Genomic DNA, 121,896 nt, shown 5'->3' with positions numbered 1-121,896 from the left:
ATGTTGCCCCCCCATACTTTTCCAGTAGCCAAATTTAAGAAGGGGGTTCTTAAATTTGGCTACTGGGACAAACTTGGCTACTACTAATTTGGGAAAAGTAAAAGGTATTGAAATAAATTTCCGTTTTGTTTTACGTTCCTTTGAGTTTAAACGAGTAATCTATTGTTGTGTTTAAGTTGCTTTTATTTGATCTGTATTCTATCGTGATTACCTAATTATTTAGATGACCAGCGTGGTTAAAAAAAAATCTTATAATATTTATTTAAGTATTCTTATAATATGTATCTACTGCAGTGTAATCGCGTAGTAATACCCACTTAAACCAAGTAACTAACCACGCACAAAAATTACAGTAACTTCACTCATCAGCACTTGGATATGTGGTCCAAGTAGCTAAATATATTTAAAATTTCGAATGTTTATATTTCAAAAGAGCAGCTGTTTTTTTTTTGTTGTCTTCATCACGGTAGAATCTATCTTCCGAATTTTTGTGTACAATTTAAAACTGGCGATGCTACTGTGCCTATACAGATTTAATGAAAGTCATAAATTTATTATTGAATTTAATATTTGTGAGCAGCCTGTGAAGCAATGTAACAACTTCTATGGTCGTTCCACGCTATGATTGTTTATCCGTAACTTTATAACTCTACAATCTTTTGTAATAGATTAAACTTAGATAGGAGTTATGGCTACATTTTACGCTATACATTGTGGAGCGATTTAGAACAATTAATGTTCACTAAAGAGAGTTTCCTTTGGCAGTACATTTAAACAATGAGCTAGTGCTACGTGATACAGAAAATATATTCATGACTAGGTCCTATGACTCTACGAAATAACAATTATGACCGTGAAACTTCGGAACACAAAAAAGAATGATGTTGTCATTAAATACGCCATTATCTCCTGTTACACTTTTATGTGCGGACATAAATTCCTTTACCCAAATTCCTTATCACAATACCAGTAAAATTACTAAAGCCAGCTATTTTTGTTGAGCCATAATATTTTGTTTTTCGTCGATATTGAATACATCAATGCCCTTAATATAAATCATTTAACAGATTAGATCCTTAAAAAAAAAAAAAAAATTTGATTTTACATAATACACAAATTAACAACTAACAATGAAGAAAAAGGAAGAAGTATTCATTTTTTAATTTTGATTGAATACATCAATGCCCTTAATATAAATCATTTAACAGATTAGATCCTTAAAAAAAAAATGTTTAATTTAATTTTACATAATACACAAATTAACAACTAACAATGAAGGAAAAGGAAGAAGTATTCGCTTTTTAATTTTATTTTGATTCGTATTTTCCCTATGAGAAGACGTTTTCCCTAGTTAAATAATAAATAATAGCCGTACAATAAAAATAATTACTATGCGGGCCGGCAACAATTATAAATAACAAGATTCATTTTTTTTTAAATATACAATTAATATAATGTTTATATTATAAACGTTATTAATTAAGTATTGATATTTCAGAAAATAAGGCATAAACATAGAAAAAAAAAATGTAACCGCAAAAGTAATTAAGATTTCTAATTAAAAGCCCTGTTTATTTACACCAGTCCAATATTTGTCCATTAAGTTCGGTGCTGAAATGTATTGTTTACGTGAAACGGTTAAAATATTCACTAACTTTGCTAATGGATAGCAAATATTACTAAACGGTCACTCTGGGGAGGTTTTATTGAATTTATGCACATAGATTGTACTAACCACATTTATCTACACAAGCAACAAATTATAAAGGGAAATGTGAAAATTTACCTAAGCTTTTTCTTGGATTAGAGATTTCTTGGATATGCGATTTTTGCGATTATATATATCTTGAAAACTCTAAATATATTTATTTTGTTATTCTAATATACGTTTTTGAATTTATGATTGTGATTCGTTAAGAAATAGAAATATGATATTTGAATAAATTTTTAAGATTGAATAAAATTTCAAAAACTCCTCCGAAAATCGAAAACGATTACGAATATCGTATTATTACGTTTTTATTCAAGTAATGATGATTTCTAAAATAGTTGTGATATGTTTTATTGTAAATTTATATCGTCTTTTTATGAAACTGATATTGATGTCCATTTACATTATTTTGTTTCTAGTTATATTTTTTTTAAAGGAAAATGAATAAACTTATCGTATTGCGCTTCAGTGGTTTTAACAAGGCTTAGGAACTACGTAAAATTTAACTTTTAAAACGAAATACTTTAAAAGCTTTTTATAGTTCATTCAGATATTTAAATTAAACGTTATATTTTATAAACTTTTTTACATGTAAGAAAGAAGAGTTGTCTTAAATTTTACATAAATACCTTCTACGATAAGCAGACACATTATTTAAAGGTATATTTTATACATACTTAACATAATTTCATATTGAGTATTGATCAATATATATATTTTTAAAATATCATATTTACTTTAACACGATTTAAAGCTTCAATTTTCTCTTATATAGATATATTATGAACTTTATAAACGATATTATTTGCTGAGTGTTATAAGATAAATAAAACTCTTGCATAGTTTATTTTTGTGATAAAATCCAACTACTTATTGTCAGACACTAACGGAATGTTTGTAACATTCGACATCTCTTAACAAGTTACACATTTTGCAATAAATATTTGTATATTTATCATTTTTGTAAAATCTCATTCAATTTTACAATAAATTCTTTTAAATTTCATGTCGAACGCCATTTGATATGAGATTATATAAATTGCAAGTTCTATATATAATAATATTATATATTATATAATATATACTTTAAAAGTTTCTATTTTTGTAAAAGATAACAACTTTACAACATTTATTTAATTTAATGATAGCTTACTTTAATTTATGTACATGATACGATCAAGTCTTGAATCTGAAATGTGCGTTTTCGTGTAAAGATTAATATATAATAACGTTATATTATATACGTGTATAAGAATCAAAAGGGAAGTACCATAAAATAAATGAATATATATGTTTATACAAGAATAAGTAAAAATATCAACAACAAGTTGTAAGGACTAAAGAGGGTTTTAGAAAAATGGTGATGATTTTTTTTTTATCTAATACTTAATTCTCCATTGAATACAATCACTACTACTACTACTTTAAATTATACAGGTATACATGTGTCGTGTTATATTAAAGTTTAATAATCCGAATCTAGAAACACGTTTACAGGTATTAGTTTTCCTCGCTTAGACATCATATTTCACAATCAATAATAAGGTACAATTCTTCATTAGATTTGGTAGCAAGCAAGTTTATAAGAGGGCAGTCGTAAACAGAAATATAAGAGGTTTAATTCTTGTCACTACTCCAACAAATACTAATGTTAATAAATACATCCACTACGATGCGATATCACTTAATATTCATTTTAATATCTCCTCTACAGTAAATGGACATACAACCATTAACCCCTAATCACATTAACCTACCGCTAAATCTTTGGCATCTTGAGAATATCCAGCAGATTCTTCTAAACATAAACCTTGTTGGATGCTATTCGGTTACGTGAAGATGTTTATAATCTTTATCTTGCGATGTTAGTTCCTTCATCTGCGAAAAAGCAAGACTATATAAATATTTATAACATTTTATCAATAACGTTAGGAAAAACATTGACCCATTGACTACATTTCGAGTTCACCCACTGTACCGTATGTGTACAGTTTTTTGTGCACAAAAACACATGGAAGCCTGGAGACACACTGTAATTTGCATATTTTTAAAGTGTAGCATCAAAGTTTAAACAGTCCGTCAATCATTCACCTCTTTCTTTTATATCTAATTTAAAATATTGACACAGATTTGGTAACTGCACCGCATTATTAACAATTAATTAGGAGGTCATAGGTACGAATCGTAAAGCCAATGTCGTTCCTTATACCAAAAACCAGAACGGCTTTGCAAAAGTATTTTAATAAGTGTTTTTTTTCCCTCACTTCAATTTGGATCGACGACAATATTATCTTCGTCGAATTTGTTAGCTGTCGTGAAGTGTTTGACTTACGAGTGGTGATAATAATTTTTTCCAAAACCTCCACTTCCAGTTCCGTAAAAAAAAATACCGACACTCCAATTTTACTCAAGCTTGACGTATTGTTTATGTTCGATAAAAAAAAATATTACCTAAATTTTCCAAATTCAATGCATTACAACTAAGTATATTAAACAAATCTCAGATAGTAGTTATTTGTTATTTTTAATTAAAAATGGTAACTCAAAAAAAAGGTATTGTTTTGGAAATATAAAAATAAAATATATATAAAAATGAGTTGTCTCACTCAAACTTGAGAACGGCTGGACCGATTTGGCTAATTTATTTAGGCCTTGAAATATTCATGAAAGTACAGGAAAGGATTAGACGGTGAAAAACAACTAAAATCGTGTTTTGGTCACCTAACTCCTTCTAAACAGCTGGATCGATTTTGATGAAATTTTGTGTGTAGGAATTTCAATAGGTTTCTGGTTTGTTTGAAGCATTATTTGACCCGGTACGCGGTAGGTGGCACTGCTTTACCTGGCATGACTACGTCTGCCGTATCCACTAGTGTTTAATAATTCTACATCATATCATTGGCAAATGACATTCTCAAGCTACATGTATCTAAATATCTTCATTTAGAACACTTTTGAATCTTATTATCGGCAGAAAAGAATTAAGGTGAATAAAATAAGTACCGACTTCGATGTGTTCTCATGATAGCAGATGCAGTTACCTTGAATTCAAGCAATTCAACGGGGTGTTCTGCTGCTCATTGGTCTTATTGACGTTGACGTTGGTGGGTGGGCACTTGTTGAGCGGGTACCACTGGGCGACGGGTTTCCGGGCATTGTCCAGCATTTCCAGCCAGTGGTCGCGACCGATGCCTATCAGCGTGGATCCTATTGCTGTGCATCCGATGAGCTCGTTTGGACCAATCCTGATGGAGATATTTCAAAAATTATTATGACATGGGCTTGTGCAGCTTGTTTTCAGCGGCTTCTTGCTATTGGTTTAATATCACAGTCCACCAAGTTTGGGATCTACCAACGCTGCGTTTAATACAATGCTCAATGACCTCAGCAGAATTTCTTAACAGGTGGGCTTACAGATAAACAAGCACGATGAAGATTATGTTTTATGCTAATGTTTTGTTTTTCCAATAATCGTTAGGAACGTACATAAAAAATAGTACAGAAGATCCAGTTAAGTACGTCCAATTCGAGAAACAGATAAACCAGAGGCGTTGTTTTCAGTTTTAAAAATGATCGCTTACTATGTGATCCCTAGCCCCGAGTCACTCAGTGAATAAAATCAAATTAGAAATTTCGCAGAATAACCAGGGATACGTAATTTTGGCGTAAATTGAAAGGTAGGACCTTTGTGCGGTTAGATTCCCCGTAACACTTCAATATATCAAAACACCATAATAAATAACGTTAATAAATATTGCTACGTTTGTGAGCGAGACTTACAGATCGTAATCGATGACCTTGACTAGAAGCGTGACGTCATAGACGTTTTCTGCTGGCAAATCGAAGACCAGTGCTTCGTTATAGACCGGGCTTAGCGTATTCTTCTTGACCGTCGTCTTCTTCTTCTTTATTCGTTTGCCTTGGCAGATAAGGCAGATTTTCACGTAGGGGTCTGTAATAAATGTTTATATTGAAATTCCGTTTTCTGTTATAATACAAGCTGTACCACATTATAGTTACACTTTGTAATCGTCTTCGAATTCCTCAACTTCAAATATATAAAAATCTGTCTGCGTGATCGTTATATTGTCGGCCCTCTTATCACACTCCCTTACGGCTAGCGCGCTTAATACCGCCTGGATTACAAATACCAATAGCCTCACAAACAATAAATATCATTATGTATTAAACTCTTAGTTCTAAGCCTTGTTCGGTCGTTATGCGTCAAGCGTCAAGATACCAATAGATTTACTTTATAAAAGCAGTAGTGACTCACCTGAAGATCCATTAATATCCATTGCTTTGAGATTCCTTCCCTTTATAACCGTCACAGTAAGTCGCCCAGCAGTGGGCAGGTAACAGAGCGACAGCATCAACTCTCCAAGATCTTTCTTCTCCTGTTAAAAGAATAAATAACAGTTTTAATAGATTACAGTTTTTTTGATTTTTCATTGCGTTATTTTTAAAGTCATTTATCACTTAAATAAAATATTTTAAAACTACACTTGTTATTTTATGTTTGTATTTATTACACAAAGCAACATTAACGAAAGTTTGGAACTACGAGATAGTGCAGTTATGTTCACCCTATGAATTTTGTCCAGCAGTCAACACTCTCGCAGCAGCTATGCGAATGTGCCCTAACTTCATACCAATGTATAATATGATATTTATATTATAATATTATAATTTATGAGTACGGTAATAAGTTCTGCACGTAAAATATTGTTGGACCGCCACAGTTTGACAGATGGGTGGATTTCGGAAATTCTGAGAAAGTACCTTGACGAAACTGATGAAGAAGCTATGACTAGCATCCATCGGTTGAGATGCTGACGATAAGTAAAATAAACAGAATAAATCTCCTGATCCTTAAAAACAACTCCCGAAGACTTGTCAACCGCATAGAAACCGATTAGGGGTATGGACTTAATATTCTTGTAGCCCCTCACCGGTTGGCCCACTACCATATTTGTCTGCACCATCACTTCTCACTTAAATTCCAGTCAAAGGGCTAACTTATAGAGGAATAACAAAAACAGTCACGTCACGTAGATAGAAAAACATCGTAACAACTTTCGAAAAAACTCACGTAGAAAATATAGTGCCAGGTTTATATCTCAAATGAAATTTAGTTTTATGTGTCAGCTAGACATATTATATCATGCATTGTGTACACCCGACTAAATAAGATAAAAGCTGAGATATGTGACAGCGGCCTACACGGATGGGTCATGTGCCAAATTGACGATACAATCTGCAGAGCTTTACTTAAGTAACATAAATATTCCTGAGCCAGTTCAAGAGAGTGGTTTGCACACAACTAAAACCTTGCGCTGACAATCTTTCATAACAATATGATACAGCTGACATATCCTTGTGACAGCGGAGTATCATCATCATCAACCCAATACCGTCCCACTACAGGGCACGGGTCTCTTCTCAAAATCAGAAGGGTTTAGTCCGTAATCTTCCAAATGCGGATCTGTAGACCACAGACGCCGTTGGGAACTCTCAGGCATGCAGATTTCCTCACGACGCTTTCCTTCACCATTTAAAAAAAATAGTAAATTAAAAATTAGTAATTCTTAAATTAAAAACGCACATAACTCTGAAAAGTCAGTGGTGCGTGCCGAGGATCGAACTCGGTCTGCAAGAAAGGAATGACGTAGCCTTACCCACTAGGCTATCCAGGCGTTCTTCGACCGCGTTTATGTTTTTTACAAATTTCGTGGGAGCCGTTTGTTTTCCTGGGATAAAAAGTAAGTAGCCTATGTTACTCTTCGTCCTTTAAGTAACTATATGCTAAAACGGCCAAACGGCTTTAACGGCCGACTGGCGCAGTGGGCAGCGACCCTGCTTTCTGAGTCCTAGGCCTTGGGTTCGATTCCCACAATTGGAAAATGTTTGTGTGATGATTGTTTTTCAGTGTCTGGGTGTGTATCTGTATATTACAAGTATTTATGTGTATTATATTCATGAAAAAAATATTCAACAGCTATCTTAGTACCCAAAACACAAGCTACGCTTACTTTGAGGCTAGATGGCGATGTGTGTGTTGTCGTAGTATATTTATTTATTTAAAAACTAAGTTGATTAGTGACTTGATAAGCTAAATAAGTAAGGATTCCATTAAGCGAAAAATTATAAGAAAACAATAATATTGATACAATGAAATTTAAATGACAATTATTCGCTATGCCTCTTTAATATTATCATGTAAATGATTCTACATATTGTATCAAGAATTCGTATTTTATTATTCTTCTAAGTCGCTCACTCTGGGCAGAGCGATCGTGTTATGGGTTACGACTCTCAACAGTGACTTCTAGTGGTGGATTTGCGAAAACACTCCGTAAAGGAAAAAGGTGGCAGATCTGATTAAATCGGTCCATCTTGTTGGAAAGTTGTAAGAGATTGACCACACGGACGCTTGCCTTCGACTCGACCTTGACCTATCGGCAGAGTGATTACGTATCATGCTATAGGTGTGCCACAGGCGTAAATCTTGCGATCACTTTTGTTTATTTATTAACAGACAGCAGTGATTGAGATTTACGCCTGTCGCAAGCCTGTCGCGAGTTACGTAATCACCCTGCCGATGTTTATTGGTATCTTTCTTCCGTAGCTAAATAACTTACTGATTCGCAACTAGACTAGAGAAGAGTCTCTGCTCTATGTTTAGCTCGAGTAAGGAGATGTATACCTACTACGACTAGTATATTAAACGTACTTATAAGTAGTCTCAAGGAAGAAAAAATTACGAGGAAATAAAAGTATCCAATAATGAATCGATTGCTTTTTGTACTTAGTATTTGTTTTACTATAATGCAGGACATTATTAAAGGTACAAGTGTTTAGGATTCCGGGTTTTAAGGTTCATTTTGCCGTAGCATAGTTAAGAGGCTATAATGCTGTAATTTTGCATGGGTATACATTCAAGTAATAGTCAACGAACTTATTGAATGTACTTCATTTCACCCAAGTGTGTCTTACGTGCTGGCCACGGGATATTCCAACCGTCGAAGCGTCTATGACGTAGCGGCGACCGTTACGCGGTTCAAAGTCAAAGTCAAAGTCAAAAATATCTTTATTCAAGTAGGCCCATAGGTGGCACTTTTGATGCGTACATAAGTGTTACACGGTAGTGAGATGATGGCGATAACCACATTCGTAAACTTAAAACTAAAGCTACGAGGGTTCCAAACGCGTCCTGGTCTAAGAAGAAGCCCACAACAAACTTAGCCGAATGTTTTTTCTTTTTGTTATCACCATCTCACAATGTCAATTTAAATTATTAGAAGAGCAACCTGGTTAGAGCAATAATTTACACCCAAGCTTTTTTATCGATGACGTAGTCCTTTATACTATAATAGGACTTTTCTATAAGCTTACGTTTATTACAAACTTTGAACTTTTTAAGAGACATATCCAAGATGTCAATTGGTAGTTTATTGTAGAATTGTATGCAATTTCCTTTAAACGAGTTATGAATTTTATGCAACCTAGTATATTGCACTGTAAGTTTATTCTTATTTCTAATGTTTAAATTTGCAGTCACATTTTTTCTTAAATTTAGAAATGTTTTTACGAACGTACATTAAATTTTCAAATATGTACTGACTATCCACTGTCATTATTTTAAAATCTTTAAATTTATCTCTCAATGACTCTCTCGGACCCATTTTGTAGATCGAACGAACAGCCCTCTTCTGCAGCACGAAAATAGTGCTAAAATCAGCAGCATTACCCCAAAGTAAAATTCCATATGACATAATGCTGTGAAAGTAACTAAAATATACCAGTCTAGCAGTTTCTACGTCGGTCATATGGCGTATCTTCTTTACCGCATAGGCACCAGAACTAAGCCTGTTCGATAAATTATTTACATGAAGGCCCCATTGAAGTTTAGAATCTAACGTTATTCCTAGAAAAACTGTCGTATCCTCCAGTTTCAGTTCCTCATTGTTAAGCAGTACAGTGGTTTTCACGTGTTTAACATTAGGTAAAGTGAATTTTATACACTTGGTTTTTTTACAGTTCATGTTGCGAATACATTTAGTCACATCGCGCGATAAATAGCTTTTAAGATAAATATGTATTTTAGGAAGAAGAGATGAGATCAATAAGAGAATGTGAAGTGAAAACTACGTTTATAAAGATTCTTCCATTCACTCTTTAGGAAAGTTTAACGCTTTGATTAAAAAGGTCGAAGGCTATATATTTTTTAATTCGATTTTGACGCTAGCAAAACGCGCGGCACCGCCATACGATAAAATGGTTCTAAAGGAAAGGTGCTTAATATTCACATAATGATATTCCAGATTTTCACGATAAAGGTTTTAAGATCGAGGCCCAGGGTCAGCATTATTGAGCCGGTGATTAATGACTAGATCCCGTAAGCCTTACGACGAGGTTTCGATTTGTTTGAGATGAAAACAAGATGAAAATGCCAAAAAACTTAGAATAATAACGCCAAAATAGCTTATTTTTAAGAGATATGTGCGGTGCCGTCTGTTTTCTATATTCAATCTATTTGTAATCTTTTAATAGGTTGTTATACATAGTTAGATAGATAAATTCTTTATTGCACACAATTTATAATAGAAATTGAAAACATAAATATAAGAAGAATAACAATGCGCAAAGGCGGTCTTATCGCTTTAAGCGATCTCCTGCAGACAACCCTTAATGAAAGAAGAACAGGAGTATGGAAACGGGATAGTGCAATTTTAAAAATATATAACATAAACTACATCTACTATATATAACAATAATACATAAACAGCTAATACAAATACAAATAATACAGAAATAAATACATACACATATAAACATATATATATATATATATATATATATATATAAATATAAATATACACAAATACATACAGAGCAAATATATTAGTTTATGACTCCGTAGATAAATAATATTCTTTTAAACGACTTTTGAAGATGCTTAATGATTTAGACTGTCTTATGTCTCTTGGCAATCCATTCCAGAGTATAACCACCTTGACTGTAAAAGAATTTCCATACGCATGCGAGTGACTGGCAGGAACATGCAACCTGTTGTCATCCTTAGCCCTCAAATAGCACTGAACATTGCTACCAAGAAAGTTGAATCGCTCTTTTAAATATGGTGGAGTCTGAGGATAAAATAAAATAGAATATAAAAGACAAAGAGCGTGCAAGTTCCTACGTGATCGAATTGGTAGCCAGTTTCATAGTTGTTATTTAATTAAAATTTTATGAATATTATTGACAATAAAAACGTTGCTAAGTATTTAATCTATAGATTACGGATAGATTGAATATTAAAAATGGCCATTAATCTGTCTACATCTGTTTATGAGATTTTTTACTATACTTTGTATTCAAAAATCCAAATAGTTAAATACGTCAGCAAATTTGGCATATCAGAATTTGATTTATGATATTAATATAATTTTTTAATAGTGAAAATTTCACTTTACTATAAACTTTTCTATCTAGTTCTATCACACGAACTAAGCATTAAAAAATTTGTCCCACAAGCTATATTATCACCGATAGACCCGATGAGTTGCATGATTGCCTAGGCAGGTATTTGGATTATTTTTCAAGTAGTAAAGTTGTTTGAGAGATGTAAAAAAATAAAATGTTAAGGGCGTACTATCTCATAATGTATCCTAAAGGAAGTGTAACAAACCCCAATCTAAATTGCCACTCAATTGGTGCCCTCGGGGTAAACGAAAAAAGGCCTCCCCTCCAAGATGTTAAAAGAAGAGATACGGATAATAGGTCGGTGGATGACCTTTTTTTCCAGCTTCTAACAGACTGCCGGAAAACACGCCTTTTTTATTTTATCTGAAAATGTAATATTTTAGTCACTTTTATGATATCAAAATTTTTTCTTCATAAATCATGACAATCAAAGAGAAAGGTTGTTTTCCCTTTTTACAGACAATTTTGCTTATTGTCATAATAAAAATGTTAATATAAAAAAACTTAAAGTATAAGTATAAACTGAGTGCCAGTTCCCGTTCAGAATTCGGATCATTGGCTGAAGAATATTAATAGAAGAAGTACTGGTAAAGGCGCTTAGATCTATATATCTTCTTTTATTCCTAATTCAAAGGTTGCCTCGCAGAGATCGCTATTAAGCAATAAGGCCGCCTCTTGTGTTCTTCTTTCTTTATGTTTCTGTTTTTAATATATTTTGTATATGTTAATGTTGTGTATACAAATAAAGAGTTTCATAATAATAATAATCTATCCTCGTACGAGGGGTCTACCTCACTAAAAGTTAGTCCTTCACTGCAATCTCAGTTGGTGGCAAATTTATCAATTAAAAATGATAGCGAGCTAACTGCTATGCGGTATTGGATCGTGCTCCGGTACATTTTTGTTGGTAGGTTGTGGCCTAGCCTAGGTCGAAAACATAGACAAAACCTAACTAAACACACGCTTTAAAGAGAACCCAACCTCCTCCCCAACTATGGACATACTATGTAACTGCATTTAGATGGCCTGACCCAAGGCCTTACTGACAAACTTCTTAGTCTAAACAGAGGTAAAATCAAAAGGTGGGACTAATGAGGGCACAGTCTACTAAACATATTCCTTTCCACTGCCAGTTTCTGGGCAAAGGCATGTATGCATGGAGGCAGATTATAAAAACAAAGCACGATACGCTGTAGTAAATATACGTAGCGACCAATTGGAAGTCAACCTGGGATTCTAAGACACATTCTTAAAATAATATAATAGTACTATACAATAGTCTCTACAGAAAGAGATTTTTTTTGAGAAATCTTTTAAATCATTTAAAAATAAGCTAAAAAAGCATTGTTTGAATTTATCATAAACGCGCCTCGCCACCTTTCAATTTTACTACTAAAAGCTATTAGTTTAAGCTGCTAGTTTTGTATCACACTAATTAGATAATATATTATAACTTCTTATTACTTTCTCATTAAGTGTAACTGTTTCTTTTGAGAATAAATGTGATCCAAGCAAGAGTTTTTATGTTGCACAGTGATGTTGGATGAAGATGATATTGAAAGACATATTTGCGTCTATTACACCGAATTCCTGATAGAGTGCTAAATTATGTCTAGTAGTAGATTTACAGTATATCTAGTAGATAAACTGTTTCCTTACACAAATAGTGTAAGGAAACGGTTACACAAATAGTGCATCATAGCAGATTACCTCTAGTTCTTTCACGCAACGAGATTTTCAGAAAGTTAGGCACGCGCGTACTAAATTATACATTCCACGTGAGAATACCTCCAGGGAGGACGTAATGTGGAATTGCGTTCTAAGTCTGCTTTACATATTGTTAGTCGTATTCCGCAGAGGTTACAAAATATGCTAGATTCCAAAGAAGATTTCTGACATATTTTACAGGCTTAGCATTAGAATTGCCGACTGGCACTGAGAAAAAAAACCTTCAATACACCATAGGTTACCTGGAAGAAATCGATATGAAGCGATCAGGCCACTAAATTATATATGTCGTTTGGTTATACTTTTTTTTTATGTACTTTTTGTGGTGTAAAAGTGTATCCATTCATTTATTCATTCAAGTATTTTGGAGAGCACATTAAGCCGTTGGTTGGTCCTGGTTATTAAATTTACAGGTGAATTATAGTCCGCCAATCCACACGGATTAGCAGGAGCTTGGAAGTTTATACTGAATTAAGAACGTACAGAATCCTCATTCAGCTATTATTGCATGCAGTGCATTGTGTCCAAAAACAGTGAAACGCCCCGCGCACGTCTCGTTTTACACCCGCGGAATGTTGTTAGCTCCTAATTTTTTCCCATTTTCACTTCAATACAGGCCCCACGATACAGTTCGCCTAGTATGGGGTCATCAATAATATGAAGCAAATATCAATATAATGTGCATTCAGCATTACAAATATGTTTACCCATTTATGTGAATTTGTTTTAGTTCTTGTTTTGTATCCTATTCTTTTTTTCTTTTAACTGTTGTATTGTTATTCTGTGCAACCTTTTTGATCTAATAAATAATAATAATTATTATTAATTACTGTCAACTGCTAAATGGCATGAAGTGACTAAGCGATTGTTCGAGAAATCATTCTTAAGTTGAGTGGTTTTTGGTGCTTCAATATTATTCGTTGATACGGTTTCCGTATGTTCTTACTTCTATGGGTTTAAAGCTGTTATTCCCTCTCTCTTATGAAAATCGAAGCATGTGCACAGTCTAGAAAAGTGTTTAATGTATAGTAAGACAGTCTTTTGCAGTATCGACAATTTTCATTCATAACTTTGAAACTAAAATTTTACAAAACCTATTCAGTTATTGCGATCGTTTTCAATAGCGAATGTTATAAAATGCAAGTCAATTTTATTCGTTTTATTATTCTACTTCTTTGTCCTCGATCGCGTTTCTGTCGAGGAGTATAAACGATTGAATAAATATGATAATTTGAAATGCAATAGCGCTCTTGAATTTAATGGGTAAAAGGATTTAAGTCGCATCTGTTACTTTGTTCTTGTTTCTACATTTAAAAAAAAATTTAAAAGAGGTTTACAGGGCATACTAACACGTAACACATGTCGCACAACCTGCGGTTCACAGGGAAAACCTTATTTCTATTACAATACAATATGACAAAAAACAAAAGTAATATAAAAGTACCGCTTATCTCGTATACAAAACATATATATAAGTATATATGTATGCATTACTATTACTAATATTGGTGTGGATTATATACTCGTACATACCCTTCTTTCTAAGGCAGTCGGGTAATAAATTGTCTCATTAAATAGAAGTTTGCAAGCATAAGAACTTGAGAAGCACCTAACTTGGAAACACTTTTTCACTGCCATTTTCCAAGTAAATACATTTTCTTAAATAGAAGACGAGATAAAAATTGCCCGCTTTATTTTGTTACGTAATATTCTTATCTCTACTTCCATTCTTAATACGAAAGTGTGTCTGTTCGTTTATTTATTTGTCTGTTTGTTTGTCACCTATGTCTGGCTCAACCACCGACCTTGATGTAATTTGACACATGTACAATCTCGTAAATGGACATACGTTACTTTTCATCCCTTAAATAAATATCTACTACTAAACCGGTCATCAAAATTTTGAATAGTTATACCTTGTCAGTTCCTAGGGTTAATCATAGCGCCATAATAAGGGACATGCTGTGGTGGTTTTTAGTTCGGGTACTCCCCTTCAGAAAGGGGGGTCCAACATAACTTCCATTCTGCCCAAGGGACGAAGTTAGCCATAAAGCCTTTCCACCTCGGCATAAAAAGCAGTGTTGACGGAGGAAAAAAGGAATATAATACGAGTAGGTAACTTAAATCCAGAAAAAAATGTTTTTCCGAGGTATGAAAAAATAACCTTTAGAAAAGGACAATCCAAATTCACTGACCAAAACTACATTAACGCAAGCGACGCCGTGACCAACAACTAGTAAATAACAAAACAAAAATTTCAAAACTCTTTTGAGTTCGAATTATGAACAAGTAAAATTATAGGTTACCTGTGGTGGAGCAAGTATGTTCATAGTGTACTCGATTTCCTGGTGAAGATCAGCGGATTCCAGGAGGCCCTTTAACACCACGTGGCCTATCAGGTCGTGTCGGCTGAAGCGGTCGAAGTCGTATACCGAGAACTGCAGGTATCGTTGGCGAAGCTCTTCGTAAGGGACGCTAAGAGAAAATAAATACATAGGTTAACACATTGTATGGATCAGAATATTGGGCGGTAAGAAAGGACATAAAAAAGAGTACACGCGACCAAAATGCAAATGTCGAGATGGATTTGTGGTGTGACATAAACGCAATTTAAAAATAGTGTTAGTGACAAAAAAAATTGATTGCCAAGGTATAGTCATTTAATGCGGAGAGAAGAAAGTAATATTACCATAAGAATGTTATATATTTATGTTTAACGACAAAGCAGAAGTAAACGGAAGAAGACCTGAAAATGGATATTTATTTATTAAGAGCACTACCAACATGCATATTACACATTTTAAATATAGCACACACACACATAAATAATAAAATAATAAAAATAAAAAAGCCATTTATTTCTCATCACAAATATATAAAATTTATATTGATTTTTAAGAGTTAATTTTTATTACCGTGCATTTACGCAGCACAAGTTCCATGTTTTCATGTCAATATATATATTTTTTTACTCAATATTTTTATATTGTCTCAGTTATACTCGTATATATGTTTTTGTCGTAGTATTTCTTATTAGTTTGGTTATTTGATTTTATTTTTATTATAACTTATTATTGTTATTATTATTATTATATTTCATTTATTGTGTTATTTGTAGTGTGTGGATGAGAACCCCTTACGGGTATAGGCCTCCTCCAGAGCACACACACACAAAGGCACGTCAATTACAAGTGCACATAGCATTGATAAAGCGTCATGTAAACTTAATAAGTATATGAGATAGGAGTGGAAAGGAGTCCTGTCCTTCTACACTCATATCAGACTATGGCTAATATAAGTAGAAAAGTTGTGCCGACCCAAATAATCGTGGTAAAAGGACGATAAGCTATATTTATTATATATTTTTTACACTTGCGTACTATTTTAATGTTTTGCCAACCCTTATAAGAGCAGCGTTGGGCTAAACCTCTCTTTCTTATTAAAATCTACGATTATTCAACATGTTTGAAGCAACAATAAAAGTAGGCAATGTTTTACTGAAATGGATCGTAAAGAGCAATCCCTTAAACAGCCATTCTTACTGTTATAGAAAAGTGCAGCTGTACCGAAGGACTAACTTCCGCGTTTCTCACTAAAGATTTTAATTGTGGACTTTAACGTTGTTTTTAATCTCGTTTCTTGATTACTGTAATATTTTAGAACAACAATAGTTTCTCCTTTAGTTTTTATGGTAGTCACTACAAACTTACTGACTTGACGTTTCTAAAGTGTTTTTTTTTTAATATTAATCAATGTCCATACGCAACTCACATGATGATTTTTTTTGTTTGTTAAGATTTCTTCAATGTTTCACAGTAATTTTTTGTGATTTTATACTGATTTCATAGTATTTCTTGCTAAGCTTAAGTAATTTAAATCTACCTATTTTCAAAACGGTTTTTATTGGTAGAAAAAACGTCAGTTAACGAGTGAGCTAGAAAAATAGTTGATGGTTGACCCGGTCATTAACTTCAATACTAACAATGTTCAGGATGGCACTTAGATCTTTCATTTATTAATAGTATTAAATGTAATCATCGACTTTATAATAGATAAAGTGCTGTAATTCTCTATTTTCTAACAAGAACAATATGATTTCATTACAACGACCACTTAGTATTACGCCAACATCTTTAGCAACAATTTCCACTTAAAGTCACGCGATCGATTTTTCCGTAGTTTCGTGTTGCGGCAATCTGTTACAGTTCATACTATTCATCCTTTAACCGGTTTCGGATATCACATATCAAAGGCCCTTTAACGTAACGGTTATGGGATCTAAGGTACTGGATGATCCCAGCAACATATTATTTTACAATGAACGGCTTACATATTAGGATTACACCGGCGTCCCTACTTCCTTACTGAGGTTACATAAATACGAAATGTGCGAGAAGGAGCGAAAAACCGCTTAATACGAGTTGCTCTCGCACATGAAGGATTTTGTCGTACCGTTAAATACGTACGGTTACAGATTATTTCCTTTATTAAAATCGAGCAAGAAACAGTAAAAAAACAAGTTTTTTTGTAGGTAGCACAACCCGAGCCGACCAAGTGCTGACCCCGCACTGAAATGTGCAGTTCTGGTTCATAAAATGAATTGCTGGAGCACAAAACCGTAGCATTTGCAAATCTCTACAAAATACCTATGACCATCAAAAGACGTCCATCACTTGAAATTATGATGCACACGTTTAGTCTTTGATGATACACCTGTAATATGAATGGTTATAACCAAACCGCATAGACATTTGACGACCGACTGGCGCAGTGGGCAGCGACCCTGCTTTCTGAATCCAAGGCCGTGGGTTCGATTCCCTCAGCTGGAAAATGTTTGTGTGATGAACATGAATGTTTTTCAGTGTCTGGGTGTTTATCTGAATATTATAAGTATATTATTTATAATAATGAGGTATTAATAAATTTAAAAAAAACCGACTACACCATACGCACAGGAACTACGAAGAAGAAAAATACTTGTTTCTACCGGCTATCTAATTAAATAAGTAATTAAATAGGAGCAGCGCGTCTTAGTTTGTCGTAGCCAAATCCCTTTTGCTCCCTCAAGTTAAAATGCTTATGACGCTGGTGATAAGATATAAATCACATTTGTGTATTTATAAACGGAGACACGTGTAAATGCGTTTTTAACGATACAGAAAAATAAAGGATTTTTAATAGAAATCGAACTTTACTATTTAAATCTTTGGTGTGATAATCCTTACCTAAACAGGAAAGTCTCATTGAACACTGGGTTGAGATTCTTGCGATGCACCTTTGTCTGAAACTTCTTCTTGCGATCCGGTAGAAGGAACACCTTGATGTAAGGATCGCTGCTGCCGGATACGTCTTTAATAGGCAAATCACGGGCTTCGAATATCTAGAGGAAGTAAACCATTTTATTAAATTAAATATTCTAATTCCAATTCAAAAATTCTATATTCTAGTAAGCCTACCACAGATCTACAACATGAAGCGTTCATACTTAAATGTTTACATAATTGTAAGGAGATGGTGATAACTTCGTTCGCCAACTTAAACCTAAAGCTACGAGGGTTCCAAACGCGCCCTGGTCTAAGAAGAGCCCATAACAAACTTAGCTGGTGGATTTTTTTGGTATCACCATCTCACAGTAAATTAATATTAAGCTAAAAAGTTAGAACAATTCACACCCAAGCTTTTTTATCGTTTAGATAATCCTTAACTTTATAATAGGATTGAAAAACAGTTATATTACCTACATAACCCGTGACTTTATAATTATATACTACAAAGCAGTTTTATTTGAAATTGACAGTTTTATATATCATGCACTTATTTTCCTAAAATGGATTATAATAAAACAAAAGCATCGAGAATAAAAAAAATGTGTTATTGACATATAATATATGGGCATACAATAACGGAGGAGAGTTTGTAAGGATCAAGGCGGAAGAAGTCGCGGAAAACCGCTATTAATTAAAAAAAAGATTTCACCCTGTCAAATGAAAGGATGTCGAAGGAAAGGAAAGACAAAGGATGATTATGGTACCTTAAAAACGGAATAATCTGCCTTTCTTTTATTCACTTTACTGCACTACCAAAAAAGACGGTACAAGAGGCAGACAAACGCGTATGATACAAATAAAACAAGATATATCTAAACTAAAGAAAGTTGAGCCAGATTTAGCAATTTTTACACTATTCTAGTAAGATCTGGACCCAGTTTAACATCGTTAGACTGACAAGTTTGACCCAAGCTACCCAACGTTGTCCAGTTAACATGGCTAACTAAATAAAATAAACAAAATCTTCCGTTGAGGAGAGAGCATTGAATAAAATCAGACGGGTTAAAAACTCTTTTTTGGTGCAGTAGTCGTATTTTATCCTTAACAGATTCAGGAAAAACTTAATAAATTTGGAAAAATAATAAAACAGTAAGCTCTATGATGTCCTTTCAGCTTCCGTTTTTCACGCAACGTATATATAATATGGATTCCTTGATTTCAAGGGCATTTTATTTATTTATTCTTATTTTTTCACAACCAAATAAACACAGTTTACAAAAGGCAGACTTGCATCCAGACCTATGTACAATATTTATTTGATACATGAAGACCAAAAGTTAAGAGACATAAATATGTCTAACCCGTCAATGTCACTTTGGCAGAGCTATTTATAACTTCAATAAAAGTTATTGGTATGAACATATATGGTATTTATTCTACGCCACTCTGTTGCGATGGGATATTATAATTTACAAATGTAAAAATAAAAAATAAATTATACTTGATTGTATAATTAATATTTGATTTATATTCGTAATTCTTAAAATCTCGTGCGAACCGTAAGTTTTCCCGAGATTAGAGTATCCTTTCTCCGTCTCCAGAATGTAAGCAATCTTTCTTCTGGAAACGGACTTTTAAATCTCCCGGACACGTTATCGTGGTGCCATGGGTACACTGTTAAACGGACACACTTTTGGTCTTTTCTTATATTATTTATAAGCACAGACTGTTTGTTTCTTCAATTAAATCACTGTGAAAGTGTAGTGTGGCATATATAACGTCACAGTTTCTCAATCACTCGTGTAACAGCCCTTTTGCCAAATCAACGAATTTGCAGCTCTTAATTTATTATTTGTCTTCTTTAATGGTTTTTCTTTCATATTGTTAACATACTGACCCAAGAATGTATAGAAAATACATAAATGGTTTACCTTTACAACAAGCGCCTCGACTTCTTGATCGTACTTCAAGGCAAAGTGCAGTTTTCCGCAGAATTCCAAATCGCCGCTGTCAGTTGATGACTGACGCACCAGTTCGCTCTTGTAGAGTTCAGGCTATGGACAAAAATACAATATGACAAAAACCTTTTAAGTTATTTTTGTTAAAAACTAATATTGTCCCGTTAAAAAAATATTACACACAAACAAACATTAACCCACTTAAAATATACGTTATTATAAACGAATTTGGTAATTCATTTAACTTCTTTGCTCGATTTATTAATTCTACTACAAGTTAGCACTTTTCTGAAATCTCCCTGATGTTAAGTAATGGTACAGTCTAAGATGGTAACGGGCTAACCGGTATGGCAGCTATATTAAAACCATACCCTTCGCGTTGAAACGAGAACGGTTTCAACGAGACATCGTACCAGAACGCTGAATCGCTTAGAGGCAAGTCTTTATCGATAGGTAGTAGCCACGGCTGAAGCCTACCACAAGACCTAACCAGAGATAATTTAGAAATCTATAAATTCCAAAATCGCCTTGCCAGGGATGAAACCCGGGACCTTCCACTTAAAACCGTTCGCTCTTCGATGCGCCAGTGAGGCCATCAATATGTCAGGGAGGTCGGCAGATGACGTCATCGTGCAGGCATTCGTCTTTAAAGATATTTATAGCTGTGTAAACATGACTTTAAATAACAGAGTGATTTTATTTTGTTTGTGTAGAGAAATGCGCGGAAAGTACATCCACAATGTATTTACTCTCGGACTCTCTAATAAAGAGAGCTTAGATTAGTTTATGTTGGTCATACGGCTCGGCTTTGCTATGGTAGCCTCTGCCCACCAGCAAGATATATTTCTCAGTAAATGAAACCCATAATACAAAAATAGAATTGCATTCTCCATTCAACTTTAACCTTACCTCTTTGGCTCTTGTGTCAAAAGTTTATCTGTTGAAAATGGAGCTTTACCGCAAAATAACAGAAAGATGCCTTTCAAGGAAAATATAGCAGTAATAACATAAAATAACAAGATCCTTGTAATATCCATTTCTTGCTACCCATCGGGGGCTGTAATTCAGAGGAAGGTTATGATACCGGGGACTATAATACAGAAGGTTAGGACCCGGTCATCGTTGTCGAGCATATCATCCGATTGTATCCGTCCCGCAGTTTAGATTATATTTCCAAGAAACCCGTATGTGTTGTAGCCATTTCCCATGATTTAAAGGACATTACTTTGCATCTATTACACGATAGTACAAAACGTAAATTTTCAAATTTATTAGGGGGGTGGGATAACCATTATGCTGGGCAGATAGGTTGTTGATCTATTTAAATGCTATGTTGTTGACAACATTTATTTTATTTATTTATTTATTCACTTTATTGCACCGCGTTACTATGTTCTGCCGTCACCTTCTGGGCACTATCATTCAATACTTAATAACATAAAAACGTAATTCCATTGTAATAGAATTATGTGATAGAGTGATGGTGATCAGAAGTTTTATAACAAACTCGCGGCGCTTTTAAATGTACCCCAGATTTTTCTAACAACCAGCACTTGTTTTTATGATTCAGCTTGCTTCTTTTCTTCGTCGACTAAGAATCTTGTTCCTTAGCTCTGTGGGAGGTCTCAATACGCGGCAGGGCAATTTCTGAATTTTCGCGCTCTATCTCGCTGCTTTGGTGGAGAAGGTTTCGGCCGTGGCTAGTTACTACTATACCGACAAAGTCGTGCTACCAACCGAATTAGAGTGGCGGTACTATATCGCGTAGAAGAATACGAGTAAGTATAAGTTTAATATAACTGCTATAAACCTAGCAGGTTAGTCCGTTACCATCTTAGACTATGCCTCTCTTACAATCAGTTAGGATTGCAGCCAAGGGTCATATTGTAGAGGGTAAAAAAACTACTCTACCACAGAACAGTGACATGCGATGTGGTTGAAAAGTTTTTCGTGCACGTTTTCAATACGAGCTCCTTAACAGTGGAACGCTCTTGCGACATCTGTGTTTCCTGTCACGTAAGACGTACGTACCTTGCCAAGGAGGAATAGCTATTTTTTAGGCAAATTCTGATATCCTTGCATTATACGATTGAGCTCATGGGCGCAATCCTAAAATCGTATCAGAAAAAAATCTATCACTATAAATATATTATAATTATAAAGCTGTGTATATTTAACCAAGAAAATGGAAGAAAAATAGAAAGCTTTATAGGAAAATACAAAAAAAAGCCATCGCTCCAGGGTTTCGCAATCGTGCCTTGGTTTAACGTAATATTGAGTTCCTATCTTAGTATGTATGCTCGTAGTTTATTTGTTGGAAATAAGTATTAATATCAAATGCGGAAGTTGATGCTCGTTAAAGAAATATACGTCTCAATTTCCGATAAAAGGCCGGCAGGCAGTGTAAGAAACCAATTTGATATGCTTGTTAAAGGCTTTTTAGATAAAACTTTTCGTGCTCGATGTAACATGCTTTTCATTATACCCAGATACTTATATTAGCCGGAGACATTCTTTATACCTACTATGGTTTATATCCAGCTCAAAAATATGTTATTTAATATTTCTTTTCGTCTAATCTCTACATCTTAACTTAAATTATGGCGATGAAATATTTGCATACAACCGATGAACGCAAAAACTCCCAACCGATTTTAAACATTCTTTTGGCCATTACAAAACTTTGACATTTTTTCTTGGTGTGCTATATTATGCCGGACATAATAGAAATTTTTTATAACATATTTAAATTTGTTTTTATTTTTTAATTTGGAATATAGACATTATTGATTAAAGATTAGAAGTTTGATACAAATAATTATTGATTACCACCCTTCGAAAGCTATCAGCTGTTTAAATTCGGTCAACGCTCTCGGCGACTGAGGAAAAGAAATTTCATAAGAAACGTTTAACATTCTCGTAAGCGGTAAAATATACGGAATAGTGAAAAATCTTCTATAAACGATATATCAAAAAAAAATTGGAAAATTGATAAAAAATCCTGTATAAAGGTATCAACATTTCACCCGAGCTATATATCAGCTAGTCTTCTACATAAAACAGATTAAAATAAAAGTTCCTGAAGGTAATTTAATTACTGCCTCATAATAACCTCATCACACGTATATAAAATAACTCCTGCGTTTTTGAGATGAACAGGGGATGAAAGTTTGCACGGGAACAATTTTATCTTCTTATTATTCTACTACAAGGTAGCCCTTGACTACAATCTCACCTGTTTCTACGCGACATCATACCACAACGCTAAATCGCTTGGCGGCACGTGTTTGTCGGTAGGGTGGTAGCTAGCGACGGCCGAACCCACAGATAAAACCTGGCTAAACAATCGAGGAGAAGTCTCAACATTGGGCGTATACAACTGACTTTAGACAGACTAAGATAGACTCAACGTCCGAAGACAAACTGTTTACTATAAACAGAGCTGAAGCTCCCACCAGACAAAACGCCACATAATACACGCCAACGAAGTCACTAACAAGTACCATCCGCTTGTTAAAAATAAATAAACGAATGTTGTATAAGATATTTTCCAATAAAAATAAAGACCCTATCCAGCGAGACGAGCAGACGTGGAAAGCTTGTTACGGGCTTATTATATTAGACGTATCCTTATTATCCTGTTCGAAAATGTTTTTCGATAATGCTAAGCTTTATTTCACTAGGTACTAACACCAAGTTCAGAAGTGACGGTAAGAAAACAGATAAATCTTTTTATTGATGTCAGTTAGAGCTTTGGAGCTTGAGACCATCAATATAATCGATAGTGATAGTGAAAATGTGGTTGTGGTTTGATATTGAAGACAGATTATTTAAAAGAGCCACTATAAAGGTTTTTGCCGTTTAGAAGAATGAAGCTAAATAGATCCATTCTTCAGTCCTTGGTTTTTGTATTTTTCCATTCTCGATCGACAATTTTTTTGCTGCTGCTACTGTCTCTCATCCCCCAAATAAACTGTTTAGGAAGCTTATAAAACAAAAACGAACGCGACCGAAGTCGCGGGCAACAGCCGGAATGGGTAGATCTATGCAAAAAATATGCACATTTTAGTTTTTAACTTTTTTCGACGTAATTGTTGTTTTTTTAAGATCTACTTAAGACCTGTATTTTTTCAATACATAGTATTTATGTACCACGAGCCATTTAGTCACCGCACGTAGACACGAATGCTCGGTAATGTTTTTTTCTTCCTTGACAACTATTTTTATTTCAGTCTGAGACCATATTTTTTTAAATTTAATATAGAATATGTTACTTCTGCATGAAACAGCTGTTTAATGTGAAACAATTATTAAAATGTGTTCAGTAGTTTAAAAGTTGATCGATTACAAACAAACAAATCTATATTCTTTATATACCTAGAACGGATTACGAATAAGTTTATTGCATCTTCGGTCGCATCACAACATAACATTTGTAATATTAGATGAATTTTTATTCCATCCGATCTGGTATTTCAATTTCAATATTATAAAAATATCACTGCATCTTTAAAACGCGAAGCTTAAATATTTTCCGTTGAATACTTTTAAAGGGATTAAAGTTTATTACATATTCCATTATTCAGTGAAAAATGTGCTTGAATATTTTTTTGTATGTTATGACTGTTCCATGATAATATTATCTCTTGTATTATAAAGAGAAAATTGTTAAATAAATTTGAGATGAAACATGCTAAATGTATGATGTAAAAATATAACATAAAGAAAATCTCGCATAGCTAGAGAACTAACTGTTGGTAATTTCGGTATATTATGGTTAGTTCGTCGCGGTAGCGCTTGCTGGCGCGAGCGTTGAGCATAAATGGGAGGTCCCGGGTTTGTACCCGGCAGGAGTTATTTGGAAATTTTCAATTTCTGAATGATCTCTGATGCGAGGATGCTGCCGTAGCTAGTAACCGATAGTAACGTAGAATAACGAAATAGTTATTATAGTAGACGCCGCTGCATTTGATCTGTTCCTGCCCCGCGCTGATGCATAAACGCAGCACTCTTTTGGGGAAACACATAATGCAACCAGTGGATGCTAAATTTCTTCCAGCAAGGAAAGTGCTGCTTTTCCTGAAGGCGACCAACGCTTGCTGGGAGATCTAGACAGCGGCGTCACAATAGATCGTAGCCGGTCGACGTGACACCAGGGATCAGACGAACCTGAGCCGCAAGCAGAAGAAGAAGAAGAAGAAGAACGAAATAGTTATTCAGTTTTTTGTCACGCTCTGACATCTGAAAGGTGCTCTCAGTTGTAGCGTGACAAAATACTGCATAACTATTCTGGCATTATACCACAGGTATAGTGTTAAAATAATTGATAAAATAAAATGTTACTATATAAGCTAACTGGTTGCAGAGATGACAACTCTACTTGGCTACGATTTCATATCTCACAAGATGGAAAAATGAACGTTGAATTGTAATTTTTTGGTGTTATAAAAGGTCTTTTTGCAGTCTACTGAAAGATGTGCTGATCTTGCAGTAGAGTGTAAAAATACCTATTTGAAAAGACTCTAGATGACCTTAATTAACGTCATCTGCTCGATATAGGTCTTTGTAGGAAGTACCAAATTCCGCGGTCCTTGACGCCGGCCTTCAGCAGTTTCAAGCGACTGGCTTGATGTCGTCTTTCCATCTCGTTGGGTGCCAACCAACGCTGCGTTTACCGGTGCCAATTAATCACCATGGGCCCCAACGTCCATCGGTTCTCTGAGCTATGGTGTTTGATAAAGTAGAAATACTCCTAGCATAACTCTCCATATTATAGAAATCGCCATATTCACCAAGCGGGCGATGGAAAGATTTTCCTCCATTGCCCGCTTGTTTTGTTTAGTTGAAATACATGAAATAGAAATTTCAATGAGAGGTTTAGTACACGGTCAAGGCCAGGGGTATGCATACTACTAGTAATACCTTTAAAATCAAGCTCAAAGTACTGGACGTCCTCGTAGCTTTTGATCTCTACATAAGGTATAAGCAGCTTAACGATACACATCGAACATTACCTTCGTTACGGCGGGATTATAGCTTAAATATTGGCTGGCTCATTGACTAAGGATTAACGGGGATTTTCATGTACGTTTCACCAATTTATTGAGCTCGTCGATATCGGATTTAAAAATGATATATCTTGGGATATATCTAAAAGGTTCAGTTAAATACTGTCTACACACAACTGAGTACAAAAAGCTCGAGTAAAAATATATATGTAATTTAAAAATTTAACAAACCCCTTACGGAAATGTAGGTACATCTACCAGTAAATAAAGTGGCTTTGTGATAACAAATGTAATTCGCCATTTTGTGGCGGCAGCCACCTTGAATTTGGAATATGTTAAAACGTATAGTATTCTACTTGTGAAGCCCTTTCATTAGATACCCATACTGAGGGAGCTGTGAAAAAATATGCGATAGGCCATTTTCTGGCCGCCACAATATGGCGTATTACATATTGGGGAACACCCCCGAAAGATTCACCTTCCAAAGAATAAAAAACAAATTCATTATCGGTTCATCCGTTCGGGAACCGTGAAGCGAGAGACACATAATTATAGACATAAACATAGTTATAGATCTTAATCTATGTATGTCAACCAAGTCTCCATATTTAGTCATGGACTGTTAATGAGACTAATTTTGACTACCTCGTAGATTTGATAGTTACTATGATCGACTACGTTTCACTAGTTATTAATTGAGATTCACGGCTACATTGTTATCCGGAGTCTGGAAATTGGCATTGTTTACTGACGATTGATAGTAATAGCGATCACCAACCTACTTGCCCAACGTGGTGATTATGAGCAATACCTTTCGTAGATAGAGGCTGTTAGTCCAGTTAAGTGTTATAAGCTATAGATGACTGACGTATCTGAAAAAGCACGGTAAGCTCTAATGTTTGACTACTGGTTACGAGGTCCAAGGTTCAAACTCCGTTAAAATTTCTCAGTATCAGCTAACGTGCTGATACTGAGAAACCGTCTTGCTATAGCTCTTTTGTGATAACGACGACGACGACATCAAAAGTGTCGCTGGGAGTCGCTTGAAACAATCGGCCCAGGACCGTGAAACTGTCTACAAAAGACCTATGTCCAGCAGCGGACTTCAATCGGTTGAAGTGATGATGATGATGATGATAAGTGATAATCGTTGAAATACACTAATCAGCATTGGAGCAGCATGGTAGGTTTATGCTCTTCCCCTACTAGACAAGTGTCTTAGATACAAAAAAAAAATCGAATTAAAATGATTCCTGCTCTGTACAGAGATTTGAATATCAAACAGTTTGTATAACAAATAAAAACTATTGTAACACGCTTCAAAACTCATGCAATATGAAGCAAATACAGGCCATAATTTTTATTCTGTAAACATTTATTATTTAAGATTAAAAATAGTATTACTGGATAAAACAAGACACATAAATCAAGATTCTGTGAAAATCTGTTACTTTCCAATTTACAGAAAAGTTCTGATTAAGAACAAAAAAAGCACAAAATTCGGTATTTAATAATATTTATGCTTTACCTTTAAATGATACCTACTCGAATAAAGTTAATTCACAAAAACGAAAGATAAAAGTTTTAATTTTTTAATTATAAAAGAAAGTACAAGTTGTAATTAAAACAATATTGTTAACAAAATTAAAATGAGAGCTTAACTTCAAGTTAGTTGTTAAGTAAGGCACAATTAAGAAATAAGAGACTTTTGAATTTTCCCAAGAAGTTTTATCTTAAGTAGGACAAGGGTATGTAGACCTTGTCAGGTACAATTAAAATACTTTTCATATATTAAGGCGTGACAGTACTCACGAAGGTGTGTATTTTATTAAGTTTATTTGGAGAAGGAGTGCAAACGATCTATCCAAATAAACTTAATCGAACGAACAAAATACGTAATGTGAAAGCTAAAATTTATGAGACATACGTGGTTTTTGCTTGCTTGTAGTTCTTTTTATTACCTTTTTATTACTCTTCTACTTTGTACTATAAAACATGATTCTGATTTGAGCGGCTACGTGCATCTTCCTTACAAAATAAATTACACTGTATAGATTTTTTTTATTACAATACAAGTTAGCCCTTGACTGCAATCTCACCTGACCTAAGATGGTGGCGGGCTAAACTGTCAGGGAGTATAGCAGTTATACTTAACCCAATCCTGCTACTATTTGAACACTAAATCGCTTAGCGGCACGTCTTTATCGGTAGGATGGTAACCACGGCCGAAGCCTCGGACTAACTGCCTTCTTTCTCTCCTATGGAAAACAAGGATGTTGCTTAGACGGTGATAATAATGCTTTAATTTAATAGCACTTCCTTTTCAGCAGTAGTGTTTTGCCCGAAGCCTATGGTGGTGGTGGTGGTGGTGGTGGTGAATGGTTAATGGTTGTGGAATTCTGGCGGCACTTCAGCTCCTTTATTGTGATGAGCATAAATTGCTTACCTACTACGGGCATACCAATATACCATTAAGGGAGAACAACCCGTGTAATACCAACTATTGTATAGTTCCGGTGGCCATCCGTGGTCTTCGTCATCTGTTCCACTAAACGAAATAGTGTTTTTCGAAAGAAAATGCTTAAATTACATTAAAAAAATACGCTATGAGTGAACCTATAATATTCGGAGAGTTAAATTTTTTCAGGTTCCTTGCTTGAAACAGATCTTCATCAATTTAAAATGGGACCACCTCTTAGGTATAACATATCAAACAAAAAAAAAATGCAAAAAAACAATACAGTCGAATTGAGAAGGGATAAAAATTTTATACTTATTTAGTTTTTTAAGGAGTAGTGTTTTATTTAGTTTTATAAAGTAACTTATAACATTCACATAAACGTTCTCATTTTTTTTTGGGTAAGCACTTCAATAATTATCTTGAATGTAGCTTGAATGTCTATTACTTTAAAATAATAAAACTTTCTTAGTGTCTTCCGATCCTCATTTCATTCGCTCACGAATAAATTTCGTACTTTAACGTACTTTCTAAAATTTAAGTTTGTAAGATAAATACACCAACCTTTGTATGTAGTCATATTGTAAGTGGAACAAGACAGATTGGTTAAAGTAGTTATCTAGATATTTCACGTACTTACGTTTGCCCTATTATTATTATTTCAAAGCTCGCGGGAACTTATGCCCTTGAGACTGACATTGGCTGGGTTTACGATGTTAATCTAATAGTTTCATCTATGAAAAAAAGATAACGTTATAATACGAATCCAATGTTATTTACTTACCCAATCGTCTCACAATTTTGACGTTACAATGTTTCGTTAAAATAAACAATGGGTCCAGGGTGAGCTGACAGTCAAACATACATTGGAAAACATGAACAGAATTTTTGTTTTGTATTTTAAAAGCATAATTTTAGACGGCTGATTGGCGCAGTGGGCAGCGGCCCTGCTTTCTGAGACCTGCTTTCGGTTCTTACAGTTGGAAAATGTATATTTGATGAACATGGATGTTTTTAGTGGGTGTTATTTGTATATTATAAGTATTTATGTATATAATTCCTAAATATTCATCGTAGTACCCATAACACAAGCTAAGATTACTTTGGTGCTAGATGGCGATGTGTGTATTGTCGTAGAATATTTATTTATTTATTTACAATGAGGAAGGTTATATCGCTTCACGCTGCTGCCTTGAGAAGCCGAGCAAAAGAAAAAAAAAGCGGCAGGCTATGAGACGCGATGGGTCGGGATATGTTCCGTAGAATATCTGATGAGTATGGGAAAAATGTATTTAACAGAAGATATACACGGACGTCGTAGAGGGCCGCTACATGATTCAATAAAATTAAAACTTTAAAAAGTATGTAGTAAAATGTTTGTTGTAAATGTGTGTACGTTTGTAATGTTAAACTTTGCTAGCTTATTTGGGTATTGCATTCCTCGCAGATTAATAATAATTATAAATGAAAATTTATAACCTGAGCAGCCGACCAAATACGGAGACAGGCCCAGGTAAAGAAGAAGAAGAAGAACTGCAAACTTAAGAACTAGTCCTTGTATGTAAATAAGCAGAAGGATTTTAATAGTACATTATTACCTAAGTCGGACAGCAGATTAGCACTCCAATTATACGAGCCAGGCAATTACCATTTCCACCAAAACTTATACAGTGATTTCCTCAAAGTAAAATCAAGGAAATAAATTAAATTCTCTCTTCAATTATCAATATATCAATATTTACCGGTCTTTTGCTTTTGTCCTCACACAGCGCGGCGAACAAAGAGTATTCAAACACTAGGTTAGATAGCGACAGTCCTTTGAAGATCAGGATTCAAAAGCATACTCGTTATTTAAAATAACGTAGAATATCATACAAGATTGTTGTCGCTCTTTGTTCGAACCTAGCTGCGATTGGCGCAGTTTGCAGCAACCCTGCTTTCCGAGCCCAAGGCCGTGGCTTTGATTCCCACCATGAATGTTTTTGAGTATCTGGGTGTTTATATGTATGTTCTAAGTATTTATGTATATTAAAAATATTCATCAGTCGTCTTAGTACCCATAACACAAGCTACGCTTACTTTGGGGCTAGATGACGGTGTGTGTATTGTCGTAGTGTATTTATTTATTTATTTATTACGGTCTTTGTCCACATTTATTACGGTTTCATTTAGAAATCCCGTGGAAACCGTTAGTTTTCCTGGGATAAAAAGCTTATGTTAGCTTACTCGCTATCCTTTCAACTAACTCTATGCAATAAAACAAGTCGATGGACTGACAAACACACTTTCACATTTATAATTGTAATAAGGATAGGGATTTAAACTAGACGACAATAATAAATTTTCTTAGTAACTTTCTAGCAAGTTTGTTTGTTTCCATTAGGGATCTGCTGTTCATACACAGTACGTATATGTAGAAAATATTACCTTGATGAGTCCAATCGAAGAGTCAGCGCGCTCCAGGCTGCAAATGCTGAACTGAATTGAGGGCAAGTCCAGGCGGTGGGACAGTTGCCGCTGGAAGGTCTGGTGACGGTCGGGAACTATCGGTAAAGTCGTTTGTCGGAGAACCTGGACAGAAAAAAAGAACAATCGGGGTTAATAACTGGTTAAAAAAAATCCTGTGCATTTCACACAAGGGATAAGTGAATCTTCTGAGAAGTAACCTGTTATTCATTTTCCATCGGAAATAAAATGTGTAATGTATTCTAACCTGTGATATTACATATTATTCAGTTTCTAAGGTAACGAAAATAAAATGTGTCATCAGTAATTATTCTATCTAACTCTCTAGCCGACTTAATCATTACATATATTTGTTGGTTTCTTTATCGCGACGGGCTTATTTTCGTTTTATCGCGTTGCAAATCACAACGATTCTAAAAAGGTTTCACTTTAAAAGAAATCATGTGTGATCGTGGACACATGTGTAGTGTATATAGCTAGCTAACTAGCATATAACGAAGTTACTACAGATCAGATCGACAGGTCCTGGGTTCATTTCCTGAGTTGAATCAAAACATATTTGACTGTTATTAAATTTGTTCCTCATAGGATTAGCTACCTATTCCAACTAGCCAACGACGCGATTACATTAATGCCTAGGTACCTACTATTAATTGTAGGAATCACTTAAGGGTATTTATTCCACTCCCGAATAGCACTTTAGTACTCTAAAACGAGTCTTAGTGCCCTACTTATTCCTCGTAACGAATCCCCGAAAAAACTGTTGTAATAAATATTATTTATTTACAAAAACACCACTCTAGTAATGAAATAAAAGTGCTAATAAATTAGGCTTAAAATTACATAAAAACCTACCTGTTCGCAAGTTAATACTGAATACTTTATTCGGGGTTTAACTAACTTTCTTTTAAGTCCAGGGGACCCTTGGGACCCGCTTGACTCTGTTTTCATATGATTTATTTTTCCAGGTTGTACCATATTACCTAAGCACAGTATAGTACAGTAATAATTTGCGGAGCAACACTTTACAGGATATCATCATCCTGTTGTTGTGTGTGAACATGTTTTTTTTTAATCCACTACAATATAAAATAAATAATAAATAAATATACTACGACAATACACACATCGCCATATAACCCGAAAGTAAGCGTAGCTTGTGTTATGGGTACTACGATGACTGATGAATATTTTTATGAATAACATATATACATTAATACTTATAGTATACCGATAAACACCCAGACACTGAAAAATACTTATGTTCATCACACAAACATTTTTCAGTTGTGGGAATCGAACCCACGGCCTTGGACTCAGAAAGCAGAGCCGCTGCCCACTGCACCAATCGGCTGTCAAAATAATAAGGTTGATCATCATCCTTATTATATAAACCGAAGTAACTCAATACTTTCATCAGTTGCATTTATGATGATAAGGCGGTTATTAAGAACACTCACCTAATGCATAAGGTTAAACAATTTGCTTAGAATCAGGTTCAGCGGCAATTGATCTTAGTGAAAAGGTTTCTGAAGCCACGGTCGAATCATCCTACCTGACCAGGCCAGAAAACAATCTAAAATTAAATATTCCCAAATTGTTCTTCCCGGGATTGCTCGAACTCGGAACCTTCAACTTAAAACCACAGCAATCACCGCAGAGCCAGAGAAGTCTTCATAAAGGGCTGATATACAATGTAATGAATAATACTGATCATTTATGTTTACGTAACTAATATCAGTATCACATGTAAGATGTGATCAACAGTCAAAGGCTCCAATCTCAAACATGTAGAGTATATGTGCAGTAATCAATCAGTCTGGGGCAATGATTGTAAAGGCGCAATTACATTGATGCGCACGGACGCTCCAATTGATTCTAACTTTGCATTTATTACACGACTGCCCAAAGAGGAGAGTCGTCATCATCATCTGGGCCAACTATCGGGCACGGGTTTTCTCACAAAATGAGAAGGGTTTACATCGTAGTCAACCACGCTGGCGAAGAGCGGATTGATAAACTTCACATGCCCTTGAGAACATCATCTATTTACTAAATCTATATGCCAAACTGCACCGAGAGTCCGTGCACAAGTTAAAAAGGCTAAGCAAATAAGTACTGTACTCTTTCGCTTTTTTTATTTTACTAAAAAGCTAGGATACACTAGTCCTGACTATCCTAACCAATACCAATACCAAACGTTTTGTCATTGATATTGTAATTTGTGACGCAATGTAAAAAAAATGTTTTCTTTCTTTCAATAATATGAAAGTGAAAGTGTGTTTGTTTGTCATTCCTTTACGTCGTAACTAAGCAACCAATCAACTTGGCTTTTGTCTTAGAGTTAATTGAAAGTATGGAGAGTAACATAGGTTATTTTTACCCCAGGAAAACAAACAGTTCCCAAGGGATTTGTAAAAAACTGTTATAAACGCAGACGAAGAACAGCGAGTGTTTTACTTAACATTTTATATTACCATCACCACGCAGATAAAATATGGCGTGCCGGAAACGCAACTTGTGTCTCAATTTACCATGATGCCAGCCTAATAGTCTGTTACTCTACCTATGTAATTTAGTGGACACAAATGTGGTAATTTGTCGGTCAGTACAATGAAGGTGGGGTACCTTCAACATTGTTCTCAAGGGATACTTTTATTAAGCTTGTTTCTATGTCGAAGAACTACCTCTAAATGAGTTTTTACTTGACTTGTAAGTATTTCTTTACGTAGTCTTTTTAGTGATATTATTAAAATTTTGTAGTATTAAGTCATGTTATTAACCGAATTGAAAAAAAGGGGAAGTTCTCAAGTCGGTTTTTTTATTCACGCGTCGAAATCACTTCATGAACGAACCGAATCACAAGAGATTTGAATACTGATAAGGAGAAGGAATTGATTTGAGCTACCCTAATCAAGTGTTATTTAATAATATTAAACCCTTACAATTTTTCGATGTTACGTTCTATAAAAGAAGAAGAAGTAAAGTAAAAACAAAAGAAAACAAAATTATCGAGTCGTCTTCTGAAACATTTTTTGCGACTTGTTTTCCGTTTTCTAGTGAAAGAATAAAGGTTACTTAAGTTTTTTGTCTTTTTCTAGCGGCAATGTTATTGGGTGATTCTTCTTAATTGTCAAAAAGTATAGCCAATATATAAAGAAATAGATTTTGGCGGGAAATCTTAATTTTTACACTTAATTCTGCAAGTGGTCAGCGGCCATCTTGAATAAGTTACAAGTACCTAGTAGTAGAACTAATTGTTTAGACAGCCGGTTGGAGCAGTGGGCAGCGACCCTGATTTCTGCGTCCAAGGGCGTGGGTTGTGGGATTCCCACAACTGGGAAAAATGTTTGGGGGATGAACATGAATGTTTTTCAGTGTCTGGCTGTATATATCTGTATATTAAAATTTTTTATGTGTATTATATTCATAAAAAAATATTCATCAACTATCTTAGCACCCATAAAACAAGCTACGCTTCCTTTGGGGCTAGATGGCGATGTGTTTATTGTCAAAGGTTATATTAATTTATTGTAACAGAGCGCATCTGGTTAAGTAATACCTCCATGCTTATTTCTACTGATAAGAAGCATTGTTGTAATGCTGTGCTCCAGTCCTAAGGGCGTGGTTGCTGGTGTAATAAGAAGCACCTGAGCCGTACACCTGAAGCTCCGATGAGGGTGGCATGTTCAGAATTGAACAAACCCGCCATAATAAAATTAAGAAAAAAAAAATATTTGGCTCATTTTTTCCATTGTATTTTCGTAGGAAGACAATAAAAAAGTCAACAATTTCTTATTCTAAACGGTCTTGAACAATTTTCACGTATGTGGCTGTTTTCTCAAGTGTTATATTCGTCATAAAAGCTTTTTGTTGTATCGTCGTTCGCTTTGCCACTAAGTGGTAATGTTTTCTTTTCATAAATGTTTCTAAACGGTTTCTACTTACGCGCGTAGTAAGGCCGGCTATACTATATAGCTTAGTTGGATAATAATATTGGCATGTCACCCCACCTAGCCTAGTAGTGAGCACTACGATCTTACACGTTCGATGGCAGGGAGGGGCAATTTTGGGAATTCATGATAACCCTTGTGCGTTGGGAGGCTTCGGCCGTGGCTAGTTACCACACTACCGCCTTACCAAATAGCGATTGTGCGTTACCGTACGATACCGCGTATATACCGGTTGGGGCTATGGGTTTTATGTAATAACGTTAGAGGTAGATACTTTCCAAGACACAGAGTGTAGTTACATTGTTCACAGCCATAATAACAAATATATTCTGTCAAAAATACCCACAACAAATAAGCTCGCTCGGTTAAGATGATGGATGTATGTTTGTTTTCTATTACGCAAAAACTACTGACCCAATTGTACTGATTTTTGGAATGGACAAAGACATAGAAATAGTCTTTCTATCCCCGGAAAATGTGCGGTTCCCGCAGGATTCATGCAAAACCAAGAAACCGCGTACGAAGTCGCGGGCAACAGCTAGTGTTGGTATATACATGGATATGAATGCGGGATAGTAGTAGTATTTTTTTTAGTACCAACCCTGAGCTAGGAAACTGGCGGTGTCAACCTCCGTGCCTGGAGAGCACGCTATGCCGTCGGTCCCGGTTATTATCACTAACTTTTTATAATAGTCGTTAAAGCCCACCAACCCGCATCTTAGCAGCGTGGTTTGCTCTAAAACCGCATAAGGCCAGGGCCCAGCAGCTGGATGTTATTAGACTGCGGATGAGGATGTCTTTACCTTTTTCCCAGCGTCCTTATGTTCCTGAACATACTCCTGCTTCAGAGGTTCAGTTTGCAGATCAGGTAGGGAGTGGCTGATGCGGATCGCTGCTTGGCGGGACAGTGAGTCGCAGTTGCTGTCTTCTGAGTCACGACGTGTCCTGTCAATAAAAGAAGCTGCATCAGATGTGACACTTATTAAGCTTAGTACGTGGATGATTATCTTAATCCCCAACGCAAAAAGACAGGTGTTAAGTTTTTGTGTATGTGTGTGTGTGTGAGTGGTATCGTAGCTCCAGAATGGATGATGGTTTTCTTTTTATGTTTAAAAGGTGAATTAGTTGAAAGTGTTCTTAGCTATGTTAGAAGAAAAAAATGATGGCCGCCACAAAATAGCGAATAACATTTTTTTTCACTACTCCCTCAATATGGATAAGAAATGAAAGGATTTAGTTGTATAATAAAGCAAAATATATATTTTTTTTAATCCGATCAAAAAAAAGGGAAATATTAAATTATATTCACTCACTCGAACCGTGTCTGTCTTCGGGACCGCCCGATTTTCCACCTTAGCTATAAAAACCCTGAAGATGGTGGCGTAATTTACCTTCGTATTCTAATGATATTGTAACAGTTTTGCATTGCCTTAAAACACCGATAAAACAACGTTTTTTAAAAATAAAACCGAACCATAATAAACTTCATGAAAATCGTTGAAGCCGAGATCAGATTATACGAATATATACCTACTTTTGAACGAGCAATACAGTTATAAATATATATAATATAACAGAATTGCTCGTTTAAAGGTATTAAATGGAAGAAAACTATTACCATATAAAGAACTACATAAACTTTAAAACTATATAGTCTCAAGTTAAAATGTGAGATAGAAGAATACTAATATGTTTAAGTTAACGAATGAAATCATGACTATCGATCTCACTACAATGTAAAAATGTTAATAATCAAAGATCTTCTATTTGAATCGTTTTTAGTTTAAGTTTATCGAAGAAAAACGTTTATCTAACGCGTAATCAGGAATTCTACGCATACGATGCCGCTTGCAACTACTAGTAAATTAAAAAAAATTAAAACCTACGAAACTAATCCTTTGATACCCATATTATGGGAGTCATAATAAAAAAATGTAATTTACCATTCTTGGCGGTCGCCATCTTTGGCAGATTTTCATCAAACATAGCTAAGAAAACTCCCGACTAATTTTCCTTTCGAACAAATAAAACATAATCAGAAACGGTTCTTTCCTTTGGGAGCTACGATGCTATAGACAGATACGTTAAACGTTTAAAACCCCGTCCTTTTTGATGTGTTTAAAAACACGAATGAATGTATAAAATATAACAACAACAGATAGGGCACAAACCTTCAATAAATAATTGAGTTACCCACTACACTCGTGACACTTTCGTAAAACAAATATTTAAGAAGAAGAAGCGCAAAGCCGCTTAAGTTTGGCTTAACATGCAAAACTGGGAAGTGGGTAATCTTCTCAGCTCCAGAATACATATGTGAAAGAAAAAACCCTATTTTCAATATTTCGTAGTGTTCTTATCATCGAAAAAAAAAATCAGTGAAGGAATAGCTTATTTTAATATGCGAGATGTACAAAAATTTGGTTTAAACATACATTATTGTGCCGTTTGGTCACGGCAGATTAGATCACAGTTGTCACCACCCCTCCCCTTCCCGTGGATGTTGTACGAGGCAACTAACGGAGAACGGGCAAGTACGTCCTCTGTGCTACTACTACCTTCTTCTGCGATCACCAACCCCTCTGGGCAAAGTGGTGATTATGGACTCGTCTCGTTGCGAGAGGCCTTCAGTCGGGGAGTGTTATATATACAGTCGTGCTATTGACGACACTATAGATATTCTTGACAATATTTCTTAATATAAGGGTTTCCACTCTACACTATTAAGTAAAATTTCCTCAACAAAAGTTACTTCTAACGCAAGCTTTCTGGTTCTATAAGTTTATTATTAAAATTTAGGAAAAGATACTTTCAATATCTATTTCTAGTTATTTGCATATTGCAAATTTATTGTTATTTGTTGTATAAACCATAAGTGCATTGTTCTTTATTATTCCTATTAAAAATATACTATACAAACTATTAATAACATATCCAATGTTTGAGACTACATAATACTAATTTATATTAATCTATTTTATTTATTCTAATGAAATACTTTAATTTAAAATATTCAAGTATATTTAAAAGTGTTGTTAATAGAAGATAGTGATAGTAAAAACTATAAAAAGTGAGTTATCCCACTTATTGCAAAGTGCTCATCAATGCGCCAGAAAGAACGCGCGAAACGTGATAAGAGAATTAATATGCAGACGAAGTCTCAGTTTACTGTTAGTATCGTAATCAATTCTGAGATAGAAGCTTAAATGAAAATAGTTAACCTTGCAAAATGGTATTTAATTTTCAACATAGTTTGCCAATAAAGCCTCCAGGGTTCGCCACCGAATATAATCCGGCATAAGCCCTTGGAGGCTTTTATCGAAATTGTATTCATACGCATACTTACTGTGGGCTTATTATTTGAAGGGCATTTCCTTAGTTGGGGGTCTGGTGCCATATTTACCTCAAAAAATATTCTGGTAGTTCTTTAAGCCCATAAACTTTTAAGATTTGTATAAAATAGCAGTTAACCAAGGTTAGATATGTTACTTTTTTTAAATTACTATCTATATTGCCTAACATATATATATATATATATATATATTAGGGTGATCAAAAAAAAAATTTTTTTCTTTTTTCTTCCAAACAGGCTCAAAAGTTTCTTTTGGGTGTAAAAAAATTCTGTAAAAAGATGAGCCCTTAATATTAATATTAAGATTGTCCACGTCGCATTTTTCATTCCCATATGAATATTTTTTTTGGCTTCTTTTGATTATTGTACCGTTCAAACGACTGATTGACTTATAAATTGCGGTTTCAATCTTCAAATAGAATTGAACGCTCTACAAAAAAGGTCTGATACCATTTTTTGATTTGACCACGCGTTCAAAAGTTATTCAAGATCAAAAATTTGATCGAATTTTATAAATTACACCAAAACTGTTGGTTTTAGTGACAAAATAAAAGTAAATTTTTTTGTTAAATATAATATTTAATATAAAAACATATATAAATATGTTATATCCTACACAAAATAGTATATTATGTAGGATATACACTAATTAAATTTACATTAGAAGTGAATCAAACCCGTTTATGAACCCCTTTTAAAATATTTTTTTAAAAGGGGCTCCACCATACCCTCTTTGCACCAGACAGATCAGATTGTTAACTTCCTTGGCTCTTGAAGCTAAGAAGATTAAGAGGATTTAATGTTGTACCTAAAAAAATGTTGTACGTAAATTCCTAATTAGTAGTCAAACGGAATCAATCGAATCGACACAGACGTCAAGCGATTACGCGTTCCGATACCATGCCGCGTAAAAACCGATTAAGGGTATGGTTTAATATAATTGCATACTCCAGCACTTACAACCAGGTGGGATTTCACACTTGTTGTTGTGTGCAACATTGATGCATATCCACCGATCTTCCTCCAACGCTTTGCAATTCCGTAGGATGAACCAACCTGGTTATTATCCAAATCTTCGTAGCACACCAGTAGCCAACGGCAGCGAACAGTAAGATGGCCGTCTCAGTATCAATGCTACAATGAAAGCTCAGTAAACGAGGTAGTTCACTGATTTTGCTACAACACTCACTGTACGTATGAGTTTCACTAACCAACGCTACCTGACTGGTATCCAACGGCAGCTAACAGCATAGCGGAGATTCCTGACGGCAAAAACACTGATCCAGTGAGCTTCTTCCAACAATCGCTGTACAAATCGATAGTATGCACCAATGACCAACCTACCCATTATCCAATGCCACGTAGCTCATCAGTAGCCAACGGCAGCGTGCAGTACTTACAAGCTGTGGCGTGCATACAGGGTACGCACAGGATGTGCACTAAGCAAGGAAACGGTACGAATCATAACAACTTAATGGTAGGCTTTTTACTGGAGATTTTGTGCATTATCTGTATGCACGCCACTGCTTACAAGTCAACCGCGTGCACCAAGTTGCTGACTTACCAGCAACTCACAGTACCTATAATATATCTTGATGCATCGACCTCTCGTTGTAGATACGTCTTAGCATCAACGCTGCTAAGTAGTCTACTGAGCTTGCTCCAACACTCACTGTACCTATGATACATCCAGATGTATCATAGGTACAGTGAGTGCACTAACCTGCCCATTATCCAACGCCACGTAGCAGCACATTGGTAGCCAACGGCAGCGAGAAGCACGGCGGCCATCGCTGCCAGCATCAACGCTGCTGCGTAGTCCACCGAGCTTCCTCGAACACTTGTCACTGCTTCTAGCCCTTCTGGAGGCCACACTGCTGGAGAGAAAAATATAATTAGCGACTATAGCTTAATTATTTTCGAAGTCGTCGTAACTTTACTAACTTCACCTCAATTTCAAATTTTACTGTTAATTTTGAAAGTGGAAGGAAAGAGAACGCGGGAGCAAATCCCGATGCTCTTTTCCTATAAAATCTGCACTGCACTGCTCTCGATACCACAGTGTCCACAGTAACACAGTGATACATCCAAGCATCATGAGGCGAGACGTAATCCGAAAGGGTTCTCGAACCTCAGGAAACAACGCAGAGAGAGAGAATGATAAAACAACTTATAATAGTCTGTATTTATAGCATACATTTATATCAGTTGTACCGTCTACACTAAATATGGTAGGTACAGATATTTTATTTAATGGATTTAAAAAGCTGAACTAAAATAAAATAAACTATGTTATACTTATAGAAGATAAATAATTAAGACCGGTTTATTTATTTAGAACAGTAACTAAAAACTTAATGTTTGTTTCAATCATGGCACGCAATTCGCTTCGTAGAAATCATTATTATTGCTACAACATATCAATCAGTAACTTCTCAATAAGAAAAATATATCGAATTTTCAATATTATTACCTACCAGCCTATTTCTTAGCGACTTCACAAAATAACGAGGCTAACTTTTAATCGATTGTGACAGATTTTCACTTTTTATAAGTTATTAGTAGATGAACTGATTTTAATTAGTCTTTTATCATGATCATATCAACCTATTATCAACCCACTACAGGGCATGGGTCTCGTCTCTCAATGAGAAGGGGTTAAGGCCTTAGTCCACGTCGCTGGCCCAATGTGGATTGGTGGATTTTTCACACACATTTTAGAAATGATGGAGAACTCTCAGGCATGAAGGTTTCCTCAAGATGTTTTCCTTCACCGTTGAAGCAAGTGATATTTTAATTGCTTAAAACGCACATAAGTTAGAAAATTTATAAGTGCGTGCTGGGATTCGAACTCGGCCCCTCGAAAGTGAAGTCGAAGTCCTACCCATTGGGCTAGCATCGCTTCAACAACACCGCTAGTTTTTTAGACTCAATCCTATTTATTTCGATAGTTTTGGAGAAATTAATATATATCAAAACGTGGAATGTAACTATTCAACGGAGAAAGATACCAATTATCGCAATATTTACGTAAATATTAGGTATAATTTCCCACCATTATTGGTAAAATAAATTACAAATTACAATAACTACTGAATCGTACTTATAGTATGTGAATTTGATAGTTAAAATTATAGAAAATCTAAAACAACTTAATTGGAAAGTCAACGCTAACGTGCTGGCCACGGGACGGGTTTCACTACCACTTGTTTTAGTCGCTAGAAGCATCTAGAAAAGCTCTCAAAAATGTTCTCAAAGGAATATGTCTACCAATTTGTAATTGGCTAGCGTATTGGACTACGGCCTAAAGCCTTCTCATTATGAAAGAAGGAGACCCGTGCCCTGTGGTGAGCCGGAAATGGGTTGGTAATGATGATACCAAGCATGCCACGGGTAGTAGGAGACAGATATGTTATATCTTTTAGTTTTATGAGAAATGATAAATGACATGCAAATAAAGTCGCAGACTTTAGGCAGTTTAAGGTAATAATATAGATGAAGGTAACAAATAAAGCGATAATTGCCTATCGATATATTATTTGATTTACGCCATGGTGGCCTTCGGCAGCAAATTAATCGCTTTTAATTAATTATTCTCTTCATTTAACGATTATTAGCACAAGCTAACAATCGTTAATCAATTACCTGTCGGGAAGCCACGTTAGCGAGATAATTAGTTAAGTGTACAAATATATTGTATCATCATCATCACCATAATTTTTAGCTTATTAATGTATTCCATACCAATATAGGACCCACTCATAGAAAAATTTAGTTTTTATCGATATAGAATTATAGATAAAATTAAAAAGTACTTGAAATATTATAGGATTGTTGAAATTCTATTCCGGAAAGTGTTCGAATTAGGTAGATATCTAACTTAAAGTCTGAATTAAAGTCCGTTTTTTTTCAAGCTATATTCATATAACAAGTGTTTAGTCTTTAAAACCGCCATTACGGAACTTTTAATTAAATTATCCGAACCCGAGTCCAGACTACATAATACAAGTAAAGTTATTACAAAATCACGTCATGCTTAAAGTGCCAAGGCCAATGCTAAATCATGGTTTAACCCTTTTACAACACCTGTCAAACTTCGCAGAGTACAAAGCAAATTAATAGGAAAATTGAAAAGCGCTGTCACTGACTTAAAGCCTTTTACAGAATGTTCGTCTTTTCAAGGTCATGTCCTTGCGGTACTGTGTCATTGAAGTGCTATTTCCTTTTTGAAGTATTTGACTCCACAAAACACTTTTGCGACGTCAAGTCAAGCGTAATGGCAATATGAACATCTTAAAGTATGTCTAGCTGCAGTCGGCTAATACAAATTTAACACTTATAAGAAATGCAAGACAGAACCAATCAATATCGACTGCTTGCGAGTTTTAACTTACGAAAGCTAACTATAGCGGAATTAAGCGGAAATATTCTCATATATATAATATATAAATATATACATATATTATATAATATATATATATATATATATATATATATTATATATTATATAATATATATTTATATATTATATATTATATATATATATATATATATATATATATATATTATATAATATATGTATATATATATATATATTATATATTATATATATATATATATATATATATATATATTATATAATATATGTATATATATATATGTATATATATATATATATATATATATATATACATATAAAAGATAGTTGTGTTAGTTACACCATTTATAACTCAAGACCGCTGGACCAACTTTAATGATTTTTGATTTTTTGGATTTTTCTTAGACCGGAATAGGATAATAAGTATTAATAGATAACATTCATCAACGGTACGAAGTTCGGGACAGCTAGTAATATATAAATATGAGTTATAGCATAACAACTTAAAACATTTAGTAATATTTAAGTGTTAGTAGAGATTCTTGTGATAGAGCTCCGCGTCGGGGAAGCGTCCGCGGAAGTAATACTGCCATGCTTATTTCTGTCAAAAACCAGCATTCTCTGACCATCACATAATCTCAGGTTTATGTACACAGGGCAGCTTCTTGCAAGTCGTATTTCTGTCATGCTTTGCGAAGTATTGCTCTGTTTATAGGCGATGTTTTTACACTTATTTTGATGTAGACCATCTGACCAAAAAAAACAACCACAATAATCGACAAAAGAACGACAAAAATTACAAATTCCGGTCAAAACATATAATCCCCTCTGACCTTATATCGGCGAAAATAAGTTTCCTCTGATAAATATGAAAGGGCCCTTTTCCGTCACATCCAAACGGTTTACACCACAAAAGACCTCCATTTTCCTACAAAAACACCTATATTTCATACAACTTTCCAAACCGCAACATAAATTACAATGCGAAGTAAAAATCGAAGGACAATAAACGTCCCGTTTACATTATCCTGCGGAATTATTCTCATTTATAACCGAAAATGTCTGGGACGGTAAATTACGGGCACTGGGAAAGAGCGTTCAACTAAAAGTTTAACAGTTTAAGGTTGGCCACACTAGTCAGTATACGCTGCGTTTTTTTACTATTAAATCAGTATAAAAACAAGTGTTACCGACATAACCAAACCAGTTGCCTAGCTGAGGTGGCAATGTACAGGGCACACAACTTGGAGAACCGTTGGACGTTGAAGGTGCAGGAATGGCGACCTCGCACCGTTAGCGCAACGTTGGTAGACCCCCAACGAGGTGGACAGATGACATCGAACGAGTCGCAATGAGCCGCTGGATCCAAGCTGCACAATACCGTGATACCTAGAATTCCCTACGAAAGACCTATGTCCACTATTGGTTTAAATAATGAAAGAAGCTTGGTGAAGTAAGAAGAATCTAACTATGTAATATTAAAGTAAAAAAAGCATCAAAGTATGGAAGCTTCTTGACAGAGTGTCTTTAAACTGAAGACCGATAATGAAATGTCTTTTTGTACGCTCTAATTTAGGTCATCCTCCATTTCACTTCCACAAACACGGATTTTCGATATTTTTTTAGGAAAACATCAACAACAGTGTTGTTTAGAAGTTTAAGCTATGAATTGTCAGTCATTTGTCTCAGCTATTTGTTTAAAGTCTATTTAAATAAATATATATTGAGAATACTCGCGATTCCACGCATACTACTATTTTGTTATCATTTTTATCACTCTAAAATTAATCTACATTATATTCACTGATATGTTAGAGACACGTTATTTTAGATCAAACCTATTTCAATACTTCTCAAAAAAAGAGATTATCGAACCAACAAATCAATCGCCTGTTCATTTATCGAGATAACCTTTTTCATGACAATCAAATTGAAGAGATGGAATGTCTTAGCATGAAATTAAAGAAATATTTGACTTTGACTTTGACATTATATACTTTTATACATGTACATGAAATTGTATTTTTTTTTATACATGTTTTTTTTTCAAAAGAGTTTTGGTAACGTATCTTTATTTAGTAACATTTTTTTTATAAATAACATCTATTTATTTAAATTAAGAACAACATGCGCTTATTTGTTTTGTTAAGCAGGCGATGCCTTAGCGCGTATGACTAAGCCTTAACAAAAGGTCGTAGAAAGATCATTCAACTGAAACTTGGCCAGTTTCACACTAACTGCTGTTGGTTTTGATACTTAGCAAGACTAAAGTAATATTTGTCGTGGTATTACTGTCGCTGGTGTAAGTAATGAGAGCTGTATCCAAAAGCAATTAAAGCGGCTTAAAATAGCTAAGTACCACCTGCACCAATCCCTTATATCTTGGTCGGCACTATATATCTATCGTCCAGTGTCTAATACTGAAGAGACTATCATCATATCAACAAATTACCGGCCCACTACAGGGCACGGGTCTCCTCCCACAATGAGAAGGGTTAAGGACGTAGTACATCACGCTGGCCTGGATTGGTGAACTCTACACATTTAGAACATTATGTAGAACTGTCAGGCATGCAGGTTTCCTCACGTTGTTTTCCTTTACCGTCGAAGCAAGTGTTATTTAAATAACTTAAAACGCACAAACTTAGAAAATTAGAGGTGCGTGCTGGGATTGAATTCGGCCCCCCGACAGTGAAGTCGAGCTCCAAATACACTGCGCCAATCGGCCGTCAATAAACACGATCAATGCTCTCATTTTATATAATGAAAAAGACACTGATCATATTTTATATCTTTACTTTACACTTTGTATCTTATTCTGCTACACGCCCGTAAAATTGATTTCAAACGCGCCGCATATTAAAACTTGTTAACAAACAGAAACCCACCTTATTTTAGGTGATATAAGGAACAAATTTGCATGTACAATTTCGCGAAACGGTAATCTTCTATGCCGACAGTAATAATTTTTAGCATTATCATATTTCAGATAAAACCGTCACTTATCGTTTTACCGCGAAGCTAGTAATACCATGAAATACCCATACAATATAACGTTAGACGTGCCTGAAAGTTTAATCTACGTTAGTGCCGGTATGCTTTAGTCCAGTCTTCCATACGAAATTTTAATAAATAAATAAATATACTACGACAATACACACATCGCCATCTAGCCCCAATTCAAGCGTAGATTGTGTTATGGGTTCTAAGATGACTAATGATTATTTTTTTATAAATAATATACATAAATACTTAGAATATACATATAAACACCCAGACACTGAAAAACATTCATGCTCATCACACAAACATTTTCCAGTAGTGGGAATCGAACCCACGGCCCTGGACTCAGAAAGCAGGGTCGCTGCAAACTGCACCAATCGGCCGTCAATAAAATGAAGCTGAAGAGTTATTTCGTTTTAATATAAAAAACTGTGATTTGAAAAATATTTTTACCATCTGATAGTCCAATTTGTGTTAAAGGACATTAAGAGTGTTTTACATAACTTTCTGACCCTTATAAGTCGAGCAATAAGAAATAGCGCGTAGAGAAACCAAACAGCAAAGGCGCGTGGGCGTAGAATAGCGTATAGGCACAATTTTGTATTTGTATCTGAACGCTCAAAATCATGAAGAATCGTATATAAAATTGAAAACGCGAATAAATCAGGAAGGCAATGCAGATAGATCCCTATTTTGTTGGCTTCAGAATGCTTTGATTAAAATTTTCATATGTCGAGCACGATTTCCTATATTTTCTCTGCTATTGTGATAAAAACCGATATTTGAGACAAACTCGCGCATATATACATATATATAAACATATATACCCCGGGTATAGCATATATACAAAACTCGAATATAATCAATCGGTTTCTACACGGTATGGTACCGGAACACTAGATCGCTTGGTAGCCCGTCTTTATCCGTAGGGTGGTTATTAACCACGGCCGAAGCCTCCCTAGATTCAAATTTGCATTATTACACGTGTGCTTAAAAAGGAGTGTGATGTTTCAGAGTTCATGGATCCTATATGTATTTATGTAAAATGAGTTACTTATTTTCGCCAGAATTTCTGAATAATTGAACATTATTGTCGACATTAGAATTCGAAGGTTGCCCGCCAGAGATCGCTAGTAAGCAATAAGACCACCTTTTATATTCTACTTCTATCTTTGTATCCCTAACATCATAGTGGTGATCAAATAAACATTTTAAATTGATGAAATCCTTAGACAATAGCGGTTGTCACTAGCTATAGTACAGTTAAATAAAAAAAACACGGTGTTGTCAAATGTGATTAACAAAGACGCGGCGCCAAGCGTTGCTGCATAGAAATCGATTAGACAAATGGGTTTAAAATAACTATCATATCCCAAACAGGTTAGTCCGCTATGGTCACTAACCATTAATTGTAGTCAAGGAGTCTATTGTAGTCGGGGTCAATCGAAATAAAAATAAAACGTTTTTTTTTAACAACGTACGTCTTGTTTATCATTTAGTGTACAAAGAAGTGTGTACTCATACATGTAAGGGAGTTTTACTTATTAGGTATAAAATATTTCATAAATTATTCCTATTTTGGTTACAGCCATTGACTTAGACCGTAGGGCGAGGGTGTTTGTATGAAAACTTTTAGCAGAGTTTCTTGACACCTTATTGTGACTAGGATTACCATAAACAGCCGCATCACTACCTGGGACATTTAGTTTTCGACATCGGTAAGTCTATTTTAAAGTCCTTAAAACTTGATGTAACAAACACTTAGAGAATACATTACACATTTGCTTTAGTAACCATGGAAACTGAATAATATGTAATATAATATTTTACATTAAATAATCTTAGGAAAAAATAATAATCATTACATTTATCCTAACACTCCTGATACTAGGTATATATCCATCTCAATTTATCGTAGTCTCTCTCTTTTTCAGAAGTTTCACTTCTGCTGTGTTCGAATTGTATCGGATTCATAAAATAGCAACAGTGACGAATTGACAAAATATCGAGATGAAAAAATGTTACTGAATGCCACTGAACTGAATTACTAAATAATCACTAATTAATTAATTTTTGACTTATCACACTCGAGGTTCGTCTCGGCTTCAATTTTGATAAGTTTTTCATAACGGGGTATATTGTGTACAATAGATAAAGAATTCTATTGTACATAATATACCCCGCTCGCGTTTCATCGGCTCCTAATCATATGACAAGTCCATAATCTTCCTCAATAATTGGGCCATCAAATGCAAAAACATTTTTTTTTTACATAAGCTAGTATTTCTGAAGCTTAGAGCACTCCGACAAATAATCTCTCTCCTTATATTTAATCTGTTAGAGCCATCCCCTATTTCTTTAAAACCTAAAACAGGTTTCTCCCATGTTAATTGTCAATCTAAATTAAAGTTTTCATCGACATATTTTTTAATTTTTTCCTTCACCGTAAAGCATGTGACATTTAATTGCTAAAGCAGATAGCTTCGAAAAGATTCCAAATCAGTCCCGAAGAAAGTAAGCCCAAATTCCTAACCACAGGGTAATCACCGCTTGCACCATCGCTTAAAGCAATATAATTTTCAAATGTCACATTTTAATGGCATACATAGTTTTTCATCACAAAATAAAGATTATAATTCCGAAGCTTCAACAATATTAATATAATACTGCTTTAAGCGATACTAGTGAGCTCTCAGTACCGTATAACAAGAAATAAAAAATAACCTGTCAGACAACTTCGGGAGCTTCCAGAAGTTCCCTGACATGTTGCTATCCTAACTGTGACCCAATTTCCGGGCTCCAAAGCGTGCAAACTTTTCTGTCCAAAGAGAACAGTTTATAGCCCTCAAGGTAGTCTTTTGCAAGTGCCACTTTAATTTTTTTTTGTTTTTGCTTGGTCTTTTTAATCACGATAATTTCAACTTACCAAGCCTATTTTACAAGATCTTTTGGAAAATGAAGTGTTTTTTTATATTAAATCCACCACTCACTTCTCTTCATTTATATATCAAAACAAACATTCTACAGTAAATTTCACAAATAACAAACTAAATTAAAATAAAATTTCTATGGTAAACAGAATATTATATGCACATAAATTATGAAAATAGTGAATAGTGAGCCTATAAAAGTCCCACTTCTGGGCTTAGGCATTGGTGGGCATCAAGGACTATTTTCACTAGTCACCGACAAGTTGACGTGCTTTCAGAGGCTCGGGGCTTTCTGCAAAAAACCTGACGGACTTACGAAATCCCAAGGTGCAGAATTGGCACCGGTAAACGCAGAGAACATCAAGCGAGTCTTCAAGAGCCGCTGGAAGCCAGTGACCCAAGACCGTGGATTTTGTATTATCTATGAAAAACCTATGTCCAGTAGTGAACGTCAATCGGTTAAAGTAATGATGACGTGATAATGATGGTCAGGGCATTATCGACGCACTACCCATGGGTGTTCTCTTAGAATAGACGGAGTTTAGGCTGGCCAAGTGGGAGACGTCATTATCAGCTAGAGCATATTCAAAGATTATTTAATAGAAATTTATTTTATACAAAAAAATAATTTCTTTATAATAATCAGTGAATACACTTTAAAGTCACGCTTCGCGCGCTGTTACATTACAGGGTAGGAACAAGTAGAGTATCTACAAAAAAAAATTAAATATGAAATATTTCACAAACGATCGAGTTTAAAAAAAATATAGAACAGAAAACGTTAGTTTAATTGAAACAACTACAGACTAAGAGCTTTCTGGTACGTTTTATTTTACCTTGTATAATGAGGATAATAATATCAAGAGAGACAAATTCAGTCATCATCATATCAACCCAATAACGGCCCCCTACAGGGCACTGGCCTCCTCCCACAATGAGAAGGGGTTAAGCACATAGTCCACCGCGCTTTTCCAGTGTTGATTGGTGGACTCCACACACCTTTAAGGTCATTATGGAGAACTCTCAGGCATGCAGGTTTCCTCACGATGTTTTCCTCGTTGGAGCAAGTGACATTTTAACTTTAATGGAAAAAAGCACATGACTTAGAAAATATAGAGGTGCCGGGATTTGAACTCGCACCCCCGTAAGTGAAGTCGAAGTCCTACCCACTGAGCTATAACCACTTCACATAATGGCATCAAAGTAAGCTTTAATTCATATATTCATCAAGTGGAGATTAATAAAATTATTGTTATTTTAATACGCCCGGAATATTATCACCTTGTGAACGGTAAATTAATGCGTGAATGGATTATTAATGAGACTACGAAAAAGCCGTTTTATTATAATAATATGAACTTTAATATGATCATTAAAAAGGGTAATTGTATTTACAATATAACGGCATTTTAACTCGATAATTTATCGAGAATCGCAAATAATATTAATGAGATATGTTGTGATTTGAAGCAATTTCATTTATTGTTGTGATTTATAGCTTTCAATAACTATGTAAATAATCATTTATTCTAGAACATTTAATGATGTCAATGTTATGATGCTGGAAACATTCCTCCTGTCGAACAAGACACGACGGTCAATTGGCACAGTGGTCAGCGACCCTGCTTTCTGAGCCAAAGGCTGTAAGTTCAATTCCCACAACTGGAAAAGCGAGTGTGTGATGAATATGAATGTTATTACAGCTAAACACCCAGTTTATCCATATATTATAAAGAATTAAAACCTATTACATATATAACATTCATCTTAGTACCCAAAAATCGTACGCTTATTGTGGAGCTAAATGGTGATGTGTGCAATGTCATAGAATATTTATTTATTGTTTATTTGTAAGGCCAACATCGGTCTCGGAGAAGAACAGTATCGCAACTCCTGGCTGAAACTGAGAATCTTTAACAGGAAACTGCAATACCTGACAAATCTACGGGTGACCTGGAAATCGAACGTAGGGCCTCGTAATGCATATTTGAACATGTTAATCACTAGATCAACGAAGCATTTAAGCTAGGCTTATTCAAACAATATATAATAATTATCCACTCACGGGACAGAAAATTGTAAGGCTTAGCCCCTGGATATTGGTCCAATAAAAGCAACCTCCCGAGTGGGTTGATCTTAGCGAGAAAGATACCGGATCTTACTTACAATACAGCAATGGAATGCACTCAAAGATAATCCCTCGTGGATGCAATACCGATTGCATGGAATAAAAAGCTTTGTAAACTACGACTAAGTCATGTTTTAAAAAATAAGTTTTGTTTAGATAGAAGTACTACTGCTTTTTGTTTACCAATCCCCACCGGGCCATCGTGGTGGACTACGACCTATACCGTAAGGTTAAGGGAGTGGACCGGTAATGGTTTGATATCATCATTATCATCATCTCAACCAATTGACGTCCACTGCTGGACATAGGTCTTTTGTAGGGAGTATTCTCCATTCGTACAAAGATTTGCCCGGTAATGACCACGCTGGGCAGGCGGGTTGGTCATCGCAGGGCTAGACTGATCGCACCGGCGTCGCTGCTGCCCAACACCGGTCTGTGCCATTTATTCAGTCTAGCCAATTTGAAGTCGTTATACCGCCACTTGTCGGTCGCCAGAGCCTCGTCGGTTAGACGGCAGGGTGCACCACGTGCAGGTGAGGTGAGCATTTTGGTGGTTTGATATGGTGAGAGCTTTTTGTGACAGCGTCCGTCCGGGAAAGTAGGTGATACTTTCTGATTATTTCTGCTGCCAAGCAGCATAGCTGTGTTCCGGTTATTAGACTTAACACTAATGCCTAAAACTGATGGATTCAGAGCGAAAATTTGTAGGGCGAGTTCATTGCATGCCCTGCGAAGTGTACTCTTTTTAAAGGCTAAGGTTTTCTACTAAAAGCACCCGGCTAACTTAGTTGTGGACTTCTTTTTGGACTAGGCGTTTGGTAACCTCGTAGCTTTAGTTTTCAGATTACGAATGTAGTTATCATCATCATCGCCAGAGAACAATAAGAACTTGTATATTCCCAAATTGCCTCTACCGGGAATCAAACCCGGAACCGGCTTCTCAAATTCACAGCGCTCACCGTTGCGCTAGAAAGGTCGACAAAAAATTGTGATCGATAACTTCTGCAAGGCATATTTTATTACACCCGGACTGGTATTGAAAATTTCCTAATATAAAACCTCAATACCTAAAATTAAGTCCGACCCGGGAATCGATCCCAGGACCTTCTTTCTGTTACAAAAAAAATTAAACTTTAAATCCTAACTATGATTTAGAAAGTATACCGGGTTCTCCATGTAAAGCTCGTGCTATCAAAACCCGGATGTAGAGAACACCCACACCAGTCGCCCGGATGACCGTGACATTAAATTGGGTCAAACCCGGCGAACCCAGTACCCGGCGTGCGGAGTAATAAAGGTGCCAAAGAGTTTAATAAAAGCAAAGACAAGTCCGTAATTAGTAACAGTGGTGTAATTTCGGGTCTACCAAAAGAAAGGCAATAGGTATACCACTAGGGCGCGGTCGCTTTTTTTATTGCTTAAATAACCATTTTCGTTGAATTTTTTTATTTGGGCTTAAATAAATACAGCTGTGTTAAAAATAAAATACTCGGGTTTTCCCATTATACTATCAAGAAAATCCGGATGTACACACGCCGGTCGCCTGGATGACCGTAACACTAAATTGGGTCTAACCTGTCGAACTCAGCACCCTGCGCGTAGAGTAATAAAGATTCAAAAGAATTTAATAGAACCATAGACGGGGCCCTAATTAGCACTATATTGAGTGTAAATGAAAACCGAAATAATACTTCACAGGCTTTAGAAATACATTATGTACTGTCTCTGAGACTTTCTGTGACACCGAAAACCTAATAGTTTTTGAAAGAAACCAGATACAGCCCTAACATAACATGCAAACTTAAAATCATGTGATTCCTGTCACTTTAATAGGTATGCGTCGCGTAGTGTAGGTACAATGCACGTTGCGGTCTTTTATCTTCAATAGGGTTGTCATAAGTACACACTTAGAATGTTTTGTTGTATGGAAAAATAAATATGATTCTTTTGATTTAATATTTTTGCAGGGTGATTCCTTATGAAATATCCTTATGCATCCTTGAATGTTATTTCGTAATTCGGTTACACGTTGCATATAAGAACTTCGACCCAAGGACTTAAAAAAAAAAACTAGAAATTAACTTGGTATACGGAAAGTTAGGAACTTCCATCGTTGGTTCTTTTTAATATATTTCCGGCATTGTCTAAATAAAGAGAGAGCTATTACAAAAATGTAGGAGCTCCTTTGTCCCTCCCTAAAAAGTAACATAAATTTTAATTTATAACTGCAACAAATCCTTGCTAAATTTCAAGGGCTGACAGGTGGCCGTGACTTACTCTGACCCGGATACCCAAGGCCAGTTTAACCCGGTCGCTCCTAGATCTTGACACGCTGAGCACTCTAAATAAAACATACGATTGACTAAATGTGGGAACGAAATTGCGAACGAACGAAGATGCGACAACGAAACCAACACAGTCCATACTATATTCTAAAGCTAAAAAAGGTTCGCGAATTTTAACGAGTATTATCTTCATTTATCGTTAGCTCGTTCTTATAAGACAAGACAAGTGTCAAAGCCAGCTACAGTGTAAATTACTAACCCGGCGATCATAATGATGAAGAGAAAATTTTGCCCGACTTTAAGAAGCACCATATAACTACCACTCTAAACACTATATAACCCCTTACCGTAGGAAAAGGTCTGGACCTGCAGAAAACTAATGGTGTAACTGATTTATCAAGTTGTATGAGTGAGTTTTTATTAAAATATGTCAAGTAGTATGCAGCAAAGTTATCTTGTTTTAATATTAGTTTGTTAATTTTTGTGTTTATTGAGTTTATAGACCTACCCTTTAATCAAGTTTTGATATTAAGTTAGTAAGTTCCAAGAAATAAGTGATGTGTTTTAACAGTGCACTTCATCAGTACACTAGGTGACCCACGCAACTTCGTCTGCACCAAATTGGTTTTTACAGGTTTTTTTGCGGCGTGCGCCAGTAAAGCTCCAAGGCGGTATGACATCTTTTAATGATATATAAAGAAGATAGAGAAACTATGTAGAGTGAACTTAGCAAGATATATTAATAGCAAACAGATGAACTTACAATTACTGCGGGACCATTTTAATTTTATCAAAAACATTTTTTCCCCTCATCTGTCCGTCATCCATACATCCATCCTCACTAACTTTCGCATTTATAATATTAGTAGGATGATACGCATGTATTCGATATGCCTCGTGACTTGCTGTTTTCTGTGGAGAGTTATTTCCTTATCTCCGACAATATTTATCAGTTCTTCATTAAAACTAGACAGTACATGCTTGATAGTATGCACTTTCAAATAAAGAATTATTAAAATCAGCCGAAATTTAGCGGGGCTATGAAGTAAAGTTGATAAAAAATTTTATCCCATTTCCCGGAGGAAACTTATTGTTTATCGGGATACAAAGTATTCTATATGTTGACCCGGTATATCAGCTACCATTATACCAAATTTTATTTTAATCTGTTCAGTAGTTTTCACGTGATGTTCGGACAGACAGACAGACAAAAATTAAATAAAAATATATTTTGGACTGAGTGTCAATTATAAAGCATCCCCCAGGCAAAATTTTCAAAATATATTAAATGTACAGAAATCTTCCGGTTACAGTTTTATTATAAGTATAGACAACATTACAGTATTTATAATATGAATCCTGTTCATGCCACACTAAGACTTTTTACCTTAATCTATTCAAATATTTGAATATAGTAAACCTTGTCTTCATATATATATAAATATAAATAAATAAATAAATCTAAAAACAGAATAATAAAGTTAAAGAAATTCAACATTCATTAAGTGGCTATGCTTGAAAGAATATAATTTTCTTTCTCCTCACCTTTATATACAGTTAAGGTCGGTTTAATTATTCGTCGTTAGATTTGGATTTATTACTCCAAGATGAAGTAAGGTGACCCACTTTTGTGTGACGGTCAAAAGGTTAAAGAAATCCATCACACCTTCCGATTCTCAATCCTAAATCGTATAGTAAAGATCCTAGGGAATCTGATCATACCCAAACTTATACGTTTACGGATTCATAATCGAGAACCATAAATAATCCTTGTCCGAGTTTCCAATGATGTAAACTATTACGTGTAAAACGTAAACGTGTATAGAGAGGAAAAAACTTTTTGAAATCGGTCCATAATTAATAAAGAAGTAACAAAGTAAGACAGTACAAAAAAATACAAACATTCGAACATAGAACCTCAGTTTTTAAAGTCTAAGAGTGCAGTTTAAGCGGGCTAAACTGTTATGGGTAGGTAAATACCCTTAATCGGTTACCACGCGACATCGTACCACCCGAAATTATATATCTCTGAATTTGCCCTGCCGAAAGTCGTACCCAAAACCTCCACCCATAAGACCACAGAACACTACTACGCTAGGGAGGACATCAAATTATATAAGAAAACCACCATACAGGTAGGTACAATTCAATCTTGAAATAAACGAAATACTCAAAACTTAATAGAAAAAAATATTTTTTCTTAAAATTGACCATATGTTAAACTTTTTAATACAGATAGAGTAAGTATCAAATCTTAATCATAAAGTCCCGGGTTGCGAAAGTACGCAATGCCAAATATGTGATCAAAAAAGTAACAAAAATGTAGCGAAAATTTCAAACACATTATAATAAAACAGGCTTTAAAAGCCCTGTTCTTTTCTACCTGTGAAAAGACCGTCTCAAACAACAAAAAGTGCTCTCATTCTCTTTAGTAACTCGGCAGTAAGATAAAAGCGCACGGCAGTGCACAGGGCAAGTTCGTAACAAACATACTGCGCCTTTAAAACATTTTGTAGCTAATTGTGACATATTTTGTGAAGTCATATTCATCAGCTATATAGGTTTGCTACAGCTACTAATATACAGGTATAGTGAAACAGTTTTGTGTGGTGACAGTAGATCAGAACTGTTGTCACCAGCCTTCTTTTCGCGGGAGTCGTACTAGCGGCGAATAAGGGAATAAATAATAAATATACTACGACAATACGTACATCGCCATCTAGCCCCAAAGTAAGCGTAGCTTGTGTTATGGGTACTAAGATGACTCATCAATATTTTAATGAAATATATCCATAAATACTTATAAAATAACATATAAACACACAGACACTGATAAACATTCATGTTCATCACATACACATTTTTCCAGTTGTGGGAATCGAACCCACGGCCTTAGACCCAGAGAGCAGGGTCGCTGCCCACTGCACCAATCGGCTGTCAAAATGTAACGGAGAACGAGCAGCTACGTCCTTCGTGCTACCACTACCATCTACTACGATTACACTACATCCGGTTTTGAAAGCAGACTCTACCGAGAAGAAGTTATCAAGAAACTCAGATACTCTTTTCCAAGATAATTTCAATCTAGAGTGAGATGAATGCAGAGCGTCTTCAAAATTTCTTAGGTAACCCCCGAAGGCCCTTAAAACAAGATACTTAGCACGTATAGCGTGTTTGCAGAACATGCTACAAAATTAATAATATTAGGTTTTTTAATTATTAAAATTATGTGTGTATTAAATAATGGTTACTCAAAGTTTTTCTTTTACGCTATTCAGGTACCTTGTCATATTTTTTTATCGTGCTCATTATGTACAGTCTAATGTTAAATTACCATGTTAGTACCAGTTATTTTTAAACATTTTAAGATATTCTAACCATTTAATAGCATTGTTTACGTAGACATTATTATAGCTTATCGATCTTTTTGTTAGTAGTAACTAACCTAGTATTTAATACGTATTTTAAGTACACAATAAAACCAACGTGTCATTTACACTATAAACAATATAAACATAAATTTTATGAAAATATTTTAATATCAAACATCGACGACGTTTTAATTAATTTATGAATATGATTAACGCAAGCGTTTTATGCAAAAAAGACAAGTTAAAATTTAGTAATTATTTTTTTTAATTAGTTAACGCAAAAAGCTCTCAGTTCTTGACAGTGTAATCGATGACCAAGTAAGAAGATTGTGTATGATAACCACTGACTAAGTGGAAAGAACGAAAAACTTGCGAATTGGCATGGCAACTATTAAATCTTAAAGACATTCCTTAGTTTTCGGATTTACAGCAATTAAACCTGGTTCTCTCTGACAATCGCGGCCTTAGCACTTTATTTTTTTATTTATTTTTACACTTTATTTGTACACCACAAATAGGAAAAAAAACAATGGACACAACAAAAATAAACTTAATAAGTAGGATACAAAGGGCGGCCGATCTCTCCCAGGCAACCTTAGGTTTAGGAAAACCAAGGGAAATCGATTGGTGGGGTGTTTTATTATTATATACATACTTACGAAAAATTACGCACTAATACTTATCAAGATTACACACATAACATACGATACATACTTAAATATCAGTAAGAGTGGCCCTTTTTATAAGTCTTATGGCGAATGTAGCGGCATCTAATAGGAAACATTGCAGTTTTGATCTACTTTTTATTTCTTTATATTCCTTATTCCAGATTTTCCTTTGCTACACACTAAAGAACTTGTCTCACACTTCAACATTTGTATTTTTGGCAAAATGTTTATTACAGGTTACAAATAGAAGCTGTTTCAGCATTGCAACAAGAAATTACCTCCCTTTTCCTAAGTGCCCTTCGCAGAAACGCTAAAGACGTTTACATTCTTTGAACGTACTCGTATTAAAAACCTCGTACAATTTGCTTATTACTCTGCGGTTCATGAATCGTTAACTCTGAAAAGCAAATTTATTTTCGTGATTAAGTAGAGTTATGACTAAATTGAAACATTTTCTTACAAATCTCTTAACGATGGATGTGCTTTGAGATAAACAAGAATTTGTACATCATTTCTATTAAGGTCTGTTAGGTAGAGGTAAAATAAAGTAATAAAAAATCTTACTTATTTAAGTTATTTTAGCTGTATCTAACAAAAAAAAAGATTTAATAAGTACTTAATTCGAAAAGCTATTTTCACACTGAATCAAATGTTTAACTTTTGATTAATAATACAGTAATCTAAACACCAGGTGGAGTTTGGAACGCCCTACAAAAGACATATGTCAAGCAGTGAGCGTCAATCGGTTGAAGTGATGAAACTAAACATATTTTTTATACAGCCTGGCAATATTGTAATTCGGATGAATTAAAAGACTGATGTAAAACTGATAAAAAATCTTTATTTCTATCAAATTCAGTTTACTTTTTACTATCAACTTCAGTTTGACGGCCGACTGGCGCAGTGGGCAGCGACCCTGCTTTCTGAGTCCAAGGCCGTGGGTTTGATTCCCACAACTGGAAAATGTTATTGTTATGAGCATAAGTGTTTTTCAGTGTCTGGGTGTTTATATGTATTTTCTAAGTATTTATGTATATATAATTCATAAAAATATTCATCAGTGATCTTAGTACCCATAACACAAGCTACGCTTACTTTGGGGCTAGGTGTCGATGTATGTATTGTCGTAGAATATATATTATTATTATTATTACTTTAACTTATATCCACAAAAGCTTCACCATCAAACGGTGAACGAACTCCTTTGTGTCCTTACAATAAATAATCCGAATTCAAGTCCTTTTCTTCCCTTAAGAGGGAGCAGGTGATTCAATACAGATAATGTGTAGTATGAAACGCCGGCAATATTCAATGCCTGAGTGGATAGTATAGTTATAGGTAAGATAAACTAGTAAACGCTGGTATAGACATTAGAGCTTTGGCCATTATCGTTCGACTTGGGGTGCGTTTATATATATTTGATCTTACAAATAAACGGCGTAGCATCGGATTAGTAATATGTTTTACACGTTCGGACTTTTTTTTACCCCCGTCGCAAGAACGACAAGGTGTATTGAGTTTGATGCGTCTCAGTGTGTGTGTGAGTGTATCGGTGTGCCATCGTATTTACCGGACGGATGCACCTATTTTTAATTTGATTTTTTTGTTTGAAAAGTGAATTAGTTGGCAGTGTGCTATGTTCGATGAAAATCGGTCCAAGATGGCCGCCGCCGCAAAATGGCAGACTACATATATTTCCACATCTCTCTAAATATGGGTATCAAATAAAAGAGCTTGACTAGTAGAATAATATACAATATAAAAAGTACAGCGTCTAAAAGGTATTTGACGGTTTTATGCCACTACAAGTTAGCCCTTGACTGCAATCTTACCTGGTGACAAGTAATGATGCAGTCTAAAATGGTAGCGGGCTAACCAATTGAGGAGTATGGAGTTATCTTTAACTCATACCCCTAACGGCCGAAGCCTCCAGACCAGACCCAAAACATCGGAAATAATTAATTCCCAAACTGCCCCTGCAGAGAATCGAACCCGGGTCGTCCAACTTAAAACCACATACCACTGCACCAGGGAAGATGTTAAACGGTACGGTTGCTGGTAATAGTAGATGGATCCTATGTTAATTACTGATATAAATTCAGAAATCCAATGGATTTTTTTAAAAACAACTAAACAAACAGACATATTTTCTTAGTTATATATCTAGTAGTATGGATGGATAAGACCCAATTCGTCGACCGATCGGCCCCTTTAGACCATTGTCGCAGCTCAGCGGGTAGTCAGCTCGAAGTGGCATTTATCACTGTCAATACCTAATCCCTCAAATTCGTATGAAGAATAGAATATTAAATGATAAATTATCTCGAACATGTCACGCCTTTTCTATGGGTACCTTGTTAAAACAACTTGTTATTTACTTGATCGGAATTGGCGAAAAGCGATATAAACCAACAATTCCATATTTACACAGAAATATGAAAATCATAACTATCTTTTCAATTTTTTTTTTACTTATAACTAACGCTACGAAGCTTCTAAAATGGGCCATGGTGTAAAGAGAGATCCACATAAAAACTACGCCGAATATTATATGTAATTTTAGTTATCTAGAGAAAGTCATCCAAGTCTTTTGATCGTTTATGCCATCGACATTTACTACGGTTTTTTACAGAACCCGTGGAAACAGTTTGTTTTCCACAAATAAAAAGTCTATGTTACTCTCCGTCCTATGTCAGAAATCAAGTTGATTGGTTGTTTACGACGACGTCAAGGAAAGACAAACAAATAAATGCACTTTTGCTTTTATAGTATGTGGATATTTTTAAAATATTAAAAACTTAAGAGCTTTAAAAACTTACATTTTTCATTTCTTATGAGGATCAAACACCTTTAGGAGCATCTGAGGTTAATTTTAAAACGATGCAAAACTTTCGGGAATGGTTGTCTTAAAAAAATAACAAATTATAACGATCTTCTTTTCAAGGATCGCAAGGAATAATTAAAGAAACTATTTATTATTTTAAAGTTGATTGCAGACTGCTGCCGCCGCAATAATGATCGTTCGTTCGTTCCGTTAATATGCGATTTACTTAAAATTGTAGAATCATTAAGTTTCGAAAAATTTACATTGTAAGATTCTCAGATTAAGAAATATTTTATTGACATTGTGCACAGTGCACTCAGTGGATCGCTAGTAAAATAAAAATAACACTATTGTTGACTTAGAATAGTAATACTTCACTTACAAATAATGCTCTGATTCAAAAGAACTTTTGTAAATTATGTTTTTAATTTGAAATGGTTGAAACTTCACTTGCTCACTAATAACGAGTGGTATATTTTCATTGAGTCTTCTTCTATCTCTAAAGATTTACAACAAATCTTATAAAACTACAGAACAAATCGCTTGTTCGGTGTTACGGTTTAATGGGCTATCTTGCTTCCCCAAGGACTATTGTCGTAGCTCCTCCTCGTAGACACGCTTCCCTCCTCCTAGACATACTTCCCTTCTCCTAGACATGCTTCCTCCTCCTAGACACGCTCACGCTTAGTTGGAAGAGAACGTGATGTGATTTTTGAACATGCCCAACATCCTATAAGAAGGACACAACACAATTTAAATAACGTCGATTAGACGCTTGGATGGTCATCACTATCCTCAGCCCTTTATTTATTTATTTAGTATCCATGACCCATCACTACGCACTACACTATAACATAAATAGAATAATTAAAAACTAAACTAAATAAAAAAAAAACTTACATTTTTTTCATATAAAAAAAAGTCCCACTGCTACTGCGCTGCTGCTATAAGAGGAAACAGAAAGATTTCCTCTTATAAGAGAGAAGTTATAGGAAAATTAATAGCGTTATTGTCTGCGGCTTCTGATACAGTCTGCGATAAAATTAAATTCCTCATCCGAGCCTGATAATAATAAATATTTATACAAAATGAATTATTCAGGACGCTCGAAACGTTGGATGCCCATCTACAACCCTTGTACATGTTACTCCATTCCTGCGTTATTAATTGAATCAATTTTACAATAAAAACAATTATTGAAATTTGCAACTGTAATTTTAAACTGAGGTTATTTATTTTCAACCATGTTTTTAAAAAGGTGGCCATCTCTCATGTTAGTGCTCTTTTTTTTAATATCCGCTATGCTTTGGATAATTTTCCTTTTATTTTCTTTGGTCTAAATGGTTATCTATAAAAGCTTATTAACTATATCTCAATATTAATTTAACGGGTTACCATTCGATTAGTTCAGTACAGATTTTTAAGGTGTATTGTACACCTTGATCTATCTCATAGGGTTCAGCCAGCATTTGCAATTTAAGCGCAAAAAAATGTGTTTATTTACGACAACAGATTTGAAAGTTTAAATAATATATTCTTGTTTTAAATTTTATATTATAAATATTTTATTTTTTATGTTTTTTACTTTCAGTGGTTTGGAAGAAGTTTAATTTTTATTTAGTATTTATTACTTAGGTTATTTTTGTTTATGATTGAAACATTATGATTGAAGTTTCTCTACTATATTATGTCTGTATTACACATATAAACCTTGTTCTTGAGTCAGTTTATCTATTTAAAAAAAACACATCAAAATCCGTTGCGTAGTTTTAAAGATCTAAGCGTTATTATATGGGGACACAAAGACGGAGGGAAGGGACTTTGTTTTATACTATGTCGTGTATGTTTGTATGGATTTCAGTGCTTATTATTTTTGATATTTCAGTCTGTTCATCAGACAAGGGGGTCACTAGTCAGACAAGGGGTTGTTTACCTTTTTCCATTGGTTTCACTTTAAACGTGCACAATACCCTACTTGCAACTCCCATATAAATCAACACTCTATTGAAAGTGCCCCTTTGATTTCCATGCATTGTCACAGTAAAGACCAGCACGTGTGGCGTTTAAACAGACAAGCCTATTGTGTATATGTAGGTGACTACAGGTATGCTGAGATACGAATTAATTGAATACCGATCAAGTTGATTACAACGGTAACACGACACAAAGGACCCGTTTTCATGTAATTTTAAAACATATATACCGAAGCGTTTATTAATGAAGGCCGATAATAATGGTAAATTATGGTCACGTATTTTTTTTTAATCGAGCTTTTTTTTTCAATCCCGTCGTGACCACGATCCAACTGGGTCGAAATATCGACAGATCCAAAAATGTTATAGTCGTATGTATCCGTTGAACTATATTTAAGAAATGTTGATTAACCACCAAAATCTTAGTTTAAAATCTTTAATTAAATCGACCTGTCAGTTTTAAAATGACAGTAAAAATAGAAGTACCTATAACACAAGCTACGTTTCTTTGGGGCTAGATGGTGATGTGTGTATTGTCGTAGTATATTTAATTATTTTATTTATTTAATCACTCATTTCACCTATTTTTAGTGATAAGGTCACCCTGGTCCTAACACAATGCACTACCTGTTTTTTATCTTTTATTTGTGCTATGTAACTGTGTATTTAAAGTAACCTTTGCATCCTAACCTAACTTAGTCGTCCCTGTGCAAAGTTTCTTAAATGATTATTTTATTTATTACCTCTCGAATTTCGACTTGAAAGGTCTTTTGAAATAAACTTCATACCGCTCGAAACTTTACTCACGCGAGATGTATCCGTAAGTGCGCGCGCATAGAACCCGGTTATCCGGTTGACCGTGACACGGAAGTGGGTCACAGCTTACGCAGCTCACAGAGTAATAAATATTTATAAAGCTTCTTCTTCTAAAAATCAGTATTTTATGACAGAAGAACAAAACAAAAAATAAACATTTATATTTCTGATGTACCAGGAAATATAATTTCTAATATTACCAGGAAAGAACAGTTTATTCATAATTGAAAATAATAATCATCTTAACCACAGTAAGTCCACTTGCAACGATTTTGTGACGCTTGTATCCAAAGCCTCTCTACGACCTTTTAATGTTGTCCCTCCACCTCGCTGATTACTTTTAACTTATGGCATTGAAACTTGGTATTTAAGTTGAAAAACAAGAATTAAAAACTGTTAAATACGTTAACAGTTTTTGAAAATGCTACCTATAAACGTATGAAATGGGGAATATTAGTTTCTTATTCCCTATTTTACCCTTTTTTACTTTGCTTGTAGCTTGCTTCCTGGAGACAGGCATAGGTACCGCTGAGGAATTTATTAATCTTCCGGGATATCAGAAATTCCACTTAGATGAAGTTGCCGGGATCCTCTTGTGGTTCAATAAAAACGCCGCAATAAAACTTGTAACAAAATCAAAATAAAGCATATATATTAATGACTGTTAACGAACAAGAACGCAGAAGCACGTTAAGCTTTTCATATACAAAAACCTACCTCTGTCCATTAAACATATAGAAATAAAAACACTTATTACACGGTAACAGATTTTTTTAAATAATGATATATTATAACTTTAATTATTAAATGCTCTGTCTCTCTACTACCTCAATTGCTGCGCCCTAACAGGGTTTTCATTACAATTGCTTTTGATTAATGTGATTTATATATTTCTTGTGTGCGTGTGTATGTCACTGAACTCCTCCTAAACGGCTGGACCGATTTGAATGAATTTTTTGGTATGCGTTTGCGTGGCACCCTGGATGGTTTAGATTCACAAATCAGCCCGACAGATGGCGTTAGGGTCCGCTTGTTGTGATATAAGTATGAACAATGTATGCGTAATCTTAATATATATAAATCACCTGTCACGATGTTTGTCCGCGATGGACTCCTAAACTACTTAACCGATTTAAAATTAAATTGGCTCACCGTGAGCGTTCTGGTCCAACTTAAGCGATAGGATAGCTTAGATCTTTAATTATAGTCACAATTTTATTTTATTGCAAATTAGTTGTCTATAATTAATTGGCAGTCACATGTTATATATATATACTACTATACTCATTTAAAGCTTAGCGATACTGAATACTTTAAAAACAAAATCAAACGCAGACGAAGTTGCGGGCAACAGCTAGTGTAATATAAAACGCAAATGAATTTAAATTGAACTGTACAAGTACTGACCTCGTGGAATGCTGCCAATGATGGATCCATTCCATCGCTGAGCAAAAAATAAAACATTTCCTTTTGCCACCAAATGAATCTATCTACCGCTGTGTAGTCTCGCAAACATTATTTGGCACATAGGCTCCATAGTCCCAGGATATCCATGGCAAACGGAACAAATATGTAACTCTTTAATTGCCGGTCTTGATACTGTCTCCCTTATATGAGATCAGGGTAATTTGCAGTCGCATATTGCGTACCAGGGAACCAGCATGAATTCATCCCAGCTTATTCCTGATCGCTCAATTAGAGCAGTAATATACTATTATGCATAAGGTGGCAAGACCCCTTGCGAATGTTTATGCAGATAATAAATTTACATGTAATGAAATATTATATTATAATATAATTTTATAGATAACAGATCATCTTACTAAATCTATAAATACACTCTAATAAAAACGGTTGAATGAAAAGTTTCCACGAACTTATCATATAATCCTTGCTAAGTACCCTCTCGTCGACGACCTCTGAACGAATATCTTGATAAAATAACGACTCAATAAAACAACCTGTTGCTAAGTCGACTTGAGTCAAGGTTTTTTTTCATTGTCGTTGCCAGTTGTGAATTGTGTGAAGCTCACAAAGCTTAAAGCTTTGATGATTTACATTTCATAATTTTGGATTGTACCTATATTATTTTTTGTTCACGTTAAGGTGGCAACAAACCGATGCTTAAATTTTCCTCACGCGTTGATCCAAATTTAGATAAATATCTATACTAATAATGGTAACTGAGAAAGTTTAAATGGATGTTTGTTTCTCAGTCCCGCCAAAATGGCATCACACATCTAGATGTAATTTTGGACAGAGATAGATTTACAGTCTGGAATATCATATTTTATCCCGAAAAAATTAATGGTTCTCGTGGGATAGGTTAGTTTTTGCTTTTCACAAAGAAAGTGGTCTACATGTTTTTGTATTTTTTTTATTTATTCCACTACAAGTAAGCCCTCGACTGCAAACTCACCTGGTGGTAATTGATGATCCAGTCTAAGAGTGTAGCGGGCTAACCTGTTAGGGAGTGTGGTAGGCATACCCCTAATCAGTTTCTACGCGACGTCGCACACTAAATTGCTTAGCAGCATGTCTATGTCGGTGGGGTGGTAACTAGCCAACAGATCATACCAGAGAAAATAGTATGTACAATGGTAGTTGAGAGGTCAGACACATCATCATATCAGTATCGCATACGGCGGATATTCAGACTCAGCTTAGTACTGTCCCACTACTGGGCACGGTTTCCTCTTTCATAGGTAAGATATTTTTAGAGCAAAGACCAATCCTGCTGGTAAATGTGATTTGGGGGGCTTAACATAGTATTATCAAATTTAGTGACAATAAGCGGGACTTTCTAACGTGATCAAGATATTGAAGTGATAACCTACTTGTATTGTATTTATTAACAAAAAAAACATTCCCTCGTCCCTGACGGATGGCGGTAAATACTGCCAAGAATACGAGACTTTTAATGTACATACATTTTTAAAAACTACCTCGTTAATCATTCATAAAGAAACGCAAACTGAGTATTCGAGAAAATTTAACATTTTTCGATGAAAGAATCTTTCCCCAGACATATTAAACAAAATTAAATTAATTCATTGCTTTCCCACTTGTATCATTTTCAATTTGTCTGCTTTTATTCGTTACTTTAGCTGAGTTTTGTCCACGACAATCTCCCACTTAAAATTCCACATCGCTCAAGGGAGGTTGACTAGATTAAGCTCCCGAATCGGCATCAATAACAACGGCGAATACATCACACTACTTCGGTTAGCCGATGATACCACATCATCTTATCGACAGGTACTCTGGTAGACCCTAAACACGTTGCTCAATGACCTCAGTACAGTTTTTTCAAAGTTCAAGTCGCTGCACTGAAAACGTATTTACTTAGGACGTAATCCAGAAAGGTGTGTCTAATTTTTGGAAAAAGCTAAATTCTTGAATCCTACTGGGCAGCGTTCGAGAAACATCGTTACATTTTCTCGGCCAAACCGCTGACTATGCTTATATATGTAGGCTCAAAATCAAAAAGCGGGTGCTGGACAGAGCTTTATTTTTATTTATTTTTTATTTATTTATTTTATTTATTTTATTTTGTGAACAATAACATATCTTAACCACTAATGAATGAAACGATGATCACTGTAAAAGTATGAAACTGCGTAACAGTGATCACGCCCACCTCCAAAACTTAAAATTTACCACTGTTCACTTGATATTTATCAAAAAATCTAAATACATTCAAAAATATTAATTAAAATAAAATAAGATACAAAAAAAGGGATACATGCAACATGTTAAACTTGATTTCGAGTGTGTGTGTAAGAGTGTATGTATTTTGTGGTGTGTGTGTGTGTGTGTGTGTGTGTGTGTGTGTGTGTGTGCGCGTGTGTGCGAGCGTGCGTGTGTGTGAGAGAATCTAATCAATTGAACCTATTTCAAAATAATTAAAAGTTTTTCCGTCTCTTCATAAGATAGTGATTGAAGCCACTTTGAACATTTTAACTTACATGAGTGTCTTGGTAAAGGGTAGATATTAATTTCTTTGTTTAGTCTGTTGTACAGTAAGCAACTCAAAAATGGGTAATGGCGTCTTGCGACTGCAGTGCGGGTTGCCTCCATCCTACATACCATATATGATCTACGCTTCGTGTTTGCTAAGTTAGGGTCATAGCGCATCTCGGCATGTTTACGAAGAATCGCAGATAGGACAAATAGCTGCCTTACCGTCAACACTCCAGTGATTGAGTACAGCTCAGTGGTAGGAAAATATAAAGGTTTAATGCACATAACCTTAAGTACCGACCTTTGAGCTCTTTCCAGTCTCAGCATTACAGATATCCCAGAACCGCCCCAACAGGTAATGCAGTATGTAAGGATCGATTTTGCTAGAGAGTCGTAAATTGTTTTTAAGCAGTTGAAATCAACCACATTCCTCAGTCGCCGAAACACAAAGATAAATTTCCTGAGCCGAGGAACAATAGAGTCAATATGTTGCTTCTAGGTCATAGAACCATCAATTGTTACACCTAAGTACTTGGTGCTCATACAGCGTTCAATTGGTTCACACTTGCAAAAAATATAATTATCATTAAAACAGGAGTGGGCCCGAATGGTGAAGGTAGGCGGTGCTTGGGATGGTGAAGAAGAAGCAAATGAAACGAATTTGGTTTTAGATACATTTAAATTAAGTAGATTCAGCTGAAGCCATCTCAAGATCGATTTTAATGAAGATTCGGAGAAATATTGGACTTCTTTCCAGTTTTTACCGTGAATGAGAAGTACTGTATCATCTGCATAAGTAATTATTTTACAATTTGGAAGTGGAAGCATACACAGCTCGTTTATATAAATAAGGAAAAGGGTAGGTCCGAGTACACTACCCTGAGGAACACCATAATTAATGGAAGTCTCATCACTCTGAAAGTTATCGATCTGAACATACTGAGTACGTTCAGTCAAATAGCTTTTAAATATATTAAGAGCGAAACCTCTAACACCAATTTGTTCAAGCTTAGTTAGCAATTTGGGGACAGAGACAGTGTCAAAGGCTTTTGAGATATCTAAGAAAATGGCAATGGACTTTAACTTATTATCAATGTTCTTAATAATGTTTTCCGATACCCTTAAAACTGCATCCTCGGTTGATTTGCCATTTCGGAATCCAAATTGATTTTCTGATAATAAATTATTTTGATTTATGTAACTAAGGAGCCTCTTATTAAGTATCTTTTCAAAGATTTTGGACAAGGTATTAAGAACAGAAATAGGCCTATAGTTTGATACACTACATCTGTCTCCACTTTTATAGATAGGGTGCACAACAGCTTTCTTAAAAACACGGGGGAAAATACCAAGATTTATGCAAAGATTAAAAAGATAATGTAGGATAGGGATAAGAACATGCGCACTAGCTTTTATGATAGAAGCAGGAATGCCATCCCAACCCTTGGCACATTTATCTTTAAGCTTGCGAATTGCGTCTTCTATTTCCCCGAATTCTACTTCAGGTAAAGCCATTGCATTAATCCCACCACGGCTGGGAGGAGAAATATCTGTAGTCGGACCCTGAGGTAGTGGAGTAATATTTTCTGCAAGACTTTTACCCACACTGGAGAAAAAGTTGTTCACGGTAGCAACAGAATCATGTGGATCACTACATAATCTTAACAACTCCGAAGGGCTTGATTCTTTTTGTTTGAGGTTAGCCACCTTTTTGATTAAGTTCCAGGTTTTTCCTGGATCATTTCTGACCTTCTGAAACTCACCCTGTTCATATTCGCGTTTTAATTTTTTAAGAAGGTTATTGCAATAATTGCGGTAACGAATGAGGACAGCTTTGAGAATTAAATTATCGTGTTGTTTTTTGGATTTTCTATATAAATTATCTCTATGACGTATGCATCTCAGAAGACCAGGAGTAATCCAGGGTTCAATTATTCGTTTTTTATTAGGGATGTTAAGAATTTGACTGTTGTTTTTTATTGCCTCTGAAATTGTTTTTATCAGGGTACTGGCCGCAATATTGGGGTCAGAAGAAGTTAAAATGGGAGAGAAATCTTCTTGTTCCAAACACCCGACAATGCCTCGGATATCTAATTTTAGGGATGTCTGATTAGACATTGGTGCTCTTACTTTCGTTTCACAATAAAAAAGGATAGGAGAGTGGTCTGTAATTAAAGAATCTAACACCAAAGTGGTGACTTGATAGGGAGATCTGTAAATGATATGGTCCAGGCAATTGTTAAGTCTAGTGGGAATATGGTGTGCGGGAAGCATACCGTGTGCAGCGAGCATGTTAAGGTAGTCGTCTGAGTGGGGATCGCAATTGTCGGGTATGATGTTAATATTTAAATCCCCAACGATTATTAGATTTCTATAGGAATTAAATAGCTGTAAGGCTTGGTCAAGACTGTTGATAAATGGTTGCAAATTTTTGTAAGATGGAGAACGATAGATTGATACCACTGCTAGCGAGTTGGAGAATTTTATAACAAGATTATTAGCGTCAATAATATCGGCGGATTCCACCTTATATGGAATCTCTGATCTAATGTATACAACAACTCCATCGTTTTGACTGTTAAATTGTGATGCATGAGGTTTAAAACCATCCAATGGTGGAAGAAATGGGGATTTAGTAAGCCAGCATTCTGATAAAACGATAATATCAATACGATGCTTTATTCTGTGAAGTAAAACTAATAGGTTATTAAAATTGCAGTTTATACTTCGTATATTAACATGCATAACTTTGAATAGATAATTTATGTTATCTACGTGAAGTATTGTGTCTTCAGGGGGGCAAACTACAGATTTTGGCGACGACGATTGATCAATATCACTTACTATATTGGTTATGTCATCCATTAAATTGCGTTTTAGAAATAAACAGAGGAACTGCACTAAAGCTCACCATAAATGGAAGGTACGATAGAACCCTAACTGAGAAAGAAAGGTATACGTTGAAAACATTGGGAGTTGAAAGAGAGAAAAACTTGTGAGTGTGCGTAAATGTAAGTAAGAGTGTATAATAGTATAAGTGTGCGAAGTATGTGATGATACATAGGTACATAACAAAACTTATCCTGTACGCGAAAATTGCTAGTATACTAGAGAACAGCTCATGTAACCAAGCAGAAAAATGGTAATCTACTTCGAACGCAGCGATCTCGCAGTATTTTGTTGTGGATGTTTCGCAATCTAGTCACTTTTGTTTTTGTAATTTTGTTAGGTCAGATTCGCTTGAGATTCGAAACAGAGCTATACTCTGATCTCCACAGAAATGAGGACAACCGTTGGAGAATGAATTGTTACTGAATGGTTTAACGCGTCACGATTATTCAGCATCGCGCTTAAATTTGGCGTCCCATGGAACTTTGGACTTTGGGGTCCAAAGGTGCTGGTATACGAGGTAGACAGTTGACATCAAATAAGTTGCAAGAAGCCACTAGTAGAAGTACAGCAATGGACGCACAATGTTTGAGATGATAATGATAATGAGTCAACCCCACAAACAGGTTCTATACCTTCTTTATGACTACGTCTATGATCCCAGACGGAACACTAGCAGGGGCTATGCCCTTGCAATCCTAGATTAATATCATTGTTATAAAAATATATTTTATTAAATTTCCAATGGATTTAGTTCTACTCTTGTATAAAACATTAAAAATAGTTCAGCACAAAATGGTTGAAATAGTAGTTGTAACTTCGAAAATTGAGTGAACAAAATTGGATTTTATTCAGAAAAATTCTGAAACTCTCTACTGTTATATGGAAGATATTTAATTACAATTTACTGTTTTAATAGTTACGGCTATAGTTTGTTGACATTTGAAATGAATGAGGTTTTTAACCTTTAAATATTAAAGTGGTTGGTTTGTAAACTAAGTAAGAGTAAACTGCTCCAAATGTGAATTATAAATATATAATTAAATCCTTTTTGGTCTATTTGGATGAACTATTATCGGTACCGTGAACTTTGCGGAAATCCATAATATATTATGAAAATTAAGCTTAATTTCCTATACTCCGCAAACAGCAGGAGAATCTGTATGGTGTAATTTATAATTTCTTCAATCCGTATACTCCGCACCAAACAGATCCTCGGCAATGTACGCACGTTTCGCTCCAAAACCGGATCACCCTCAGGAGATGTTGACTTTATAATGAATAATTGTTAAGTCAGTTCTTAACAATTATTCATTGTAAAGTCAACATCATAATCAGAAATTATAAAATACACCATACATATTCTCCTGCTGTTCGCGGATTATAGCAAATTAAGCTTAATTTTCATAATATAATTATGGTAATCCTCGTGTCTTGGATAGTACCTTAGCATTTAGTCCCACTTATTATAACTCAAATATAAGTATATTACATAAATTCTCATCACAATTGTTAAGAAATAATAAATTCATCTATGACATTAACGAATATTTTCTCAGTTGAGTATTTATCTTAAAAACGTTGACGTAAAGGATTCAATTTCCATTAATCCCTACTTAGTAACTTTTAAATACTTTTAGTATTTGTGCACCACTGCACAGTAAGGCAATTAAAGGAAGAATAGAGAGAAATTCAAAAAAGGCGGCCTTATTGCTTGGAAGCCATCTTTGCCAGGCAACCTTAGGATTAGGACAACATTAACGAGAACAAATAGGTAGTGTAAAATTATTATAAACCTGCATTCAAATAACTACATACGAAAACATAAATAAAAATTACACCAATAAATAAATATACAAACAATAAACTGATACATATTATGATAAGCTATAAATACTGGAAAAGAATATTTCTTTTTTATTCAAACAAGTCATCTTATTGAGCAAGATAATTAGATTTAACCGCGTTACTTAATATAACAAGCAATTTTGCCTGTCATATGTTCGTTGGGAGAGCATTCAATAATTCAATAGCTGCACTGTGAAGGAAAGCTCATAAAATTATTATAGCTTGTTGTTAGCATGTGGAATGCTCATTGTCAGCATACGACCTGATGAATTTTGATAAGTGGTGACGACAGCGCCTAAGCCGATAAAAACTTAAGTAGAAGCTAAAGCCTAGAATTATAACAGTTCTTTGCACCGAAATAGTAATTAAGTTCTGTTCGATAAAATCCGTCTATATTTACTCAATTCGCGCGAGTGTTGTTTAAGTTTAGTCAAATTAAGTGAATGCATAAGTATTTTATTAAAAAAATATTTATTAGTGATTTATTAGTTAGAGTTTAGTTTAATTTAGTAATTTGAATACCAATATTTGGAAATCTAAATTATTGCAATATAAAAATGCTTAATTTTGCTTATTTTATTCATAATCATTATCCTAAACCAATGGATGTACATTGCTGAACTAGGTCTTTTATAGGGAGATTCAAATACCACGGTCTTGTGCCGCATGGGTCCAGCGGCACCCTACGACTCGCTTGATATAATTCGTCTACCTCATGGTTGGTCGACCAACACCTTGGAACTCTAACGTCCATACGCGACTCTTTGAGCTACGTTGGTAGCTCTGGTACTTCTACGGAACTCCTCATTCTGGATTTGATCAAGTTATTGATTTGATCATGCTATATGGATACGACTTTTTTTAAAACAATATAACGAGCTAAAAAATAAAACGTAGGCCACTTTAACTGTAGCTGAAATCCTATGAATGCCTTCTTTAATCATCATGAAACCAACAAAGTTGCATGGGTACAATGGGATGCCACTAAATTGACACATTAAAAATTGATTTTCAATAAATAAATTGATTTGAATTGAAAAGAAATACACTCGAAACAACTATTAAACACTCTGAGATTTAGTGGTGGTAGCAATTGGGCCCGATCTAATAAATATCACACGGCTCAACTTAGGAAAAATAAATATTATATAATAATATTCAAAGCTGTGACGTAAGTTGCTAGAATTGCAAGTTATTACCGGCCCACTACAGAGCACGGGTCTCCCCTCGGAATGAGGACGGGCTAGGCCTCACTCAACCACGCTGGCATAGTGCGGACTGTCAGACTTCACACACCTTTGATAACATTATGGACAACTCCCAGGTTGTCTGACGATGTTTGGGATATTTATAACATTATGGACAACTCTTTGACAGCCGATTGGCGCAGTGGGCAGCGAACATGCTTGCCAGCCGTGGGTTCTACTTCCACAACTGGAAAATGAATGAATGAATGAATGAATGAATACACTTTTATTGTACACCACATAAACATAACAAATTAACAGTAAAAATTTAACAAAAGGTATACAATTTGGCGGCCTTATCGCTACATAGCGATCTCTTCCAGGCAACCAAAGGCGCTAAAAACAGCTCAAGAAGAGAGGTAGGTGGTGCATTTAACTGTACTGTGTTGCAAATAAACATGCATAAACCTATATATACAAATATAATATGTACATATAACAAACTTACAATAAAATATATAGATAGTGATAATAATTAATATATACCTATATAATTAATATCAATAATAAATAAATATATACAATATTGTCAAACCACAAATAAAACAGAAGGGAATAGGCAAGTTAAAGATCCGCAGATGCAGACAGAAAATGATCTTTGACAAGTTTTTTAAAAATGGTAATAGACTGTGCCTCTCGGATTTCAAGAGGCAAGGCATTCCAAAGCTTAACAGCCTGAACAGTGAAAGATCGGTGGAAGAAAGATGAATTATGTGAAGGCACCCTTAAGATCAATTTCCTTGCAGTACGGAGAACTTCACCAGGGCGACCAACGAATTCAAATTTTTCCTTTAAATAAGGTGGAGAAGAAGGAAAAAACAACACACAGTAGAGAATAGAAAGAATGTGCAAATTCCGGCGAAGTCGAATAGGTAACCACTTGAGACGAGAGCGAAATTGTGATACATGGTCATATTTACGTAACCCAAATATGAACCGAATGCTAATGTTTTGAAGTCTCTCAAGTTTATTTAACTGATCGTCAGTTAGGTTAACAAAGCTTGCGTCAGCGTAATCCAGAATAGGAAGAAGGAGAGTCTGTGCTAACATAATCTTGGTAGGAATCGGAAGGAAAAATTGAAGGCGACGCAAAGAACCAAGAGATGCAAAAGTTTTCCTGCTGACTTCCTTTAAGTGATTAGTCCAACTTAGAGTGGAATCCATAGTTACACCCAGATTTCTAACGCTGTCAGAGTACGGAACTATGAAGCTATTGAATTCTATGGGCGGCAAGGAAAACCAGTCAACTCTTGAGATTAGGTTCCGACTACCGATAATAATCACCTGAGATTTTTTAGGATTTACAGTGAGGCCATAGGATCTACTCCATTCCAGGATAACACTTAAATCTTTATTCATCCTTGAAACGGCTGTCGGAAGATTCTCAAGAGATGTTTGAGTATAAATTTGAACATCATCCGCATACATGTGATAGAGAGAAGAGAGTTTTTGAGTAATAGAATTAATGAAAACAGAAAAGAGTAATGGTGACAACACGCCCCCTTGAGGCACGCCGGCAGAGATATCACACCAAGATGAATAAGTCTCTTCAACGCGAATACGCTGCCGACGTCCCTGAAGGTAACTACGAAACCAGTCAATCACAGATGGAGATATGTTAAGAGAACGTAAAATAGCCAACAGTACATCGAAATCTACAGTGTTAAAAGCATTGCTAAAATCCAGCAAGGTCAACACAGTTAGTTGTTTATTATCCATGCCCCAACGAATGTCGTCAGTAACTTTCATCAGAGCAGTAGCCGTACTATGACCGGAACGGAAACCAGATTGGAGAGGATTAAGTAAGCACTGCCTATTAAGGAAAAGGTTTAGTTGTTGGTAAGTAAGTTTTTCAAGAACTTTAGAAAGAAACGGTAAGATAGAGATAGGACGGAAATCGCAGAACTTAGTAGGATTAGCTTTTTTAGGGAGAGGAACAACATGCGCACTCTTCCAAGCTTCAGGAAACTTGCAAGAAGAGATGGACTCATTTAAAATGTGAGTGATAATAGGCGAAATAATACTTATAAGAGGAATAATCATATTACGGCTAACGTCGTCGCTACCAACTGCATTCGAAGAGACTGACAATATGCTCTTCTTAACATCACATTCAGAGAATTGACTAAAAGTGAACGGAGGATAAGCGGGAGTTGGAGTTACGGAAAGAGAATGAAGAGTATTAGCTTTATCTGAACTATTAAAAGAGTTAAGAGGAGATGAGAAATATTGATTCAAATGTTCAATATCAACACTAGAAGGGGATGAATTATGGGATGATTTACCAACTCCAACAGTTTCAAGAAATTTCCAGACCCGGGATGAGTCGCCGTCCTCGACTGAAGTATGAATATGGCGTCGTTGTGCATCTCTACACAATGTATTGCAGCGATTCCTGATTTTAATATACTTTCTCTGGTTTTCATCAGATGCTTTGCCTTGAGTCTGGACTTTGCAACGTTTTTCTTTAATATAAGACTTTTCAGGTCGTCAGTTAGCCAGGGAGCAGGCAAATGTTTTAGCTTTACTATCTTTATGGGTGCATGAGTATCATAAAGTTGAGTTAAAAAAGAGTTAAAAACAGCAACCTTATCTTCAATGCATGGTGCATTTTCAACCACTGACCAGTCTATTTTGCAAGCATCATCACACAATCGATCGATATCCATTCCACCAAAATTACGCCGCAGAAGTGTTTTAGGTTTAATTTTATGAGGACGTAGTTTATATGAAAGAAAAATCAAGTCATGATAAGAAAAAGCATCGGCAGAACACTGGCCATACTTTGAAATAAGATCCGGAGACGAGACTATTATTAAGTCAAGAAGAGAAGGAGAACAGTTCGGAAGTTTGTGAGTAGCTGATAAAGGAAGAATATGCATATTACTAGATTCGATAATGGAGACAAATTTTCTAGCTCGACTATCGCCTTTAAGCAGACAAGTATTAAAATCGCCCATTATAATAGTCTGGCTATAATTCGGCACAAATGATTCAAGTAAAGCTTCGAAAGAAGAGAAATAATTTATTAAGAGAGAAGGGCTATAGAAAACCCCTAACAGGGTTTTAGTCTTGGCTAATGATATTTCTACCAGAAGATGCTCAGCAGAATCAATAGGCGGCGGCTGGCATGACGAACTAATAATTTTAAAAGGAATATAAGATCTAAGATAGATCGCCACACCACCACCACCCTTGCTCATGCGATCATTGCGAATCAGATGAAACCCAGGCAATGAATATGACGTCGAAGGCAAACAGGGTTTCAACCAGGACTCCGAAATTAAAACGGCATGAATATTTTGGGACTCAATTGACGCAAGCAAATCAAGATAATGAGCCGGAATGCTTTGGGCATTAATGTGAATAACATTAAAGTTTTTCACACAGTCAGAGAAATGGGAATTTAGAGTGACATTGAGTGGAAATGAGGCTGCTGTAGCACTGTGGAAACTTGAACCACTTAGTGACTCATCAACGGAGGACAATGACAGAAATAGATCACTATCTGTATCTGAGGATGACATATAAATAAGAGATAAATACCTTGTAAAAATAAGAATAATAACAATAATATATATATATACTAAATTATATAATACAATAATAAATATAAACTTACCTATATATATACTTATATAAATAGTAAAAAAACAAAAAAAAAAAAAAAAAGTACCAAAATATAAAATATGCAAAATGTACCCAAACATCAAACCACCAACCAGCTTCTTTAAAAAATAACAAATAAAAGAACTGAGACACAAAAGTAAAATAATTGTTTACAACAAGATATAACCAAATTTTTACATTCCTTGCTAAAAAAAAAAAAAAAACAAGGCTCAAAATATATTACGAAGCTTAAGCAATACTATGAGAATGCAAACACGACGCACACACACACTTTGACTACAATATCCAACGGAGCGCTCGTATGTTTCATGCTTAATACACCACGCTCTATATATGCTAGGTCGATTACAAAGAGGACAGAAACACAACGCTAAAAATAGAAATATAATAATAATAAAAAAAAAAAAAATAAATAAAAATAAATAAAAGCAAAGAGCGCTGTCTTTGGATTTATTTATTTTTTGCATTCTCAATAACTTTTACAGATTTACAAAAACCAAACAATTTAAATTCCAATTGACAGAACACATAACATAGTCAATAAAGTAAGTGACGCGTCAGATACCAATTGTCATTTGTCTGTCAGATAAATCCGACAGAACGAAATTAAATAAGTAATAACCTTACTGAAAAACTACCTGCTTAAGTATTAGCAAGCGCAAGTACTGTATACAAATAGAAATATAAAGCTGTTATAAACATATAATATGACGGCGAAATAACAAACTAAGTGCGACACAAGTGAAATTAACAGAAAACTTTAACAGAGTTATTTCCTAATAGGCTTTCGGGCTCTAACTGTTACATGGGGCTTCGGGGTTGCTGCGGAGGTCGGCATAGGCAGAGATGGCCCCGTTGCCGCAGTAGACGCCGTCACAGAGGTTCCAGCTGCACCGCCAACGGGGGCAGGGATAGCGCTTACCTCAGCCACGGATACCAACCGGTGCCGGGTTCCGTCCGCACCAAGCACCACAACACAGCCGTCCCTTGTCCAACACCGAGTCACCCCAAATCGCTTCCTAGCCTCAACAAATGCCTCATGTCGACCTTTAGTCAAAAACTCAGACAGAGTAATACCACTGCCTTTAAGACTGGTTTTGGCAAACCACACTTTATCCCGTAGGCCATGGTCCTTAAACTTCACAAGTATTGCCCGAGGCTTGTCACTAACAGGGCGACCCAATCGATGACACCGGCTTATGGAACTCCCAGTAGCATCAGGCATATCAAGCCGCTCAGACAGTAATTGGACAATCCTCTGCGCTGGATCCTCATTGCGGACTTCAGGCATCCCATGTACAAGAAGCATTTTACGCCTGGACCTAACCTCCATTGCTTCCTGCTGTCTACAGAGTAGTTGGAGTTGAAGCTGTAGATTTTCCAAAGCTGTCATTACAAATGACCGGAACACACTAAACTGCGAATTAATATGAAAATGTGATGAACATGAATGTTTTTCAGCGTCTGGGTGTTTACCTGTATATTATAAGTATTTATGTGTATTATATTCATAAAAATATTCATCAGCTATCTAAGTAACCATAACACAAGCTACGCTTACTTTGGCGCTAGATGGCGATGTGTGTATTTTCGTAGTATATTTATTATTATTTATTTTATTTAACTCTCAGGTTGTCTGACGATGTTTGGGATATTTTAAATTCCTTGAATTAAAATACGTGCATAACTCCAAAAAGATAGAAGTACGTGACGAGGATTCAACTCTGTCACAGCCAAAGGAAGGAAAAAGTTCTGACCACTAGGGTATCAGGCTCGTTGGATCCGCCTCGATCTTAAAAACGTTACGAACCATTACTGTCAAGAAAATAACTGACAAGCGAAATGGTTTAATTAAATAACGTTTGACAGACTATCGTTGACCTCGCACGTTTTCTCAAGTCGTTATCCTCATTCCGCATGGAAATATTATCTTTTTAACTGTCGACTTTGCATAAAAAAGATTCCTAATTCTCCGAGAAAGCGTAAGGAATTGCGCCATGGATCTGTATGTAGATCGTTGGGGATATCTTTCTTGGGCCTTGCCAATTGCGTTTTAGCGACCTTGTCGGGAAAAGAGGGAATAATAAAGGTATCTTCCTTTTTCCGGTTTCACAAAACGTTGTTTGGGTCGCTTCATTTGGGATTGCTTTTATTATACAGGAAGACTTACTTAATAGTCTGTGTCTCAACGTATACTACGTTCTACGTATGTTTTTCTGTTTATTGGTATTTATGAAATAGGTTAAGCTAGTTTTTTTCAAGTAAATGTGACTTAAGATTATAATATGTTTGAGTTTATGACACTGTGACCGTTATTAAAGCTTATTTTAAGATCGCTTAGTGTTACACATTTGTCAATAAAATGGTAGCTAGCCGTGGCCGTAACTACCAGAGCACAAGTGAACTTCCTGTTTATATATCTGCCCACTAATACACTATATGCTAGAGAGCTGAAAGATACATCCCTGGTTATCCACAGCAAGAATGCCCATGTTTACCTGGCCGTAAGTGGTGATGAATTACAGATGGTAACGGGCTAATCTGTTAGTGGTATGGCAGTTGTATTAAACTCAAACTCCTCATCGGTTCCTACGCGACATCGTGCCGGAAAGCTAAATCGCTTGGTGGCACGTATTTGTGGAAAGGTTGGTAACTAGCCACGGTTGAAGCCTTCCACCAGACAATAACAAAAAAATAGTAAAACTATAAATTCCAAGTTGAACCTGCGAGGAGCAAACCTGACAAACCGGTACAAAAGTTTGAGTATGATTGCCCAATTCTCGAGAAAGGTAAGTATATGAAGCCTAATATCACATACGAACCTTAGAAGCTGAAAAAACCATATTAGAACACGACACAAAAGAATATTCATAGTAACAAAAACGAAACTAAGAATAAAAATCACAGGTATGGTTCCAAAATTTTTTTCATGGAAAATTGAATAGTTCCCACAGAAGTAACTTCAAAAAAATTCACGTTGGATAGACTATCTAAATAAATTGGACGTAGTTACACGATAAGGATCTAATCCACATTAAGCTAGTTTTGAGATATTGAATTTTAAAGTTTGCATCGGAATTCTTCTATGATGCTGTGCTGTAAATTTGTTGGTTTTATTGAAATTAGAAGGAAAACTATTTGTATTTTAACTTTAAATCAAATTTACTAAGTTTAATTTCATATTTCAAATATTATTCAAGAAAATATGGTTTGGATCCTTTTTGATAAATTATATTCTCAATAAAACCAGCATAAAATGATGTTTCGCAATAAGGAACCACATCATGAAATGTTAACTAAATATTGAAAAATAAATAAAACTACTAATAATTCACAAAAAAAAGTTTAATTCATATAACCGCACACATCTTTTCTTATCAATATATAAAAAAAAATGTTATAAGTACCGATAATTATTATAAAAAATGAGATTCATTGCATAATTATTATTTTAATATGCTTATTCTTCCTGACTTACATTTTCAATATGAAAATCAGGCTGACCACTGAATCCTTCGAGGTCGTCCTCTATATTTTCATCCCCCTGTAGAGACTTGTAAAAGTCTAAACAATCTTTTGGAATTAAGTGGAACATTGACCTCAGATCATCTAGTTTAGGTTTAGCAATCTTTTTGCCCATAGGCCACAAAATGGTAAAGTCCCTTTCAGAAAAATCACAAGATTTTCCTTTCATTTTCTTTTGTATATTAAGTTCACAATAATGGTCTTCATTTATTTCACTTTTCAAGAAAATAATATATTTCTCCTCTTTTTTTAATGAAATTACTTTTGTTTGTAACCAATTAGTTATTTGCTTGTTTGTAAAATTTTTCTGTTGACTATATTTTTTTCAATATTTTGTGAGCTCAGGAAGTCCTCTTTTACCATTTTTCTAACTTCGAGCGGGTTCTTTCTTTTACAACTCCTAATAACCTGCATGTATTCGTCGGCAGTGTAAATTTATTAATTTTGGATCTCTTTTAAGATTATTTATTTTAAACTATTACCTATAAATATTGTTTCTCACTAATGATCCATGAGGATTGGATTTTTTTAGTAGATTCATAATAAATGCCTGCCATACATACGTATTTCACTGGGATCTTTTTGCTGAACGAAAATATCGACCTTTACGGTCTCTTTGGTATAGTTAACTCAATTTTGGTAGTTTTGTGGATTGGATCCTTATCGTGTAACTACGTCCAATTGTCTCTAATAACTGTTTTTCTAACAAGAGCCGAGTACCTACTGTAGCTTTAAGAAGAAAATGTTTTGAAATAAAAGTAAAATATGAAATATATATATTGAATGAAAAGCCCGTATTTCTTTGGTATCTATTTAATTTCCAATCACCGATTTCACACTTTTATAACAAACAAAGACTGATATCGAGAGAAAATTCAGCTTTACTGTCAATGAATATTGAATACCTATTGTAAAAAAAACATTGACAGGGTAAATTGGGGTGATATAAATTTTGCGACATTTTGTGTATGCCTTTTTAGGTATCAATTATAATTGGAGGCTGATTGGAATCTTTCATTTTTATTTTTAACCTCCAATCGTTTAGTATAACAATGTCGAAGGTAAAAACGTTATATGAAATTGAGGCCAATTTTCTATCAAAAAATGTAAGTATAGAGATCCCAATTTTTTACAAGTACTATGCTAAGTAGATAAATATATATTATTTATCCCACTACAAGTTATACCCTTACAGCAATCTCACCTGTTGGTACATGATGATGTGGTCTACTCACTGACACTAACACATGATGTAGGTACAGCAGTACAGTACCCATACTTCTACACGGTTTCTAAGCGACATCGTATATCAGAGCACTTAATTGCTGTGCGGCACACCTTTGTCGACATGGTGGTACCCAGCCACGACCGAACACTCCCACCAGACCAAACCAAAAAATTTCACAAATTATAAATTCCTAATTTCCGGGAATCAAACCCGGGACCTCCTACTTAAATACACAGCGCTCACCGTTGTGCCAGGGAAGTTGTCAAAATATGTATGATAGAACAAACGGCGTCTCAGCTCAGTACCTCATCCAAGCTTTTATTCCAATTTATTTGCGCTATCACACGAAGGATCCAGGCCTATCTTTCCCGGCTAAACTAACTATACACGATAGATAAAAACGCCTCCTCATGACTATAGCTCTACAACGGACTACAAAAGCTTTTTTATAAAAAGATTGATGCAAAACATTAGCGCGCGTCGCAGTTTACAAAATAACATATTATATGATATCATTCACGCGCGCTTTTATTAATGCAGAGATATTTCCTTCCTTCGTTCTCCTTTTTATTTACCAAATATAATATATCATTTGGCAATTCAATTAGGTAGCAGTTAATGGAACAAACTCAACGAAGTAATCGAATTTAGTCGTATCACTTACACCGAGAACTGTCTCTTGAGCCTAGAATTTGGTGTGTTTGACTCCATATCACAAAGTCCTGGAGTCGATTAACGGATTGGACCAAGAATTTGGTTCAGTCGGTACCAGACCGGAGTTTGGCATTTGATGTTGGCCATTGAGCCCCGGTTTGTATCCGTATATAAATAAATATACTACGCCAAAACACACATCGCCATCTAGCCCCAAAGTAAGCGTAGCATGTTATGGGTACTAAGATGACTGATGAATATTTTTATGAGTGTTATACATGAATACTTATAATATACAGATAAACACCCAGACACTGAAAAACAATCATGTTCATCACACAAACATGTTCCAGTTGTGGGAATCGAACCCACAATCGTAATGATAACTAGCGACTTGCCGCTGCATCGCAAGGCTGTAATGTAGATACTATTGTGGGTCAGTTTAGAGTAATTAAGAATAAAATTCCGTAGTACATTATTTTGACGAACACTCTGGCGCAACGGTGAGCGCTGTGAATTTAAGTAGGAGGTCGCGGGTTCGATTCCCGCCAGGGGCAATTTAGGAATTTGTTATTTGTGAATTTCCTCTAGTCTGATCTTGAGCGAGAATTTGGCCGTGGCTAGTTCCCACCTTGCCGATAAAGACGTACCGTTAAGCGATTTAGTGTTCCAGTGCGATTTCGCGAAACCGATAAGGGGATGACTACCATCGCCCTACCAGGTTAGCCCGCTATCATCTTAGACTGCGTCGTCACTTACTACCAGGTTATATTGTAGTCAAGGCCTCACTTGTAGAGAAATAAAAAAAAACATAAATTTAATCTATTTCGTGATGTTTAGCCTAGCCAGCGTTTTGCTATGTAAGCGCACAAAAATATGTTAATTACGACATCACATTATAAATCTTTGAATTTCTTTCCTTTATTCTGCTATAATACACATGTGCACAACATATAACCTTTATCTTTAATCACTCTATCTATAACTGAAAACTACATTAAAATAAGTTGCCTACTTTAAAAGATATACAAACAGCGGGACTTTTTTTAATACTATGTTCTAATGATAAACGTATCGTAGCTTTAGTTTTAAGTTTACGAATGTGGTTATCGCCATCTTCTCACTACCGTGTGGTTCTTATGTACGCATCAAAAATGCCACCTGTGGGCCTACTTGAATAAAGATATTTTTTACTTTGACTTTGACTTTGATCGTTAAAGCTAAATTAAATCTGCATTGGAGCAATGTGGTATAGCTAGTAGCAATGTAGGGTTTTAAGACCAAAGCTCTCAAATTAGCTCTTAAATTGGTCTGGTGGGAGGTTTCGGCCGTAGCTAGTTACCACTCTACAGACAAAGACTTGCCGATAAGTCAATTAGCGCAGGGTTGTTATAGGTTTAACAAACAGCCATACAGTAAGCCCGTTACCATCTTAGACTGCATCATCACTTCCCATCAGGTGCGATTGCAGTCAAGGGCTAAGTGTGGGAGTGTGTGTCCAGTTGTTGGACATTAATAGACTGAGGATAATAGTACCAGCGAAACTATGTAACTACGTTTCATTAGCTTATTGAATATACATATTAATATCCTTATTATTAGTCGTGGTAACACAAGAAAATATAATGTTATTTTCACTGCACGATATGTAATTTAAATTTTTCAGTATAATTATTCATGAATATATTAACTGGGTTGATTATTCAAGGAATGTTAGCGCAAAAGTATTTGCTGTATTTTAATCGGCCTTTCGTTTCGCAATCGGAGTAAAGTATGGGATATGGCATGCCAATTATTTTTTTATATGCAAGTTCTATAATAAATATTTCAACGCAACATTAGTTATGATATTCACTCTCAACTCTCAAGACAAAAACAGTTTGAGTTTATAGTGTTTAGTTTTGGCAAAAGCACATTCACACCGCATGGCTAATGTTGAAAGACGGACGAAGACGGCTTCAAAGACTCGGCACGTGCTGTACACTCACAGTGAACATTGGTGCTTCGCGGTATTTTGATTATTTATGTAATTAATGTAAAAAATATTACCACTCTCTCAGACCTAGTTAAAGCAACGGACGAATAGGGTTAAAACACGTCAATAAGTAATAAGTCTATGACATCAAACCTGAACAAAAACCGGGCATTAATGCGATAGGTTAGTGTGGAAGTATGTTTGTTTTTTGCTTACTACCTATGCACAACTTTACATCCATACCGATCTTAGCATACAAATAGCTAGTACGCCGGGGACGGACTAACTTTATATTTACGTACTTTTATTTAGGGTAAATTAACTTTTATTTTAATTCCTGCGAGATTAAATTTAAAAAAAAATTACGCAAAAAGGAGTCGCTTACAACAGCTAGTCTTATATATAAAAATGTTAATGTTGGTTTGTGTAAGCTTCAAAAACTCAAAAAGTGCGCCGATCGAGCTGAAATTTTAGCATAATATATAGTACGCATCAAGGATTGTTTTTATCTATTTTTCTCCACCATTCAATCACAATGTGCCACAGCGAAGCGTGACAGGGTACAACTAGTGTATAATAAATTAAGTTATTTTTTTAACAACCGCAAGTACAAATTAAGTCAAGAAACCCGATTTAAACAAGATTAAGTGTAACAAGTGTACAATTCGATTTGGTAAAAGTAAACTTAATTATAAAAATGTGTTGATTCAAATTATATTTTAATTCAAGTTACAGATTAAAAATTGAATAAAATCAGTGATGTATTTACTTTTTATCGAACCGATAAGTCATAGTCATAGCCCATCATATAAAAATTGGAAAATAACTAATGAGTAACTTCGTATACAGTTTCACTCCCTATGCACGAATTTTCAAGATTTTTTTCTTATTGCCTTACGACATGAAGAACTCTTGTCCTGTCATGTTTCGTACAGAAGCCTAAGCTAGCGTTTCATGCCATATAATCATTGTACCAATTTGTCTATATGAAATCGATCTGTAATCTGCAGATTACAACTGTCGCTTAAGGACTAACAAAGGTTATTTTCATAGTAATAATTGGCGTACCAAGCAGATGATCCTAAGTAAAAAACCAAACCCTAATAAAAACAATTGGCAAGGCATGCAAGGAGCACGTTTTGTCTTGTATCCATCAATAGGAGGTGTAAATGTTATGCCTCATAAATCTGTAATTATACCGGCAACCACGCCGTTTAGACCAGAACAAAGGAATGCCGCTTTGGGGCAGAAATAAGCATGGCACTACTCTACTGCTACTCATAAAATCTCTACTGCTTCTCATAAACTCTTCACTCTGGTGCAGATCTTTCGAATATCAGCATCAGCGGCAGGAAGTTGGCAAAACACTACGGTGGCGATAGCCGTTGTGGTCTCAAATAGTGGTAAGTTATGATGCAGTCTCAGATGGTAGGATTCTAATCTGTTAGAGGTTTGGCAGTACACGACATCGGACCGCAATGCATAATCGCGCGGCCGCACGTCTTTTATGGTAGGGTGGTAACTACGACTGGACTAGACTTAAGAAAATTCAGAAATGATAAATTCCCAAATTGGGATCGACTTAAAAGGCCACAGTGCTCACCACTGCGCCATAGAGATGCAACTGAGATAAAACAAAAAGACAATAAATAAATAAATATACTACGACAATACACACACCGCCATCTAGCCCCAAAGTAAGCGTGGCTTGTGTTATGGGTACTAAGACGACTGATGAATATTTTTATGAATAATATACATAAATACTTAGAATATATATATAAACACCCACAAACTTTCATGCTCATCACACAAACATTGTCCAGTTGTGGGAATCGAACCCACGGCCCTGGGCTCAGAAAGCAGGGTTGCTGCAAACTGCGCCAATCTGCCGTCAAAATAATTAAACCCATTTTTAACCACACTTAATTCCCTATTGTATAAGGTCACCACAATCGATTACTAATTTAAATTTTGTCCATGCCCATTCACATGTACGTCATCGTTCATAAAATCCATTGAGCCAGTACGTGTCGACGCGCATGCGTATGACGTCACTTCCCTGTGATCTTGACACGGAAGTGGGTCACGATCGAGTCCCGCGCAGCCTGATGACCTTGGACCGGGCAGCTAGATTATTCTGAATCGCAATTCGTAGCTGGGAATAACAAAATGAAGGTTCCCTTTATCTTATTGTTGTAGATTTTGTACATTGTTTTTTTTTGTCGGGGAGGTTGTCTATAAAGCTTTTCATCGTAAATTAATTCCACCGCAAACCTTGTTGTGAAATAATAAACATGCTTCAGTAAACAGACTTTAGGAATTTTGTAACGTTTTTACCCTTGACGAAACGAAATCGGTCTATGGTGGTATAAAAGGGCTTTTGAAAAAAGAAAGGCTTTTTCTGTACCCGTATACATATTTATTTATATTTTCACATTTGTTTGCTTATACCTTGTACCTGTTTAAACACTTATTTTATTTAAAAAATTGCCTTCGATTCGGCATATTTTCAACTTTGAGGTGGTATAGTTCAATCGTATTGAACTGTGGACTATGAGGAATTTCTATAGAACTTTGCCAAAGAGAAAACTTGCACCCTGCTGTTTGACGTAGGGCATATTTTAAAACAAGGGTCCTTGCCAGATTTACATAACACTTAAAGAAACGCGGTCGAAGTCGTTGGCAACAGCTAGTTAACTAAGCTAATCCTGAATGTTAGATCGCAGACAAACAATCACTGAGTTATAAAAAAAAATAGGTACTAAGAAAATAAATCTATTCAACTTTCAATCAAAAACATTAAATGCAAAAATATGTGTTAATTTAATATGACAAACGAAAAGAATGACTTTTTTTATCTAAAAAGGTCCGTGTAATAAGAATAGTATAGAAAAGGTACATTATTCACCTGTCAGCTGAAATATAGCGACGGGAGATTATATGAGAGATTACTTTAAAAGAAACTCTTTGAAGCGAACGAAAGTAATAAAAGGCTTTTGTGGAAATTTTAATAGCTGACGATGTGCCAAGTGGTGTTATTATCTTTAAACATAAAAAGTCTTTATCGCGCGGATAATTTTTTGCTGGCTTCTTCTCAGTAGTATCTGCATCATAATGAGAAATATCAGGTTTTTAATCGGGGGTAGGAATTTCGCAAGATAATGTGTAGTTGGAAGAATTCAACTTAAGCCAACTTCTTTATATACTAGAAAGTAGCTAGCCAGCCCTCGACTGCAATTTCACCTTCTGGTAGGTGACGATGCAGTCTAAGGTGGTAATAGGCTTACGTGTAAAGGGTATTGTAGTTAAATTAAACCCATATCCCGAATTCTACGTGACATCGTACCGGAATGCTAAGTCGCTTAGCGGCACGCTTTTATTAATAGGGTGGTAACTAGCCACGGCTGAAGCCAAGACAAGAGAAAATACAGAAATTATAAATTCCTAAATTGACCCTGTCGGAATCCGGGACCTCATACTTAAAATCATAGCGCTCGCCGATGCGCCAGGGGATTTTAAAATGTTTTCGCTATTGATATTGATCGATATTATATTATTAATTAGTTAACCCATCCTCGATGTTACTTTAATTACTGTTCCTATTTATTTCTATTATTCCTCTTTATAATAAACTAGCTGTTGCCCGCGACTTCGTCTGCGTTTGATTTTGTTTTTAAAGTATTCAGTATCGCTAAGCCTTAAATGATTATAGTAGTATGTGACTGTCAATTAATTATAGACAAATAATTTGCAATAAAATAAAATTGCGACTATAATTAAAGATCTAAGCTATCCTATCTCTTAAGTTGGACCAGACTGCTCACGGTGTGCCCATTTAATTCAAAATCGGTTAAGTACTTTAGGAGTCCATCGCGGACAAACATCGTGACAGGAGATTTATATATATTAAGATATTATTAGGGAGAGTTATTTTTCTCGTGCTAAAATATCTTCCTTCAAAATGGGTTACTTGTGACACATAAAAAAAATAAAAATGGGAACTAGTAAGATACTCTTTTTTTTGTAGTCTTTTAAAAACACTAATATATACATACATACTAATATATATTACTAATAGTAATATTAATTTACCTACTAACGGAAATAAAGTAAAGTAGATTTAGCCTGAAGAGTTTTTCTCGAAAATAAAGTATTTTTTGTAAATAAATAGAACAAAAAGCTTTCCATTTAACAGACATCGCTACTACGTAAGTGGTAATTCTTCTTTCCTCAGGTAATGCCTTTCAGATTGGCCGACGGTTATTATAGAATACCTTTTTATAACCAAGCCAAATACTGCAAAGGTATCGTTTTACCTATAAAGTCCGCAACGTCTTCTTAGCAGGTCAAGATGAGGACAGTATCCAGTATTATTACTTAGTTAATGTTTAAGTCGTTGTAATGGGGAAAGTTGTTACTTCTATCGACAATCGAACTTGTTTCTAGTCAGAGCCCGGGTAGGAGTCCACTGTTGCGTTGCGTGTGTTGAAGCTCGCAACTGCCATGATTTCAATAATAGTTAATGGTACCATAAAATACTTCTTCCTCTACTAAGAGGAAGGAGTGATATATAGTGAAACCACTATGCCGTTACACGGAGATATGAAGTAGGGCGACGAAGTTAAATATGCTATGATGTATTGAATGATGAGTGAAGGAAACATTATGTTGATAATAAGGTTATCGAGAGATCCAATTTAATGCCATTTAAGAAAAATGTGGTCTTGTGAACTCGTTGCTTCTGTAGCTCTAAAAGTCTTGAGTTATTATGGTACATCAAGGTTGGGGTGTTAGCCTCTGGGAGATCATGTGCCAGTTTTATTTAAGAAATTGTGATCAAACTCTTCCTGGCAGGGCCTCATTCCGAGGCACGACAACAAGCCCGCGTTACGCTGTTAAAATCATTAGAGTCAATCAGTTACATACAATCCAAAAAAAAACTTAGTTACCAAATCCCGTTTGCCAAACCACCAAATAGAATAATAACTCCAAATCTAGTCCGAATAGGTTTAAAAAAAATCTAAATTCTTTTATATCACGTTGGCGTGATATAAAAACTTTTGAAACGTCAAGTATGTCTGTTTGTAGTGACTCTACCGGTTCGAAAGGTAGATTCTACCGAGAAGTAGCCGGCAAGAAACTCAGCAGTTGTTCTTTTCCAACATAATTTTACAATATAACAATCACTGTTCTATCTTTTGTGAGATAAAAGCGGAGCGGCTTGCTTTCAGGCAACCTTGACATTAGGAAATTCATCAATAGTATAGTAACCTCGATGTATATAAATTCTTTAAACTTATGTAATGGTAAATCTAATATTACCATCGGTATCATGTTATAAAAGCATATATTCAGCCCCACAAAGGTTTTCTGCACTTTCCTAAGACGATTTGCAGATATCACTAATTTATGTCAGTTTTCTAGTAAGTCCATTGTTTAGTTGTCGTAGTTTTTAAGTCGAGTGTTTATTTTAGGCAAGTTTGCTCTACTTTTGGTAGCAGGTGTGACTGCAGCCAATTGCTTATTTTATTAACGGTAATAATTAACGGGCGAGCACCTGATTATTATTGGGAAACAATAGCCAATAAATAAGGCAGAACTTTAGGTAATGCACGGAACACCTTTAAAGTGCCGCTCGGGGTCCATCATCCTAAGGCGTAAGTGTTGAGTCAAACGTTAATAATAATAGCAACCACGCCCTTCGGAGCGAACCAGCAATGCTTGCTAACAGAAGTAAGCATGGTTGTAGTACTACCGCGGGCAAAATCTTTTACATTTTTTAATACTACTACTACTTGTCGATATATAAAAAAATGGAAACTAACTGATCCGTGCAAAACAAAGTGAAACCAAATCATTCACTTTCATAATTCATAAAACAAACTCGTGCTCTAATATGTTGTGCGAAAAACAACTCTTGTAAAGGTTTTTTGTAAAAGTCTATAATCCATCATGTCGTTAAGCCTTCATCACAGCCTACTCGAGTGGATAGAGGGGCTCGTCCTAAAGATGCGTTCACTTTGTGATACTTTTTCTATCATATTATCAAATCAAATGTTATAATATTTACAACATCTGATTGGGGTTGAGCCTGAAATAAATAAAAAGTCTTATCTGAAACCTCCATATTGTGTCTCCAGTCGAATTAGCATAGATTGTAGAAAGGGCCATCTTTAATGTCATACAAAAATAGCTTTATAAACCTATCTATGATGTTTTCTTAGCAATATTCATGGGTTTATTACCTCTTGTATAATACGGTAAGAGAGTATTGTTTCCTTGTGCTGAAAACTTGGGTAATTTGAGTATCGTTTACTAGACGACGATATCGAGTAGCAATACTATATATAAAAAGCATTACTTTCCTTTTCTAAAAGATAAGTATAACATTACTAACTTAATCCTTCGATATTAAGATACACCGTCATCATCCTTAGTCTTTTAATATCCCACTACTGGGCACAAGCCTTCTCTCTTATAGGAGAGAAGAAATTACAGTATTTACCTACCATCCTGTTCCAAAGCGGCTTGGCGAGATTTAACAATCATTCTCACATGTTAGTGATAGTAACTGGGACGATATACGAAACACAGCGCTGTAAAAATTTCGTTTCTCAAGTCACAGCTAGAATGACTAGCTGTGACTTGAGAAACAAATTTTTCAAATGATATCGGTAGCAGCCTAGAGTTAGGAAAACGACGTCGTTAATCCCTGTGTCTCTTAGAGCAAGTTTTATCGTCAGTCGTAGCTATTATACTAGAATAACATTTCAAAACAGTCGTTTAATTATATTCAATTACGAGAAAACGTACTTAAAATATGGTATGGTATGGTAGTACCAAAATGGAAATAGCTAAAAGAAGCAATTGCACCCAGTTGAACACAAGGTACATATTGGTCTAATTGTTTAAACTTTTGTAGATTCTCATCATCAGAACAGCAACCCATTACCGGCCCACTACAGGGTTCGGATCTCTTAACACAATTAGAAGGGTTAGAGGTTGTAGAGTCTCGCTTTAAGATAAATCTAGAATAATGTTCAAATTCGACACTATTGCGCAATTCTCCTAACAGATCTTCCAACTTGAATTACAGAGTCGCATGGTCGGTAAAATGAGAAAAAAATCCCGCAAAATCACCATCCTTTTGAAAACTGTCCGGGAATTTATGTTGGATGTCAAAGAATATCATGTGAACAAATGTTTACATGGTCACATCTGTCCACTGGGAACCATAATCATTTGTCAAGGCAGTTGGCGCTGGCAAGTGTTATTTATATCCAACCTTAAGCTCTGATCAAACTGAGGCGAGTCCTAGCGATTAAGAGCAATTTGCTCATTCGCTTTGTCTCTCAAAATAATATTCTTGGTTCCTCAATGTCTCTTGATATCGAAGACGAAGTTCTACTGTTAGTAGTAAAAGAAATATCACCAGATTGATCTATGTATCAAAGAAAAAGCCCTATGGCATTAAAAGATATCATTTAAAAAAACGCTGTGACATATAACATCTATTATATATGCCAGTGTCACGATGTTTGTCCGGTATGAACTCCGAAACTACGATATTATCTTTTTATTTTAAATGTGTGTGTTCCTACTTGTAGATATGATAGTTTTTATCTCAATTTATAATTTCAATGTTATTTTATTGCGAATGATTTTAGGGCCAGCCGGGTCGGCTAGACCTATATATTTATAGGACTCGTGTCGTGGATTTACGGGATCGTGTAAATTTATATGTAAAAGAACTGGGGCAACGTTCGACTTTTATACCTTATACCTAACCCGATTTTAGAACATATCCACGTGTATTGGGAAATGCACGTCCATGACTCGAAAAACTTTTTAGTTTTCCTCAACTCAAACTGTAATCCCATGTAACGAATCAAAACTGAATTTGGGAGATTCGAGCGTGTAAAAAATAGTTTTTATCATTTAGTTTAACTTTTAAAGCCTGAGCCTTATTTAATTCGACAATTAAATAACGGTAAAACGTATAATTTCATACAATCATTGTAATGACAGAGGACGCTTCTGTGCGTTCTCCATTTTATATTCTTTTATTCGCCTCGTACACTACTACACCCGCGGAAGGCGGAGGGGTGGGACAACTGTATATAACGCAGAACTGCCAGCAGTGTCTGTGAAACAGTCAGATTAACGTCGAACCGAGCCGATGTCTGAGTCTCGCAGGAGGCACCTCGGGTCGACGTCTCCCACTTTCCCCCCGATGTTGTCGAGCCCGGGGCTCTTCTTATGGCGAGCTCTCGCGCTCGCCCCACTCCCTTTGTGACGCCATAGCAACTCCACAGGTGGTTATCGGCAAGTGTCGATCCGAAAAAGAAAGAAGTGTCTGTGCGACTTCTACCATCAACTGCTATCCCCAACCCATCTGCTCAGCGCGGTGATAATGGGCAAACACTCCCATTGGGAGTGATATTTAGTTTAACAGCGGCCAATGGTTTATTTATTACACAAATAAAACCAATGGAAAAAACAAAATATTAATTCACAATTGAGTATTCATTTATTTAACATCATCATCGTCTTCAGTCTATTCCACTGCTGAGCAGGGGCTTATCACGTATAGAGGTTTCGTATAGAGGCTTAAACTGATCAAGCTAACCCAGAGTACGATAGTGGACTTTAAATTATTATCAAATTATGTTAGTGACAATAACCAAGGCCGATAACGTGCTTTCCACGACACTCAATGCCAAAACATTTATGACCGTAATCTAATGTAACGTAATCAAATATGCTTTCTTGAAGACCAATGAAGCAGTAATAATTTACAAATTCATAACTAGCTTTAACATACAAATGGTTAGTATGGATATGACGAAAACAATAGACAATCGAAAAATAACAATACATTTGCAAAGCCTTTACAGCTATTACCTAAGTGGCTTAGTGTAGGCCATAGCTTTTGCGGTTACGTGGAAATCATGGGATTTAGCCGGTAACAGGCCGGTATATTTGATTGATTATAATTCCAATGGACTTAATGAGTACTATAGCTACATGGACCTATCTTTAAATAAATTATTCTTCAATAACCCGGAATATGACACCTTGGAGATGTCTCTAAAACAGTCAATAGTCAAACAAAAACTTATAGAAAAGCTTAGGTAATTTTTTTTTCAGGAAATAATTAAAATCATAGATTCTAGAGACTCAGACGGCGCAAAGTGCTTTATCCTGGTGCCTTAGTTTTAACTTGTGTAATAGGATCTCCTTCTATAAACGCTGAAAGTATTGGATGCATGCATTCTATTGCAGCTAAGTTTTCTATTGGAGTGTGAAATTACTATAAGAGGTCCACTGGGTATTGCGCAAGAACTACTTGTTCTTACACGATATTATCTTTGATATATAACCAAGCACCTACTACAAAATTATATCTTTGATATGTAACCAAGTACCTACAACAAATAATACAAATTATTTAAAAGTGTATCTTTGTAGTGAATCTATCTGTTTGTATAGATATGTTTCAGCTAATATGATTCTTAGTTCGAAACACATGTTGATTCGCGTAAAGCTGAATCTTAAATGGTGTTTGAATCGATTATGTGACCTCGCTTCATAAGGCGCCATTTTGAAAACAAAGTCAGGAAACATTTAGGTAACAAATACGGCGTTACCGGTAAAAACTAGTTAGAAATAGAAAATAAAAATTGGTCCCCTTTCGATCTACTATATAATATGAAGTGGCGTGCATGAATATGAAAAAAATCTCCAGTAAGAGTTATAATAAACTTAAGGATAGCCATTGTAAGAGTTATAAGAAGCCTACCCTTTAGACTTTATAACTGGTGCTGGGGATTATTTTCACTTTATATCATCTGCATACCCTATGCATCGCTTCTGATAATATGGTATATACTAGATAAGATATCAGGGCTTCTTCTTAGACCAGGACGCGTTTGGAACCCTCGTAGCTTTAGTTTTAAGTTTACGAATGTGGTTATCGCCATCATCTCAGTACCGTGTAATTCTTATGTACGCATCAAAAGTGCCACCTATGCCTACTTGAATAAAGATATTTTTGACTTTGACTTTGACTTTAAAGTGAGAACCTGCATTTTTAGTGTGTTTGTTGGTATCTCGTAGTTTACTTTTTAAAGACTACTAAAATAACCTACATCTTATACTATTATATAAAGCTGAAGAGTTTCTTTGTTTGTTTACTTGCACGCGATGGAAACTCAGGAAACTCTCAGGAACTACTGATCCTATTTGAAAAACTATCTCAGTGTTGTATAGCCCATTTATTGAGAAAGGCTATAGGCTATATATTATCACGCTAAGACCAATAGGAGCGTAGCACCATTGAAGAATGTTTCAAAATGGGTTTTTATTTTCCTTTTGAGAGCTTCCGCTGCGTGCGCTGTTAAAGTTTTGATATGAGTTCATATTCATGTATGACAAATTTGTCTATCTTTTAAGGTTGACTTATAAGCGGACGAAATCGCGTGAGACCGCTTCTACTATAGTAAAACTAAATAAAATCTGCACATTTTAAGTTCAATATTAAATATTTTAACACACAAATAAATTAACTGTAACTATGAGGAAAAGTTGAATACTTCTTGTCTTTAATATTGTTTGAGACTGCAAATTATGACACGAAGCCTTGGCGCGTTTGATAACACAAACACTCATACCTTCTGTCTGTGTTGTTGTGTGAAAGTTAATAACGTCAGATTTATCTTGTTAACACTCATTTTTATGCGTCAAAGTTAAATGTGAGCTTTAAAGCGCGCCCTTACTGTTTTCCCGACTGATTCTATAATCGATAAGACAGGTGGGTAGCTACAGAGCTCATAATATGAATAAAGTAAATACAGATTATCTTATACAGCGAGTATCTGGAGGCTCGTAGGGGTGGCTGGCGTACGATACGGGGTTCCCCAGCACTTTCCTACTTAGTATTCAAATACGTTCCGTATATAAATTAATTTTGTATCTATAATATCGTTTTCAAAATTATGCGAAGGCCCAGTGCTGATTGGTGGACAAATCAGCACTGGACCAGCAATGAGAGCAGTGACCTAAAACTTTCTCATTCTGTACATGATGATGATGATTAAATAATGCCGAATATATAGGCTTCATCATCACATTAACATCTAGGCTATACTCTCTAGGCTCCTCATCAAAACTGATATAATAGGAAGATATAAAAGTATTAAACCTTCTGAGCTAGTGTAATATAGTGGAACTGTAGTGCTGGTGCGATCTTTAAATAATAAACTTTAAATGTCTTTTATGAACTCTAAATGAACACGCTAACCAAAGCGGCAGAAAAAAGCTACATTTTTCGTTACGGATAATCTTTCGAATTCTATTATATTAGGTAAAGACACTGCGAAAGGTACTTTAACAATACATTAATTATTAATTAATATAGTATATTCATTATTATTAACGGATAACTTACTTAGTAAAACTTAAATATTTATAGACCTAAATGACCTATAAGTTATTCAGATTAAGTAAAATACAAATTAATTTCTAAACTGTACATGTAGAAAAGAAACAAATAGACTCGCAAACAGTATTTTACGACGTATTATATTAATTTTACATTTTTCCCTCATTTCGTTATCATCGCTCTGCTTGAATTGTGTACTTTTCTGCACGTGCCACGTTCCTCTTTTTTTTCTTTTTTCTTTACTACACGAGTCATCGCGCCATCCAACTATGCTGCCAGTTCATTTAAAAAACGCTCTATGCCGGCCCACTACAGGGCATAAGTATTCCCTCAGAACGAATTAATGCGGTTCGATTAACATGATGATAACGATAATGATGGCAAATTATTGATACGGCTACTTACCGCCTTTCGTAAATCACTATACCAAAAGCACTATACCGAAATCACTATGCCAAGGACAACAAAAAAATTCAAAATAAAAAATTCATTCGTTTCAATTAGGCCTGATTTATAAGCACTTTTGAAACGTCAATTCAGTCTAATTTTAGTGACTCTAATACCGGTTCGGAGTCGCTACGAATAAGAACAAACAAAAAAGCACTGAAGTTGAAAAGCTATTCACGCGAACGTTCGACTTCTACAGAATCCGCAATATGAGTAAATGCTGTTTCATAACATGAAGGTTATTAGATGAAGGAAGTTCATATCCGTGGGATAAACACTATCGCACAGCAGACAACAGTGAGTATAACTTTGTGTTTCAGTTTATCTACTAGCTGTACCCGGCCACGCTTATTATTATATAGTTATTGCATGGTCTGCTAATAATTCCAAATCTTGTTAATACTTATTAATTCCAGATCTTGAATGAATGAATAAATGTTCTATTATTGCATACCACAAAAAGTACATAAAAAAAGAAAAGTATAACGAAACAACGTATACAATTTGGCGGCGTTATCGCTTCATAGCTATTTCTTCCATTCCACCAATGGCGAAGAAAACAAATACAGAAAATGGATTGTTGGTGCACATCTCACATATATACATATACCCATAAAATAAATATATCATTACTTAAATAAATATAAAACAATATTGCAGATCTTGTTATCAGATAACAGACAAATATTTGTGTAGAGTTTGACGTTTTTAATTTTGAATCAAAACATTGGCTGTTGTTGAAGTCAAACACACTGAAGCAGTTTTACTAGCTTAGCTTTTAAGACCGTGTTTAACATAACTTAATGTTTTAAAAGCAAATCTTTCTGAAGGAAGGACAAACTACAAGACAAAGGTGGCTTGCACTATTTGAAAGGATAACTAGAAATGGGAACGGTTGAATTGTTTTACTACGCTCTACGCTGGCGTCTGGCGTAGGTCGAAATAAGATGTAAGACGTCACTTTTTATTTCTCAAAATGTTAACTTTGTCATATATACATAAAAACACTATGTTAATTTCTAATTGGAAGAAATGATTGCTTGAATACCTCGGCACACATACCTTAAACGGACTTTAAAGTTTTTTCAAACTTTCTTAACATACATACTTGACGTTTCAAAAGTTCTTATCGAGTAGGCCTACTTGAAATAAATAAATTTTGATTTTTTTTTAATTTTTATCCACCTTTATACAACATGGCAGATTACCCGGCGTGTAACCTCTCTTTATTGTTTGAGAAACCTCTCTTTATTGGCGTGTAACCTAAATTTTTATGGATGAGAATTAAAAAGCCCAACTTAGTCAAATATATTATTGGATCTAGCTTCAATCTGATTGTATCCGTTAGAATTACGTTTAGTCGTAAGTAAGTCGTAAGTAGAAAAATTCACGCTCTCTACCTTCTCAAATACAGAAACAAAACTAGAATCTAAATAGCACTTTCACTGCTAAAGCGAAACTATCCCTAAAGGACCTGTATAAAACTCAATTTTCCTGCAGCCATTCCTGTAGCGCTAAAGTATCAGACGGATAGCTGGTGCAACTCAAAAGTTTTCTAACTAAATTCACAAAACTTTATACCTACGTAGATAGTATCGAGAGGAAAGTTACCAACATTTTCTTATTAAGGTCCCTTAAGAACGACGGGTAAACTCTTACTTGTTTAATTAAATTTAAATTGGAGGTTCATATCAATAACTCAATCGAAAAGTTTGATCCTTAAAATAATTTATGAAGCACGGTTGCCGCAGCCATTAAGCACCCAAAACCTCAGCTTCTTCAAGACCTTAAAAGGAAGAAAGCTCCTCAATCTGCCAAAAGAGCCAACTTTAGGACACCTACTAACAATCTATGAAACTTCTAAGCCGGCAGGACTGACATGCGTGACACTAGAAAAATATTATTATGTCTAGCATTATTTCGTACTATTTGTAGGAGTAAAGACGAGATACTGGGTAGACATAATTACCTCGTGGCGCGCTGGTGTGGACCAAATATAAGGTTTCCCGTGCGGACGGAAATGTCCTCAATACATTTAATGGTTATTTAATTTTCAGGGAGAGTTCATTGAGATATTTTAAAGTTTGATTAAAGCTATGCTATGTGAGATAGTTTATCTATATCCGTTGAATATAGCAAATTAGACCTTCCAGATAATTTGTGATGTATTGGCATGGTATTAATATTTAAAAAATTTAATATTTTTTAAACATGCGTCGCGTATATATAACTCACAAAACGAGTAAAATTGTAGCACAGAATTATACGCTGGGAAGCGTTGTTCCAATCGGATATATTATAAACTCTAAAGACGGATAACACTGGCGAGATGCTCGTTTGAGTCGCGAACTGTCGCACCATACATCATAAAATCTAAAAAAACTTCATCTCTTGCATTCCACAGGCACTAAAGGCCGTGCTATGAAAACCTCCCACAAGTAAATATGGAAAAAAACAGTTTTGTAACTCAATGAGACCGTGCAGCGTAATAAAAGTACTCCATCGACCCGAACATATTTGTTGAGTTACAATCAATTATTAGAATCGGCATCTTAATCAAAAATGCATCAAATAAAAGTAAGGTCACCTTAACTTTCAAGACTCTATACAGTGTTCGGTAGCGCTTTATAATTGTAAGTAGAAACTGGAGTCCCAAAGGAACTGCGAGCCAGACAGGGTTACACCGGCTTTGGCGAACAAAATTGTCAATTACCGAGTTGAGGAACGACGGGTCATATGGCCTAATTAATTCTCCTTTTATTCGGCACAGTACGGTCCACGGATACACAATCTAGTTAAGTGTTCACTTTGAACCAATCCGGATGGAGTTTTCCAGGTTTATTTCACAGGTACTGTTATTGAATATTTATATATTAAGATAGGTTGTATACAAGTTGGCTTCGTAATAAATAAAAAAATATTATACATAAACATATTACTAGCATTTGGCCGCGACATTGTCTATTTTTTTTGTAGTCTTTGTTTGTAAAAAACATAGCATTGAAGCACCATGGTGGGTCAATGCTATAAAACCTTCTCTTCTATGAGAAAGGAGGACTAATAGGCCTGTGACCAGCAGTGGGACGATTTTTGGCTGATGATAATGACGACTTAAACAAATAATTGGTTTTAAAAAATCCCTAAGATCGGTGATTTCTATTTAGATACCATTCGTGCTACGAAGTGCCTCCGTAATCTTCGTAGCAACTTCGTAGCTGAGGAGAAAAGTTTTACTTTCATCAGTCCTACTTTTTAACACAACCCTCTACTTTCACAGCAGAGAAGGATTAGAAGCTCTTACCCCACTCTCTTCCAAAGAGGGTTGGTGGGCGTAAACATAACGTTACATCGCTTACTAAAAGTTTTAAGAAAGTTCTCAAATTTTATTAAAATTACAACAACACAATGCTGTGGTAGCTTAACTTTGAGAATTGCTAAAAGATGGTATTTTCTTGATAACTGAAGAATTAACATTGTGGAAAACCACCATGACTAAACAACCTATAAAGATAGAGCTTATCAAAAGTGGATGCTATATGGCTTAGTCGAAGAAATAAACTTGTGATAATTATTCTATTTTATTTGAGTAATACAGAACTGGATTATTAAATAAAAATGATCTCATATTATCTGAGGGACGGAGAAAATGTGATCTTTGAGACCCAAAAGTATTTATCTAACATAAAATTTGAATACTTCTTGTCTTGGTGGGTTCGTAATAAGTGTACCGTAATAAAGTGATGACATAGGAAGTAAATTGAATAAACAAGAAGAGTAAACAAAAATATATAGTAAGAATTGAAATTATCAAATCATCATTATTATGAACCCATTACCTTCCCACTACAGGGAACAGGTGACTCCTCAGAATGAGAAGGGTTTAGGCCGTAGTCCACCACGCTGGGCTAGTATGAAAGGATTCACGGTATGGAGAACTCTCAGGCGTGCATGTTTCCTCATGATGGTTTCCTTCACCACTAAAGCAAGTGGCATTAAAATTTAGAAACGCATATCACTCCAAAAAGGTAGAGTTGCGTGCCCTAGCCACTAAGCTACTAAGCTACCACCGGGACAGTATATTTACTAACATAAGTAATTTTAAAGCAAGTGGCATTAAAATTTAGAAACGCATATCACTCCAAAAAGGTAGAGTTGCGTGCCCTAGCCACTAAGCTTCTAAGCTACCACCGTGACAGTATATTTACTAACATAACTAATTTTAAAGCAAGTGGCATTAAAATTTAGAAACGCATATCACTCCAAAATTGTAGAGTTGCGTGCCCTAGCCACTAAGCTACTAAGCTACAACCGTGCAGTATATTTACTAACATAACTAATTTTATAGCAAGTGGCATTAAAGTTTAGAAACGCATATCACTCCAAAAAGGTAGAGTTGCGTGCCCTAGCCACTAAACTACTAAGCTACCACCGTGACAGTATATTTACTAACATAACTAATTTTAAAGCAAGTGGCATTAAAATTTAGAAACGCATATCACTCCAAAAAGGTAGAGTTGCGTGCCCTAGCCACTAAGCTACTAAGCTACCACCGTGACAGTATATTTACTAACATAACTAATTTTAAAGCAAGTGGCATTAAAATTTAGAAACGCATATCACTCCAAAAAGGTAGAGTTGCGTGCCCTAGCCACTAAGCTACCACCGTGACAGTATATTTACTAACATAACAATATTTTTTGAACCCTGGATTGCTTTTTGGTTTTGAAAAAACAATTCTAAAGCGCATTTCGACCTTGAAGATAAGACACGCTATATCGGAAACAATTCTAAAGCGCATTACGACCTTGACGAGGTATATCGGGGTATTATATGATACTTGATAGAACCATCGGACCATCACTAGCAACTACAGTAGCATTGAATAGAAGCAGGCGTTATTTTGCGGAATTCCATGATAAAAATTGTTCACATTAATCTTAATTTACTATACTACCCGAAAAGCAAGAGAATCTTTACGTACTGTTTAGTGTGGAGTGTAGATATTCTCCTTCTTTTCCCGGAATTTAACAAAGTAACCTTAATGTTTATTGTGAACTATAATAACTATAGTTATGGTAATAGAGCTTTGGTTATAGTTGTAAAATGCTATATGTTAATAGACCGTGGTTGCAGAGTCGTAAAATTATTGAAGTTAATTAGGAAGTATGAATCCTCTGAGAGCAATCAAAGTGCTATAAGTGCAATTTGAAGGTTCTTTAACAATGCGAGACAGACATAACATTCATGTTGAGCGAAGTACGTTTGTTGACAAACACGGTGTTTCGAAACTCAAAATAATTGATTGAAATATTAATGTGATAGTTAATTACGTATATTTTTAGCCACAGACGCAAAAACGATGGGGTATGGGGTGTTATAAGTTGGACGTGTCTATCTGTGTGATTGTGTGTGTGTCGTGAGTGTGTCTGGCCGTAGCGTTGTATTTCCCAAACGGATAAGCCGTTTTTTGTTTTATATTCAATATATAATAAATAATAGTTAAATAATTCGGGTTTCGGTTTATAGCTATATTTGAAAAAAATCGAATGGCGGATAACATATTTTTCCACAAGTCCCTCACTATTTGTATCAAATAAAAAAGCTTGACTTGTAGAATAATGAACACTACATTGAAGTCGGTAGTTTTTTAATCTTTTTTTAATTACGGTTATTATTACGGTACAAAGATTTGGTTTGCCTTAAATTTTCTTAAGTCGATTGATAAACTGGTTTTACAGTTACATCTAACGCCTCTTATATTGCAACAAGTTCAGAAATTTGGTCAAAGTTCATAGTTAAACCTAGACAAGAAGAAGACAACATTAAAAAACACTAGAACAATGTGTCAAGCACTACTAATAAAAGCTAGGAGCATCCTAGCTTTTTTTGATCGTATCCTAAAATTGTTGTTTATACATTTAATTAAAAACCTGGAACCGTTCCAGCGGGATGTTAATAACATATACCATAACATAAAGGATTGTTGACAAAATCTTGTCTGTGTAGGATGCGAGCTATCTATATGATAGCTCGCATCGTACACAGACATAGGATACCTTTAAACACTGGAAATTATACAGTTCCACCGGAATTGTTTAATAAACGTGAACAAAGTCGCGGGCAAAAGCTAGTTATTAATAAACTAACAAAGAATGCATTTCGATATCGATTAAACTTTGATAATATGTTTTGGTCTAATTGACCATATCATACGATATTCTGAATATCAAATTAAGCGAATAATTAATACGATGATATTGAATACAGTATTCAATTATGCATAGTTGTTGCGAATTATTGAAATTGTAAACAAAACTACGTTTGAATAGACAAACATATATCATTTGTATTTTTTATCCACTCCTATTTAGCCCTCGATTGCAATCTCACTAGGAACCTAGTAATTGGTGGTGTAGTCTAAAACGGGCTAACCCATGTTAGGGGTATTTGTAGTGATGTTAAACCCATAGATTTTCTATAGTATCTTTGCCGGTAGGGTGGTAACTGACCAAGACCAATAACTCACTAGACCAGACCAGTGCAAATTCAAGAAAATGTTAATTCCCAAATAGACCCAACCGTGGATTTATTCTGTAACCTCACACTATACGCACCAATATACTATTATATATAGAATATACGCTCACCAATGTACCAGGGAGATCGACGATATTATTGTATAACATAAATTGCTATAAGCCCACAAACATTCTCTTCTACAACTGAGGAGGCGTATCCCAGCAATGGGATATTAGTAGGCTGCGCTGTGAGCATTATAAAACATCATACTTCCAACAAATTGTCAAAGGACTCCGTGGTTTGAGAAATTCTGCCACGGTTCACTTATTTTTACGGTTAAATTGAGAAATTTTCAGTTAACACTGTAATGTTAACAAGTAAAAAAGTTAAGTTGATCTCTATCCTATTTCTAAGTCAGTTAAGAAAATTGAAAATAAAGTTTGAGCTTTAATTTACAAGTATGAAACAAGTATCTCTTCAATCCAATATTGAAAGCTCTATATGAAATGAGCCCGCTATAGAATTCCGCGTAATTACATTCCCCCAACGGCTTCGGTCGAATTTACTAATAAACAACTGTAATGAAATTCAATGAAAACAAGTAATTTAAAAACACGATTGTGCGAATTTTCATGTTTGTAATGTTGATTTATTTGCAAAAATAATTATAGCCAGTGTCACTCGGAATCATTTAAGGATTCCAACAATACCCTACGCATCTAAATTATTTGATACATAAAATATGTATATACAATAGAGCCACAAATATATATACGACTGCACACTCTCCTTTTTGGGCAGTCGTGTAAAAAGTGTGAAAAACAATCGACCTTGTTGTAACGTTTTTAGTAAATTTAAAAAAACAATAAACAACAATTAATTAATATTCGAATTTATGGGTGAACAACTTAAACGAAATTATTTATCGGTAAAAAACTAAAATGTAAAATTAATAAAGGATAAATAAAGAGAAAATAAAAACATTCAAAAAACTCACGTCATTTCGTTAGTTCTTGTTTTCGAAAGTATGCGATGATGAAATATTTTTTTACGCAACATTGCATTGCTATGTGTTATGTGTCTTTATATACTTTTATACCAAAATTCGAACAAAGACGCGAAAATATATTTTACTTCCCCACTAAATAATATCGTTTGGCTAGTAAAAATAATAATTCATTAAAAAAAATAAACTATTTTTTACATGTTTATACAATCCCCATCTACTCTTAGGCTTATTTTAATAAAGGCATTCGGTTAATTTTATTCACTCGGTTAATTTTATTCACTCACGAAATATTTATGCTATGCATAAAACCTTAGTTTTACATAATTAATAGTTAAGAATATTGACCAACATTATTAGCAACAGGTCTCAAAAAAATAGCTACCTTAGTGGAATATGAATTATTAGTATGGTTTTAAAAAATAAAACCAATTAAAATTCAAACAAAGCGAACGCTCCGCTCCATACATAAATATCACGCCACCGTTTAATTAATGTAAAAACATTGTATGAAGATACAGACAAAATCAAAACAAAAACAGCAAGGATCAAAAATCCAAATAAAAATTCCATGTTCATGCTTGTAATTTATAAATAATCGTAATCTACATCAGATTATGAAAATTTTTGCTTTCATTAATTGCTTCTAGGTGTATTTGAAATAAATTGAATTCCAAAAAGGGATTTCAAAAATAAGAATATTAAATTTTTTTAAATAAAATAAGGAACATAACTAACCGTTCACTATTAATAAAACAACGAGCAGTTTTAAAAATTTGAACGATATAATTCATTCTCATAACTCACTTGTGTATATGTTTTTTGAAAAGAAAATAAAAATAATTAAATCACTTAAAATTCACGAAAAAATTACCACCATTAATTTTCCAAAACCAAAACAAACCACAGTTTAAAAAACGAAAGTGAAAACAATTCCCGAGTGTAATTCAATTTGAAGAAGGAACGCATAAAAGGGGCACTAACCTTCGCTAGCGCGCGACTCTCTCGAATCGTCGACAATCAACAGGTGGGGTCTCGCCGCTCGCTCGAGCTCGAGCTCGGCTGGCACGGTGCTACTGACTCGCGGTACGCCCATCACTGCCGGCGGTCAGGGCGCGAATGAATCGGGACGCACCCCGTACGGCAGGTACAACCTTGGATGGGAAAATTATTCCTCGTGCTGTATAAAAAAAAACATACTGTATATTATCTCTGCGCCAGCGTGTAATATATCCCGATTTCGCTAATAATGTTATGATGGCGAAAGTTTATGCGTTAAAGAAGACCAACCCACAACACTTTCTTATTTATAATATTACGAGCGACTATCAGCGATTTCGTCTGCGTAAAAAATTGTAATATATACAATTTTCCCATACTAACTATTTCCCCCTATTATCTAACCACCCTCTGACTTTTATGGTAGTTTCAAAAAAACACTTTTAGGTACAGAATAACATAGAACTTTCATAGAAAATTCCAACCTGCGTTTCACCCCTTATTGGGTAGTATGTTAGAGATACTCTTTCTTAGTGGATTCTAGAATCATAGGAATTGAACGCAGCCTGCTTCAATATGTCATTAAGCTCTTTAAATGTGTTTTATATTAACTACGGCCGAAATAAATAGCCTCCACTCCAAAACTACGCAGAAAATCGTAAATTATTTGCTGTGCTGCTGCGTGAAGGACAAACTGGGACAAAACACAACATTTTATATTTCGATTTGATGTATTGCAACCACAAAGAACTGAATGATTTTTTTTATATTTCATATCAGCTACGACAAATAATTATTGAGATAGTGCTTAGTAGCTTAGTGCCTCTCCTTTTTCATTACGCTTCGAACTAAGTGCGCACTTGTAATAATTAACCGTGAGACGTAGTTTTCCGTTGGTTTCGTGATTTAAGAAATATAAGGAAACGAACTTACTCTTTCATTTTATCTAGAGCTCATTTCTCGCGGCTGGTTTAATCATTATTGCTTCTTCAATCTTTTTATACCAGTTTAATTACATTAAATTATGGACGTTTATGTTCTATATCGTCACTAGTGAGATGAGAAAGTTGTATGAAATAAATTAAAACTGAATTTTAAATAAAAAATAAAATAAAATTCATTTATTTCGACCGACTTGGATCATAAATGGTTAGTAAAATACAAAGTTAAAATTTAGTTAAGTTGTTAGTAAACTTAGCCTAAGGAAATAGTTTATATAAAACCCTTCGAGCATGCCCGATTGGAAAGCACGTGTACCATGCAGCAATGGCACAGGTACTGACAATCAGTCCTGCCAACAAGTACCCTCAGAAGGCCGTTGGAACTAGCCATAACCCTGCGCACCAAGGATGTACACCGTTTTCGCATGATCGTGTAGAAACAATATATATGCGCTTCGGCAAACATCCCTGACGCGCTGCAAGACAGAGGCAATCCCATCAGCATCCTGAACGCATTATTGTACTGTACGCGGAGGGCACTGTACTGTTTATGCGTGTAATTAATCCACAGACTGCTCGTGTAAAATGATGTACAGTATGCTTATTTATAAATATGCTATATTTTAAAAAGTCGTTGAACAAAAAGTGTTAGTTTTTATGAATGGAATAATGAGGCCATGAGCTTTCTGGTATTTGTTATTTTACCTGTATATTTTATGGTTAAATTTTTGGCTAGTTGGAGATTTCGGCCGTAGCCATCTTACCGACCAAAGCGTGCTGACAAGCGATTTAGGATTCCAGTTCGTTACCGCGTAGAAACCAATTAGGGGTATGAATTACAACTCCCAAACCCCCATTTTCCCCCCTATTTCAAACTTAGTTTAGTATGAGTTTAGTCTCATATGACTTTTATACAATCCTCCAACTCCTTTAATCCTTTAAGGATTATCTAACTACATGTATAATTTTCCACCAACAGACTCAGACAGACATTTTTATTTCATTTTTTAAATATTTTATAAATGGATAGTTAGGTAATGTAAACCATTACGTTGCCGCAATTTCGAATTAGAATAATAAGAGCTTAATTAATTACCGGAGTATTATAGTAATAGACGAAAGTTTGTATAGCTTTAGATTTTCGTTTCAATTATTGTTTCGGATAGCTTTCGATAAATGCGATTGCTATTTGCATAAAAGGTTTTACTAAACACCACCATTTGTATACATTCTTGTCTATTTCCATTTTAACGCCTATTTCCAATTTCAGTAAGATGTTATTCTCCCTGGAGCGGTCCATCCAAACAAAGACACATACACCTTCCTAAGGTTACAATATACACGGTTATTTTTATGTTTGTCATACAGAAGTGACCCATTTAAATTTGTCAATTTAATTTTAGTTTGGATATTAAAATAATAGTTTTAGTGTATATAGCTAGCATGGGTTGTCTATGCTTTAAAATCTTCTCTCTTATGACAGAGGAGGCCGGTATCCAGCAGTGGGACGTTAATGGACTGACGATGTATAAAAGAGGCATCCTACATCGAATTAAAATTATAAATCCAAATACTCGATGTATTTGGCGTGGTCACCTACTTCAAAATTTCTTTACTAGTAGGCAGTAATTAAATAATTGTTTTATTTTTTTATCACTGCTGTATTAAACTTCTATTTAATATTGCTTAAATTTACTGAAGATCGGATAAAAAGGCTGTTGATGTTCAACGATAAAAAACCATTAAGTATATCGAAGATTTTCAAAGAAGTAGTGAATAATACTACTTAAACATTACATTAACTGGACAATGTTTGTGTGATGACCATGAATGTTTTTCAGTGTCTGGGTGTTTGTCTGTATTATTCATAAAAATATTTATCAGTCATCTTTGTACCCATAACACAATCTACGCTTACTCTGGGGAGATGTGTGTATTTTCATAGTATACAAGTATAAAAATTTCTTCAATACCTCCAGGCAGCTACATCTCACTGCCCATATGATATGTGTCCAGTCATAAAGTCATCGAACCACAGAGTTCATATATTTTTTGTTAAATAAATCAATTTCAGTATATCTACCACCCAATCCATTATTTTAATGAAGTCATTGTTAAAATCTTTCCTTTAAACCATAAAAAGCCTCTTTCAACGTGTAATGGAGTCGGTTCGGTAATAAAGCGAGGGAAAGAGGACATTTTGGCTCGACTGCCATTTTTTATCTTTTTTATAACGTTTGCGAGGACCTCGTTACTTTAAAATTGAATCTGTAAATAAAAGCGAGCTTCCGAGGGCAGTACACGCTGCTGTTATCTGGCGTTCGTTCGAATACGACGTGTTTTGAGTACATCTTAGAGTATGTACGTGATTAGAGTTTGATTATATCGTCTGTAGGAGCGTTTAGCACTTGTTTATGGTAATTAATTCTTCAGCATTCGTACTTGTAAGATATTTGGGTTAGGTCTGATCTCATTTTGCTGTACCCAAACTTTTTTTTAAATTAATATCCCCGCGCAAGAATGCAGGCGTACGAAGCACTGAATGCTTATTTTTTTAGATTTTTATAGATTTAAACATTTTTTAGTATAGCACAAAAGCTTGATTGGTGGAATATAAGTCGTAAAAACTATGATTTTGTACAAATTTCTCGGATAGTTTTTTAATGCAACCATATATTGAGTGTTACATCTTCGTTGTTTCATAAGGAAAAATTTATTAACACAGTTGACAAAAGAAGATTGACATCAAAAAGAAACATTAGTTAACCAAATATTGTAATAGAAAGATCAGCTTCTTAATGTCGCATCCCGTTAGAACATGTAGAAATAAAGCCTGAAGGTAAAACAAATTACGCCAGCCTCCTCTACCTATCTGTTCGTGACCGCAGGTAAGTTAGACGTTGCAGGCTATCTCATTAGAGAACTTAAATCCAACCGCAGGGTTGCATCTTGTATCTATTTTATGTGAAACTAGCGAAGTTGTTTAGAATCAAAGTAATTCAATTTCATTTGACGTACATAAACTTTTTTTTTTATACAAATATATTAAACTGGAACGCTTGTATACTTAGACATAAAACAGATTTTTACTAAATGAAGAAGGTAAAAGATATAACCGCATAGTACTGTGGTTCCTATTTAAATTTAAAATTCCTATTTTTTTAAAATTTGTATCTGTTTTCCAGCTAATCTATGAAATAGCTGGACCGACTTTAACGGAACTTTTTCTCATAGGCAGAAATCAAAACAGGGAGTAGCATAGGTTATTTTGTTATCAATATTAATCTACCTCTACAGGGGTAAAATGATTACTACTAGACCGAAGCGGTGCTTCTATATGATGAGCATGAATGTTCCAGTGTCTGGGTGTTAATATGTATTTTCTAAGTATTCATGTACATTATTCATAAAAATATTCATCAGTCATGTTAGTACCCATAACACAAGCTACGCTTGCTTTGGGGCTAGATGGCGATGTGTGTAATGTCACAGTATATTTATATTTATTTATATACTCGTTGCAAATTTTGTACAAAATAGGAAAATGGCCACCGTTTAGTCATCATGATTATCAAATTTGGATCAACCCATTACCGGCCCACTATGACGGCCTAGTGGCGCAGTGCGCAGCGACCCTGCTTTCTGAGTCCAAGGTCGTGGGTTCGATTCCCACAACTGGAAAATGTTTCTGTGATTAACATGAATGTTTTTCAGTGTCTGGGTGTTTATCTGTATATTATAAGTATTTATGTGTATTTCATTCATAAAAAAAAAAATATTCATCAGCTATTTTAGTACCCATAACACAAGCTACGCTTACTTTGGGGCTAGATGGCGTTGTGTGTATTGTCGTAGTATATTTATTTATATATTTAAAAAAAAAAAAAAAAAAAAAAAAAACTATAGGGCACGGGTCTCCTATCACAATGACAAGGGTTTAGGCTGTACCTGTGCCTGTCCACCACGCTGGCCCAGTGCGGCTTTGTGGACTCCACACGCCTTTGAGAATTCTCAGCCATGCAGGTTTCATCACGATGTTTTCCTGCACCGTTAAAGCAAGTGATATTTTAAATGTTTACAATAACTTGTGAAAGTCTGAGTTCTAACCGCTAGGCTGTCATTGCTTCATTTCAAGTGAGCATGCTGTATTGAAATGACTGGAAATATTACACTATTTTACACCTTTTCATTTGATATTCGAGAGTGAAAAGCATTCATAGCCTTTTCCTGCGTTCCCCACAACGGAAACCTATTGACAGGTGCCTACCGCCGGCCTAGATATGTCTGGTGCTCATGTTGCATTATTACGTGTGCGGAATTTCATTTTCAAAGGATTTGACCATTTTGTGAACTGGTAATTTTTATAGTAGAAGTAGATCTTGACGGCCGACTGGTGCAGTGAGCAGCGACCCTGCTTTCTGAGTCCTAGGCCGTGGGTTCGATTCCTACAACTGGAAAATGTTTGTGTAATGAACATGATTGTTTTTCAGTGTCTGGGTGTGCATATGTATATTATAAGTATTTATGTGTATTATATTCTAAAAATATTCATCAGCTATCCTAGTACCCGTAACACAAGCTACGTTTACTTTGGGGCTAGATGGCGATGTGTGTATTGTCGTAGTATGTTATATTAGTATTAGATCTTTTTTTGACAGAGCTCGCCCGGGTAAGTACTATTGCCATTATGAAAATTAAGCTTAACTTGCTATACTCCGCGAACAGCAGGAGAATCTGTATGGTGCAATTTATAATTACTTCAATCCGTATACTCCACACCAAACAGATCCTCGGCAATGTACCCTCTACGCACGTTTCGCTCCGAAACCGGAGCGACACGTGCATCGTCAGGAGATGTTGACTTTACAATGAATAATTGTTAACTTAACACACCATACAGATTCTCCTGCTGTTCGCGGAGTATAGCAAGTTAAGCTTAATTTTCATAATATATTATGGATTTCCGCAAATTAACGCCTGCTTCTTATTTATACTCTTTATTTGTACACCACTCAGAAAAACGAGACAAAAAAAGAACAAACACATGAAGAATCAAGCATGATACAAAGGCGGCCTTATCGCTAAGTAGCGATCTCTGCCAGGCAACCTTAGGATTAGGAAAACTAAAAAGAAAACAAATAGGTGGGGTAGACTATTTAGTACATACATACGAATATCTACATACTAATACATACACCAGACTACACAAATACAAAAATACTATTGATAAATATAAAAAATAAATATACTAATACATATCTTAATATACTATATGAGTTGAACATATATCTTTCATCACTTTACAATCACTACACACTTAGGTACACTTATATGAAGCAACTCCCTGTGGATTTATGTGGTCCGTGCGTTATAATATACACAGATAATAAAATTCTGTATTGGTAACCTTAGCCAGCCAACCAGTATTGCATTAGCTTGAAGGCATAAGCTCTATATCCAATTCCTATAACCACACCTGTATCAAACAAACTTGGGCATTCATTTAGCTGATTAGTTAACGATGAGGTATAACCGCGTGTGGTCACCGAGAACTAGGCTATCTAAAGGAATAGAAAGGAGATCGGCCAGCAGCGGCAACTTCTGCCATCTACTTCGACCACCAAACCGTTTGCCCAGCGTGGTGATAATTGGCAAACACTCCCATTGGGAGAGGCCTTTGCTCCAGCAGTGGACTGTTACAGACTATTGATGATGATCATGAGGTAGGAAGGCTCAGGCCTTACAAAAACAAGACCAGTTCAAAAAATCCATCTTGACTGCGGCCAGAGATTATCCCAAGTCCTAACTGACCTTCAACCCTAGCCAAGATGACCGCGCTCTGTTTAAAGTAACAAAATAACGCTCAATTAACTCTTTGAATTTAGCGTACATCCCTATAATGAATGGATATTTAGCATTAGCAATTATTCTATGTCCCCGAAATAAATTTAAATTGTGTGAAATTTTGTAAAATGTTGAAGAGATTATTCATTGCTTCGCAAGAAAAGGTAAAGGAAAATAAGCGTCCAAATCGCGTCCGGCGTTTTGGAGGCTTATTTACCTTTGCCTTTCGCCGGCGTTTAAATAAACGACCAATCACAAAGCAACTTTAGAAGAGTCCGCTTCAGGAAGGAAAAGGTCGCAAGTAGAATGTTTTGCACACTAACACAGACACGAGCTGGGCCATTTGATTAAACCTTACCTTTAGAGCTTCCTTTATGCTTCACACTCACAGGAATATTAAATTAAGGGATTGCGAATGTGTACATATAATAGATTAACGTCATTCTCAGAATGATCATAGTCGATACGTATAAAAATGAATCCCATTTTCTCTTGTTCAAGCCTTATCTTCAGAACGATTTAACTGATTTCATCTTTTTTTTTAATTTCTAATACTTTGTGGAGATTCTTAAGGAAAAAAAAATAAGAAAATTTAAGACTATATAAACTTTGCTAATGTAACCTTAGCGAGTTTTGAACATAACCGTCGGTAGTCATAAAATAAAATTTAAAAAACTCGACTGTATGTCTGATTGTCGTCCAACTGCTCTTAAGCAGCTGAACCGATTTGGATTAAATTTTGTGTGTATATTTGAATGGGTTCCTGGATAATTTAAAAGCACAATTGGCAGGCGGCGCTGCAAAGCGGTGATAGTGCATTGGGTAGGAGCTCGACCTCATTTTCGGCGGGCCGAGTTCGGTTCCAAGCACGCACCTCTAACTTGTCTTTGTTATGTGCGTTTTAAGTCATGGAACTATCACTTGCTTCAACGGTCACGAAAAACATCGTAAGGAAACCTGCATGCTTGAGAGTTTTACCTAATGTTCTCAAAAGATGTGTGGAGTCCACCAATTGGCCAGCGTGGTTGACTACGGCCTTAATCCCTTCTCAATGTTGGAGGAGACCCGTGCTCTGTAGTGGGACGGTAATGAGTTGATATGATGAAGTGGCGCTGCTTTAATGGAAAGGACGACTACTGCGTGTTCCGCTAGTTTTAAACACAAAACAACATTTATATAGCACTAGCTGTTGCCCGCGACTTCGTCTACGTTTGATTTTGTTTTTTGATGTGGCATTAAATTTAGTTGTAGTTCTAAAAAAAATTAAAGTATTCAGTATCGCTTAGCTTTAAATGGAGGGTTTGCTGCTGTCCGCTGAGGAGTTCTGTCCTCTTTCTCCAACCATAGTTTGGGCAAAATTAAACACATATTATAACCTCTATAGTACAAGAATAATTTTTTAAATCGGTTATAATTTGTCGGAGTTATGATGTAGAATCGTCAAGCACTTTCGTCCCCTCTCCCAAAGGAACCGAGCCGGGATAAAAAGTATCCTATATTACATCTAACACTTCCAAAAATATGTGTACAAAGTTTCATGAGGATCGGTTAAGTAGTTATTGCGTGAAAGCGTAACAAACATACTTACATTGACATTTATAATATTAGTAGGGATAGGGATTATTTCATTGTTTAGCATATAGCATAGCAATAGCAATTAACATGCTAAGCCATGAGACAGGCTAATGAAATTAACGTTAAATTCCACTAATTACCATTGGTACTAGTTAAGCAATATATCACTATTATTGTCCTGACTATGACACGAGCTTTTTTGCAATAAGTAAATGTACCGCCAACAATAACATTCATTACTCATTGCTAACTACCAATTAATCTTGTAATAATGGACTTTGACAATTTTCTCTTTAGATGTCTTCGAGCATTCAACCCTACGGTGATGCCTTGGGAAATGTTTTAATATAAACTCAAAACTTCTGTATTCAAAAAGGGCTATAAGAGACACTGTTCAAACGTTTGTAAATAGTTTTTCCCTTTATTGTGATGTCAAAAAAGCGGTGATAGCGTTGTGTTTTATACCTCGGCTCCCCTTTTGGAGGGAAGGGAACCCCAGCATGCATCACTAACTTTCAGAGTTTTATTATATTACTTGCATTAAGCTGCTTCTTAAAGGGTTTTAAATGACAATGTGGGATGGTGATAACAAAGAATAACTGGCTAAGTTTTTGTGGGCATCTTCTTAGACCAGGACGCGTTTGGAACTCGCTAACGCGTTTTTAAGTTGACGAAAATAATAGAAATAGAATGGAGAAACTTTATTGCAACACAACACAAAAGGAAAAACACAAGGAAAACAGTAATAGCACTTAGTGCTACGGTGCAACGGCGGCCTTATCACTTTTCTGATCTTTTAAAGGCAACCTGACGAATTCAGTAACTTCACTTCTATGTACTTATTTTACATGTACATACGCATCGAAGTGCCATTAATGTGGCTATTTGAATGGAGAATTATTCGACTTTGACTTCGTAAACATCACGGTAGTGGGTGGCGGACTACGCTTAATCCCTTGTCATGATAATGAGAGGCTTCGGCTGTGGCTAGTTACCACTCTACAGACAAATACCGCTAAGCGATTTAGCATTCCGGTACGATGTCACGTAGAAAGAGATTAGGGGTCTAAGTTTAATATAACTGCCATACTCCCTAACAGGATAGCCCGCTACCATCTTAGACTGCATCATCCCTATCCCTACTAATATTATAAATGTCAATGTAAGTTTGTTTGTTACGCTTTCACGTAAAAACTACTTAACCGATCCTCATGAAACTTTGTACACATATTCTTGGAAGTGTTACAAGTAATATAGGATACTTTTTATCCCAACATTAAGCTCGGTTCCTTTGGGAGAGGGGATAACTCCGACAAATTATAACCGATTTAAATAATTATTTTTGTGCTATAGAGGTTATAATATGTGTTTAATTTTGCCCAAACTGTGATTGGAGATAGAGGACAGAACTCCCCAGCGGACAGCAGCAAACCCCTCATTTAAGGCTTAGCGATACTGAATACTTTAAAGTTTTTTAGATCTACAACTAAATTTAATGCCGCATCAAAAAACAAAATCAAACGCAGACGAAGTCGCGGGCAACAGCTAGTCACTTATAATTTCATAAGTAGTAGTGCTTTTTGTGATAGCTCGTCCGTGGAGGTACTATCGCCATGCTTATTTCTGCCGCTTTCTGCAGCAGCATTGTTGCAATGCTGTGTTTCGGTCTGAAGGGCGTGGTTGCCGGTGTAATTACAGGCACATGAGACTTAACACCTACGCCTCAAATGGACGCACACAAGGCGGCATGTTGCAGGAAGTGCTCTTTGCATGCCCGGTGAGGCGTTGCACTGTTTATAGGCGATGGTTTTCCACTTACCATTAGGTGGGACACCTGCTTCGACCGTCAATTGTTACTTTTGTTACTTTAAAAAAAGGATGAGATTGCAGTCAAACTAACTTATAGTGGAATAAAAAAACTGTCGTACCGAAGTAGTCTAAATAATTGTCACCGGCAGCAGTTAACTAGACACAAACTGGTTTCACGTGCCTACGCCACACGACAACACGTTATGATATCTGGATTCTTGATTTTATATAACAACTATGCAATAGGATCACACTTATCATATGCAATGCAATCACACGCCTCCTAATGTCAACTGGCATGGGAAGGTAGATGGGATATTCGTAGCCCGTGGCGTGCATAGAGGGTATTCCGATGATATAAATTGAATAAAATCACCAGTACGAGATATAAATACTTAATGGTAGGCTTTTTATAACTCTTACAATGCCTATCCTTAAGTTTTTTATAGTTCGTACTGGAGATTTTTCTTAATTTTATATCATCTGCATACCCTGTGCATACCCTCTACGCACGCCACTGTTCGTAGCCGCCACTCGTACGACCTTACAAAAATTGTAAAAACGTCTCAGAACTTACGTTGCACACGCGGGATAATAAGCGACCATTTCTCCCACGTTGCATCGACTGTCGCAGACTAATCTGTCTCCAGCTTTAGGCACTTGTCTCACCGGCAACGATTAACGAGTAACGAGTAGAGCTAGAACTAGAAACGAGTTAGCGAGACGCGGGGAGCGAGTGCGTAGTTCCGATATTTGTGTAGCTCGGCTATAAGCGAGTGTGCGAGTGAGGCGGGCGATTACTCACATCACTCGCTCATAGTATATATACTCTCAAATCCTATCATAGAATTCATCATCATCGTCGTCTGAACTAGATAACAATGATAATTCAAATGATTTTTCGATATTCATATTAAATAAAAAAAACGTGTACTTTCAGATACGCACTGTAGAGAAATGACCACTGGTTGCTCTCTCGGCGTGAGTTCTAATCGCTTGGCGAGTATCGCCGAGCGAGTGTTATCTTTCATGGCTCTTGTCGCTCAGCGACAAACTAGTGAAGCGAGTGGTCGCCGGCAGTGTGAACAGTCAGCGATCAACTGTTTGTATATGCATCTCTTTTGTTCACACGGAAAGTATATCTATTGTACGTTTCTTGAGCGAGAAAATAGCCGATAGTTAGTAGTTTTCTCGTCGTTGGTGGGACAACTGCCTTATGAAGGCGGTCATCACCAAGAAGTTTACTTAAGTTGTGTACCTACAATGTTGACACATCGGTTGAATTGGGAATCGGCGCCATCTTGGCGGGAGGCGGGAATGCCACTAATATAGTTAAGATTTTATTATTATTGTAATTATTAATTCTATAATTTTTTTCAATGTCCATAACGTTGAATTTCATACATATACAACTCTTAGAATAATTTATAACAAAAAACACATAACAGACACTCCTCCGCTTACGGGGCTTTTGAGTACACAAGCATCCTGCGGTCAGGGCTCCAGAGTGAGGAACCTCCTCACAATCCGCGCCTTTCCAAGGACTACTGCATACTTTATTATTGTAATAATTATCATTGTCTTCTTGTATTCAAAAGTGAGAAGTAACAAGTGACTACTTTATAAATGTATTTGTAAATTATTGTTATAGATTAAAAGATAAAAATCAAAGAATTTCCGAGATTTGTTATAATGTTTTACTTCCGCTTACAATGCGAACACTGTGGTACTAATAGGAACCTCAATTTTAATGGCAATCAAAATATGTGCCAAAACAAAACGCATCTATTAAAAATGACTAATTAGACAATTTCTATTTCCCTCTCATAAAAACACCTATCTTTATTACCTTCCTACCCGTCCTTTGGGGATCACAAATTTATAAACAAAATTCGAACGCATGTTCTGTTCGTGAAAACATAAAGCATGGCCGTATAAGATACAAACATTATATAAATTAATATCGTTTCGCATAACGCCTCATTGAATATTGTGGTGGTGAAATTATTGTGTGTGAGTGAAAATAAGTGACACGCTGGATTCGCGAAGGGGTACCGTGAGTTGATTCATTTCAATACAGTTTTGTCCTCCACGTGTTTTCCTAATCTTTATTCATCTTTCTTTTTCGCCTATCAATACAGTCCACTTTCTTTAACATATTACTGCTCTCAAAACTATTTATGTAGTTGGAAATACACTGCTTAAACATTAAGAAATAGATTAAATAAATGTAGCACGGAATTTTATCATTAATCAATCATTACTGCCCAACCTAATTAATCTATTTATCTTCACCCGCGCGAAGCCGAGGCGGGTCGCTAGTTTATAATCTTAGAAAGGATAAGAACATGATAAAGTCAAATAGAATCTGAATTCACATCATATTATGTTTAGGTATTCAGATTCCCGTAATAGACGAGAAATCTGTGAAGAAAAGAAAAAGTGTCAGCTGTAATCATATTTTTCACGGCGGAGTTTCTCACTCAGAAAAGAAGGTCGACTAATAAGTTAGTTATGTCGGTTCACAATTTGCTGACTGAAGATAACAGATAGAGTTTAAATCGAAATATTAGAAAAACACAGAAGTGATCTTGACGACCTCCCTGGCACAGAAGTGAGCGCTCTGATTTTTGACTGGGAGGCCCCGGGATATTCAAAGTCAAAGTCAAAAATATCTTTATTCAAGTAGGCCCATAGGTGGCACTTTTGATGCGTACATAAGTATTACACGGTAGTGAGTACTGGCGATAACCACATTCGTAAACTTAAGACTAAAGCTACGAGGGTTCCAAACGCGTCCTGGTCTAAGAGAGCAGGGTGTTTTATGTTGTTATCACCATCTCACAGCGTCATTTAAAATTATTAGAAGAGCAACCTGGTTAGAGCAATAATTCACACCCAAGCTTTTTTATCGATAACGTAGTCCTTTATACTATAATAGGACTTTTCTATAAGCTTTCGTTTAATACAAACTTTGAACTTTTTAAGAGACATCTCCAAGATATCAATGGGTAGTTTATTGTAGAATTGTATGCAATGTCCTTTAAATTATGAATTTTATGTAACACACAATGCAATATACTAGATATTGCATTGTAAGTAGATAGATTTCCCGCATAGGCAATTTGAGAATTTATAATTTCTGAAGTTTGTCTACCAAGCCGTACTGGACCAGCATGGGTACTGAAACCCTTTTAACTATGAGAGGAGACCCATTCCCTGTAGGAGGCCGGTAATGGGTTAATATGATGATGATGATGATAAAGTTTGTCTGGCCTGGACTTTGACCGTAACTGGTTAACAACACACAGATACCGCTACGATGTCGCGTAGAATCTGTTATAAGTGCAGTACAACTAAATGTTGGCTTCCTTCCAACTTAGACAGCATCATCAATTACCACCAGGTGATATAGCAGTAAAGGGATAACTTGTAGTGGACTAAGAAAAAATAAAAAATGAGATAGTACTTTTTTATTTTTTAACCGGAGAAAAATCGAAAATTATTAATTCTCAAATTTCCTGGGAATTTATACTCTATGAACCCAGGACCTTTTACAGTGTTCACCATTACGCCAGAGAGATGACAAAAATGATATTTAACTATAAACATTATTCAAGGCGTAACATAGTTTTCTATGATACGATGCAGTTTCAGTCACTCGCGCTTAGTTTGCAGTTTGTAACCAAATATGACATAACTTTAGCCTTGCTGAGAAGATGCTTACAAGGTTACATCCTTGATAGACTGTAAATTTATGTATTCAAGTTTGTAAATACATGCATTAAATTGTTTTGAACTTGATCAACTTAAGCCTTGAAGTACTTTGGCTTTGGCTTTGTTGCTACGTCACAAATTAATCGATTGCTCTAGTTAAAAACCAGCCTCATAACGTCTCAATGCTGCCCTCTTCACTCATAAGACAAAAGCGTAGATGTTTTGGTGGTGCGCCTCTGACACTGGAACATTATAATTTTTTTTTTTTAATATACACATAGCCATCTAGACCCAAAGTAAGCATAGCTTGTGTTATGGGTACTAAGATGACTGATGAACATTTTTATGAATAATATATACATAAATACTTATAATATATAGATAAACACCCAGAGACTGAAAAACATTCATGTTCGTCACACCAAGAGAGTACCACATAACGCTGGCGAAAATAAGCATGGTGGTACCAATATCCCCAACGAGCTCTGTCGCAAAATCTCTAATACATCTACGGTAGCACATTCTCTCAGTCAAGTAAAATCGATAAACAAAGCTAAGCTGCACATGATCTCATAGAAATTTCAAATGCAATTTGTGTGAGTGATGGACTATGCAAATTTCCACCAACAATATTTTGTTTATATTTGGTATGCATAAAGTAATATAAGGTCTAAACTAAATTGGAGTTGAAAACAGGTCAAGGTTTTATTCCTGTATATAGAATATTTATAACTAGCTGTTTCGGGTGACTTCATCCGAGTTTATTTTGGTTTTTTGAAAACCCCTTTGGTTTTTCCGCAGGGTGCTTACGTATCTCGCGACAGGCTAGCGACTTAAGCTTATGCTATCTCTATGCACAAACATGATTTTTGTTTGGAATTTTGAAAACACCCACCTTATATAATATAATAATTTATTTTCGTTACATAAAAGTAAGTATGTGGTGTTAGATTGTAACAATTAGAGCAAGTTAATTTAGGAATCATGCATATCGATAAACTCCATTAAAAATTAATGTGTCTTATTTTGTTTGTCAAGAGTTTTTAAATTTTTTAATTTATAGTTAGTTTGTACGAGGTAGTTAGCCCGCAGTTTCCAAAGCACTCAACATGTTCATATTTTACCAACGAGCCACACATGGCGTTGCATAGGAGCAGATGTACTCTATCATAACGTCGCTTAATTGAGAATAATAGCAGGTTAACACAGTTTCTCGTTTAATTTATGCTACAAAGTAAGCCAATGCCTAGCTGGCGTCAAATGGTAAAATTGGTGATAGATTTCTGTTTCTGGACTTCAATCTTAAAATTCAAAATTCATTTATTTTAGGTGCTTACTTTATATATAATAAATAATAATTAATATACTACGACAATACTTATATACAGATAAACACCCAGACACTGAAAAACTCGTGCTGATCACACCAACATGTTCCATTTGTAGGAATCGAACCCACGGCCATGGACTCGGGCCCACTAAGCCAATCGGCCGTCTATATAAACGGATGCTTACTCCTTCATCTCACCTGAAATTTGGAAAGTAGATAGCTAACTATGTTTTTATTCCAAAAATTTTAATGGTTCTCACAGAAAAAACTATAACCATATTCTATGCATGAGAGATGAATGCATATATACTCATAAGTGCTACAAATGAAATATTTCCTTCCATTATTCCACTTTTCTGTTCTCTCAATTTCATTATTTCTTGCTGGATACAATTCAGAAGTCCACGCAGATGATATTATTCGTTTATTTCTGAAATCTTGCTTTTGTTTAGCTTGCTTGTGTCGTTCCCTCATTATGCGCTTTTATACAACGTGTAACCGAATTACGAAATACTGTGCATAATTATATTTATAATGCCCTGTAAAAATTTTAAATGAAAAGAAGCATATTTATTTTTCCATACAAAACTAATTCAAAATATTTTAAGTGTGTTGACGGCCGAGTGGCGAAGTGGGCAGAGACAGTGCTTTCTGAGAACAAGGTCGTGGGTTGGATTTTTACAACTCGAAAATGTTTGTGTGACAAAAATGAATGCTTCTCAGTGTCTGGGTGTTTATCTGTATATTATAAGTATTTATGTGTACTATATTCATAAAAAAAATATTCATCAGATATCTTAGCACCCATAACACAAGCTATGCTTACTTTGGGGCTAGATAGCGATGTGTGTATCGTCGTATTATTACTTACTAGCTGACCCGTGCAACTTCGTCTTCACCAAATCGGTTATTAACGGAAAACACAAATAAAATGACATTTTCTAAAAATGAATCATAGCTAGATCGGTTATTAGATAAGTTCATGAAAATCGTTGGAGCCGATTCCGAGATTCCAATTATATATATACAAGAATTGCTCGTTTAAAGATATAAGATAGCAAACTGAAACCTGGACAAAAGACCGACACGCGATAAAGTGTCAGGAGTCACTTGATTTTAATTTGGCATGTGATGTTATCTGATTTATCAAAAACTGCGCTTTGGTTTCGAAGATAAGTCTCAGAGACAGTAAATAATGTACCTCTAAAACCTGTGAAGTAATAATTAGTTTACAAGTTGTATATTCGTGAGTCAAGTTAATACACCACTAAAGTGCTCAGAGCCGCCTCTTTCAAACAAGTTTTTTTAATCTGCAATCTCACATGTAATTGTTGAAGCTCGTCACAGTTCCAGCCAAGAAATAAGTAAGGAATGTAGCTATTATTCCACTTAAACAATTTTGGAATATTCGTGTACTAGCTACTGCCTGCGTTCTTTTTCCGCATTTATTATGGGTATGTATAAATCCCGTGGGAACCGTTTGTGTCCTGGAGTAAAAAGCCTAGGTCCGTCCTGTTAACTAACTCTATGCTAAATCAAGTTGATATTTTGCATAGTTAGCGTGTCCAGGTAGAGCAAAAACAAAAACGCTTTTGCATATATATAACAATATTAGTTTGGATTTTCTTTCGATTTCTTATACTATTCGGTAATAGAAAACACGAAAGCTACGCAAAATACTTTCATCGTGAAGCACTCAATTATTATTTCCCTCGGCAAAAAATGTAATTAAGAAAACAATCAGAAATCACTCTAGTTCCGTTACGGCAACAGTCCCTCGTCAAACTCTGTTGCTAATATCTGATCGTTGAGAAATGTCCAACAATGTAGAAAGTGGCGCCCTATGGACATTATCAGCCTGGGGTGTAGATGTCAAATTAGGCTTAACGTGCCTGTAATTATACCTGTCACATAGACTGGAACAACGCAATGCTGCTTGGCGGCCGAAATAAGCATGGCGGTACTGTCCAGGACGAGCTCTGGCACAAAAAGTACAAAAAAAAATTACTCTTTACACGGCTCAGGTCTGTCATACTGTCACCATATTTCTATCTCTTCAGAATTTAAGCTTAAAACATTACGATAAATTATAAGGCAAGAAAAGGTTGTATTTCAAAAGACTACCACTAGAAAAACTCAACCACCGTTTTTTTATGATGTTTTGTGCTGCTGTTTATTATTGGAAATATATTTTGAAATGGAAAACTAACTTTTTTTTTCTTCGTTAATAATCGATGTTATACGTGGTTACCATGTTAGAATATAACCTCTTTTCGTGATTATATTAGACTAACACTGGAAAAGAAGACTTTCCTGCAAGAAACAGCCCGCGTAATGAAGGATACAGACAGTCGGACGACTCCTCTCTTTTGTTATGTAGATGTACTACCGTATCTCATTATCTTTATTATTACCATTGCGATTTACATTTTAACAGTAACCCGATATTTTTGGATTTTTCTAAACGATCAGACTATCCACTCGTTTATAGCATATTGAATAATTGAATATCGCCTATAGAACTGCCTTAATATAACGCAA

The 121,896-nt window shown here is 35.3% G+C and overlaps 1 protein-coding gene across 2 annotated transcripts; it reads right to left on the bottom strand.

The window, feature by feature from the left end:
* Positions 1-3,081: 3,081 nt before the first annotated feature.
* Positions 3,082-104,236, bottom strand: LOC120625208 (synaptotagmin-10-like). Of its 2 annotated transcripts, XM_039892195.1 has the most exons (11): positions 104,125-104,236; positions 40,111-40,264; positions 35,839-35,980; positions 31,044-31,187; positions 20,124-20,246; positions 18,151-18,305; positions 15,232-15,400; positions 5,988-6,108; positions 5,492-5,663; positions 4,753-4,956; positions 3,082-3,589 (listed from the first exon to the last, which is right to left on the bottom strand). In XM_039892195.1, exons 1-11 carry the CDS (start codon positions 104,234-104,236, stop codon positions 3,586-3,588), a joined length of 1,500 nt encoding a protein of 499 aa, XP_039748129.1. In that variant the 3' UTR covers positions 3,082-3,585. The 2 variants fall into 2 exon arrangements, with proteins under 2 accessions (XP_039748129.1, XP_039748130.1); XM_039892196.1 differs by lacking the exon at positions 3,082-3,589 and having other exon boundaries at positions 4,749-4,956; positions 40,111-40,261; positions 104,125-104,153.
* Positions 104,237-121,896: the final 17,660 nt, after the last annotated feature.

This window comes from Pararge aegeria, chromosome 7, assembly GCF_905163445.1.
Source record: "Pararge aegeria chromosome 7, ilParAegt1.1, whole genome shotgun sequence".
NCBI lineage: Eukaryota > Metazoa > Arthropoda > Insecta > Lepidoptera > Nymphalidae > Pararge > Pararge aegeria.
The sequence above is the reverse complement of the archived record's forward strand: the minus strand, read 5'-3'. Positions and strand labels throughout refer to the sequence as shown.

What these genes read in the sequence shown, in the direction of transcription:
- LOC120625208 (XM_039892195.1), bottom strand. Translation starts at nt 104,236, where the DNA reads ATGGGCGTACCGCGAGTCAGTAGCACCGTGCCAGCCGAGCTCGAGCTC. An exon ending in AGAGTCGCGCGCTAGCGAAG is followed by an intron (nt 40,265 to 104,124) that starts GTTAGTGCCCCT and finishes TTTTCTCTCCAG; the next exon opens with CAGTGTGGCCTCCAGAAGGG. An exon ending in ACATACTTGCTCCACCACAG is followed by an intron (nt 6,109 to 15,231) that starts GTAACCTATAAT and finishes TTCTTTTAACAG; the next exon opens with GAGAAGAAAGATCTTGGAGA.